Source organism: Coregonus clupeaformis, unplaced genomic scaffold (assembly GCF_020615455.1).
Source record: "Coregonus clupeaformis isolate EN_2021a unplaced genomic scaffold, ASM2061545v1 scaf0429, whole genome shotgun sequence".
Classification (NCBI taxonomy): domain Eukaryota; kingdom Metazoa; phylum Chordata; class Actinopteri; order Salmoniformes; family Salmonidae; genus Coregonus; species Coregonus clupeaformis.
In genome coordinates, this window is record NW_025533884.1 from 267,767 (window position 1) to 372,112 (window position 104,346).

General features: G+C 42.5%; 1 protein-coding gene across 1 annotated transcript; it reads left to right on the plus strand.

Annotated features, from left to right (window-relative positions):
• The first annotated feature begins 257 nt into the window (after window positions 1–257).
• On the plus strand, window positions 258–73,163 carry LOC121585968 (ER membrane protein complex subunit 2). Its single transcript, XM_041902341.2, has 11 exons — window positions 258–362; window positions 9,583–9,696; window positions 23,025–23,089; window positions 35,261–35,346; window positions 42,891–42,948; window positions 51,350–51,435; window positions 51,759–51,818; window positions 55,075–55,156; window positions 55,382–55,492; window positions 60,281–60,385; window positions 72,588–73,163. Exons 1-11 carry the CDS (start codon window positions 323–325, stop codon window positions 72,672–72,674), a joined length of 894 nt encoding a protein of 297 aa, XP_041758275.1. The 5' UTR covers window positions 258–322; the 3' UTR covers window positions 72,675–73,163.
• The last annotated feature ends 31,183 nt before the right edge of the window (window positions 73,164–104,346 follow it).

The following is a 104,346-nucleotide window of genomic DNA, read 5'->3' on the forward strand; positions in this document are numbered from 1 at the left end:
TTCTTTATTGGGGGTGTCTTGCTAATTGCCTATAATTTCCACCTGTTGTCTATTCCGTTTGCACAACAGCATGTGACATGTATTGTCAATCAGTGTTGCTTCCTAAGTGGACAGTTTGATTTCACAGAAGTGTGATTGACGTGGAGTTACATTGTGTTGTTTAAGTGTTCCCTTTATTTTTTTGAGCAGTGTACGTTTGACTATTCTCGAGCTTGTAGACTGACTGGTCACTTGTGGTTACACTATTCAGAGAGCAAAGGCTCAGTAAGCAGAAACAAGCCACACCCAGTTCAATGACGTTGGACCTGTGCTGCCAAGGAAGATGGCGTCGGTATCAGAAATGTACGATGTAACCTGGGAAGGTAAACACAGACGATTAAACGTTTTAATGTACTGTATGACTGAAAGTGTGTTGCTAAATCCTTGTATAATTCGACGTAGGGCATTTTAGCCATCGTTCGGCGAATGTAGCTGCGTATGTCCATCTCATCAAGCCAGCTGCTAACTTGTTAGCTCAGCTTGCTAACACGAGATAGCCACTTAGCTAGCACATTATTTCTGCCTAGCTTTCTTATTTCTACGATTTTAGCAAAGTTAGCTAGCTAACGTTGTATTGATTCATCTGTTAATGTTGTTATTTTGTATCCCATTGTCGTAGCTAACAGTCCACAGCATGTGAGTTTGCAAGGATACACAGCAGGCTAAGCGAGCTAGCCTAGGTACCTAACGCCTGTCAGCTGATTATAACTAACTAAGTTAGCTAGCTAGCTACCTGCTGACATTGTTCTGCCTCATCAGATGGCTTGCTAAAATACACGGTCTTGCAATGGATACTACTAATGGGCAACGGGAAAACCCGTTTTGGTGATTTCTTGTCTATCATCAAAATAAATCACAGCACGTTTTTGGACTCTTTCAAAGGTTACCTGATTAGCTAAGTATAATACCATTAGAAATTAATGTTGTAAATGTAATTTATATTCCTAAAACTGACATTTAAAATTATGCTGTCGCTGCTTCTTGTTGACAAGACATATTGATAAATAGCACAATGCCAAAACACCGTTTTAAAGTGTCAATCAATAACCAATATGCAGAAACAGTTTGTGATAGTGCCTAAGGAAAGTATTCAGACCGCTTGACTTTTTCCACATTTTGTTATGTTAGACTTATTCTAAAATGGATTAAATAAAACAAATTCCTCAGCAATCTACACACTACCCCATAATGACAAAGTGAAAACTGGTTTTTAGAAATGTTAAATTTAATAAAAATAAAACCGATACCTTATTTACATATACCTATGTAAATAAGGTATCGGTTTTATTTTTATTACATGTTTTAACATTTCTAAAAACCTGTTTTGACTGTCATTATGGGGTAGTGTGTAGATTGCTATGAGACTCGAAATTAAGCTCAGGTGCATCCTGTTTCCATTGATCATCCTTGGATGTTTCTACAACTTGATTGGAGTCCACCTGTGGTAAATTCAATTGATTGGACATGATTTGGAAAGGCACACAGCTGTCTATATAAGGTCCCACAGTTGACAGTGCATGTCAGAGCAAAAACCAAGCCATGAGGTAGAAGGAATTGTCCGTAGAGCTCAGAGACAGGATTGTGTCGAGGCACAGATCTGGGGAAGGGTACCAAAAAATGTCTGCAGCATTGAAGGTCCCCAAGAACACAGTGGCCTCCATCATTCTTAAATGGAAGAAGTTTGGAACCACCAAGACTCTTCCTGGAGTGTTGGTAGAGTGACCAGACGGAAGCCATTCCTCAGTAAAAGGCACATGACAGCCTGCATGGAGTTTGCCAAAAGGCACCTAAAGACTCTCAGACCAAGATTGAACTCTTTGGCCTGAATGCCAAGCGTCATGTCTGGAGGAAACCTGGCACCATCCCTACGGTGAAGCATGGTGGTGGCAGCATCATGCTGTGGGGATGTTTTTCAGTGGCAGGGACTGGGAGACTAGCCAGGATCGAGGGAAAGATTAACGGAGCAAAGTACAGAGAGATCCTTGATGAAAACCTGCTCCAGAGCGCTCAGGACCTCAGACTGGGGCAAAGGTTCACCTTCCAACAGGACAACAACCCTAAGCACACAGCCAAGACAATACAGGAGTGGCTTCGGGACAAGTCTCTAAATGTCCTTGAGTGGCCCAGCCAAAGCCCGGACTTGAACCCGATCAAACACATCTGGAGAGACCTGAAAATAGCTGTGCAGCAACGCTCCCTGTCCAACCTGACAGAGCTTGAGAGGATCTGCAGAGAAGAATGGGAGAAACTCTCCAAATACAGGTGTGCCAAGCTTGTAGCGTCATACCCAAGAAGACTCAAGGCTGTAATCGCTGCCAAAGGTGCTTCAACGAAGTACTGAGTAAAGGGTCTGAATACTTATGTAAATGTCATATTTCAGTTCAATGTTTTTGCTTTGTCATTATGGGGTAATGTGTGTAGATGAGGCGAAAAAACAATGTAATCAATTTTAGAATAAGGGTATAACGTAACAATGTGGAAAATGTCAAAGGGTCTGAATACTTTCCAAAGGCACTGTAAACCTAAACATAAAAAAACATAGTACATTTTATGTTTATCTACACATATGTGCAACAATGGTAATCATATTACTTGTATTTTTTAAATGAGCACCTGCCCATGCACCAAAAACCCTGTTGTTTTGCTGTTGAAAAGACCACAACTCAAAAACCACATGGAAACTGGATATATTTATACATCACAGGTCAGAGGACAACCTGCAGAACACAGACAGCGACATTTTGGAATGTTAGATTTTTATACGGTGGTCACTAAAACCGAAAGAGAAACGCAACACTTTTTTTTCAGTCACTCCTGTTGATTATGACATTAACATAAATTGCGCGAGAGGGGGGAGATGAGGTTGCATGTCCTGTTAACTAACACTACTCAAAAACCACACAGAATCTGGGAATAATGTGTTCATCACTGGTTAGAGGACACTTTGTAAAATGCAGCTAGCTACATTTTGATTCAAGTGGGCCAACGAGGTAAGTGTAACGCAACACTTTTTTTGTTAATCACATCCATCGATATCACTCTGAAATCAATAGAACAGGGGCCAAATGTTTGGGCTAACTGCGTTCTAAGTCCTGCGACCCCCAGCGCATATGACAAAATCAATAGTACAAAGCCAAAGATATTGTTCTGTGTTAAGCAATTTCTTGTCATCGTATTGACTATAAACATTCTGAGGTAAAAAGGATGTGTAATCCCCCCAATTCGATGTGGTCAAAACGTCAGCTTGTGTAATGTAGTAAGCAGGGGTTGGAACAAAAATTATTTTCCAATTGTTTCGTTCTAACAGAACCATTCTTTTTTAAATTCCGTTCCTCTGTTCCGACCACCAAAATAAAGTAATGAACCGGTTTGAACCCCCAAAAAGTTTGTTTGTTTCTGTTCCTTTTTAAACCTCTGAAATCATTATTTTATTTTTTATTTTTTTACATTTAGCTCTACATTCAACTACTTCACCAATCAGTGCGGATAGAGCAGCTTGCTGTGAAGCAGGCAAGCTATAGCTAGTTGTTTACATGAATTAGACAGATAAGTGTAGGGCACGAGATGCGACTGAAGAGCGCAAGAGAGGGTGGAGGAGGAGGCTTGGCTTAAAGGGATATTTTGGCAATGAGGCACTATATCTACTTCCCCAGAGTCAGATGAACTTGTGGATCCAATTTGTATGTCTCTGTCCAGTATGAAGGAAGTTAGAGGTAGTTTCGTGAATCCAATGCTAACTAGCGTTAGCGCAATGACTGGAAGTCTATGGTATCAACTAGCATGCTATCCACAAATGGTATCCACGAGTTCATCTGATTCTGGAGAAATTAATAAAGGGCCTCATTGCCAAAATCCCAAAGTATCCCTTTAAGCGCTGGGCATCGTGTTATGACATGCATTATCTGAGTTAGACCCATAGAATTATAAAAAAAAAATATTTGTTATTTTTATACCTACAGAGGAGCAGCTTTTATGAAAGAAATTTGAATGTCTTTGAACTTTCGAAAGTGGGCTTAACATTGGACCAGAGCTAGCTAACAAGCTTGTGTGTGCAGAGCGGCACCAGAGTTAATATAAAAACACGTAAATAAATCCAATGTGAAACATGATAACTATAGTGTTCTTAATTAGCATTGAAAAAGTGAATCCATTCTTCTCTCATTAAAAATCTTTCTCCATAATTTCGGAATCACGCTTGTAACATCAGTAGGGTACAGTAGCCTATGCTTCGGAGGGGGGTTCGGGCAGGCAGCTTACACACACTGGCAAAGATTTTCAGCTGGCAGGCAGACACTGGAATAAGTTTGAGTGACAGTGAGGGCTTTGCATAGGCACTTTGTTGCGTTTTTTGTGGGACTTGACAAAAACGTAAAAGAAAGTTAACCGGTTCCCATTCTTTTAAAATACTGGTTATTTTCCAGAACAGTATAGATCACTTTCGTTCTGATTCTGTTCCTCTAAAAATGTCATTATTTTCCGGTTTTCTGTTCTGTTCGCTGAACCAGTTCCAACCCCTGGTAGTAACACATACTGTCCACATCATGGAAACTCACAGATTTTTTAAATAATCACATCTATTTCTCACTAGTTTAACCATGTAGATGCTCCTAAGCACAATTTAACCAGCTACTCTAGACTAGTGTCCATAGGGTCTGTGCAGCAGGCTGAACGTTTGACGTGCCTACTACTAATGGATAGCTATTACTAGCTAGCTAAAATCAGCAAAAGATAGATCTTCTCAAGCCTGCGTGTTAACACTAAAGGAGAGAGCATTGTTGTGCGAGTTTTCCAGAGTTGACTTTAGCTTACTTGCTAGGTAGATATTTAGATAACTAGCGAATGAGCTTTGTTTTAACCGTATATACAGTGCCTTCAGAAAGTATTTACACCCCTTGACTTTTTCCACATTTTGTTGTTATAGCCTGAATTTAAAATTCACTGGCCTACACCCAATACCCCATAATGTCAAAGTGAAATTGTTTTTTATTTGATTTTTTATTAAAAATGAAAAGCTGAAATGTCTTGAGTCAATAAGTATTCAACCCCTTTGTAATGCCAAGCCTAAATAATTTCAGGAGTAAAAATGTGCTTAACAAGGCTCATAATAAGTTGCATGGACTCACTCTGTGTGCAATAATAGTGTTTAACAATACTTTTTTTATGATTACCTCATCTCTGTACCCCACACATACAATTATCTTACAGATTCAACCACAAAGACCAGGGATGCTTCCCAATGCCTCGGAAAGAAGGGCCCCTATTAGTTGATGGGTATAAAAAAATATTGAATATCCCTTTGAGCATGGTGATGTTATTATTTACACTAGTCTCCCGAGTGGCGCAGTGGTCTAGTAGCTGTGCCACTAGAGATCCTGGTTCGAATCCAGGCTCTGTCGTAGCCGGCCGCGACCGGGAGACCCATGGGGCGGCGCACAATTGGCCCAGCGTCGTCCAGGGTAGGGGAGGGAATGGCCGGCAGGGATGTAGCTCAGTTGGTAGAGCATGGCGTTTGCAACGCCAGGGTTGTGGGTTCGATTCCCACAGGGGGCCAGTATAAACAAATAATGTATGCACTCACTAACTGTAAGTCGCTCTGGATAAGAGCGTCTGCTAAATGACTGAAATGAAATGAAATGAAATGAATGGTGTATCAATACACCCAGTCACTACAAAGACACAGGCATCCTTCCTAACTCAGTTCCTGGTGAGGATGGAAACCGCTCACCATGAGGCCAGTGGTGACTTTAAAACAGAGTTTAATGGCTGTGATAGGAGAAAACTGAGGATGGATCGACAACATTGTAATTACTCCACAATACTTACCTAATTGACAGAGTGAAAAGAAGGAAGCCTGTACAGAATACAAATATTCCAAAACATACATCCTGTTTGTAGTGCTTAACGATTAGTGCTTTTTGAGTTCGATTCGATTATTTAAAAAATAATCACTGGTTTCGTTAATATTTTTAAACATTAAAATCACTATGCATTATGTGGGTTGAATAAAACAATTAATAAAAGTCCCATGATGGTAGTGACTGCCCATTACTGCTTATCACTTATTAACATTACATTACTTAAATATTTCAGTTGTGTATATTACGTTTGTTTAATTTGATGACTATTATTTATTTCCAAGTCATCTCATCTCTATAGAGCTGCTGCCTATGCTGTCTGACAAAATAACCATTTGTGTAGTTCTTCAAAGTAAACAAGGCATACTTTTATTACAGCGGAATACCAACTATCACTCACTTAGATAATATATTTTCAGGTAGAGATAACTCGCGAAGCAGCAACTGCTCTTTATCACATCACGATCGCTCATTGTTCTCTCATCCGAAGCAGGCGTAAAAGAAACACACCGGACAAGTAGATACACAATGGATTATGGTCATTGTAGTTAATTACCACTTTATGTGCTAAACTATGTAGAATATTGGCCTGTTGGAAACTACACCTCCCTACTACATCGAACAGTTCAGGCTGGATCCGATGTATCTCTAGAGAAACTGTGTGATGTGTGCATTGAGCTCACAGGGAAAAAAACTAATGAATGGAATTCAAATAATTTAACCGACATCGGTCAATTAGTTGTTTATAAATGGAAAATAACAGAAATGTAAGTTAATCGCTTAGCACTACCTGTTTGCAACAAGGCAATAAAGTAATACTGCAAAAAATGTGGCAAAGCAATTAACTTCTTGTCCTGAATACAAAATGTTTTGTTTGAGGCAAATCCAATACACCAGATTACTGAGTACCACTCTCTATATTTTCAAACATAGTGGTGGCTGCATCATGTTATGGGTATGTTTGTAATCCTTAAGGACCGCCTCGATTCGGTCTTATGTAGCAACATTTGAAATTGTGTTTTTTACATTAGATAAAAGTAGAGACTCAGAGCTAGAAAAATTGTATATCATATACTGCAGTTGAGGAACAATGGGAAAGTAATGATGCTTTGAAAGTTGATAAACTTCTAACCCCACTTTTGAGAAAATGGTCCTTGAATGTTTTGGTACACCTACTGGAGAGCTCTTTGTCTACACCCATTCAGCATCGTTCACACCCTCTTAAGCCTTAGCCCCACCCATATTTTTAAGGATTCACATGTAATAATAATAATATAATAATAATAATAACATGTGAGGCAATGTGGTAAACACACGCTATATCAAATAAAATCTACGTTTGTCACATGCACAGGATATAGAAGGTGTAAACGGTACAGTGAAGTGGTTACTTGCATAGTAGCAATATCAAAAACAAAGTGTCCAGAAAAAAATACTTTATGAATATGTTATTATTATTATTATTAGATGATGCTTACCCAACATACTAAATTGATGGGTCATGTGAAGGAAATGCTATAACCCAGCCTCATCTAGCTAAGTGGATGGGTCACTATTGTCTAGACATGTTCACATGTTCGTGAAATACAATAGATGGCCGTAATCACCCCCCAGATACACCTGGCTAATTTGATGGGTCATGTAATAATCCGGCCGCGGTGGAGTCTTGTGTTTAGACATGTAGGTAGCTAGCTAGCTAGCTAAACAATGAACCGGCATAATCCCAACTCATACTACTACCATACCAATACAAACATTGGAATAGCTGTAGTATGAATCTGCAGTTAGCTATTGCTAACAAACTAGGTTCAATGTCAGCTAGCTAACATTAGGCTATAACTAGCAATGCAAATGGATTTCTGATTTGAATAATATTACTACACAGATCATAAATGTAACGTTAGCTAGCTACCATAACTAACACGACTTTCTTACAAAATTAGAAACTTATATCTGAAAATGTAGCTAGACTCTTAACCGTATACATGGATGAACGCTTCACGGCAGACTGGAACCATTTAACTCCTTTTTGTTTGTAGCTATATCTTGGGTGTGTTCGTAAATTCAATCTGGAGTGCCAGAGTGCGCTCTGGGCGTTCGTAAATTCACAGCGTTGTCAGATTGTCCGTTCGTAAATTCAGAGCGGTTCGCTCTTGGAACCTCTGGCCTTGGAGTAGGGTTGATCCGAGCGTTCTGACCTCACAACGGCAGTCTAGCACCCACGCTAATGTTGGCTAGCTTGCTAGCTACTTCCAGACACAAATTAGAGAGAATCTCACTCTGACCATTTTACTCGCCCTAGCAGACCTGGTTAGGGTGTTTTCATGTTATCCAGAGCGTTGGTGACTAACTGTGATGCTGGCAACAATTTAATTACGCTTTATTTGCCGACGTTTACTGACACCGGCCATATTCAACGGGTGTAAAGCGTTGGTAAATTCATCAGTTATTCTGTGCTCTGGCACACTCAGACGAGCGGGCTTTGAAATCGGAGTAGATAGCCGAACGCAACCCTTTTTTGGCCAGCATTGTGTCAAGTCACTCCGGTTCACACTGACTGTGGCGTGTGTAGAAAGTAGCCCATCACTTTTTCCAACTGATCTGTCGATGGAGCCTGCTAAATTCAGGTAATCAATTTTGTTGAGGAAAGTAGCAAAACTTTTGTAGTTCTCGATGGCTAAAGTTATATCTTTCAAAAACGGCGTGGTAGAAAGGACTGTCAACACATACTGAACAGCTCACGTTATAGACAGAAGCGTGCTACATGGCAGACCAATCCAAACTCATATCCCGGCATGTCCAGGCCATCCATTATCTCAGCCAATCATGGCTAGCGGGAAGGTTCCTGTCTTTTTCCATGGCTAAACCAACTAGGCTCGTAATTTAACAATTGTATTCATATTTATGGATGGAATACAAGTTTGTTATTAAGACACATGAAAGTTCACATGTTGCAGAAGGAATTTCTGCAAAAAACTTCATTTTGACAAAAAATAAATGTATATGCGACATACGTCTAGTTTCATGAAACGAGTCACTTTTACACTGGAGTTGCATACTAAGACGACATTGAATGTTCCTGAGTGGCCTAGTTACAGTTTTGACTTAAATCGGCTCAAATCTATGGAAAGATGACTAAAATGTAAATGTAAAAAAATGAAAGACAGAGCAAAAAACGAATTGTACATTCCAGGTGTGCAAAGCTCTAGAGACTAACCCAGAAAGACTCACAGCTGTAATTGCTGCCCAATGTGATTCTAACATGTATTGACTCGGGGTTGAATACTTATGTAATCAAGATATATTAGTGTTTTTTTTTATTCATAATTATTTAACAAATGTTAATTTTTATTTTGTGTAAATCGTGGAAAAAGTCAGGGGTGTGAATACTTTCTGAAGGCACTGTATGTCAGGAACCTGTAGGTAGCCCAGATGTTAGAGAGGTGGACCAGTAAGCAGAAAAAGTATGCACTGAACTGCCTGCTAGAGTAGAGGGCTGCTGGTTCAGGATCATTAGTGTCCACTACCGTTGTGCTATTGAGCAAGTTAACCCAATTGCTCCAGGGGCTGATAGTGTGCTGCTCACTCTCGAGTGTGTGTGTGTGTGTGTGTGTGTGTGCGCTCTACCTGATTCAATATGATGTTATATGAAGCATGTAATTTTTTATTGCCTGATTTGTGTTCACAGAAATGAGAGACAAGCTGCGGAAGTGGAGGGAGGATAACCACAGAAACAGTGAGCAAATCGTGGATGTTGGCGAAGAATTGATAAATGAGCATGCGTCCAAACTTGGAGATGACAGTAAGTGCATATGCATTAAGTGAAGATTCACATCAGACCAATTTCGTACTCTTGAGTGGCGCAGTGGTCTAAGGCACTGCATCGCAGTGCTAACTGTGCCACTAGAGATCCTGGTTCGAATCCAGGCTCTGTCGCAGCCGGCCGCGACCGGGAGACTCATGGGCGGCGCACAATTGGCCCAGCGTCGTCCAGGGTAGGGGAGGGAATGGCCGGCAGGGATGTAGCTCAGTTGATAGAGCATGGCGCTTGCAACGCCAGGGTTGTGGGTTCGATTCCCACGGGGGGCCAGTATAAAAAAATATATATGTATTCACTAACTGTAAGTCGCTCTGGATAAGAGCGTCTGCTAAATGACTAAAATGTAAATGTAAATGTAGTGCTGCTGTAGTAGGCCGAATCTGTTTGTACACAATGATCCACAACACTAGCCATCATCCATCACAAGATGTTTGGGAGCCAAGGGCTTGATTTGTCTATTTGTTTCATTCTGTGGTCCTCTGTAGCTCAATTGGTAGAGCATGGCGCTTGTAACGCCAGGGTAGTGGGTTCGATCCCCGGGACCACCTATACGTAAAAATTTATGCACACATGACTGTAAGTCGCTTTGGATAAAAGAGTCTGCTAAATGGCATATTATTGATTGATTTTATTCATCAGACAAAAAGTAGCATTATAATATGAAGGATGTGGACTTTGATGTAGTCTAGACATATAGGTGATGGAGATGTATAGTGTTTTCACGCATCAAAGACATACACATAGCCAACATTTACAGTCTGGCAGCATGTTCAATATAGACAACATTTAGTGGCTGAAGGGGAAATGAATTCATATACTGTATTCTCAGTCTGGCAAAAAGCATGCAAATACTACAATCTAGATTTAATGTGGACTGCTATGGTTTGTGGTTTCACTGCAACATGATTGCTAGAACATGTTGGACAGTAGGCCTATGATTGATTTTGTCACAGTTCGCTGCTCATGAAAGCAAGGAAGGGCATCAATCTCTTAGAAATGACTGGTTCTCCAATGATGAATTAATTCAGTGTGGAATCAAGGAGTACTGACCATATATATATATATATATATATATATATATAAAGTACCAATCAAAAGTTTGGACACCTACTCATTCAAGGGTTTGTCTTTATTTTTTAAAACTATTTTCTACATTGTAGAATAATAGCGAAGACATCAAAACTATGAAAAAACACATATGGAATCATGTAGTAACCAAAAAAGTGTTAAACAAATCAAAATATTTTATATTTGAGATTCTTCAAATAGCCACCCTTTGCCTTGATGACAGCTTTGCACACTCTTGGCATTCTCTCAACCAGCTTCACCTGGAATGCTTTTCCAACAGTCTTGAAGAAGTTCCCACATATGATGAACACTTGTTCGCTGCTTTTCCTTCACACTGCCGTCCATCTCATCCCAAACCATCTCAATTGAGTTGAAGTCGGGGGATTGTGGAGGCCAGGTAATCTGATGCAGCACTCCCTCACTCTCCTTCTTGGTAAAATAGCCCTTACACAGCCTGGAGGTGTGTTGGGTCATTGTCCTGTTGGAAAACAAATGATTGTTCCACTAAACCCAAACCAGATGGGATGGCGTATCGCTGCAGAATGACAGCTTTGCACACACTTGCCACTTCTTAAAAGTTAATTTGTGGAATTTCTTTCCTCCTTAATGCGTTTGAGCCAATCAGTTGTGTTGTGACAAGGGAGGGGGATATACAGAAGATAGCCCTATTTGGTTAAAGACCAAGTCCATATTATGGCAAGAGCAAATAAGCAAAGAGAAACGACAGTCCATCATTACTTTAAGACATGAAGGTCAGTCAATCTGGAAAATGTCAAGACCTTTGAAAGTTTCTTCAAGTGCAGTTTCAAATACCATCAAGCGCTATGATGAAACTGGCTCTGATGAGGACTGCCACAGGAATGGAAGACCCAGAGTTACCTCTGCTGCAGAGGATAAGTTCATTAGAGTTACCAGCCTCAGAAATTGGAGCACAAATAAATGCTTCACAGAGTTCAAGTCACAGACACATCTCAACATCAACTGTTCAGAGGAAACTGTGTGAATCAGGCCTTCATGGTAGAATTGCAGCAAGAAACCACTACTAAAGGACACCAATAAGAAGAGGAGACTTGCTTGGGTCAAGAAACACGAGCAATGGACATTTAGATTTGATGTCTTCACTATTATTCTACAATGTAGAAAATAGTAAAAATAAAGAAAAACCCTTGAATGAGTAGGTGTGTCCAAACTTTTGACTGGTGCTATATATATATATATATATATATACAGCTGCGGAAAAAATTAAGAGACCACTGCAAAATTATCAGTTTCTCTGGTTTTACTATTTAGAGGTACAGTGGGGAGAACAAGTATTTTATTTTTATTTCACCTTTATTTAACCAGGTAAGCCAGTTGAGAACAAGTTCTCATTTACAACTGCGACCTGGCCAAGATAAAGCAAAGCAGTGCGATAAAAACAACACAGAGTTACATATGGGGTAAAAAACATAAAGTCAAAAATACAACAGAAAATATGTATACAGTGTGTGCAAATGTAGCAAGTTATGGAGGTAAGGCAATAAATAGGCTATAGTGCAAAATAATTACAATAGTATTAACTCTGGAATGCTAGATGTGCAAGAGATTATGTGCAAATAGAGATACTGGGGTGCAAAAGAGCAAAATAAATAACAATATAGGGATGAGGTAGTTGGGTGGGCTAATTTCAGATGGGCTGTGTACAGGTGCAGTGATCGGTAAGGTGCTCTGACAACTGATGCTTAAAGTTATTGAGGGAGATAAGAGTCTCCAGCTTCAGAGATTTTTGCAATTCGTTCCAGTCATTGGCAGCAGAGAACTGGAAGGAATGGCGGCCAAAGGAGGTGTTGGCTTTGGGAATGACCAGTGAGATATACCTGCTGGAGCGCAGACTACGGGTGGGTGCTGCTATGGTGACCAATGAGCTAAGATAAGGCGGGGATTTGCCTAGCAGTGATTTATAGATGGCCTGGAGCCAGTGGGTTTGACGACGAACATGTAGTGAGGACCAGCCAACAAGAGCGTACAGGTCACAGTGGTGGGTAGCGTATGGGGCTTTGGAGACAAAACGGATGTGTGATAGACTACATCCAATTTGCTGAGTAGAGTGTTGGAGGCTATTTTGTAAATGACATCGCCGAAGTCAAGGATCGGTAGGATAGTCAGTTTTACGAGGGCATGTTTGGCAGCATGAGTGAAGGAGGCTTTGTTGCGAAATAGGAAGCCGATTCTAGATTTAACTTTGGATTGGAGATTCTTTATGTGAGTCTGGAAGGAGAGTTTACAGTCTAACCAGACACCTAGGTATTTGTAGTTGTCCACATACTCTAGGTCAGACCCGTCAAGACTGGTGATTCTAGTCGGGTGGGCGGGTGCCAGCAGCGTTCGATTGAAAAGCATGCATTTAGTTTTACTAGTGTTTAAGAGCAGTTGGAGGCTACTGAAGGAGTGTTGTATGGCATTGAAGCTCGTTTGGAGGTTTGTTAACACAGTGTCCAATGAAGGGCCAGATGTATACAAAATGGTGTCGTCTGCGTAGAGGTGGATCTGAGAGTCACCAGCAGCAAGAGCGACATCATTGATATACACGGAGAAAAGTGTCGGCCCAAGAATTGAACCCTGTGGCACCCCCATAGAGACTGCCATAGGTCCAGACAACAGGCCCTCCGATTTGACACACTGAACTCTATCTGAGAAGTAGTTGGTGAACCAGGCGAGGCAGTCATTTGAGAAACCAATACTGCCGATTTTGCAGGTTTTCCTACTTACAAAGCATGTAGAGGTCTGTAATTTCTATCATAGGTACACTTCAACTGTGAGAGACGGAATCTAAAACAAAAATCCAGAAAATCACATTGTATGATTTTTAAGTAATTAATTTGCATTTTATTTCATGACATAAGTATTTGATCACCTACCAACCAGTAAGAATTCCGGCTCTTACAGACCTGTTAGTTTATCTTTAAGAATCTCTCCTGTTCTCCACTCATTACCTGTATTAACTGCACCTGTTTGAACTCGTTACCTGTATAAAAGGCACCTGTCCACACACTCAATCAAACAGACTCCAACCTCTCCACAATGGCCAAGACCAGAGAGCTGTGTAAGGACATCAGGGATAAAATTGTAGACCTGCACAAGGCTGGGATGGGCTACAGGACAATAGGCAAGCAGCTTGGTGAGAAGGCAACAACTGTTGGCACAATTATTAGAAAATGGAAGAAGTTCAAGATGACGGTCAATCACCCTCGGTCTGGGGCTCCATGCAAGATCTCACCTCGTGGGGCATCAATGATCATGAGGAAGGTGAGGGATCAGCCCAGAACTACACGGCAGGACCTGGTCAATGACCTGAAGAGAGCTGGGACCACAGTCTCAAAGAAAACCATTAGTAACACACTACGCCGCCATGGATTAAAATCCTGCAGCGCACGCAAGGTCCACCTGCTCAAGCCAGCGCATGTCCAGGCCCTTCTGAAGTTTGCCAATGACCATCTGGATGATCCAGAGGAGGAATGGGAGAAGGTCATGTGGTCTGATGAGACAAAAATAGAGCTTTTTGGTCTAAACTCCACTCGCCGTGTTTGGAGGAAGAAGAAGGATGAGTACAACCCCAAGAACACCATCCCAACCGTGAAGCATGGAGGTGGAAACATCATTCTTTGGGGATGCTTTTCTGCAAAGGGGACAGGACGACTGCACCGTATTGAGGGGAGGATGGATGGGGCCATGTATCGCGAGATCTTGGCCAACAACCTCCTTCCCTCAGTAAGAGCATTGAAGATGGGTCGTGGTTGGGTCTTCAAGCATGACAACGACCCGAAACACACAGCCAGGGCAACTAAGGAGTGGCTCCGTAAGAAGCATCTCAAGGTCCTGGAGTGGCCTAGTCAGTCTCCAGACCTGAACCCAATAGAAAATCTTTGGAGGGAGCTGAAAGTCCGTATTGCCCAGCGACAGCCCCGAAACCTGAAGGATCTGGAGAAGGTCTGTATGGAGGAGTGGGCCAAAATCCCTGCTGCAGTGTGTGCAAACCTGGTCAAGACCTACAGGAAACGTATGATCTCTGTACCAAATATTAAGTTCTGCTTTTCTTATGTATCAAATACTTATGTCATGCAATAAAATGCAAATTAATTACTTAAAAATCATACAATGTGATTTTCTGGATTTTTGTTTAAGATTCCGTCTCTCACAGTTGAAGTGTACCTATGATAAAAATTAGACCTCTACATGCTTTGTAAGTAGGAAAACCTGCAAAATCGGCAGTGTATCAAATACTTGTTCTCTATATATGTATGACGTTTTCCACATTTTGTTACGTTACAGCCTTATTCTAAAATTGATTCAATAGTTTTTTCCCCCTCATGAATATACACACAATATCCCATAAAGACAAAGCAAAAACACGTTTTTAGAATTTGTTTGCAAATTTATAAATAAAACCCGCCCTGAAATATGACATTTACATAGGTATTCAGACCCTTTACTCAGTACTTTCTTGAAGCACCTTTGGCAGCGATTACAGCCTCGAGTCTTCTTGGGTATGACGCTACAAGCTTGGCGCACCTGTATTTGGTGAGTTTCTCCCATTCTTCTCTGGAGATCCTCTCAAGCTCTGCCAGGTTGGATGGGTAGCGTTGCTGCACAGCTCTGGTTGTGCCACTCAAGGACATTCAGAGACTTGTCCCGAAGCCACTCCTGCATTGTCTTGGCTGTGTGCTTAGGGTCGTTGTCCTGTTGGAAGGTGAACTTTCTTCCCAGTCTGAGGTCCTGAGCAGGTTTTCATCAAGGATCTCTCTGTACTTGCTCCGTTAATCTTTGACTCGATCCTGGCCAGGCCCAGCCAATCAGAATGAGTTTTTCCCCACTAACGGGCTTCATTACAGACATAAATACTCCTCAGTAACCCCACCCCCCCCCAGACGATCCCGCAGGTGAAGAAGCCGGATGTGGAGGTCATGGGTGCTGGCATGGTTAAACGTGGTCTGCGGTTGTGAGGCTGGTTGGACAAACTGTCAAATTCTCTTAAACGACGTTGGAGGCAGCTTATGGTAGAGAAATGAACATTCAATTATCTGGCAACAGCTCAGATAGACATTCCTGCAGTCAGCATGCCAATTGCACGCTCCCTCAACTTGAGAAATCTGTGGCATTCTGTTGTGTGACAAAACTGCACATTTTAGAGTGACCTTTTATTGTCCCTGATCATGATGTTTAGTCACCACCTTGCTATGGATAGATTATCTTGGCAAAGGAGAAATGCTCACTAACAGGGATGTTAAACATATTTGTGCAGAAAATGTGAGGGAAATAAGCTTTTTGTGCGAATGGAACATTTCTGGGATCTTTTATTTCAGCTTATGAAAAATGGGACAAATCCTTTACGTGTTGCATTCATATTTTTGTTCAGTATATTTGGCAGTCAAATGGCTTAGGGGTAGAAGCTGTTCAGGGTCCTGTTGGTTCCAGACTTGGTGCATCGGTACTTCTTGCCATGCGTTAACAGACTCTCTGGAATCTTTGAAAATTTTTAGGGTCTTCCTCTAACACTGCCTGGCTACCCTTTGTAGTGCCTTGCGATCGGATGCCAAGCAGTTGCCATACCAAGCAGTGATGCAGCCAGTCAAGATGCTCTCAATGGTGCAGCTGTAGAACTTCATGAAGATCTTTTTAGCCTCCTGAGGGGGAAGAGGTGTTGTCGTGCCCTCTTCACGACTGTGTGTTCACCATGATAGATCCTTAGTGATGTGGACCCGCTCCACTACAGCCCCATCGATGTGAATGGTGGTGTGCTCAGCCCTCCATTTCCTGTAGTCCATGATCAGGTCCTTTGACTTGCGGACGTTAACGGAGAGGTTTTTGTCCTGGCACCACACTGCCAGGTCTCTGACCTCCTCTGAATAGGCTGTCTCATTGACGTCGGTGATCAGGCCTGCAACCGTTGACATCAGCAAACTTAACGACGGTGTTAGTCATGCACTTCTTCTTGTAACTATTTTTGGAGCAGTGATAACGTGTCTGGCTCTGGCACTTTGGATGATTTGTTCTCTCCTCGGAACCTTACACTGCCTACCCAAAACGCCACAATATTGATACATTTCCTATGTAATTTGATTTGTTTGTCAAAATCAATTTGTGTGCCAGAAAAGGGGCAGTTAGGGCCTCAAAATACAGTGCCTTCAGAAAGTATTCACACCCCTTCACCTTTTCCACATTTTGTTGTGTTACAGTTTGAATTTAAAATAGATTAAATTGAGATTTTTGGTCACTGGCCTACACACTTGTTTTTATTCTTTTATTATAAACAAATTGTACAAATGAAAATGTAAATGCTGAAATGTCTTGAGTCAATAAGTATTCAACCCCTTTGTTATGGCAAGCCTAAATAAGTTCAGGAATACAAGTTTGCTTTACAAGTCACATAAGTTGCATGGACTCACTCTGTCCAAAAACAGTGTTTAACATGATATTTTAATGACTACCTCATTTCTGTACCCCACACTAGTGATGCGCGGGTTGACTCATAACCCGCAGTCCCAGCGGTTATATCCGCGGGGCGGACAGGTTTAGGGTCATTAAATATTGTGTGGCTGAAGGGCGGGTGGGTGGCGGGCAGGTTGAACAAAGAGAAACAATACCTTAAAAAAATCCATAAATGTGAATTCTTGTCCATTTTATATAGGCTACATTGAGTTTTTCCCCCATTATTTTAGGCTATCTGGTATTAATGCCTAAGCTTCATGGCTTAACTGTACGTGTGCCAAATAGCCTACACAGCCAATCGCCAAATAATACTTTCGGGAACGGGCAGAAAAAGTGAATGTATATCTACGGAGGCAAAAAGGACATTGTTGAAGTTGAATTCAATAAGACACAAACTGTGAACGAAGAGTTTAAAATAAAGAGAAGGGAGGGCTAGAAAAGTCAAGGGAACTGTAGCCTACTGTTTAGATGAGTTGAATGGAAACTGAAATCTGGACACTGACTGTAGGTCTATAACCTCTCACATAGCCTTAATAATAACTCCTGCAGAATTAAGCATTTCTTGCAGTAAAATGATACACCAAATGTAGGCACAATTTTAACTTGGGAACAGGAGTGAGAAATATGATTTATTTATTTCTACATCTTGAGAGAATGCAATGCTCAGTTAGATACCATCTGTAGAGGTGCTGTCTTTTTGTTGTTGTTGTCATTTTAGTCCTTTTTTAGCAGATGCTCTTATCCAGAGTGACTTAGAGTGCATACATTTCTTTTATTTTTATACTGGCCCCCCGTGGGAATCGAACCCACAACCCTGGCGTTGCAAGCGCCATGCTCTACCAACTGAGCTACACGGGTCTTCTTCATAAAAGCTGATAGTATTTCAACCACATAAAATATGCATCGAAGCCGAACTGAAATCTTATCAGAAACACCTTGGGTCATTTTCACAGCTTTCTTTTTTCTTACAACCGGTCAAACTGATGTCATTTGGAGATTTTGCACAGAAAATCGTTCCCGTTTTTTTTTTTTTTTTTTTTTTTGCGTTATTGTATTTTCACCCCAGTCCCTAAACGTATTTGCGCCGTGAAAGATGACAGAGAGAACTTTACCGATGTCAACTAGATTGAAGCATTCATTCTATTGATCTATTACATTATTATGTTGATCAAGGGTTTATTTGGTATTCTAGGGCAACATATAATGACAAAAGAGAGTCGGGCGGTTGTGGATGGGTTATTAGCAATCGCGGGCACGTGCAGGTGAACAAACAGCTGACCCACGCACCACTACCCCACACACAATTATCTGTAAGGTCCCTCGGTCAAGCAGTGAATTTCAAACACAGATTCAATCACAAAGACCTGGGAGGTTTTCCACTGCCTCGCAAAGAAGGCCACCTATTGATAGAAAAAAAAAGCAGACGTTGAATATCCCTTTTGAGCATGGTGAAGTTATTAATTACACTTTGGATGGTGTATCAATATACCCAGTCACTACAAAAATGCCGGTGAGGAAGGAAACCGCTCTGGGATTTTCACCATGAGGCCAATGGTGACTTTAAAACAGTTAGAGTTTAATGGCTGTGATGGGAGAAAACTGAGGATGGATCAACAACATTGTAGTTACTCCACAGTACTAACGTAATTGACAGAGTGAAAAGAAGGAACTAAAGTAATACTGCAAAACGTGGCAAAGAAATTAACTTTATGTCCTGAATACAAAGTGTTAATAACCTTCTGATAACCAGGTGGCGAATCGCATCTCTGCATGTCTGGCAGACATATCAGTATGGATGACGGATCACCACCTCAAGCTGAACCCTGGCAAGACGGAGCTGCTCTTCCTCCCGGGGAAGGACTGCCCGTTCCATGATCTCGCCATCACGGTTGACAACTCCGCTGTGTCCTCCTCCCAGAGTGCGAAGAGCCTAGGCGTGACCCTGGACAACACCCTGTCGTTCTCCGCCAACATCAAGGCGGTGACCCGCTCCTGCAGGTTCATGCTCTACAACATTCGGAGAGTACGACCCTGCCTTACACAGGAAGCGGCACAGGTCCTAATCCAGGCACTTGTCATCTCCCGTCTGGACTACTGCAACTCGCTGTTGGCTGGCCTCCCTGCCTGTGCCATTAAACCCCTACAACTCATCCAGAATGCCGCAGCCCGTCTGGTGTTCAACCTTCCCAAGTTCTCTCACGTCACCCCCCTCCTCCGCACACTCCACTGGCTTCCAGTTGAAGCTCGCATCCGCTACAAGACCATGGTGCTTGCCTATGGAGCAGTGAGGGGAACGGCACCTCTGTACCTTCAGGCTCTGATCAGTCCCTACACCCAAACGAGGTCATTGCGCTCATCCACCTCTGGCCTGCTGGCTCCCCTTCCTCTGCGGAAGCATAGTTCCCGCTCAGCCCAGTCAAAACTGTTCGCTGCTCTGGCACCCCAATGGTGGAACAAGCTCCCTCACGACGCCAGGACAGCGGAGTCACTCACCACCTTCCGGAGACATTTGAAACCCCACCTCTTTAAGGAATACCTGGGATAGGATAAAGGAATCCTTCTACCCCCCCCAATTGTAAAGTGGTTATCCCACTGGCTATAGGGTGAACGCACCAATTTGTGAGTCGCTCTGGCTAAGAGCGTCTGCTAAATGACGTTAATGTGCCCTTGAGCAAGGCACTTAACCCTAATTGCTCCTGTAAGTCGCTCTGGATAAGAGCGTCTGCTAAATGACTAAAATGTAAAATGTAAATGTAAATGTAATGTTGGGGGCAAATGCAATACAACACATTACTGAGTACCACTCTCCATATTTTCAAGCATAGTGGTGGCTGCAACATGTTATGGGTATGCTTGTAATCATTAAGGCCTGGAGTTTTTCAGAATAAAAAATAAACAGAATGGAGCTAAGCACAGGCAAAACCCAAGATTAAAACCTGGTACAATCCAGGTGTGGAAAGCTCTTAGAGACTTATCTAGACATACTCACAGCTGTAATCACTGCCGAAGGTGCTTCTACAAAGTATTGACTCAGCGGTGTGAATACTGATGTAAATGAGATATTTCTGTATAATTTTTTAAAAATAAATGTGCCAGTATTTCTAAAAGTGTGTTTTCACTTTGTCATTATGGGGTATTGTATGTAGATTGGTGAGGGAAAAAAATCAATTTAATCAATTTTGAATTCAGGCTTTAACACAACAAAATGTGGAATAGTTCAAGGGGTATGATTACTTTGAAGGCACTAGTGTAGCCTGAACTTGTTATTTTTATTCCAAAATAATCAATTCCCACCTCAAAAGGCAAACCGTAAAGGGTAGTATCTTTTTAAAGCTGGGATCTGTTTGGTGAAACTGCCACGTTCGTTTGGGTTATAACAACAAAGTTACTTCAAACACTTTTAGAACAGAGGGGTATACTACAAAGCAGGATCAATAAGTTAGCTATCTTTGATGAGCAACCAGAAATAACTAATTTCTCGTTCATTAAAAAAGCTAAACTTAGATGTGTTTTTGTTCGTTGAATCAATTAGACCATGCCCATTTAAGCTTATTTACATTTTTACATTTTAGTCATTTAGCAGACGCTCTTATCCAGAGCGACTTACAGGAGCAATTAGGGTTAAGTGCCTTGCTCAAGGGCACATCGACAGATTTTTCACCTAGTCGGCTTGGGGATTAGAACCAGTGACCTTTCGGTTACTGGCACAACGCTCTTAACCACTAAGCTACCTGCCGCCTTATCTTTCTAATATTTTACAATATTTCGGCTAGTTAGCTGGCTAAATCCTTGATCCTACTTTGTAGTATACCCCTCAGCAGAATATGTACTGCGATTCTTTTTTACAACGATGCTGAACGTTCCTCTCCTTTGTTTCATCAACAAAACAATAACAAAGACGCTGGGTCCAACAGTGTCGCTGTTTCACCTTATGCAAATTCCAGCTTTAATGTGTCACAAGTTCTCAGAAGCCTAGGCCTATTCAGTATTTTTAGTAGGCTTACCAATGTGACTCAACTTTTGAATTGAATGATGCAGAAACTTGTTAAGCCTTTTCTTGATAGAAAATAACCCATATGTGATGGTTGGTAGCGGTACACTCAGTTTTGCCTGCTAGTATCTCACTATGTAGTCTTGCTGAACGACTCTTTGAAAGTCTCTTTTCCTTGTAATCATTAGGATTCATACAGTCTTTAAAGAGCAGGGTAAACACTTAACACGCCCCGGTTTTATTGAAACCAGTTCTTAAATTGGCTGTGAAACAAGATGGCAATTATCAAAACAAGAGTTGGAATCATAAAAAGGCAAGAAACTCCAGGCGTTTGTTTGTTTTGGCATATCAGTTTTCTTGTTGAGTTGGGTTTTATTATTCTTTCTCAATAAGCAGTTAGACAGCGTTTGGCAGAGGACGTCTGGCGTGCTTGTCAAAACAGACTTGTCTGACATTTAGCATTAATTCCATTAATTGGATCCATTAGCCAAGCCTATTAATAATCACTGTCTTTTACTGTTACAGTTGAATGATTGAATAAACACTTCAATAAACATTTAATCTTTATAGCTAAACCACTGGATGAAATGTATCGTGCTATGTTGATAAACCTTGTGAATAAGGCGTCACACCGTAACTGGTTAGAATATCACAGCAAGATGAGGGGAAATGACAATCTTCTGCTGCCCTAGATAACAGCTGTGTAAGCTTTCTTTCTCTGTGCTTTTGGGAAGGGCTGCATAGCTTTGTCTTTTGTATGGAGTTGTACAATATCTTATGATGTTTAGAACATTTTCTATAAAGAAGGAAATCTTAGAATACCAGCAGAATTTGGTCTACATAGCCTTGACTTGGTCAGTGGTCATTCACCATGATTGATCCTCTAAATGAAGTAGGCCTAATAGAACGTTTTTTTATTTATTTTATTGAACTGCATAAAATTTACAGGGGAGAGATTGACACAAAATGATTATATATATATAATATTTTTTTTTTGTCCCTTGTCCATCCAGTCCTTTAAATACATGGTCTTATTTAAATGGAGCACATATTGATTATTCTTAATAATACAAGTGTGAGGATTGAGGAGAGAAATTATACTTGAAAGCAATTTCCCAGGATTCAAGGGCTTGTTTATGAAAATGTATTCCATTTAAAATGACCAGAGCAAAAGGTTAAGACCACCACACTTTTCCAATATAACATTGGGAATTTAAAACCACAAATATTTCTAATTAGTGTTTAATCCAGTTTATTTTTAAGATCTGATTGATTATTTGCTAATCCAGTATGTGATAGAATGAGGTTATTCTGTTTTACTCATTTTAGGACTGAAAGGTAATTTAGTGAGTTATGGGTTTCTGGGTTGATAAGAAACCATGCCTAGATAGCAAACAGACATGATTTTAGGACTGAATGGTAATTGAGCGGGTTATGAGTTTCTGGGTTGATAAGAAGCCATGCCCAGATAGCAGACAGACTTTATTTTCCCTGTTCAAGATATTCTCCTATGGAAGTGAAAAGTTTGAAGTGAATGCCAACAGTTGAAAATAAACATGCTAGGAGAGCAGATGGGGCCTAATCCCGATTCCTGTTGAGGCATCACTTAGGCCCATCTCCTATTCTTCCTATGATCCAGTAGAAAAACAAGAAACCACCTTATGTTACTGTCAGAACTAATACTGTATTAACAGTCTAAATGTCAATGTATCATGTTTTGATGTTCCACTTGACACTGTACTGGAATATTAAAACAGTGCTTTTTCTCTTTGTCTCCTGTGCCCAGTATGGATAATTTATGAGCAGGTGATGATAGCTGCGCTGGACTGCAGTCGGGATGATTTGGCTTGGGTAAGTGAACTACCGACAGCTGCCACCCACACCCAACGACCTCAAAACCCATCTCTCACAGTCATTGCTACTTTGTCACCCCCGCTGCCAAATGTGAAAATATTTTTCTTTTGCCAAAAATATTACCCCATCTGTCTGTACTTTGGAAATACAATTTGCTGAGCAGTGTTAGTGTTAGCTGTAAACCTTTATGGAGTTTAACTCCCCCTTGTTGATTCATCTACCATCCCAGAGTTAACTAATAGATATGTTACAGATTGTGTTACTTAAAGTGCCTTCAGAAAGTAGTCACACCCCTCGACTTTTTCCACATTTTGTTGTTACAAGGTGGGATTAAAATGTATTTAATTGTCATGTTTTGTCAACAATCTATACAAAGTACTCTGTAATGTCAAAGTGGAAGAAAAATTAAAAAATGTGTAAAGTTATTTATTTATTTATTTATATATATATATATATATGAAAAATAGAACACTAATATATCTTGATTACGTAAGTATCCATCCACCTGAGTCAATACATGTTACAATCACCTTTGGCAGTGATTAAAGCTGTGAGTCTTTCTGGATAAGTCTCTAAGAGCTTTGTACAGCTGGATTGTACAATATTATTATTATTTTTTAAATTCTTCAATCTCTGTCAAGTTGGTTGTTGATCATTGCTAGACTAGGCCACTCAGGAACATTCAGTGTCGTCTTGGTCAGCAACTCCAGTGTAGATTTGGCCTTGTCTTTTAGGTTATTGTCCTGCTGAAAGGTGAATTTATCTCCCAGTGTCTGTAAAGCAGACTGAACCAGAGTTTCCTCTAGGATAAGGGTCTGTAAAGCAGACTGAACCAGAGTTTCCTCTAGGATAAGGGTCTGTAAAGCAGACTGAACCAGGGTTTCCTCTAGGATAAGGGTCTGTAAAGCAGACTGAACCAGAGTTTCCTCTAGGATAAGGGGTCTGTAAAGCAGACTGAACCAGAGTTTCCTCTAGGATAAGGGTCTGTAAAGCAGACTGAACCAGAGTTTCCTCTAGGATAAGGGTCTGTAAAGCAGACTGAACCAGAGTTTCCTCTAGGATAAGGGTCTGTAAAGCAGACTGAACCAGAGTTTCCTCTAGGATAAGGGTCTGTAAAGCAGACTGAACCAGAGTTTCCTCTAGGATAAGGGTCTGTAAAGCAGACTGAACCAGAGTTTCCTCTAGGATAAGGGTCTGTAAAGCAGACTGAACCAGAGTTTCCTCTAGGATAAGGGTCTGTAAAGCAGACTGAACCAGGGTTTCCTCTAGGATAAGGGTCTGTAAAGCAGACTGAACCAGGGTTTCCTCTAGGATAAGGGTCTGTAAAGCAGACTGAACCAGGGTTTCCTCTAGGATAAGGGTCTGTAAAGCAGACTGAACCAGAGTTTCCTCTAGGATAAGGGTCTGTAATTTCCTCTAGGATAAGGGTAAGCAGACTGAACCAGGGTTTCCTCTAGGATAAGGGTCTGTAAAGCAGACTGAACCAGAGTTTCCTCTAGGATAAGGGTCTGTAAAGCAGACTGAACCAGAGTTTCCTCTAGGATAAGGGTCTGTAAAGCAGACTGAACCAGGGTTTCCTCTAGGATAAGGGTCTGTAAAGCAGACTGAACCAGGGTTTCCTCTAGTATAAGGGTCTGTAAAGCAGACTGAACCAGGGTTTCCTCTAGGATAAGGGTCTGTAAAGCAGACTGAACCAGAGTTTCCTCTAGGATAAGGGTCTGTAAAGCAGACTGAACCAGGGTTTCCTCTAGGATAAGGGTCTGTAAAGCAGACTGAACCAGAGTTTCCTCTAGGATAAGGGTCTGTAAAGCAGACTGAATCAGGGTTTCCTCTAGGATAAGGGTCTGTAAAGCAGACTGAACCAGGGTTTCCTCTAGGATAAGGCCTGTGCTTTGCTCTATTCCATTTATTTTTATCCCCCGAAAAAACTCCCTAGTCCTTGCTGATGACAAGTATACCATAACATGACTCCAGAACTTATTTATGCTTGCCATAACAAAGGGGTTGAATACTTATTGACTCAATACATTTTAGCATTTCATTTTTTATTAATTTGTAAAAATGTCCTAAAACTAGGGCTGTCAAAAATAGCGCGTTAACGGCGTTAATTAGTTGTTTGCTGTTAATTACGTCAATTTTTTTAACGCATTTCACGCATGCGCAGTGTGACAAATTATTCAGGTCAGGAAAGTGGTTGGGAGCTAGAGGCGAGATGGAGCAAGGTGAGCAAAGTGGGCCTATTGACGGATTCAAATATAAAAAGAATGATGATGGTACAGTTAACAAGTACAAGGTTATTTGCAAGATTTGTAAGAAGGAGTTGTTCAAGCTTGAAGTACCATGTCAACGCCAAACATGCGTTTGCTGGGCCGTCAGATTCAGCAAGTGGTTTGCGCCAGACCACGCTGAATGTTTGCAGGCAATTAACAAAATCAACCTCAGATAATTTGACCAACACAATAGCAAAATGGATTGCAAAGGATTGTAGACCCATTAGCATTGTAGAAGACACAGGTTTCCTTGATGTTTTGCAAGTGGCGTCTCAAGACTCATTCTATAAGCCACCGTCAAGAGCCACAGCCAAAGACAAATATTATGGTGTGTAGTATGTTTCAGCTTGATTTAAAACACCATTATTTGGCTGTGTTAATAAACAGACATAATATGAAAATTATGTATCTGTGTCCTGTTATTTATCTTTTGGTATGCATTTCAGAAAAAAAATTGTTAGGATTCAGGTGTAATTGCAAATAGTGATTAATCATGATTAATCCACTGAAAATTCTGATTAATTTGATTAAAAATTTTAATCATTTGACAGCCCTACCTAAAACATAATTCCAGTTTAACATTATGGGGTATTGTGTGTAGGCCAGTGACCAAAAATGTAAATGTAATCCATTTTAAATTCAGGCTGTATCACAACAAAATGTGGGGAAAAAAATCAAGGGTTGTGAATACTTTCTGAAGGCACCATGATTTTTCACCCCAAATTTATTTTTGATTGAACAACATAAAACATACAGGAGAGAGATGTATTTAAAAGGATGATCATTATTATATATATTTTTAAGTCCCTTGTCCATCCAGTCCTTTAAATACATTATTTTATTTCTATGCAGCATGTATTCATTATTCTTAATAATACAAGTGTGAGGATTGAGGAGAGAGCTCATACTTGAAAGCAATTTCCCAGGATTCAAGGGCTTGTTTATGAAAATGTATTACATTTAAAATGACGAGAGCAAAAAGTTAAGACCACCACACTTTTACATTTTACATTTTAGTCATTTAGCAGACGCTCTTATCCAGAGCGACTTACATGAGCAATTAGGGTTAAGTGCCTTGCTCAAGGGCACATCGACATATTTTTCACCTAGTCGGCTTGGGGATTAGAACCAGTGACCTTTCGGTTACTGGCACAACGCTCTTAACCACTAAGCTACCTGCCGGCCCATGTTTTCAAATATAACATTGGGAATTTAAAACCACAATTATTTCTAATTAGTGTTTAATCCAGTTTGTTTTAAGATCTGATTGATTATTTGCTAATCCAGTATGTGATAGAATGAGGTTATTCTGTTTTACTCATTTTAGGACTGAAAGGTAATTTAGTGAGTTATGGGTTTCTGGGTTGATGACGAACGATGCCTAGATAGCAAACAGACATGATTTTAGGACTGAATGGTAATTGAGCGGGTTATGAGTGTCTGGGTTGATAAGAAGCCATGCCCAGATAGCAGACAGACTTTATTTTCCCTGTTCAAGATATTCTCCTATGGAAGTGAAAAGTTTGAAGTGAATGCCAACAGTTGAAAATAAACATGCTAGGAGAGCAGATGGGGCCTATTCCTGTTGAGGCATCACTTAGGCCCATCTCCTATTCTTCCTATGATCCAGTAGAAAAACAAGAAAGCACCTTATGTTACTGTCAGAACTAATACTGTATTAACAGTCTATATGTCAATGTATCATGTTTTGATGTTCCTATATGTTTTGGATTGGAATTCAATCAAATTTGCATTTTGGAAAATATAACATTGTTTCTGCTTAGTTTGAGTTAAATCAAAAGATGCACTTAATCTGCAAAGAGCAGGAACCAATGGCATTAGCCTATACGTTTGCATTTAAATTCAATCAAATTCGCATTGTGGTAATATAACACTGTTCCTGCTTAGTTTTTAATTTAAATGAAAATGTGCATTTTCACTGCAAAAAGCAGGAACCAATGGCATTTCTTCCTACTGTTCTGTACTGATTGAATCTGGCTAAATGTACTATTGAAGCCTAGTTAATGTCCTGTCAGTTTTGCTCATACCTGCTTAAAATTGAGTGATTACATAAAAAAAATAATGGGTGATGGGAATAGTATATGAGGATGTTTTGCAAGGTTTCCCTATGCATTGCAAAAAATACTAGATTACGTAAAGTTGTCCTATCACCTGCTGCCTGTGAGAAAGACCATGACTGTAGTTGGATAGGTCAAAAGATCTGGGCTACAGAACAGACTTTCCATCTCATCCAGGATATCACTTCTGTCATGAGTGTGTGAAAAAACAAACTCCAGTTCCCTCGTAGAGAAGGGAGGAAAAAAAACTCACCGTAAAGAGCATCCTGCTTCTCCTTTTTATAGTAGCAAGTGGTGAATTGTGGGTAGCCACAAGGCAACATGGTCTTCAACCACGTCAACTGCCGATTTTCACATCATTTCTTCAGGACTGTGTTGTTGATCTTTTATCATGGATACCATGAATGGAAACCATCAACTATCCCTCCTGCCCTGCTCTGCTCTCAATGGTCTGGGTGGACTGGAATGCGTCATTAAAAAAACACTGCATATATAGGTGCTGTGCTTGACATCTCAAAACCATTAATGTTTTACATGGATACCGTATATTTGTTTGTGTTTAAAGGGGCAGTGCAGTCATAACGTCGATTTTCTTTTTTTGTATGATATTTCCATACTATGAGGTTGAAATAACACTCAAATTGTGAATTTATGATAATGCCCTTTTACTCCTGGAATTTCAGCCTTTTCAGGTAGGATGGAGTTTTTCCCCAAAGAATGACAAAATCAGATCTGATTATTCTGAACAATGACCAGTTGCTGGTGTTGAACTTTTGTGACATTGTTTAAAAAATGTTGCAGTCCACTAAGCCTAGGAAATGAAGTACACCAAAATGGTCAAACCTGGCTCTCATCTAAACATTGATATTGTCCAGTACGTTGTAGTAGATTCGCCCCCTCTCTACTCTGATCAGCTGTTTACTTTGAGTTTCACTTTCTGCCAGGCCCAGTTCATCGCCTTTCTGCTCTAATCGCTCATAGATACTACAAAGTGTTGTCGCTGCCGTTCCAGTGCTTTCATTGTGTCGCTGATACGGGTACTGCAGAAAGTCATATCCATCACTTTTTTCTGCAGAACACGGAAGAGCGAGTCATTTTTATTGAAAATTCCATCATAGGCCATAAGCAAAAACCAAACAAGGTGGCAGTCTCTAAATGGATTGCTAACTGTTCCTTTTTTTCATGGGTTGCTAACTGTTCATTTTTTTCATGGGTTGCTAACTGTTCATTTTTTTCATGGGTTGCTAACTGTTCATTTTTTTCAGCCAAGTCAAGTAGTAGTTCCATATAGTTGCCCCTGGGCCTGTTTGATGAGCTGGCACTCATCGTTGCCTCGAATTGCCAAATCCTGTTTACCTAGGTAGCATGATGTATCATTCATTAGCTAGGTCTTTCAAAATCTTACAGTTCTCTTTTACCTTTGCATTGTGCATGCTGATGTTCAATCTCCGTCGTTCATTCAATGCGTGTTACACGCTGATATCTGGTGGAGTACAGCAGGCAGGGGAAGCTTAGTCGGCTTCTAGCAGCGCAGCCACAGAGCCAGTCTTTCCGTTGATACCACTCAGATTGAAATGATCGTGTTATTTTCTCCCTAGCTTTGATGTAAGTCCCTAAGCTCAGGTGTAGGTCTTCCATCGATTAATAGCCCGTTTTGCTAGAAAGTTCTTCTTTGAAAACTGTTTCAGATGCAGTATGTTAGCCATCCTGATCAGCTTACTTTAGCTAGCAGTAAAAAACGAACGTAACCTCCAAAAGGCGGAAGATAATGTGTGACGTCCACAGGCAGGAGCGAGCTCTGCCTGTCCTCTGCCTATCTCATTACTTATTTCATGCCAGTACACATGCACATTTATTATTTGGGTGCAATGAAAATGAATGGAACATATTGAAACATGAAAGGCAGCGAAGCTCTCTGACTGCCTTTCGACGTCCGTGGTTAAGAGCGTTGTGCCATTAACCGAAAGGTCGCTGGTTCTAATCCCGAGCCGACTAGGTGAAAAATCTGTCGACATGCCCTTGAGCAATGCTCTTAACCCTAATTGCTCCTGTAAGTCGCTCTGGATAAGAGCGTCGGCTAAATGACTAAAATGTAAATGTAATGTCAATGAGTTTGAAGGGTGGGAGAAAGGCACACAGCGAGGCTGCCTTTCCCCTGGTCTCATTGCGCAAATTTGGGAAGTACAAGTTCAGAAATCGATTTTATCATGCAGAAAAAACATTACTTCTATTTTTATTCATTTCACAGAGTAGGCACTGCCTACCCTGACCGCACGTCACTCGGGCTGTGTATGTTGGGCGGCAGGTAGCCTAGCGGTTAAGAGTGTTGGGCCGGTAACCAAAAGGTCTTAACCCTAATGTCTTCTGTAGGGCATATAAAATCAGCGTTGCGGAAAACGCAGACGGAATCACTGAATCCAGATTTTAAAACGGAATTCAGCAATATTCAAAAAATGTATTTAACTTATTAGACAATTAATGAATCATAAGATATGAACATGCATCAGTGATTCTTATTTTCCTGCAACCTCTGAAACGGCACAGGAATGTCTCTGTCTGTGTGTTGTGTGCAGTGCACGTATGTCTAGTCTGCACTTTGTGTAGCCGTTAGCGATAATGCTAATGATAATAATCTGCTGGTAGATGGAAAGGCTTTCCCCAAAACCTTCTAAACTAAATGTTAACTACAATGTAGCCTATGCCTACCTGGCAGAATATCATGATTATTTGCATCAATCCAGTGGCCATTTGTTTTGCAAACTCACATGAGGGCTACAGAAACACAGCTAACCAAACAACGGTCTCTGGCTGGTGCACACTTGCAATAAAGGGTAACTACACCCAAAATGCAACATTTCTTAGATGTTTTCCCAGACCTCAAAAGTGGTCTCCCAATGTTGTTTAAGCATTGTTGTGATTTAATAAAAATATAAAGAATTGAAAAACTGAAACCTGGAAAAACAAAAAGGAGAAAACGGAATTTGGAATAAATAAAAAAATGGAATCAGGCACAATATATAACAGACTTTATAGGGGCCTACTCCTGTAAGTCGCTCTGGATTAGAGCGTCTGCTAAAATACTAAAATGTAAAACATTTCTCACCTAACTATCTTAAAGACATGCTTCGCCACTTTGGCGACTAAGGGCTTGATGTGTCAATGTGTAATTCATACATGCATAATCTATGAGCAGAATTACTGTTTTAATATAATAATATATGCCATTTAGCAGACGCTTTTATCCAAAGTCATGCGTGCATACATTTTACATAGGGGTGGTCATGAAATCCCAAGTTTGAAAGCGACTGTTTTCTTGAAGCTGTGCTGCGCCATTTTCCCTACATTTCCTCCCACGTGGGCCAGCACCCTAGCAATTCGAGTTCTCGCCAATGAGCTTCAGCCTCTCGCATTTGAGTGACAGCTGGCAAGAGGCCTGCCCAGCGTTATCTGCAGGGTGGACCCAACGGCACAGTGGAAACAGCAGAGACCGACCAATAGAGAGACAGCAATGACGTGGTGCACATATCTGCACATATGTGACGTAGTACGCAATTTTCAGGGGACCACTTTTGGCTTGTGAGTGCTACTTTCAGAACTACTGGCAAAAAAAGTATACAAAAGTACCGGAGAATCTCTAAGATGAATGCACTAACTGTAAGTCGCTCTGCATAAGAGCGTCTGCTAAATGACTAGAATGTAAATGTAACATTTTATTTTCATTAAATAAACACAGATTGACGATATACAGTGATTTAAAAATACAATTCCAAAGACCGCATGGGGTACATCCGATCCCCTTATTGTATGGGACACTTTTAAATGTGCCTTTAAAGGCCATGCAATTCAGTTCTTATCTCTAAAACAAAAGCAATTTAGGTCAAAAGAGTCCATATTAACAAAGGAAATGGAAGGACTAACGGTACAGATAGATAGCAATAAAAACTATACCATAGAGGCTCAGAATAAGTTAGAGGAAAAACAAAAATAAATGGAGGAACTTATTCAAAAAAGTGTAATATATTATAAAAATTTAGCGAACTGGATGAAATATGGGGAAAAATGCACCAAATTATTTTTGATATACTCAAGAGGACCGTTATTAGCATGTTTTAACCACTCCTATATAAATGGTAGATTATCAGACGCTCAACAAGGTCTGATTTCATAATTACTGAAACTGGATCTAAGTGGTAAATATAAAGTTGGAGGCCTCTTACACTTCAGTGTTGTGATGCAAAAATTCTAGCAAAATGCTTATCGTGTAGAATTAAAAAGCTATCAATAACATAACAATACTTTTAGCAAACATGTTTATCTTTAAATTAGAAAGGTTCAGAACTTTTGTGATGCATCACAGCACAGTTGAAAAATAATGGCAAATAGAAATCCAATATGGATGATGTTAAGAGATAGATGGGAGGAGCTGAAGGGTGGGACTAATAACAACAAGATAACAAATGTAAAATATACTGTGTGTCAAATGTATATAGGTTCAGAACTTTTGTCAAACAGCACAGTTAAAAATATATGGCAAATAGAAATCAAACTGGATGGACATCAGAAATAGATGGGAGGGGTTGAGGAAGGACAGGACTAAAAATAAACAAAATATAACTATTGTAAAATAGATTGTGTCTGTAAAATGTACAGTGGGGAGAACAAGTATTTGATACACTGCCGATTTTGCAGGTTTTCCTACTTACAAAGCATGTAGAGGTCTGTAATTTTTATCATAGGTTCAACTGTGAGAGATGGAATCTAAAACAAAAATCCAGAAAATCACATTGTATGATTTTTAAGTAATTAATTTGCATTTTATTGCATGACATAAGTATTTGATACATCAGAAAAGCAGAACTTAATATTTGGTACAGAAACCTTTGTTTGCAATTACAGAGATCATACGTTTCCTGTAGGTCTTGACCAGGTTTGCACACACTGCAGCAGGGATTTTGGCCCACTCCTCCATACAGACCTTCGGGGCTGTCGCTGGGCAATACAGACTTTCAGCTCCCTCCAAATATTTTCTATTGGGTTCAGGTCTGGAGACTGACTAGGCCACTCCAGGACCTTGAGATGCTTCTTACGGAGCCACTCCTTAGTTGCCCTGGCTGTGTGTTTCGGGTCGTTGTCATGCTGGAAGACCCAGCCACGACCCAACTTCAATGCTCTTACTGAGGGAAGGAGGTTGTTGGCCAAGATCTCGCGATACATGGCCCCATCCATCCTCCCCTCAATACGGTGCAGTCGTCCTGTCCCCTTTGCAGAAAAGCATCCCCAAAGAATGATGTTTCCACCTCCCATGCTTCACGGTTGGGATGGTGTTCTTGGGGTTGTACTCATCCTTCTTCTTCCTCCAAACACGGCGAGTGGAGTTTAGACCAAAAAGCTCTATTTTTGTCTCATCAGACCACATGACCTTCTCCCATTCCTCCTCTGCATCATCCAGATGGTCATTGGCAAACTTCAGACGGGCCTGGACATGCGCTGGCTTGAGCAGGGGGACCTTGCGTGCGCTGCAGGATTTTAATCCATGACGGCGTAGTGTGTTACTAATGGTTTTCTTTGAGACTGTGGTCCCAGCTCTCTTCAGGTCATTGACCAGGTCCTGCCGTGTAGTTCTGGGCTGATCCCTCACCTTCCGCATGATCATTGATGCCCCACGAGGTGAGATCTTGCATGGAGCCCCAGACCGAGGGTGATTGACCGTCATCTTGAACTTCTTCAATTTTCTAATAATTGCGGCAACTGTTTTTGCCTTCTCATCAAGCTGCTTGCCTATTGTCCTGTAGCCCATCCCAGCCTTGTGCAGGTCTACAATTGTATCCCTGATGTCCTTATACAGCTCTCTGGTCTTGGCCATTGTGGAGAGGTTGGAGTCTGTTTGATTGAGTGTGTGGACAGGTGTCTTTTATACAGGTAACGAGTTCAAACAGGTGCAGTTAATACAGTGGAGAACAGGAGGGCTTCTTAAAGAAAAACTAACAGGTCTGTGAGAGCCGGAATTCTTACTGGTTGGTAGGTGATCAAATACTTATGTCATGCAATGAAATGCAAATTAATTACTTAAAAATCATACAATGTGATTTTCTGGATTTTTTTATAGATTCTGTCTCTCACAGTTGAAGTGTACCTATGATAAAAATTACAGACCTCTACATGCTTCGTTAGTAGGAAAACCTGCAAAATCGGCAGTGTATCAAATACGTGTTCTCCCCACTGTATATAATGTGTATAAACTGGAAGTAGAAGCCTAAGTTGTTGTTGTTCATTAGTTTACTCCAATTAGACAGTACCAGTCAAAAGTTTGGAAACCTACTCATTCAAGGATTTTTCTTTATTTTCACTATTTTCTACATTGTAGAATAATTGTGAAAACATCAAAACTATGAAATAATACACATGGAATCATGTAGTAACCAAAAAAGTGTTAAACAAATCAAAATAGATTTTAAATTCTTCAAAGTAGGCTTGATGACACCTTTGGACACTCAGCCTTCTCTCAACCATCTTCACCTGGAATGCTTTTCCAACAGTCTTGAAGGAGTTCCCACATATGCTGAGCACTTGTTGGCTGCTTTTCCTTCACTCTGCGGTCCAACTCATCCCAAACCATCTCAATTGGGTTGAGGTCGGGTGATTGTGGAGGCCAGGTCATCTGATGCAGCACTCCATCATTCTCCTTCTTGGTAAAATAGCCCTTATGCAGTCTGGAGGTGTTTTGGGTCATTGTGCTGTTGAAAAAACAAATGATAGTCCCACTAAGCGCAAACCAGATGGGATGGCGTATCGCTGCAGAATGCTGTGGTAGCCATGCCTTGAATTCTAAATAGCCTAAATCAGCGACAGTGTCACCAGCAAAGCACCATCACACCTCCTCCTCCATGCTTCACGGTGGGAACCACACATGCGGAAATCATCCGTTCACCTACTCTGCGTCTCACAAAGACATAGCGGTTGGAACCAAAAATCTCAAATTTGGACTCATCGGTCCAAAGGACAGATTTCTGGTTAGAGCCACTTTGCGCTGTTCTGTGAAGGGAGTAGTACACAGCGTTGTACGAGATCTTCAGTTTCTTGGCAATTTCTCGCATGGAATAGCCTTAATTTCTCCGATCAAGAATAGACTGACGAGTTTCAGAAGAAAGTTATTTGTTTCTGGCCATTTTGAGCCTGTAATCGAACCCACAATTGCTGATGCTCCAGATACTCAACTAGTCTCAAGGCCAGTTTTATTGCTTCCTTTAATCAGCACAACAGTTTTCAGCTGCGCTAACATAATTGCAAAAGGGTTTTCTAATGATCAATTAGCCTTTTAAAATAATAAACTTGGATTTGCAAACACAACGTGCCATTTGAACACAGGACTGATGGTTGCTGATAATGGGCCTCTGTACGCCTATGTACATATTCCATTAAAAATCTGCTGTTTCCAGCTACAATAGCCATTTGCAACATTAACAATGTCTACACTGTATTTCTGATCAATTTGATGTTATTTTAATGGACAAAACAATTGCTTTTCTTTCGAAAACAAGGACATTTGTAAGTGACCCCAGACTTTTGAACGGTAGTGTAAATATATAAATATATTTACAAAAAAAGATATTGGAAATTATGCAGACAATTACATTGATGGAAGCTACAATCTATTTGCAATATTAAAACTGATCTACCCCTTAAAAATATAAAAAAATATATATAAAAAAAGACTGCATGGGGGCTTTAAGTAATAGAAAGTGTATGTGTCCTGTATGTTTGTAACATTTTGCAGGCAGCCAACTCTAATTGCACCTCCCCTCTGCCCACTTCCCTTGCAGACTTGTCTACAGGAACTGAAGAGGCAGTTTCCAGGTAGCCAACGAGTGAAGCGATTAGCGGGAATGCGGCTGGAGGCTTTGGAAAAGTAAGCTACATAGTCTCTCACTGTAACATGGCTGAAAGACTATAGTGTAAATCCATTTGAATTCAATCACTTTTTGACAGCACCCCTTTTGTTTAGAAAGAAACCTTCCATACATATTTGCCCATTGCAGAAGTGCTCAGATAGTGACTTTGGACCTGAATGCCAAAACATTCAAGAGATAAAGGTGCTCGGTTGAATGCATTCAGTTGTGCAACTGACTAGGTATCCACTTTCCCTTTAATTTCCCTTTCAAAGTTGACCCATTGAGACATCCGTCTTCATCACTGGAAAAGATAAACAGTTGAGATGTGTATATAATTCTTCTCATTTTGTCTGTCATAGTTGATGTGTACCTATGATGAAAATTACAGGCCTCTCTCATCTTTTTAAGTGGGAGAACTTGCACAATTGGTGGCTGACTAAATACTTTTTTTCCCCACTGTATGTTGTAGTTTAGACCCTATTTTACATAATCTAAGGTTTTTGTGTTGTGCCCGCTATCAGTTGAGACACAACATTCTCTTGAACACAGGGTGGTTGACATGTTTTGGCTGATAAATGTACTAAAATGGTAGTAATTATAAGAAAACATTGCTGTGGTCTGAAGGGATTTGTCCATTATACGAATTCTATTTCTATGATTGAAATAACACTAGGGCTGTCCCCGACAAAAAAACAAACAATCGATTGGTCAACATTTTTAAATGTATATTTTTCCATATAGACATACCTGTGTGTTTTAATCAAATCAACTATATGCACTGAGCTTGTCTGATGCTTTAACCATTTACACTCGTACTCGTATATGGGTTGAAAATGGAAGATTTGGGCACTAATAAGCGCCTAAATTGGAATGTAGTGGCTGTACAGTAACATGCTATACATGACGTCAGACCTCTGACTGACAGCCGTTCTGAATTTGAGCACCGTGCGCGACAAGAAGTTGCCCCTTCTCTCCCAGTAATTGGGCAACTTTTGCAAATGTTTTGTTGTGTGAGTGAGAGAAATGCTGTAAATTTAAGATGACACAATGCATTTTGAAAGATGAGACGTTGAGGAGTATAATAAATACCTCTGATGTCCTACAAGCTAGCCAAACACCGTTCAGTCCAAATGTGCACTTCACATTGTTTGTAATAATATGCAAACCTTAACACAAAATATTGCTGATTTCAAAGATGATTGTCACCAAAAACGTTATTAATTCACATCGTCTCCCCCGTCTCACATCTCTCCCAGTCAAGATAATATTTGCTATATTTGGTATCGAGTATCGTTATACTAAATGTGGTATCGGAGTCAAAATTCTGGTATCATGAAAACACTAGCACACACATCTCAATGCACTCATGACTCCTTTCTATACGCACCAAAATTACAATATTTTTCTCTGAATTGCCTTGTGAAAGCCTAACACTACAATTTTATTTTATAATTTAGCTAATCATGTTGGCAATAGAACAAGCTTTCAAGTCATGCCCACCTGACCCAGATTGCGATTTAAAATGAACCGTTTTTGGATTGCGAAAACAACAACAGTAATTGTGTGATGGCGGGGATGCAGGGTTGTGTTCCAAATGAAACAACTACAAGTGTACTTGCTCTAGTTCCTCAACGGCACAGCTAGGAGAGCTCAAATAAGTACCTTAAAGTTGAACTCTAGAGTCATAAGTGCGTTGTAATTGCATAGGAACTGCACACTTTGGAGAGGTGTGTGGCCATTTGGAGACACCAGTTAGTCCTCTCACTCAAACCCTTGTAATTTTTTGGTCTTATGTTTGCACATACCCCACATTTTCCAGGAATAGTTTTATCATGTTACTGAATGTATCCGGAGTATTTTCAGACTTCGTTGCGGTGAAAAGTACACTAAATGTAAAATACACAAAATCAGCTATGTAATGTTTAGATTGTTTTATCAGGTGAACTGTTGTGTACTCACCTTTGGTCTAACAATTTTCCCATTATCTCCAAACTGTTCCGTTTCAATTGCTACCATGGTTATGCATATGCTTTACATATTTCTTCTGTGAGAAACATTTCAATTTAGCCCTATCCATATAGGCCAATTCCCACGAGTGTAAAGGATTAAGCCTACTGCTTGATAAAATAATTAAGACCCTGGCGTGACGTTTTGATAACCATGTAAATCTCTCTCGAACAAGTTGACTTTTATCAATATATTCGGCTCTATTTATTCTTTCAAAAATGCTAATTAGCATCAAAGTAGACATCATGCAAGACTGCAAATCCTTGCAAGGTCTGCACATCATCTCTAGCTGATACCTTTGCTAATAGGTATTATGTCAATTTAAAACTTGCACAAGACAGTTCACAGAATTGTCAATTTAAAGAAATGTTGCCAATTTATTCAATACTACATTTAGCTAAAATTAGATCGTTAATTCAGAGGTTCCTTACCTTTGCTGTGATTCGGCAGTCTCGTCCAGATCATCATGGCATTTGTAGTTTTTTATGATAGCCACATAAGCAGCTAATTAGCATTTCATTTTTGGGGGGTAAATACAGGCAAATATATTGATAAAAGTCACCTTGTCCTAGAGAGATTTACACGGTTCTCAAAATGTCATGCCAGGTAAAGCCTACACGAAACACAGCCCTTATTTTAAGTGTTTCTAAAATCCCCCATGGGAAAACTAAATGGTGGAAAAACAATTGGAACCATTTCCTTGTTTGACCACTAACTTTTATGGGTATTAAGACTCATACTATGGTACTCTATAAGAGTATCAAGTAGCTACAGTATGTACCGGTAGGTAAGTATTAGGCTACAATTAGGCTCATTTGCATGTGCCGTCTGCAAAAAAAATCTGGTGTAAACCCAGTTCACGCTCATGATTTGTAAAAAAAATATTACTCTGCCATTTTTTAAGTCATGGCCTCCTCCGTCCTTGACTTTTCCTAAATAAGTCTATACAACACACTGTCGTAATTAGAATCTTAATATCACAAACAGAACTGGAGTTATAACCAGTTTTAGGAGGGCATGTCATTGTTTTATGGTTTTCCCCCGTTGCCCCTCCCAACAGTAGGGCCTGCTCTGCTCCTTCTCCCGACAGTTGAAGGTGCTGTGGCCAGTTTATAATCACTCTGATAATTGCCTCAACTGAACTTAAACTATACCGTAACAAATTTCACACACACAAACAGATGAAATAAATGAAGTTAAGTATAATGTGGGAGTTGATGAGCGAGGTGACGCGAAGGATGCATAATTATGTAATCACCAATTGTGAATGAAGAACCTTATTCTAAAGTAGATAAAATTACTTTTTTTCTCATCAATCTACACACAATACCCCATAATGACAAAGTGAAATCAAGTTTTTAGACGTTTGTAAATGTATATAAATTAAAAAAACTGAAATACCTCATTTATATAAGTATTCAGACCAGTAATGATGGACTGTCGTTTCTCTTTGCTTATTTGAGCTGTTCTTGCCATAATATGGACTTGGTCTTTTACCAAATAGGGCTATCTTCTGTATACCACCTTGTCACAACACAACTGATTGGCTCAAACACATTAAGGAAAGAAATTCCACAAATGAACTTTTAACAAAGCACACCTATTAATTGAAATGCATTCAAGGTGACTACCTCATGAAGCTGGTTGAGAGAATGCCAAGAGTGTGCAATGCTGTCATCAAGGCAAAGGGTGGCTACTTTGAAGAATCTCAAATATAAAATATGTTTTGATTTGTTTAACACTTTTTTGGTTACTACATGATTCCATATGTATTATTTCATAGTTTTGATGTCTTCACTATTCTATAATGTATAAAATAATAAAGATAAAGAAAAACCCTTGAATGAGTAGGTGTGTCCAAACTTTTGACTGGAGGTGTGTTTGGTCATTGTCCTGTTGAAAAACAAATGATAGTCCCACTAAGGCCTAACCAGATGGGATTGTGTATCGCTGCAGAATGCTGTGGTAGCCATGCTGGTTAAGTGTGCCTTGAATTCTAAATAAATCACAGACAGTGTCACCAGCATAGAACCATAACACTTCCTCCTCCATGCTTTACGGTGGGAACTACACATGCAGAGATAATCCGTTCACCCACACCGCGTCACACAAAGACACGCCGGTTGGAACCAAAAATCTCTAATTTGGACTCCAGACCAAAGGACACATTTCCACCGGTCTAATGTCCATTGCTCGTGTTTCTTGGCACAAGCAGGTCTCTTCTTCTTATTGGAGTCCTTTAGAAGTGGTTTCTTTGCAGCAATTCGACCATGAAGGGCTGATTCACACAGTCTCCTCTGAACAGTTGATGTTGAGATGTGTCTGTGACTTGAACTCTGTGAAGCATTTATTTGGGCTGCAATTTCTGAGGCTGGTAACGAATGAACTTATCCTCTGCAGCAGAGGTAACTCTGTTCCTGTGGCGGTCCTCATGAGAGCCAGTTTCATCAAAGCGCTTGATGGTTTTTGCAACTGCACTTGAAGAAACTTTCAAAGTTCTTGAAATGTTCCGAATTGACTGACCTTCATGTCTTAAAGTAATGATGGACTGTCGTTTCTCTTTGCTTATTTGAGCTGTTCTTGCCATAATATGGACTTGGTCTTTTATCAAATAGGGCTATCTTCTCTATATCACCCTACCTTGTCACAACACAACTGATTGGCTCAAATGCATTAAGAAGAAAAGGAATTCCACAAATTAAATTTTAAGAAGGCACACCTGTTAATTAAAATGCATTCCAGGTGACTACCTCATGAAGCTGGTTGAGAGAATGCCAAGAGTGTGCAAAACTGTCATCAAGGCAAAGGGTGGATATTTGAAGAATCTCAAGTATAAAATATATTTTGATTCATTTAACACTTTTTTGGTTACTACATGATTCCATATGTGTTATTTCATAGTTTTAATGTCTTCACTATTATTCTACAATGTAAAAAATAGTAAAAAGAAAAACCCTTGAATGAGTAGTAAATGAGATATTTCTGTATTTCATTTTCAATCAATTTGCAAAAATGTCCCAAAACACATTTTCACTTTGTAATTCTGGGTTATGTGTGTAGATGGGTGAGATTTTTTTAAATAGATTTAATCCATTTTGAATTCAGGTATAACACATCAAAATGTGGAATAAGTCATGGGGTATGAATACTTTCTGAAGGCACTGTATGTCTTAGAGCAGTGGTTCCCAACCTGTTTAGGTTACTGTACCAACAATTGCATGTTTCTCTGCCCCTGAAGTACCCCCTCATGTGCATTTTATCAGTAAGCCTATGGTCTCATGGGTCTTCTCAAGTACCCCCTGTGGTTAGGCCAAGTACCCCCAGGGGTCCTAGTGCCCCTGGTTGGGAACCACTGTCTTAGAGGGATGGACTATGCCATCCCTGCGGCCTCCACAATGGATTAGTCCACTGAGACGTGCAGAAATCAGACAGGTGTGCCATGAAAAAATGTAAACATTTTGCGACCGCTCGAATAAAAAAATCTCTGTCGACCAACAGCCTATCGACCAATCAATCAACCTGTCGACTAAATGGGGTCAGCCCTAAATGGCACCCACCCTGTATTCAAGAGCATGTTGTGTCTCAACCGATGGCGGGCACAACACAAAAACCTCAGATGTTGTGAAATAGGGTCTAAGCTACAGCGTATGCGAATATGAAAAAAATCGGGAGTTTGTGTTTTTAGATAGTTGACGTTACATTTTTGTTATTACAAAACCTTTTTTTCAAGAAATAATAAAAATTTGACCACTTTTTGTAAGCTTTTAAATGATCTCAAACTCAACCGTTTATATTTTCCAGTGAAGAAGACATGGATGTCTCATGGTATGGTGGGGTATGCAAAATGGGTAAAATCTGAGCACCTTTATCTCCTGAATGTTTTGGCATTCAGGTCCAAAAAGTCACTTTCCGACCACTTTTTCCATGGGCAAACATGTATGGAAAGTTTTGTTTAAATCAAAAGGGATGCTGTCAAAAATGGATTTAATTAAACTGGATTTACCCTATAGGCCTGTGGTAAAGGGGGTGGGGTGGGGTGGACTGTAGATCCTAAGTGGTATGATGGTCTGGGTGTGTTTGTGGTGGGCTCTCTGTTTGTGTTGGAAACAACCATTCCACTGGCAAAAAGGTGGAGAAAAAATAAGTGAATGGTTCAGTGCTCTGCCCTTTTAGCCTGAGCAAGGGATTCCCCAGGAAGGAAGTGGTTTGCTCCCACTGCTATTCTGGGAGTCCCTCAATCTTCTCTTGTTTTATTTTTTGTATTATCTTGTTGTGCTTTTCGTCTCTGAGCTGAGAGACGAGGTCTTGCCTGCCTGTAAATATTGACATGGCATCTCAGTTTCAGCTTTGCTTCTTCTCAGCACTGTTTATTTTTAAATCTGCAAATGTGATTCATAAAAACAGAAAGGGAGTGAGTGTAAGGGAACAAGATAAACACAGTATTTTTGACTGGAACTGGAGTAAGGGTAATTCAATCTGTTTACCACCCCTGATCACCATGACTCGTTTATCGGTTATGTCAGAGTTGATGTGATAATTGAGAATGATTGCTCCTGCACTGTCAGATTAAATACATGGCACACACTGGCCTCTAATTGGCTTCAGGCGGAGGTACACTGGAATGACACAGCTTCAAATGACTAACTATCCATCACCCCCGACACACACACACACTGTGTCTCGTTGAGCCCCCCCCAGTAAATAAAGCAAATCAAAGTGGCTCATGAGTGGTTGCTTGGTGCCGTCTGAAATCTCCCAGAGTGCAGTTGAGTAATAAAGTGGATGTGAGGGAAGGAGTGGCACTGGAAGTGGGGCTGCTCACTGCTAATTGGAAACAGAGTTGCTTCTGTTGTAGGTTGTGGTGGGCAGAACAGGTTTTGATCATGGAGCCCTGGCTTTTTGGCTGCTAAACCGTTAGCGTTGCAGATTGCCTCTAATAAAAAAAAACAAGTTCAAAATCATCCCTGCGGACCCATGATTTGACATGACAAGTGAAGGGAACACGCCTCCCCACCTCCCTGTTGCCAGGAAATGTCTGCATGGTTTGGTATTTACAGCTCATAACTCACTCATTTTAAACAGAATCGTATGGATTCCCCCTTTGCTCCGTAACTTTAAAACACACATTGTGTTGAATGTAGCTCTGATCAGACTTGTATGTAATGGAAGGTTGCCTATTATTCTACACGGCTCAAAAGAAAGGCCTCTAAAACAAAGCTGAACAGATTAATTTGATTCACCTTTAAACAAATCAAAGGCAATCATTGTGTATACACTCTTCAGATCAGTGTGCTTCCCTACTCTTTGTATTGGTTTCTTGACTCATTGTTAAGTGGTGTAAGCCTCTCACAACGCAGGCTATTTGAGCAGCAACAGTAATGACTGTTTATTTCCTCCTTTAGGTCACTGCTGATTTCTGCAAGGGTTCACAGTGTAACCATAGAGACCGGCCACGTTGTGTACAGAAAGTTGATTGCCTTGAACTCTGTTTGATTTCCCCACCACCTAATTTTTCTTGACTGGTGAGTCTTTTTTTTTTCTTCTGCTTTTGAAGGTACGAGGATGCCAGCAAGCAGTATGATTCAATACTGCAAGACGATCCCACCAATACGGTAAGAGAGGAAAAACACACACTTATTCTTATTTTGTTACAGTTGTGGTCCAAACTTTTTGGACAGCTTTAAATCTGCTGAAAAGCTTTGGTATTCGTGGTGTGAGTTTGCCTAGTTAAACTCTCCTTGGCCTTTTTGACCTCAACCACATTGCTGATCAGGCTCTCACACACACACACACACACATTACAGGAGTTTGAGGGAGCGGGAGATGGGGCAGTGGTTCATGGTCTTAGGCAGTGTTTGACATGTTGGGTGGAACTAGGGCCAAATAAAATTCCTGCTCTTTGAAGACTGTGATATATAGGTAGTTCTTAGACCCCCTCTGGGGTGAGCAGGACTGTGCTCCACTATTACGTCCTCCATTACTGTCAGGCGGCTTCAGGTTAGGGATGTTCATGAAAAAGCATTTTTACTTGGTCATGCTTATCAGTCTATAAGTACATTTTCATAACTTAATGGTATTAAATAGGTGCTTGTGTATTTTCGTTAGTCATGTATATTATTTATCACACACGCACAGCATACATAGCCTTGTTTGAGGAGCGGAATAGCCAATCACCTGTAAAACAGCGCGAGAGTAGCTCAAAAGCTGGTGCCGGAGTGAAACCAGGGAGATCGTTCAAGATTGACTTCGAAATTGGATGTCTATCCATGTCTTGCGGATGTCGGGAAATGCCTTCAAAACGGCCACTAGGGGCAACAGTGAGCGCTATTACCTTGTCGTTTTTGGTTTTGCTAGGGCGTTGTAGACGGGGATGGGCGTAATCCCATGACTCTGGATCAGAAGGTTCTGTGTTGGATCCCAGTGGTGGACACTTTTTTTTTTATTGTTTCGTTTTAACTCAATCCCAAACCTTAACCCTTACCTTAACCATTCGGAATGAGTGCCTAAACTTAATCCTTCTGATTTTGACGTTTGAAGAAATGGAACGATACAGAACAGCAGGAGCAACCCAAGGTGTCAAAAGCACTTAGAAATTTGACGTTGGGAGCAACTTCTAAATTTGATGTTTGGAGAAACGTGGATAAATGTCTAATTCTGCAGTGAGACTGCGAGACCTTGAGTGAAACATGCTTTTGTAAGCCCAGTTTTGATGGCTACGGTTTAAAAAGAGGTAATATTTTTATTTATCTCAATCTCAACTGGTAATTAAAGCGCGCCTCCCTTTCGCCATTTAAGTGCATAGGCTATAGTCAACGGTAGGCAGGCCATCAGCGCGTCACCCACCACTTTGCAATGTTAGCTTGAGGCAGTATGATTGTTTGAAACCTGAACGTTTTACTTTACTTCCTATAATGAGGCATGTCTTACCTTTCTTCAAAATAGCCTAGTAGCCAAAATCCATCCATAGAAACGTGGAGGCAATTATTTTGACTTCCTCATACTGTTAAACAGCATTTCTCTCCTGTTCTATTGGTTTTCATATCAACTTTCTTTCGTTGTCCAGAAGCCAGAGGCCATCCTAGTTGTGGCTATTAGAGTCCCCCTCGTTCTATGTTTCTAACTGAGATTTTCATCTGTCACATATGGAACCACTCGCATTAGGTGCGCTGTTTAGAACAGGGTTTTCCCGCAAATTGCATTTGAAAATTACGTTTTGTTAGCTGCTTCATTACAGGAGTTTCATGTTCAATAATAGGCTATAGCCTTTTGACTGAAAGACGATAGGTTTGCTATTGTTGCATGTTTCTCTTAATTAAAAATGTCAGTTCCTTGTATGCATGCATAGAATTTTCTGTTAGTCACATCATTTTACTGTCTGGATTTTTTTTTACCGGTTAATGAGGGTTGGTTAGTCGGCAGCAAAATTGATCGAAATGTGCATCCCTTCTTCAGGTGTAAAGCCCAGCGTTCACTTCTAAACAGTAGAAACAGATACAAGAAGCCTTTGACTTTTACTCAAGTTCTTGTTACATTAAATCTTAGGCCCATGCATAACGCACTGTGAGATTTGTAGAGCGTCTGGCCTCTGACAAGGCTGCTACTTTACCACTATCTTGATCGCCACTTGCTGTATCAGTTCTATCCACATGTTGTCTTTTGTGTGTCATCTGTATAACTGTATCTGCCAATTAGTCTGCATTATCACAGTGATGTAGCAAAACAGTTTTTCCCACAAAACAATTCCAACAAATGCAACCCTATGGTTTACACAGCAGTTAACCATTTGAGTCCGTCAGATTATAAGTGGGTATAGCCTTTAGATATACACTATTGCTTTAACTTCCATACTTTAAGTTCCATACAATCTTCTCTCAATTTATATTGAATTTCAGCTGAATGACTTGCAAGACCATGTCTATCCAGTGTTCTGCCAATCCCCCACCACCAACCCAAAACGCATTGTACCTGCTGTTAATTGTTTCCATAAGGACATGTGGCCACGCAAGAAAATACATGTTTTAAAGTTTTTCAAAAGAAACCATGACCTTATTTGTTTTGGCAGTCCTCCTGTAGACGTTCAACAAGTTTCTGTGTTGCCCTGACACATGAACTTGCTTAGATATATGAAACATTTTCTCCTGGCTGGCAAAGTGTGAGAGACGAAGCGTAAACATTTGTTCTTTGGACACCATGTGAGGATTCTGCACCTCACCGACTGTCTGTTTCAAACAAACGGACGCCTTGCTGACAAAATCAATAAACTTGGGTATACTCTGATGCAGTCACCTCCCCTTCTTTCTGGTGTGGAAGAATTACCTCCTCATCTCTATGGATTCCCTGTAGTGTAACTGTCTGCTCCCCCTCGTTCAGACCCCTTTTCACCTTCTTCACTTTGTCATTTACCGTCATTTTATTTTTATTTTACTCGCTGTTTCTGTTGGACCAAACCAGTCACTCTATTCGTTCTTCTATTAAAATGAGAGATCTATTTGTTTTACACAGGTTAGATCCACCATGTCCTATTTCAATTATAAGCACATTAAATACTCTGTCATGGAAGACAATACATGTGGTGGGAAGGGAAGAGCAAGTTAGTTTGTATAGGCTGTGATGCCTCCTGAGAAACTGCTTTTGGTCGTCAAGTTGCCAGTGCAGGCACTTCCACAACCTCAGCAATAAATATACTGAACAAAAATATAAACGCAACATGGTTTCATGAGTTGAAATAAAACATCCCAGAAGTTTTCCATATGCACAAAAAGCTTATTTCTCTCCAATTTGTTTACATCCCTGTTAGTGAGCATTTCTCCATTGCCAAGATAATCCATCCACCTGACAGGTGTGGCATATCAAGAAGCTGGTTAAAGAGCATGATCATTACACAGGTGCACCTTGTGCTGGGGACAATAAAAGGCAACTCTACAATGTGCAGTTTTGTCACACAACACAATGCCACAGATGTCTCAAGTTTTGAGGGAGTGTGCAATTGGCATGCTGACTGCAGGAATGTCCACCAAAGCTGTTGCCAGATAATTGAATGTTCATTTCTCTACCATAAGCTGGCAGTTTGTCCAACTAGCCTCACAACCGTAGACCACTTGTAACCACGCCAGCCCAGGACCTCCACATCCGGCTTCTTCACTTGCGGGATCATCTAAGAACAGCCACCCGGACAGCTGATGAAACTGAGGAGTATTTCTGTCTGTAATAAAGCCCTTTTGTGGGGAAAAACCCATTCTGATTGGCTGGGCCTGGCTCTCCAGTGGGTGGGACTGGCTCCCAAGTGGGTGGGCCTATGCCCTCCCAGTTATGTCAAATCCATAGATTAGGGCCTAATTAATTGATTTCAATTGACTGATTTCCTTATATAAACTGTAATTCAGTAACATCTTTGAAATTGTTGCATGTTGCGTTTATATATTTGTTCAGTATAGATAATTAACATGAGTGAATCACCAATAGGGTCTGAAGTCTTGGAAATGGTTTTGTTCACTGGCTTTAAAGAACAAAAAGTCAGGTGTTTGTCCAAGGTGTTCAATCGCGGTGGATTGCCCAGCCTACATTTTTTGCCAAACTCGTCTCTGGCGAACTCCAATCCACCAGTGTCTGTGACAGGTGGAAGAGAGATTTCAGTGTGTTTCCAACATCTGGTTTATATTCACAAAAAGTAGTTTCCATAATGGTAGCTAGATTTAATCTTTCAAGCTGACTTTAGATAGTTGTTTTCCAGTTGGAAAACACTGAACTCTTTTAAAGGGACACTTCAGGATTTTGGCAATGAAGCCCTTTATCTACTTCCCCAGTCAGATTAACTAATGGATACCATTTTTATGTACCTTTAACAGATCTCTCACCCATTAGCTAGCTTGCATTAGCATTGATAGTTCTGTCAATTAGCCTACTTGTGCTTAGTTTTTAGCGCCATTTGCTGTATTTGAGTATTATGGCTGCAAACTGAACTAGGGCTCGGCGGTAAACTGTAAAAGACAGTGCCTTGCAAAAGTATTCATTCCCCTTGGCGTTTTTCCTATTTTGTTGCTTTACAACCTGTAATTTAAATGGATTTTTATTTGGATTCCATGTAATGGACATACACAAAATAGTCCAAATTGGTGAATTGAAATGAAAAAAATAACTTGTTTAAAAAATAAAGAAATAACGAAAAAGTAACTACAAATATTCAAATGTGTAAATAAAAAAAAACTTTAAATAAATAGTCTTGACGGTATTGAAAAACCATCCCGTGGCCATTTCCAAATACCCCGGTATACGGTATATACGCTAAATACCGCCCATGCCTATGCACGACCCATAAAGCATATTTAGAACTTGTATTATTCAGAAACATAAAATACTGGCATACCGTCAAAAATTTGAAAAATATGATATTTTGGCCATATCGCCCAGCCCTAAACTGAACTTGGAAGGGCAGAGAGTAAAATCAGCCTTCGCAAAGGACAATGTTTTAGGCAGACTTCGCTGAAAGTCTACCGGGTTCGGAATTATCAAAGGCTTTCTAGGAGCTCTACCTATGACACGTACTAGTTTACTTTAATGGATAAACTAGTTCAAATATGCATTGCCCTCTTCATTCTTTGGGTAGTGAGATCTTCACCAATGGGAAATGGGAGGTGCCTTGGGAATGGTGGGTACTAGTACTCACCAGACAATCAGAGCAACACCCAGGCGATGTCCTGGGATGGGATCACTCCGTTTCCTGATCTCCAAAAGGCTGGGTGGATGTCTCCCGGAACACCAGCGCCCTCTCGGTTAAACCTGAGGGCGGGAATGGAAACAGGTCCTCACTGTCCCCTGGTGTCCTCCAAACCAGCTTTTTTCCCCGCCAACCCATCCTGGCTGGTGAGGGTGTGGATGGGGGCTGACATCATTTAGGTCACCTGTCTTTACATTTTACATTTTAGTCATTTAGCAGACGCTCTTATCCAGAATGACTTAGTTAGTGAGTGCATACATTTTTCATACTGGCCCCCCATGGGATTGGAACCCACAACCCTGGCGTTGCAAGCGCCATGCTCTACCAACTGAGCTACAGGAGGATCTCCTCTGATCCCAGTCCAGCATGTTCTCTAACATGTTCTGTACAATGAGGGAGGGGATGGAGCTCAAAGAAATGGCGGAAAATTGGCGTTCACAGCAAGGACTTGTGAGGCATCCCAGCATGCCGAGCTGGAGATTGGAAACTGAGCTGTTGTAATTACAGGCTGTGGAATAGATGTGGTACCCATTAACCAAAATTGTTGAATCATCAGAAATTGCTCAAGGTTTCTCTGCCATGGCGGTGTCCAAAGAATGTGTCGAACTCTTAGCCCTTCCAATACCTACAGCAATGATCTGGCGAAATTCTCGTCTGCTTGCGTAAATGCATTTTTGTGCTTTGCTCGTCTTTTTTTCTTTTTCTCTGAGAACTTTGGCTAAAAGGCTATAGCCTAGTGTCTGTCTACCACATTTTCATACAAAAGGTAACTTCATTAATTATTCATTTGGAGTCCAAATGACACTGTGGATGATTCATCTGATATATGGAATTCCGACCCTCATTTCATAATTGGTGTGTAGAAACACTGCTAGTATTTATTGAGAAAGCAATTGAGGTCGCTGAGAATCCCTTACTGAGGTTGGCCTAGAATTGTATGCAATTAGAGTGTAGGACAAGATAGTTTTTACAGAGGTCATGATGCGCTCAGATTTCTACTGAGCTGAAACTAGATCCTGTTGAAATGGAAAATATTGGCTCTTTGCAACCTTTATTTAGGCACTATTTAGACAATGCTTCTGTATTTGATATCTGGATGCCTTCGTAGACTTTGATTCCAAGTAATACATGTAAAACTCCCTCAGCTCTTAGGCATTTGAAACATCTGTAATATTTTTTTATTTTTTTTTACTGTACACCAATGTTTTACTCTGAATGTTTTAGTGTCGTTGTTGCTTTTAATGCAATAATACCTTCATCTACTAGCAATGTGCCGCTGTTGTGAAACAGCATCGTTCATGCCCCCCATTTTTCTCTGTATTCTTCTCTCTCGCCTTCATCTCCTCCCTCCATCCCCTCCATTCTCGACCCCTCCATCTCTCCCTCCATGTATGTTATATAACATTATTATAACATAGGCTATCTAGGTGTCCAGTGTAGTCCTCACAGTCAGAGCCTGTGTTGTGGTGAGTCCTTCTCAGCGAGAGCCAGGGGTGATTCAAACAATCCAGTGCTCCACTCGGAGTGCTCCTCGAGAACCCTAATTAAAAAAGAATCATGACAACGGCGGGATTATCCCTGCTGCCAGGTTCTTCTGGATCATTAGTTTGGAGAGGGGGAGAGAGCAAGAGGAGGAGCGGTTTGGGAGAGCTCCGCATTTAATAAAGTTCCGTGTGACTCCTTCGGGGCTACCAACTTCCATATGTTCTGAGTGAGCCCCAAGTGGTTCTTTATCAGGAAAAAAGGACTGGGAAAGAAAGAGAGGAATGGGGGAAGAGAGGGGTGTGGGGTAGGCCTACAATTGCAAGATCCACACTGAAATTTGGTATTCTGACATATTTTTGGTATCGGACAGGGAAAATCCATATGTTAGCAATTTGGTTAGAAGTGAGTATAAATTCCTTAATCTCACATAGCATCAATCCCCAGTAGAATATCGTCCATGTAGAATAGTGTGATCTTTTGAGGAGATATGTGTTTTATGGGCAGAGGGGGGAGAGAAGAGGAAATATGGTTGGTGTGACCCCCCCCCAATAATACAGGTCAAGAATAATCTAGATATTTATAAAAAATCGCTGACTTTAAGTTAGTGTGTGTCTGTGTGTGTTGTGAGAGTAAGCACCATAGCCAGGCTGTAGTGCAGGTCCCTGTCCCAGGGTGATGGATAAGTGGATTTATTGTGACGGCGGTGTCAGTGGATTCCCAGATTTATGGCCGCTCAGACGTGACTCATGCACAGCCCTCAATGGCTTTGGTTATGAGTGTGGGAGAAAGGAAGCCCCACTCAATCAAATGCCAGTCCATAAATAAAATGGGCCATGGCAGGCAGGGCAGCACAATTCTAATGGCAACAGCAGCCCGTACAGCAGGTACTCACACACACACACACACACACACACACACACACACACACACACACACCAAAACGCCGCCTGGAAAAGTCAGAGGAGCGGGCGTAATACTTTCTGATTCAGATTGATGAGAATCTAATCCACCTTAAGGTCACTTCAACATCAAAAAAAATAAAAAAAATGGCAATTGGAGGCTGATGTAAGTTAGCTAGGTTTCAGAAGCTCATTCTGAATGCGCTGGCCGTTGGGTTTGGGGTAAGGCAATGTTTTTCCCACTTAGATGGGGATGACTCACCACTTTATCTCAGCCTCTAAGCTCACACACGCCGACTCTCAAACGTTGACTCATGATTTGTGTTCTTCCTTCCACAGATATAGCCTAGCTAACCATTACGCGATGCTGGCACATCAATTTAAAGTTGCCCCATAACAATATCAATAATAGTCGCCTTAAAAGGGACATCAGCATTTTAAGTAACGAGGCTTCTCACCGCTGTGGAAGAACTGTAACAGAAAAGTGCTCAGTAAGGCTGGTTCATGCAGTCAATATCTCTCTCCTAAATGAAGATATCACTTAACTGAAATGAAATGATTTGGTACTGAACATCACCACATCACATCAATGCTGTTGGCTGATGATTCCGTAGAGAAAATGTAAAATCCTGATTCCCTCCACTCCCAATAGACTTGGCGTTCTGTGAACTCATGGTCCCTATCCCCAGGGGGATCGGCCAGGAGCAGAGGCGAGTAGCTTTGACCAACATCCCAAACCCCACCACCTCCCCAATTTCCACCTGAGCACAGTTCCCAGACTCATTTAACACATACCCTCCTCCTTTCTTTCCTCTCCCTTTTATTAGTGTGAGCACTGAGGAGAACCCCTCTCCTCGGACAAACACTTGAGGAGCTAAGACCTTACTAATCCTCTGTTGATGCTGATCTCCACAGGCGGCGAGGAAGAGGAAGATCTCCATTCTGAAGGCCCAGGGGAAGAGTGCCGAGGCCATTCGCGAGCTCAACGAGTATCTGGAGCAGTGAGTAGTGTTTTACAAGGGGATTTGGACGACCTCCTCCTCATCCGCACCTCCCCTGGTCTTTTTAATTAAAAGGGGGTTTGCATTCGATTTGAGCCGGGCTGGGCCACAACCTGTCCATGAGACCCCCCCAACCCTGCTCAACCCCCCATCTTGGGAGCTCTGCCTGTCTGCCCTGTCCGTCTATGTTAGCCTAGTTATATAATGCCATGATTTGGATTGATTTGAAACGTTGAGATTTCAGCTGTTGTACTATACATTAGAGAGGTTATTGTTGATGATCCTCAATGGGAGACTCCCTAAATTTCTCACTGTTTTTACAGGTTCGTCGGGGACCAGGAAGCATGGCACGAGCTGTCGGAACTCTACATCAACGAGCACGAGTAATCATCGCATTTCTTTATCACATTAATTTAACTCATTATTACATTTTAGTCATTTAGCAGACTCTCTTATCCAGAGCGACTTACAGTTAGTGAGTGCATACATTATTTTATTTTTTTCATACTGGCCCCCCGTGGGAATCGAACCCACAACCCTAGCGTTGCAAATGCCATGCTCTACCAACTGAGCTACATCCCTGCCGGCCATTCCCTCCCCTACCCTGGACGGCCAATTGTGCGCCGCCCCATGGGTCTCCCGGTCGCGGCCTGCTACGACAGAGCCTGGATTCGAACCAGGATCTCTAGTGCCTTAGACCACTGCGCCATTCGGTGCCCACATTATCCTACGTCACTTGTGATTAATTTACCCACATTGTTTTTACTGACTTATTCCAGTGGTGAGTGCTGTGCCAGCAGTGTGTCAGCACTCCCTGGTGTCAAGACCTGGAGGCGGCATCTTATCATATCTCCCAGGGGCATCTGTCAGCTTCTAACAGACTCAGGGGGGTGAGACAGAGTGGGGAGTGTCTGTAAGCAGTAACTCCTCTCCTCTCCCAGTCTCGGTGGCTGAACTGACGGCTTGATCCCAGAGGGGATGTATTAGGATGGGCACAATGGAGAGGGGCGGTGAAATGCCTAACTCAGCCAGGGGTCTGCTTTGAGCCCCTGTCTTTGTTTGTCACATGGAGAGGAGGGTAATAGGATTTAGTCCCTAAGCCCCCCACTCATACGTATGGGGGGTAAGACAACCTCCTACTGATATCTCTGTTGCCAGGGGTAATTGTCAGTCTCCCAAGACAAGAGCATTGCAAGAAATGTTTTTGTTTTGTTTGTGTCACTTTTTGTCCCTCATTAATTGTCTTGGGGGCTTAGGAGTCAGGGAAGCAGCCGTCTTTCACGGAGGTGTGTGTGTATGTGTGTGGTTGTGTGAGCAGCACACCGGCTCTGCGGTCACCCTGGCAAGAGGGCAGTGTCTGCAGGAATGTTTAGCGTAGTGAGAGGGCTGCTTATTGGATATTTCATGTTTTTGTCCCGAGTGGCTTTATTGCTGTAGTAGCGGGAGGAAATCCAGGGGTGAGCGGATTATCTCCCAGCTTAGCCCAACTTTTCTAATATCACCCTATTCACTCCCCGAGCCCCTTATCTACAGGCGTGTCAATTTCTTTTCTCTTTTCTGTATTTTGGGTTACAAACGCCCTTTTTCCCCCTCCCATCCTCTTCCGGACAGCATGGCATTATCGCCTTTCTTTTCCACAGAGAGAGAGGGAGGGAGAGTGGCTGCAGAGAGATTCCCAGGAGAAGTTGGTGGCACTTTCTTTCCAGAGCCAGAAAAAAACAGAGGCTGATGGAGAAGTGAGGAAGAGAAATAAACGATTCCGCCCTCACTGTGTAGCGCCCCGCAAGCTAAAAATATACAAATCGCTCACGGATTCTCGCCTGCCATTGTTACATGGCTCTACAGGCATCAGTGTTCAAACATTATGACAGTAATTAATAGCCTAACACAGTGGAAACTTTTTTTGAATAATCCTCATACCGCTGAGTGATATTCGGACGTTACTGAGATTGCGCCTTTTTGTTATTGTTGCGTTGAACCGTTGAGATGCTTCGACTCATTGAGAATCATCTGAGCTTTTAGTGCTGTTGAAGTAGTCTTTATTGAACTACTGTCTATCGGTTCAGATTGGCCTGGTCATCCGACAGAGCATGATGACTTTCTGTGGTCAGTTTGCACAGTCTAATGGCGGAATCTTGATCCGTTTGCCCAGTCTAGTTGGGGAAAAACTTTGGGCTGGAATTCAGTCAAAATGTGGTATTACAATTGGTAGCACCAAAAACCAACCGTTGTCTGGTTTGGTGTTCAAAGAAAACAAAGCAATTGTGTGAGTCATCCGAACAGTGCTACCACCCCGAGCTAGCACCGTGGTCTCTGAGCCCAGGCTTAGGGAGTTGGAGCTGAGTGGTGGTATTGATGGTCGGAGGGTGGAGATTGGAGGGTGCGGTACTGCAGTCAGCCAGGCCTCTGCCTGTTAATGGAGGCTGCCTCTCCTCTCTCCTCTCCGCTGCAGGCCGGGGCCACTGCAGGAGCACATCTGAAAGTCTTTATGGGGAGGAAGTGGTAATTGTAAGCGGCCCCCCAACCTTCCAAATACCCTGATCTCTCTCGCTCTTTCTTTCTCTCTCTCTCCCCCCCAGTTTCTCTCCCTCTCATTCCAACTCGCCCCTCGCTCTCCCCCACCACTCTCATGGTGTGGCTCTCTGTCTTTGAAGTCCTTTAAACAGACTCTAAATGGGCCGATAGTCTCTTCATGTCGTGCGAGGCAGCATTTGGGCCTGTGTTCCCGCCAAAACACCCAACTTGCGTCAGCGTTTTGTTTCACTCCTCTCTCCCTCGCTGGCAGTGAAATGGCTACAGATTAGCATCCATATCTTGCGTCATTTAGGATCCCACAAGCACCATTTTGGTTTTTCTGCGCATTTCCAAGCGCTGATACAGCATATGCTGGATCACGTACAGTCTCTCTACACTAGAATTGAATTCAGGTTTTTTTGTGTGTTTTGTCCGATTTTGGTTTAATAGCCCTGTTTTAGTGTTCTGGGGTCATATGGTTTATGTAGTCTGTCAAGGCGTGGGAATTGTGTGTGTGTGGACTTTGTAATTCTGACTGTGTGCGTCTGAGTGATAAACTTGCCTTCCCTTGGACGGGTCCCCTGAAGGGGAAACTGTGTATTAGATGTGGAATGGCTGCAGATTAGCGTGAGGTCAACAGCTCAGCAGTCTGAGAAGTGATCTCATTTGAGTAGGGCACAGTGTGCCAGTTCCTACTGTAGCGCTGACCTCAGGAAGGTATTTAACTACACGTTACCAGAGTGAAAAACACATCCCCAGACAGACAGATTGATCCTGTTTGTCTGGAGACCCCCGCTCTTCTCCTTTTCAATGTTCCACTTTCCAAAACGGAAGAGTTTCGCCAATATAGACATAACCACATAGGCCACCAGATCCCCTTAGTCTGCAAATAAACGTAGTTTGTTGGATGCATCTTCCTAGATCCAAACTTGCCAAAATGGGACAGTAAACCAAGGCAGCAATAGAACTTTCTGCAGAACAAATGTACACTCTCGGATTGGAATGGGTAGACTGCATCACAGATGAAATAGAGCACATTTCCCCCCTTACTATTTTTAAAGCTGAAAGATTAAATGTCCATCGCTAGTAGTCATCAATCTATTCATTGTTCCCTTGTTTCCACAGCTATGGAAAAGCAGCTTTCTGTCTGGAGGAGCTGATGATGACCAACCCTCACAATCACTTGTACTGTGAGCAGTACGCTGAGGTAGGTATGACTCTCTGCATGTCCGTCATCAAGCGGCCTAACTATGGAATAATGTTTCCCCCAGCCCTCTACGTGAATGGAGGAGCCGGCCGCTGCACTTAACGTCAGTGGGAATACACGCTCATGAATGTCGAAATGTTTACATGGCTTGTCATGTCGTGCTTATTCAGATGCCATGTAGGCATTGCGTAAGCCCCCCTCAAATTTTAATGCCTTGTCTCATAGGTGAAGTACACCCAGGGGGGGCTGGAAAACCTGGAGCTGTCCAGAAAATATTTTGCCCAGGCTCTGAAGCTGAACAACAGAAACATGAGGGCCTTGTTCGGTCTGTATATGGTGAGTTCAAACGTCTAACCGTCGCATGAGGAAAGGAGCGAGGGAGGGGGTGAAAGAGCAACAACTCATCCCTTTTCTCCTGTGGTTTGTCAAAATGTGCAGGCCTGCTACTGGCTTTGTGTAGTGACCACAGAGCCCAGCTTTCAGACAGGTCAGGTCAATGCTGACTCAGTGGGTAAACCCCCCGGCTTGGAAAAGTCTGCCCCTTCAAGCTCTCTATTTTGGTGATATTATCCCTCTAGGCTTTTGTACGGGACCTTTTTCATGTTTAGGACCAAAATGACTAAAATAAATAAGAGCAGTGGCAGTACGAAAAGGGGAAAGAGAGGGCCACTGCCTCTCTCTGTCGCAGGCAGCCCCCAGCCCCGGCCCAGGTTAACGTTTTGATTTTGTCTGCGCCAAATGCCCCCCTTTCATCTGCATATTTATTTAAACAGGAAGTTGTCCATTAGCACCAATGCATCATATGTAAGTGAGTCCTGACATAAGAACACAAACGGAGAGTGCAGGAATAAGGGTGGGTGGATGGCCAGAGCAGAGAGAAGCAGCGACACAGGCCTTCCAGTGTTTCCTCTCACAGGGGTTCAGGCAGTCAAAACATCTCATACACGGAAAGGGGCACAACCACTGGATCCGTTCATGGTCTTTGAAGGGATATCTTCACTTTTATAGACTAACCTTTATTTTTCTAAAAGTAGTCTATGGGGTTAAAATTAGCTAACGTTAGCAGTGGCTATTTAAACAAATTCAAACCGTAGGTGACTGTCTCTCCTTGCCCATAGACTACTTTCAGGGTAAATGGAAAAAGGAGTCGGGAGAGGCGAAGGTCGAGGGCCATGCGTCCTCCGAAACACGACCCCGCCAAGCCGCACTGCTTCTTGACACACTGCTCGCTTAACCCGGAACCCAGCCGCACCCATGTGTCGGAGGAAACGCCGTACAGCTGGTGACCGAAGTCAGTATGCATGCGCCCGGCCGCCACAAGGAGTCACTAGAGCACGATGGGACATCCCGGCCGGCCAAACCCTTCCCTAACCTGGACGACGCTGAGCCAATTGTGCGCCGCCTCATGGGTCTCCCGGTCGCGGCCTGCTGCGACACAAACCGGGATCGATCCCAGATCTGTAGTGACGCCTCGCAGTGCCTTAGATCGCTGCGCCACTCGGGAGGCCGTAATTATCTTTTTATGCACTTTTCTCTCTACACATTGAAAAGAGCGATTGATAAGCGCTAGGTAAATGAGTAAGCCGTTTGGATAAGGGGATTGTAAATATACAGTGGGGGAAAAAAAGTATTTAGTCAGCCACCAATTGTGCAAGTTCTCCCACTTAAAAAGATGAGAGAGGCCTGTAATTTTCATCATAGGTACACGTGAACTATGACAGACAAAATGAGAATTTTTTCCAGAAAATCACATTGTAGGATTTTTTATGAATTTATTTGCAAATTATGGTGGAAAATAAGTATTTGGTGAATAACAAAAGTTTCTCAATACTTTGTTATATACCCTTTGTTGGCAATGACACAGGTCAAACGTTTTCTGTAAGTCTTCAAGGTTTTCACACACTGTTGCTGGTATTTTGGCCCATTCCTCCATGCAGATCTCCTCTAGAGCAGTGATGTTTTGGGGCTGTCGCTGGGCAACACAGACTTTCAACTCCCTCCAAAGAATTTCTATGGGGTTGAGATCTGGAGACTGGCTAGGCCACTCCAGGACCTTGAAATGCTTCTTACGAAGCCACTCCTTCGTTGCCCGGGCGGTGTGTTTGGGATCATTGTCATGCTGAAAGACCCAGCCACGTTTCATCTTCAATGCCCTTGCTGATGGAAGGAGGGTTTCACTCAAAATCTCACGATACATGGCCCCATTCATTCTTTCCTTTACACGGATCAGTCGTCCTGGTCCCTTTGCAGAAAAAACAGCCCCAAAGCATGATGTTTCCAACCCCATGCTTCACAGTAGGTATGGTGTTCTTTGGATGCAACTCAGCATTCTTTGTCCTCCAAACATGACGAGTTGAGTTTTTACCAAAAAGTTATATTTTGGTTTCATCTGACCATATGACATTCTCCCCAATCCTCTTCTGGATCATCCAAATGCACTCTAGCAAACTTCAGACGGGCCTGGACATGTACTGGCTTAAGCAGGGGGACACATCTCGCACTGCAGGATTTGAGTCCCTGGCGGCGTAGTGTGTTACTGATGGTAGGCTTTGTTACTTTGGTCCCAGCTCTCTGCAGGTCATTCACTAGGTCCCCCCGTGTGGTTCTGGGATTTTTGCTCACCGTTCTTGTGATCATTTTGACCCCACGGGGTGAGATCTTGCGTGGAACCCCAGATCGAGGGAGATTATCAGTGGTCTTGTATGTCTTCCATTTCCTAATAATTGCTCCCACAGTTGATTTCTTCATACCAAGCTGCTTACCTATTGCAGATTCAGTCTTTCCAGCCTGGTGCAGGTCTACAATTTTGTTTCTGGTGTCCTTTGACAGCTCTTTGGTCTTGGCCATAGTGGAGTTTGGAGTGTGACTGTTTGAGGTTGTGGACAGGTGTCTTTTATACTGATAACAAGTTCAAACAGGTGCCATTAATACAGGTAACAAGTGGAGGACAGAGGAGCCTCTTAAAGAAGAAGTTACAGGTCTGTGAGAGCCAGAAATCTTGCTTGTTTGTAGGTGACCAAATACTTATTTTCCACCATAATTTGCAAATAAATTCATTAAAAATCCTACAATGTGATTTTCTGGATTTTCTTTTCTCAATATCTGTCATAGTTGACGTGTACCTATGATGAATATTACAGGCCTCATCTTTTTAAGTGGGAGAACTTGCACAATTGGTGGCTGACTAAATACTTTTTTCCCCCACTGTAAATGACAATTGAGTTAGATCTATTTCACCATGCCACCGTCAGTTATACCTACATACATTTAGAACTGTCACTTAAGTGTTCCTTTCCTTACATTTTGCATCATTCCATTACATAGTTAGTTTACCTTTCTTTCCTCTTTCAGATTTGTGTGGTTGTTCCTGAGGATCGCTAGCAATGGTGGATCATATTAGGCTAACGTATTACAAGTTGTGCAATCGTTTGCGACATGTAGCCTATTTGAATCATTATGGAACGCAGACCATACATGGCAGTTTAAACCTGGAGCCTGGCGCACGGTTCACAACGACTGGACTGTTCTCATCACAGTTCCAGGATCAGTAGGGTAGACTTATCGACTACTGTTCAACCCCTACTGTACACTTACCTTCCAATACTTCATGGATTGAACAATTTGATTGTCAGCTTTCAGGATGAATCGAAGCACTGTATTTTTGATTCACCAATATATTTTGTGCGTATAGGCTCTCCAAACCTGTTTTTTTTTTATTATTATACATAAATACTTTCCTAAGCGTAGATAATATACAAGATCAGAGGTTTTTTTTTATCTTGCAATTGGTGCTGAAAAGGAGACAAATATGCATGTATTTAGGCCTACAAGGCTTAGTTTCACTGATCCCTATTCTGAACCGTTCTCTCCATATATTTTAGTGAGTCAAATTGAAGGTACACCAAATTAAAAGGGATGGCTTTAGATACATGTACTGAAAACCCTATTGATTGAAAACTCCACGAGAAAATCTGTTGGCCAGCAATTGGGAGGGTTTTCAGTGGTTGAATTAAGTGTATTCAGTGCACGCAAGGGAACCACGCCTGCAAAGCCCGTTACGCACCTGCATAAGGTAAGTCGGAATACCAACTACTGAGAAGTGTGTAGGAAAGGCATACGTAGTTACATAGAGGACTTTATGTTGCTCTGTCAAATCATCCACTGCCACTTGTATTTTGGCCTAACGCTGGTTTCAGGTTTAAATTCATAAAAAGTGTGTCCATGAGTTGAAATCCTTGACAAGTGCAAGTTAGTTCCTGACATGGGATTGTGCCAAGGCAATGACTTTCTGACCATTTCATCTGATTCTGGTTGACAGTGAAGCTTCATGAACACCACCGAAGGGCAGCTCCTCACCGAAGAGCTATTTGATTGGTTCTGTTTAGTCGTTCAGAGCACCTGGTACAGCTTAGTCGTTGGTAGCCGTGACCGCTGTGAGGTTAGTTAGTGTTAGTCAGTGCCGTGTCACCGCACTAGCGGGGATCCTCTCTCACGGAGGACGACGACATTCTGGGGTAGTCTGTCGGAGCTGACGACATAAGCCGGAGGTTATGAAGAAGAAAATGAAAAATGCTTACCGAAATCCAGAAGCAAAAGCGTTTTAAAGAAAATAATAGGGGGGGCAAGGTTGATTGTAGTTAAAGTTTCAGCATGTCGATGGGACACCTTTGAAGTGCTGCCCGTTTAAGCCTAGTGGGGTTTGCACTGCGGAGACGATGGCAGTAGCATGGGAAAGACATGGGTTTTGTGGTTCTGAGGGGAGCTGAGACGAGCGGAGAGCATGAATCACATCGCGCTTTGCTCGCCACCGCACCGCGGGTTCCGAAGACATGCCGAGCCCTGTCATCACCGGCTATCTATGGTGTTAGAGAAATTAGGGCCCATGAAGTGACACTGCACACGGTGGCTGGGACATTAAATAAAACACTAACTTATTCCTCTCCTGTAAACGTTTTCTACAGTTATATTTTTGTCGTCTTGCCCACGGTGGAGTTGGTTGCACATTCATCTCAATTATGCTTTTATTGCAGTTTCGCCATGTGTTTGATATGACGACGCCTTTCTTTCCCTCTCCTCTTTCCTCTCTCCCCTGCTTTCCACTCCCTTCTTCTTCTTCCCGTCTAGTCGGCAAGCCACATTGCTGCCAGCCCCAAAGTGAACGCCACAGTGAAAAAGTCCAATGTGAAGTATGCTGCTTGGGCCACCAATCAAATCAACCGAGCCTATCAGGTGAGTTACACCGAGACAGAGGGCAGGTGTCAACTTTAATTTTGGAAGCTACACCATTTACATTTTAGTCATTTAGCAGACGCTCTTATTCAGAGCGATTTACAGTAGTGCATACATTTTCATACTTTTTTTCGTACTGGTCCCCCGTGGTAATCGAACCCACAACCCTGCTGTTGCAAGCGCCATGCTTTACCGACTGAGCCACATGGGTCCTTTCCCACTTGCCTTTTCCACTTAACTGTTCCTATACAACAAGGGTAGTCAGCACTGGTTCTGTAGTGCCACAGGTACTTTATGTATTTTATTGAACATTTCTGCTTTAGACCAGGTGAGATTAATCTAGCCAATCACTGTTGGTGAGGTTATTGGCAGAATTAGGTGTGGTGCCTAGGGCTGTTGTGGAGACCATATTCATCAAAACAGTATCATGCTTTTAAATCTCGCTGTTAGGCAAAACATTTTGACCTCTCTGTGATGATCAATTTGAAGAAAGAAGTTTAACAACAGGTTGAAACTGAGTGAAAAACATTTTCGTTGTGGATGTTGTTTCAAAGTAGGGCTGTGGCTGTCACGAAATGTCGTCAGCCGGTGATTGTCAAGCAAATAACTGTCGGTCTCACGATAATTGACCGTTAATTAACATAAACACATTTAGCATCTCCTGGCTTCCACACACAGCCTACAACCCACTGATGTAGACCTTTGGAACATCTACATTTTTAAAAAGTCTATATCCTACACCTTCACAATAAATCCATTATTTATTTTAGACAGGTCTAAAGAAACATGATATGAAGAAAATGTAGTCTATTTCAGAAGAACAGAATAGTATTCCGTTTCATTATTTTCTATTATTTTATAGTATGAAGAATACAATTGAATAAAGCTGAATAAAATAGAAAGGATATTTTCTCCAAATGATTTGAGGGAGTGCGCACATATGGCTATTCTGTGTTGAGCAGTTAAAGAAATAGGTCCTCCTATATGCTTAATTTAGAGTTATTAATGTAACTTTAGTTGTTCTACAAACGTTGGGCTATATGTTCTGATTTTTAATACATTTTAAGGCTGCATGATAAGTCACTTGAAAGGCATAAGCTCTGCTTTGTTTTTTGCGCAGGCTGTACACACTTCATCAGTCTCTATTTCACAATTTGAGAAGCATTTGATAATGCCATGAATTTCACAGCGGCATCCCCTTTGTGTGGCCATAATGCACCCTAAAAAAATCCATGCCTTCCCCCTGAGTGCTGCCTGCACCGATGCATTGCTCACTCACACGGCTCTCCATCACGTGATCGGGTCTTTCTCACAGGCTACAAGTGAAGACAGACACATCGGGGACGCACCTGCGTGCGTCCTTATCCAATTCCGAGGTGCATATTGAAGATATTGGAAGAACTGTCCACATTTACTTTTTGTCAGCCAACAAGATAGTAGGCCTAACGAACAGCAAAAGCACTAGCCTATGTCAATCTACTATCCCCCATAGTACAAAAGTTGCCCTATTCTGTGCGAGAAATAAATATTCCAAACATAGTCTGGGACAGTTGTGGGATGCGATAGATCCCAAATGTATACAACCACTAGCATAAAAAAAAAGTGATAGGCTAATATTGTCACCTATCAGACTATTCTTGATTTAATCTTGTCTTTACATACATTTTCTACATTGTAAACTCAGCAAAAAAAGAAATGTCCTCTCACTGTCAACTGCGTTTATTTTCAGCCAACTTAACATGTGTAAATATTTGTATGAGCATAACAAGATTCAACAACTGAGACATAAACTGAACAAGTTCCACAGACATGTGACTAACATAAATTGAATAATGTGTCCCTGAACAAAGGGGGGGTCAAAATCAAAAGTAACAGTCAGTATCTGGTGTGGCCACCAGCTGCATTAAGTATTGCAGTGCAACTCCTCCTCATGGACTGCACCAGATTTGCCAGTTCTTGCTGTGAGATGTTACCCCACTCTTCCACCAAGGCACCTGCAAGTTCCCGGACATTTCTGGGGGGAATGGCCCTAGCCCTCACCCTCCGATCCAACAGGTCCCAGACGTGCTCAATGGGATTGAGATCCGGGCTCTTCGCTGGCCATGGCAGAACACTGACATTCCAGTCTTACAGGAAATCATGCACAGAATGAGCAGTATGGCTTGTGTCATTGTCATGCTGGATGGTCATGTCAGGATGAGCCTGCAGGAAGGGTACCACATGAGGGAGGAGGATGTCTTCCCTGTAACGCACAGCGTTGAGATTGCCTGCAATGACAACAAGCTCAGTCCGATGATGCTGTGACACACCACCCCAGACCATGACGGACCCTCCACCTCCAAATCGATCCCGATCCAGAGTACAGGCCTCGGTGTAACGCTCATTCCTTCGACGATAAACGCGAATCTGACCATCACCCCTGGGTGAGACAAAACCGCGACTCGTCAGTGAAGAGCACTTTTTGCCATTCCTATCTGGTCCAGTGACGGTGGGTTTGTGCCCATAGGCGACGTTGATGCCGGTGATGTCTGGTGAGGACCTGCCTTACATTAGGCCTACAAGCCCTCAGTCCAGCCTGTCTCAGCCTATTGCGGACAGTCTAAGCACTGATGGAGGGATTGTGCGTTCCTGGTGTAACTCGGGCAGTTGTTGTTGCCATCCTGTACCTGTCCCGCAGGTGTGATGTTCAGATGTACCGATCCTGTGCAGGTGTTGTTACACGTGGTCTGCTGCTGCGAGGACGATCAGCTGTCCGTCCTGTCTCCCTGTAGCGCTGTCTTAGGCGTCTCACAGTACGGACATTACAATTTATTGTCCTCATGCCTCCTTGCAGCTTGCCTAAGGCACGTTCACGCAGATGAGCAGGGACCCTGGGCATCTTTCTATGGGTGTTTTTCAGAGTCAGTAGAAAGGCCTCTTTAGTGTCCTAAGTTTTCATAACTGTGACTTTAATTGCCTACCATCTGTATAATATAATATAATATGCCATTTAGCAGACGCTTTTATCCAAAGCGACTTACAGTCATGTGTGCATACATTTTTACATATGGGTGGTCCCGGGGATCGAACCCACTACCCTGGCGTTACAAGCGCCCACTACCCTGGCGTTACAAGCGCCGTGCTCTACCAGCTGTTAGTGTCTTAACGACCGTTCCACAGGTGCATGTTCATTAATTGTTTATGGTTAATTGAACAAGCATGGGAAACAGTGTTTAAACCCTTTACAATGAAGATCTGTGAAGTTATTTAGATTTTTACGAATTATCTTTGAAAGACAGGGTCCTGAAAAAGGGACGTTTCTTTTTTTGCTGAGTTTAGAATAATAGTGAAGACATCAAAACTATGAAATAACACATATGGAATCATGTATTAAACAAATCTAAATATATTTTATATTTGAGATTCTTCAAAGTAGCACCCTTTGCCTTGATGACAGCTTTGCACACTCTTGGCATTCTCTCAACCAGCTTCATGAGGTAGTCACCATGGAATGCATATCAATTAACAAGGTGTGCCTTGTTAAAAGTTAATTTGTGGAATTTCTTTCCTTAATGTGTTTGAGCCAATCAGTTGTTTTGTCACAATGTAGGGGTGGTATACAGAAGATAGCCCTATTTAGTAAAAGACCAAGTCCATATTATGGCAAGAACAGCTCAAATAAGCAAAGAGAAACGACAGTCCATCATTACTTTAAGACATGAAGGTCAGTCAATCTGGAACATTTCATGAACTTTGAACGTTTCTTCAAGTGCAGTCGCAAAAACTATCAAGCGCTATGATGAAACTGGCTCTCATGAGGACCACCACAGGAAAGGAAGACCCAGAGTTACTTCTACCTCTGCTGCAGAGGATAAGTTCATTAGAGTTAACTGCACCTCAGATTGCACTTAGTGGGACTATCATTTGTTTTTCAACAGGACAATGACCCAAAACGCCTCCAGGCTGTGTAAGGGCTATGACCTGGCCTCCACAATCACCCGACCTCAACCCAGTTGAGATGGTTTGGGATTAGTTGGACCGCAGAGTGAAGAAAAAACAGCCATCAAGTGCTCAGCATATGTGGGAACTCTTTCATGACTGTTGGAAAAGCATTCCAGATGACTACCTCATGAAGCTGGTTGAGAGAATGCCAAGAGTGTGCAAAGCTTTCATCAAGGCAAAGCGTGGCTACTTGAAGAATCTGAAATATAAAATGTGTTTAACACTTTTTTGGTTACTACATGATTCCATATGTGTTATTTCATAGTTTTGATGTCTTCACTATTATTCTACAATGTAGAAAATAGTAAAAAATAAAGAAATACTCTTGAATGAGTACAGTGAGGGGAAAAAAGTATTTGATCCCCTGCTGATTTTGTACGTTTGCCCACTGACAAAGACATGATCAGTCTATAATTGTAATGGTAGGTTTATTTGAACAGTGAGAAACAGAATAATTATAAATTGATTTTCATTTTAATGAGGGAAATAAGTATTTGACCCCTCTGCAAAACATTACTTAGTACTTGGTGGCAAAACCCTTGTTGGCAATCACAGAGGTCAGACGTTTCTTGTAGTTGGCCACCAGGTTTGCACACATCTCCGGAGGGATTTTGTTCCACTCCTCTTTGCAGATCTTCTCCAAGTCATTAAGGTTTCGAGGCTGACGTTTGGCAATTCTAACCTTCAGCTCCCTCCACAGATTTTCTATGGGATTAAGGTCTGGAGACTGGCTAGGCCACTCCAGGACCTTAATGTGCTTCTTCTTGAGTCACTCCTTTGTTGCCTTGGCCGTGTGTTTTGGGTCATTGTCATGCTAGAATACCCATCCACGACCCATTTTCAATGCCCTGGCTGAGGGAAGGAGGATCTCACCCAAGATTTGACGGTACATGGCCCCGTCCATCGTCCCTTTGCGGTGAAGTTGTCCTGTCCCCTTAGCAGAAAAACACCCCCAAAGCATAATGTTTCCACCTCCATGTTTGACGGTGGGGATGGTGTTTTTGGGGTCATAGGCAGCATTCCTCCTCCTCCCAACACGGCGAGTTGAGTTTATGCCAAAGAGCTCGATTTTGGTCTCATCTGACCACAACACTTTCACCCAGTTCTCCTCTGAATCATTCAGATGTTCATTGGCAAACTTCAGACAGGCCTGTATTTGTGCTTTCTTGAGCAGGGGGACCTTGCGGGCACTGCAGGATTTCAGTCCTTCACGGCGTAGTGTGTTACCAATTGTTTTGCTTGGTGAGTTGGTCCCAGCTGCCTTGAGATCATTGACAAGATCCTCCTATGTAGTTCTGGGCTGATTCCTCACCGTTCTCATGATCATTGCAACTCCACGAGGTGAGATCTTGTATGGCGCCCCAGGCCGAGGGAGATTGACAGTTCTTTTGTGTTTCTTCCATTTGTGAATAATCGCACCGACTGTTGTCACCTTCTCACCAAGCTGCTTGGCGATGGTCGTGTAGGTCTACAATCTTGTCCCTGACATCCTTGGAGAGCTCTTTGGTCTTGGCCATGGTGGAGAGTTTGGAATCTGATTGATTGATTGCTTCTGTGGACAGGTGTCTTTTATACAGGTAACGAGCTGAGATTAGGAGCACACTCTTAAAGGGAGTGCTCCTAATCTCTGATTGATTGCTTCTGTGGACAGGTGTCTTTTATACAGGTAACAAGCTGAGATTAGGAGCACTCCCTTTAAGAGTGTGCTCCTAATCTCAGCTCGTTACCTGTATAAAAGACACCTGGGAGCCAGAAATCTTTCTGATTGAGAGGGGGTCAAATACTTATTTCCCTCATTAAAATGCAAATCAATTTATTTCATTTTTGACATTAGTTTTTCTGGATTTTGTTGTTGTTATTCTGTCTCTCACTGTTCAAATAAACCTACCATTAAAATTATAGACTGATCATTTCTTTGTCAGTGGGCAAACGTACAAAATCAGCAGGGGATCAAATACTTTTTTTCCCTCACTGTAGGTGTTCTAAAACTTTTGACCGGTAGTGTAAATGCGTATTTAATATAACTATTTTCTGCCATAAGGGGTGATATATGTTGCTTATTTAGGCATTGACAGTTAAACATGTAATAAGCAGTTCCTTGCTCTGCATGTGCGGGCTCTGTCGGGAGAGTGGAACCCCGCTGAGCCACTAAAGCCCACGTCTTGACACACTCAGCACTGTCTTTCCCTCCTGGAGTGCTGGGAGGGTTTCCACCACAGAGGTTAGTAGGAGTATGGGTGTTGGGTCTCTAACACGTTGGGTGTTGATTAATCAAGAACACTTAACTGTGTTAGTTTTCCAACACTGTGGGTGGTGTCAATCAGTCAGTCAGGCACACTTTACAATGTTACACTCAACACTGTGGGTGTGGAATATTTATTCACATTTTAAGTGTTTCTATTTGGTGAGTAAATGCACAAGGGAAAATACCATGTGTGTTTGGTCTCCACTCTCAGACAGAGCCAGAGCCACACCCTTATCAGCCAGGGAACAGGAAGAGGCTACCGGCGGGCCCGGCCAGCAACCTGTTGGGCTGTGTTTGTTTTAAGTTGCCTGGTAATGGCAGGGGCAGCAGAGCAGCGGGACCCCACCCTGCGTGTGAGAGGAAAAATGACAGGGCGCAAGGTTGACTTTTTAAATGGGTCCTGGGCTATTTGAAAGGGAGCCGCTGTGGATCATTGTGGGCCTCCGCAGGGCTGGCCTGGCTGCTGTGTGCTTGTGCTGACTGATTGATGGGGGCATTAAAGGGCTGCTCGTGTCAGCCATCCCGCTTTTATGACCCGCTGTACCTGGTGATTGTCATACCTCAGTACGAGAAAAGGCAGCAGGTGAGTGGTGTTGTGGGAGCAGACGTCACAATGGGGTCAAAGCGACTGGGGCAAGAACGTTAAAAATGTTACTACTGAAAACGGAAAGACAGGGCCCGGCAGGGAAATTAAACAGAGTGACTCCTACATAGTCACAAGCAGGTAAGATCTTTTTATGTCTATATAGTATCAGAAAGAGCAGATTATGCTGTTTCCAAATCACCTATCCTTGCCAAACAACTTAACAATTACCCATTGGGTCGACATGAACTTTGATAAAGGCAGCCCTCTGCACCTCTATGATTCAGAGGGGTTGGGTTAAACGCACAAGACACATTTTGGTTGAATGCATTCAGTTGTGCAACTGACTAGGAAATGTCTTGCGTATTTAACCCTACACTTTCCCTATTTTAGAGTATAACTTTTTGGCAGAATTACCACGATTACATGCGCTCCCCATTTGCACTAGGGATTAATATTTTCCTTGAAAATCTACCGAGTTTCAATACCGGGAATAATTCATAGTTATCAGATTTGGTTGGAGGGAAGGTTGTGCCAAATCCTGTCATTTGTAAGGAACCCAGAGTAGAGGAACCCGATGGGTTATCAGAAAAGTACCCTGGAGAGTTCCCAGTGTGTGCTAGTTTTGAGGAGGATGTCAGCGATCCCACCATGGTCGATCTGTCCGAGACGTTTATGGGTGATCCTGATTTCGGTAAACCTCCTGAGTTGACCTCTCCTTTGAATACTCCAAAGGTGAGAGAGTTTGTAGGACCACTGAAGGAAGAGAAGGTCCCTACAGTTGACACTTTGATGTCTAGGAAGCAGCTGATTTCGGAACAGAGTAAATATGTTTCCCTCTCCCCTCTTTTTGCTGAGATATGTCAAGAGGCGGAGTTTGATGAAGTTAGTGTGCGTTACTTTGACAGAGATGGTATTCTAATGAGGATATGGAGTTCTCGTGCCACTTCTGGGCAAGACGATTGGCCCAGTGTATCTGAAATTGCAGTTTCAGTTACGCTTCAACAAGAGATACTGAGGTTGGCTCACGATGGTAGTATGGCAGGCCATCTTGGGGTCAACAAGACGTATGACTGTATCTTGGATAACTTCTTCTGGCCTGGTCTGAAACAGGATGTTTTGTCTTACTGTAAATCCTGTCGCGTTTGCCAGCGGACGGGTAAACCGTACCAAGCTGTACCGGTTGGACCTTTGCAACCTATTCCTGCTTTTGACAAACCTTTCAGCAGGGTTTTGGTGGATTGTGTTGGTCCTTTGCCCAAAGCAAAGAGTGGTAACCAGTTTCTCTTAACCATCTATTTCTTGAACTGCATTGTTGGTTAAGGGCTTGTAAGTAAGCATTCCACGGTAAGGTACCTGTTGTATTCGGGCATGTGACAAATAAAATGTGATTTGATTTGATCATGTGCGCTGCCACTCCATTCCACTAAGGAAAATCACAAGAGGAAAGTTGGTATGTATATTACAGGAGTTTCCCCTTGAAATCAGACATGTCTGTGGTAAGGACAACTTGGTTGCTGATTGTCTTCCAAGGGTGGGCAGTCGATACGTTTTGTGTTTAGCCAGTGTGTAGCCCTGGCTCACAATTTATTTTCACTGCACATTTTGGAGATGAGTTTTGTTTTGGTTGCGCTCGTTCGAAGGGGACGAGAGTTATAGAAGCGTATGTGAGTTTTACGAAAACGTGCGAGTTTTGGGCAACTATAGAAAGAAAAATAGAGGTGGCTGTTTTGTCTTTAATTGTTGACAGCTAGTAGTGGCAATGTTTATATTGGAGAAGTCGACGCATTTAAGTAGTGATTAATTTAAGTTGGTTATGTTGTGCAATGGAAGTTGTTTTCTGTTGGTGGTGAGAGAACTTGTCCAACAAAAATATAGGATATATTTGTTGTCTTAAGGGGGAAGGTGTTACAGGTTTTGGTTTTTCCATTAATGTTATGAGGTTGGACTTTAGCACGTATAGCTCGTTAGCACGCAGGGCGTATCGATTGATGTCACGTCGTTAGTCAATATGTGTTACACCTGTTTTGGTTTGCTTCCTGTCTAAGTTTGTTGTGGATTTTTCTTTTGTTTGCCTCTTAGTGGGCAAATGTTGTGGGGTGCTCATGGTGGGTGTCTTTTAGGTCCCAGTTGTTGTTGCTATGCAACTTTCAGTGGAGACCCAATGAGTGTCTTTTAGAACCCCTCCTAAAACTCCACCTGTTTTGTTTTAGTTGTTGTCAGTGACTCTTTGGTAGTTCCCCCTTCTGTTTGAGCGACTTTTTTGGTTTTCTTGCTGGGTAACGTAACAAATAGTTCCAGTATATAAATCAAGATATGGTCACTATGCCAGTGACCAAAATTACATTATTGTGAATTGCGAAACAGGCCGTTCATAAATTCCGAGCATTATCATGTTCCTCAATTAATTCAGCACATTTTAGCAGTAGGCTGTCTCGACAGAGGCGCTCAGGACGCACAGAGTGTATCCCGGAAATAGCTTTGTCGAATCATAGCTCTCGTATGGGCAGCAAGTACGAAACAGTGCACAATCTTTTATAGCCTATGGTGTAGGGGTTTCCTGTAGGGTTTATTAACTGCATTCGGGGTGGCACGTGCAGTCAGGCAGTGTCAATTATGCGTGTGCTTTGAATTTATGGCGACTTTGTGTGAAGTTAATATGCTAGGCTAAAGGCTTCCATGCGACAACATGTTTGGATAATGTGCTATTACATTTTTGGTAAACTGCTGCTGTGTATTTTGTAGAATTGCATTAGTGTCAACATTGGGGGGAAATGTTGTAATGTCCCGTGTCTTGTCATTTTAGTTTTTTTCAGGAAATGTGAAGTGTTCCCGGGACGGTCCCTAGCGTGCATTCGCAACAATTAAAGCGCAGTAATATATTTAAACTCAAAATATGCAATTCTGTTCTTTTAAAATGCATTTTCATTCATAATGTTCCTTAAGATCTGTCCTTAACAAATTAATAATGAATGATCTTTGACGGTTTGATAGATTTTAACACTTGAATTGTGGCGTTTTAGTGGTTTTTCGTTTGTACATATACCCTACAGTTACATAAACTAATGAAATATAGACAGTGGAGCCATATTTTTTTCGGTCATTGATTAGTCTTTCTCGAGTTGGATTGTTCGAGTTCAGGGCTGGAGTTAATACAGTCCCCTCACCTTAGGCAAGCGAGATAATTGGCTGCCTGGCTCTGTGGTTGGGGATAATGGGACATTAGGGAAGCACACAGCAAAACGCGCTGACCGTCATCAACTCCCCCTCACCCACACCACACCGCCCCCACACCACCGCTTTAATACATCTGCATGAGTCACACTCGGAAATTACTTCTTTGCCAAAGGTACATTTTCACCAAGTTCCCTCTCTATGACACACTCTGAAAACACAGTTTTACCCCATATGGAAACATCATATTGGATATGCATGTGTGTGCATACAGTATATCAACAGGTTCATAAATGGTTGACAGCAAGCCCCACCTCACTATTCCGATAATAATGGATTGTATTTATATAGCCTAATGCTTTTCCAGGTTCTCCAAGTGGCAGCGCTTTACATTTGTATGGTGGGAAACTCACCTTGTCTAATGTGGATTTGTATTAGAATATACACATTTACTGTAAAGCACTCTGCTATTTAGCAAAACTGGTAGAAGCCAGATAAAGAGGGTTAGGGTTAGCTTGGGATTGAATGTTGGTCTATAATGAGGAGCCAGAGCATCTCCGGAGACCCATCGCTCATTCCTGAGGACAGGCCGAATATGCTCCTCTCTGTGTCCAGCCAGAAATGGCACATCAGCCATGTGGGAGAAAGGAACACAGTCTCTGTTTCAGCACAGGGGGTTAATGTGGTTTTCATAATGCTTTTATTGAGAAAGGGCCAAAGATATCCTCCGCTGCGCTGCTCTGACTTGTCTGTGTGCTCTCCGCCCAGCTGTAGATGTTGCCTTACAAACACACACCAACCCTGCTCTCAAGTCTTAGGACGCTTTCCCCGACGCTGCTGTCCCTGTGCCCAAATAGCAGTTATTGTAATGGGAATGAGGCGTAGTCTACCGCACAACTCACTAATGCCAAGTGCCTGTGGTTGTTGTTGCAGGGGGCACATGTCCTAACTCCTAGCCTAGCGTGGCTAAATTAGGTTCTCTGTTAGTCTCTGTAGTTTGGGGACAGGGCCGAGAGGAGAGTTCCGATAATAGCAGGGCTGATTGTGGTTTAATTGGGAGATGGAGAGGTCTGAGTGGCTGTGTGTGTGAGTCACAGAGGAAGTCCAGTCTGGCCCGTGGACACACATACACAGAGGGAGAGAGAGAGGGGGGCAGAGATTAGGAGCAGTGGTTTATGGGGCTGTTTGGGGCTGTCCAGACGTGCGGCCGTGAGACAATGAGTCATCAGGACATCCTGGCCCTCCCTCTCTCTCCTCTCCCCCTCCTCACACACAGACACACAGCTCTTTTGCAACAGGCCAGGAACATCCCTGACTCCAGGTGGTGCTTCTCTTCTCTTTGCCCCGTTAGTCACTCTGGAATTGCCCATGGCCAGTCTGTCTTCATCATGGTGCTTCATGTGTTTCTGTCAGGTTATCATTCTAGGTTTGTCAGGCTGCTGATGTGACATTCCAACGTTGCCCCATTATGCTGGTTTTGTGGAGTTTATATACACTGAGTATACAATACCTTAAGAACACTTGCTCTTTCCATGACATAGACTGACCAGGTGAATCCAGGTGAAAGCTATGATCCCTTTTTGATGTCACCTGTTAAATCCACTTCAATCAGTGTAGATGAAAGGGAGGAGACAGGTTAAATAAATATTTTTAAGCCTTGAGACAATTGAGACATGGATTGTGTTTGTGTGTCATTGAGGGTGAATGGGCAAGACAAGATTTAAGTGCCTATGAACGGGGTATGGTAGTAGGTGCCAGGCATAACGGTCTGTGTCAAGAACTGCTACGCTGCTGGGGTTTTCACGCTCAACAGTTTCCCGTGTGTATCAAGAATGGTCCACCACCCAAAGGACATCCAGCCAACTTGACACAACTATGGTAAGCACTGGAGTCAACATGGGTCAGCATCCCTGTGGAACGCTTTCGACACCTTGTAGAGTCCATACCCGGACGAATTGAGGCTGTTCTGAGTGCAACTCAATATTAGGAAGGTGTTCCAAATGTTTGGTATACGCAGTGTAATTTAGTCTGTTGTCTGCAGATTGAACTGTTTTGACCTGATGTGGTGAAGCGTGAGATAGGGCTATGAGGTTATCGTGACACTGAGTGTGCGATAGAGTGTGTTGGCTTGGCTGGCTCTCCCTCAGCCAGCCCTGTGCTTTGGCCTCTTTAAAGATGTGATGAGCTGATGTTTTCTCTCTTCTCTCTCTGTCATGCAGCTGGCCGGTCGCGGGACAAAGGAGAACAAATGCTCCGTGAAGGCCGTGGAGGAGATGCTGGAGTCCATGCAGATCACCATGTCCTAAGCCCCACCCCCAACTACATGGCTCAACAAGGCAGCTCTGTTGGCTCAGAGCTGTGCACCCTCCATTCCCCTACCCCCTCCAGGCTCGACCACCACCACCCCTATCCTCCCCCTGATGATTTAGAGCAGGGCTGTGTCTGAAATGACACCCTACGCCCTACATAGTGCCCTTTATAGTGCAGTACTATTAACCCGAGCCCTATCTGAGCAAATATAGTGGACTATATGGGATACATGGGGTGACATTTGAGACATAGGCCAGGTAGAGGATGCTCCCGCATTGAGATCAGGGACTGAGATGTGAGTAGAGAAGAGAGTGGCTGTAATAAATGCTAATATAAAGAGAGGGCTTGGACAGGTCCGTCTGTATGCAGCTAGGCCCTCCGAGATTTCCTTATGTCTGTAAATGAAATGAAACGTTTTTATTTTGTAACTATTGTTTTTTTCTCTGTCAGTCCATCCAGATGTCTTAATAAAGGTTTGAATTGTTCGCAGTCTGGAGCAAATCTTCTCATTTCAGTGGGTTGGTCTTTGGGATTTTCCTGGGGTCTATTTTGTTTTTGTGTATAGGACCAATCTTTCTTATCAGTACATTGGCTCAACTGATAATGTTAACGGCAGATTCATTACTTTTATGATAATGATAATAAAATCCTCTCTCTGTAAGCTTTCTCTGATCTTATGGTGTTCGAGCTCCAGCCACTCTACCCCACCAGTAGCAACAGCAGAGCAATCAGCAACACTAGAGCTGTCTGCTTTAGCCATTATCCAGTGAGCGGGAGAGAAGCGTTCTCATTAAACGAACAGCAGCAAGGCTAAAGGCCTTTGCTTCTCACACTGGATCCAGCTGGGAATCCCGCCCTTCAATTACCCAGACACCATAAGGGCTCTGTAACTGCAACGCGTGGCGGCGCGGCAGAACACCTCTGTCATTTCAGTTTAGGGAGACCCAGAGCACACGGACTGGCTGTCAGTAATTAAAACACAGACACAAATCAAATTCATGAATCTGGGAACATTTATAAATGAGGGGGGAAAAATAGATGTTAATGCAGTGAAAAGGAGGTCTGGTTTCCTTATACCACACTCATTTGTGATTGTCGGATCCGGGCTGGTCCAAATGAATGTCTTGTTTCTCGCTCACCCGTGCAGGGTCAGCTGGTACTTAGATCGCTTTTTGTTTATTAAGTCGCAGCAATTGTCTCATAATTTCACTCGCAGACTGATGGAAAAGTTGAGCGTTGAGTTTATGGCCTTTTTTGGACAGCTTTAGGATTTAAAGAGGTCGCGGAGCTCAAAGCCGAAGTGGAGAAAGCCGTTTTTAATACCATGGTCAGTGTATGATGTGTCTGCATTTGATTTTGCACACCAATCTGGCAGAACCAATGAAAGCCAAGGGACTTTTTCTGAGCATAAACTGATAGTGGTTACTTTTACAGGAATTACTGAATGTAAATTACGCATTTGAAGAGCAATGAAGGATGTTTAATTTGAGAGAGGATGTAATTTACTTGCCAACCCAGGCAATTAGGCCTGTTCTTGTGGAGAAGGTAATTAAATGCCTGTAAATGGTCCATAAAGGCTGATTTGTCAATCATAGTGATGTGTGAATGATCAGTTCAAGGCATTGACATGTAGACACTGTCCAATAGTGTCTGATGCAATAGTGCCATCTGTAGTCTGGAGGTAGAATTGAGATTCTGGGAGTTCAAGGAAGAAGTTGAGAGAATATGGAGTTATGAGCATCTCAGAATGCAAGGTTACATTCTTTCATCAGATGTTCTTTCCTACACATTATCATACGATTGAAGTGATAGCCTATCTTGATAAACATCATGATAAATTACACACCCATGGATATGGAAAGGGTCTAATTAATAATAAGTCTGTCAAAAGACAGAAATAACATCACGCATAAAGGAGGTACCTAATCATGTATAAATGCACTCCCACCAGGTCAGTTGCCGTGTTCACTTGCTAGTCGGAACTAGGAAACTGAAATTTCCGACTTGCTAACTGGTTAAACGTGTATAACTACAACCAGGTAGCAAGTTGGAAATTTACACGTTTCCTAGTTCCTACTAGCACGTGAATGCGGCAGGTCTTTTATATGCAAGTGTCTTAGGCTGCGTTTCCACTGGCAGCCCAATTCAGATTTTTTGCCCAATTCTGGGAAAAATACCAATTAGTGGAAAAAGATCGGAATTGGGCTGCCTGTGTAAACGCAGCCTTATAGTCCTTTTCTGTTTGTTTTTTCAAATACTTTCTTCTCAGTCCAATCATGGTAATGTACATGTAGTCAGCTTCAGTCCACTGCTATGCACCACACACACACACAGCAGTGTGAAGATCCCCAGACAGACCAGCAGCAGGAAGGGAAACCCAGCCTGCCCTAAACTGTTGGCTCTGCTCAGGGGGTTACAAAGTGCAGTGGATTAGCCATTAGTGTTGCCTGTAATCCCTTATTCCCAAAGAGATTAGCCTGAAGAGGGCTTGCTAGTGTCTAGAGGCTCTATTGGATCCAGGCTCCACGGTGGTCAGGTCAGCTGAAGTGGATAAGGCTCTGTGATGAGCTTACACTGTGATTTAGCCGTCCTCGGCCAGAACATCAGTCAAGATCTTGATGATATGTGAACTCCGCTAGCCACAGATTGGACGTCTTGATCGGGAGCGAGAGACACGATTGGAATACCTCCAGAAAATAAATCCTGAACCATGTCAAACATAAAACCTTTTCTTTCATATTTTTTTTTTACCAAAGAAATCCACGCATTAAATCATATTGCTGCCAGGCTTGGAGAGAAGGAAAAAATGTATATGTCATCATTAATGTGAACAATGAGTATGAGTGGATGTTCTCTGTCATGCGACGCCGTAGAAGGTGTTGACTCTGGAACCGGGGCGAAAGCCGGGCCAGGGTGTGGAGGATGAGCAGGGGCCGGCCCCATCCATGGTGCGGACTGGAGAGAAGTTTCCCAAGGTGGTAGTGGAGTGGGTGGACGGGGGAACCCATCCGTCTCTTTCTGTTTTGGGGGGGAATAGAACAGGATGGGAGTGCTAAAGATGGATGAGACATGCGGTGCTAAATCCTGCCTTGTCTAGTCACAGAGCGAGGTGATGAAAGTGTTTGGTTCAGAGCGGAGACCAACAAGTATGGATCGCTCAAACAACACCTGACACAGTGGAGAGATTTTACATTTACGTCATTTAGCTGACGCTCTTATCCAGAGCAACTTACAGTTAGTGCATACATTATTATTTTCACACTGGCCCCCCGTGGGAAACGAACCCACAACCCTGGCGTTGCAAACGCCATGCTCTATCAACTGAGCTACCTCCCTGCCTGCCATTCCCTCCCCTACCCTGGATGACGCTGGGCCAATTGTGCGCCGCCCCATTGGTCTCCCGGTCGCGGCCGGCTACAGCAGAGCCTGGATTCGAACCAGGATCTCTAGTGGCACAGCTAGCACTGCGATGCAGTGCCTTAGACCACTGCGCCACTCGGGAGACACTATGTCAGGGGCTCGTCTGCCAGACACACACATGCCCACAGATGCAGATGGTATCTAAATAAAAGGTGTCATTGTTGTTACTCAATTTAAATGTGAGCAAAATTATATCACTTTAGTAAATTATTTTTAAAGGGTCAATGATCTTAGATTTGAGCATCTGTGGCCTACGAAAATCCTCAATTACCTAAAATGTGTCATTGGTGTTACCGTCCTTAGTGTTACTACGCCTACTGGTGGCACAATGTTATCATGATGGTACATTTTATGTAAAGTCATTAAGCTGCCATATTAGTTTAGAATGAGAAGGAAGATGCACCCAAATACATTTAAATAAATAAAAAACATGCCCAAATGCCATCGCAGTTCAAGAATGACTTTTTCCTATAAAGCTATTCAATGATTTATCAGTACGGACCAAGATTCCACAGGCTAGCGTGTCTAAATCAGGCCTATCATGAAGATCAAAAGCAGTATTTTATCTTGAGGTCCTGGTCTACTGATGTGGTCATATCCCTGTTACCTGCATGAAAGGGCTTCAACCCCCTTTGAAAAGAGCATGTTGCTCCTGAAAACTCAACAAAAAGGACTGCTTTCAATCTATTGCTCTGAGCCATAAATCTATGAATATTAGCTCCACCACAATAAATTCACGCCCATTTATGCACGTGTTTACACACAGATACACTTGAAAAGTAAACTGTAACTTATTGTGATTTCAAGTAACTTTGTTTTTCAGGGTGAAATACATTTGACGGAAAATCTGTTTTGACAACCAGAGACCCTCCAGTTTCATGCCATGAAAACATAGAGTTGGGTTCAGAATTGAGAACATTTCTCATTCAACTAGTTGAGACGGAATCTATGCCACACAGCATTGTTTTGACATTAATAAAGAATATGGTTATTTTCAGTATAAAAGATAGGTATCACATAACTTTCCACATCGGAAAAGAAGAGATTGCTATTGCATAATATGAAACTGTGAGGTCAATTGGCAAATTCCAGAATGCTAACCTTTCTCTTGCTGCACAATGTCTCCTTTCAGAACCCTGCCAGTTCTCAGATTCTGAACAAACTGAGTTTACTCTCAAAGGGCAATGATGCTGGGAAATAGTTTTCTCTCGAGGCAAAAGGACAACTCATAGCCAGTGTGTATGTGTGTGCGTGCACGTGTGTGTCTCTGTGTGCGTGTGTGGTAATTTCTGAGATACTGTGAGCTTTGCATTGGGAAATGAGACATTGCTCTGAACACAGCTCATCTTCCAGGCCACTTGACCATGAGGCTCCAGACTGCTGCCGTCTCCTTCCAGCCAGGGGATCTTCTGTGGCCTCTAGAGGCCTGTCTCTGCTCTGGTCTGGTCAATGGGCCCTGCATCGGGCTCCACATGGCCGTGGTGGTGGGTTGGCCATCCACATGCCGAGCCCGAGCAGCATCCTGTCTGCCCACTCCGTCACAACACATGGCATGTGTCGAATTAGAGAGAGAGCGAGAGAGAGAGAGAGAGGCAGGCTGCTGGCTTCAGTAGACAGTTGTTCTTTCCAGCCCAGGCTTCGCAGACCACAAATCCCCTCTCAGAGCGTCTTCTCAGCCAGAAGGCATGCGGCTTACCCCACAAAAGGCCTAAGACCTAATTACAAAAAAGAAGGAAAAAGCAGGATCGGCTACTGATTGAGCTTCCTGGGTGAACATTGCTGGCAACCACAGGGATATTTTAAAATGGGAAGATGGCGAAGTCAAGAGAGTTGAGGATAGAGAGAGAGGTTTCTGCAACCGACAACACTATGAATAGCGCCCTCAAGCCGTTACATGTTTGCTCGCCAACATGGTGGGTGTTTTGTGTTTCAGACACCTTGCCAGTGTTTAAACTCACAACAGAACACAACACAGCCAGGTAGGTAGGTATGGGTAACATATCTTTAACTGCTTCAACAATGCTTGAGTCAAAGGAGTTCCAGGGCTGTGTGCCAGACCTCATTCCTTATTGCAACAATGGGACAGGAATTGTTCTCCATATTTCCCAAATTTCTCCTTTGATGTGAACACTTCCTCCCCAGGGCTTTGATTTCACTGTGACAGCTGTACTCAGGACCCACACGTCGCAGGCCTCGCCTGCCTGCCTCCATCATGTCTCAGCCTTCTCCTGTTTTTTTTGGTCATCTTTTTAACAATTTTTTTTTGGCCTCAATAGCTCACTGAAGTAACCCCCATCCCTGGAAATGTGAGTATTGTTATTTTCATTACAGTAACATGTTTCTTATTTTTCTAATCTCTAAAACCATCAACACTGTTATTGATGGCGTCCACATGGGCTCGTGAGGATCTGTGTACACGCATGGCTTGACTTATCATTAGTCTGGTTAGACCTCGCCTCATGGAAGAGATCCAAACTCCTCCACAGTCTCTAGGGGTAATTGGGGGCCACTGCTAATTCCCAACAATGATAATTGGGAAACATGGAAGGGTTTAAGACAAACCCCAAAGATCTCGTCTGAGCAGACAGACTCACTCCTCTTTTGTGTGATTTGTGTATCGGTTGAAATTGAAGATCCAGATTGACTGTACATCTGCAGGACAAACTGTGGAGAGCTTAGGCTGACAGAGCGGTTGGTCGCTTCGACTGTGATGAATTCACCCACTCCCCCAGTCGGTGTATGGTGTAAAATTGATTCACTCTGTTACTGTATTTTATGCTAAGGTTGCCAGATATATTCTGTTGGATACATATTTGTCAGGGAATATATATTAAAGTAGCAACTAACATTCCTTTCTCGCTCTCTGCTCTCTCTGATATCTGCTTCTGAGAGAGGATGAGCTACTCTGATTGAGGTGACATACAATCATATTTATTTTTGGGCTGACAAGATGAACAGCTGAGCGGCGAGTGTTGGGAGATGAAGATTATTTTAAAAGTGTTGTTAATGCTGTGTTTGTACGCACATTCACACACACACTCACACACACACACACACACACACATTATCCTCCCAGTAAACTTGGCAGGCGGCAGATGCTACCATCTGTTTGTGGGGTGAGTCAAGGTAATAGTGATGGGTTCCACTCAGTCTCTATCTCCAAGACAGTAGTAGGGACTCTTCTCTTCCTTCCACAGCCTTAACCAGAATTACGCACTGGGGCAGGCTGCCACTGCTATTACTAATGAAAGCAAGGGCTCTTAATTATTTTGCTGCACATGGAAACTTCACAGCTTGTTGTTGTCTAGCGTTTTATGATTGGAGATAAGATTTATTTAGTTTTAAGATGTGCTCTTAACTTAGGACATGTTATATTATTTAAGAAGTTTGTTCTCATCATAAACACTCATACTATATTGCGCACTCACTACTTTGACCAGGGCCCACGGGGCTCTTTTGACCAGGGTCATTTTGGACTAAACCAAGGTCACCATACAGCTAAATGCAGGAACTAATGTCATTGGTATAATTGAACATTTATATCCCACAACATCAAAGCTGTCTTTGTTTTAAGAATTTAAAAACAAAACTTGCTTTTGAAAAGACAATCAAAAGGTGTGTGTGTGTGTGTGTGTGTGTGTGTGTTTGTGTTAGTGCTGAGAAATTAGTGCTTTTTGATGAGGTCTGTTCTGTTTCGGTTCGATTACAAACAAATAACGGTTTTCGAATTCGATAATTTAAAAAAACATTAAATGCATTCTGATTTTTTTTAAATGGAAATCTCAAAGCTAAAAACAGTGAACATTCAATTGCCAAAAAAATATTCCATTGTATCTGTCAGGTCCACACTGGGTAGTGATCAATAGAAAAATAGGACATCACTATGAAATAATCCAATATTTCAGTTGTGTATGTGTTCCCCATACTGTACTGTCTTTAGTCATCCTATTTAGCTAGCCTGTCTAAGTATACTGCAGAACTGTCTGACCAAATCATTTAACTAGTTCTTCAGAGTAGATGAGGTCTACTTTCACCAACTGTCTCTGTCCCTCTCGTAGTTGTGTTGTGTACATTCCTCTGTCATGTGGTCTGTGTGTATCTAACCTAACGTAGCAGGTGTAAAAGTGTATCCACCCGTCCAGAGATCTGTATATAGTGACAAGATGCTCATGTCTATGCCCCTAACAATGGGAGTCGTTGTCCTGTGTGAGCGATATTCAAACCACCTCCAGATACATTAGAAAGCTGTTATTGTGATATGAAGATAAATAATTCTGCCTCTGACATTTAAAAAAATATATATATAAAAAACAAAAACAAAAAACAAAAAAAACACTCATACTACTCTAAAACTTCCATCATACTATTGTTGTCGTGCCGACTGGGTGTGCAAAATCTTTTATGCATATGTTGTCTTCACAAAATCATTTTCATTTTCCCTCCTATTTCCAATTACTTTTTATGAACTGCTGATCGAGAATGTTCTGTCTGGAAATGATATTTTGGTCTTGGGAAATATAAGGGGAGAAAAATAACATATTTATAGAGAGAAAAATAATATAGCAGGTCCAAAGAGAAAGGTTAGCCATATGTGAGCCAGTAATAGAAAGGCATTAGAAAAATGAAATGAAATAACTTATTTTATGAGTTGGGTCCTCAACCAAATGAACGCTTTAAATCATTGGCCAGAAAATGAATATAAAAAGCATTCAAAGTAATTATCAATGGCACCCTTTCATAGACACAATTGTGTTCAACCAGACTCTGTAGACTCACATAACGAATACTAATCATGCACAGACACTACAAAATATCTATCCAGGCATATTCTTAGTGGCACTAATGATACTTGTTAAATGGAGTTGAAATGAACAGAAAAAAAAACAAAACAAGTGGATGCTATGCAAGTATGCAGCTGAGTTATTAGAAAATAATTCAGAGTTGGACTTCAATACTTGTTTGAGATGACCATTTATTTGATCATTTGTTATCGTACTACAGGATTTCTCATTAGTTTGAATGAATGTATGTATTATGTATTATTTTCACAAGGGGTGTCTATTGTGAAACGTGGAACATTGAAATTAGCATTAAAAAAATCTCAGGTAACATTTAACATGGAAGATGGAACATTGGAAAATCACCTAAATCGAAGCATTGATGTATGATGCCTCACATTTACTGTGGTGGCAATTCCATCCCTTTAAGCAATCATTAACTATGATTCAAAACATAAGTGGCAATGAGTCATAAATTCAATGTCATATTTTTAAGCGATATCATCACGTGGCCTTGAGATAACATTACACAACTGAAACCGCTCTGGTTGGGGAAGCTGTGCATTCAGCACATCCAGTGGAGCTTCGATGTCACCACAATGAATCTGAAGAGGAGATTGAGTTCTCCTTAAAATTCTGCATGGTCCAGTAACTTTCCCTCTCACCCCAGGCAATTGAGCTCAACTCGGTCCAGCTCAATCCAGCTCGATACTCAGCATGCTGAGGAATGTTCAGCATAAAGTTAACTTCTAAACCCAACACGTGAGCAGGGGCGTAGGAACGACTCTGACCTGGGGTCCGGGGGTCACACATTTTGCTAAAGGTTTTATATGCTAATTTCTCTTGACTTCTGATAAAAGGATACAGACAAAAATCTGCAAATGTACAAGGTTAAGAGGGGGCTTGCAGAGGGGCACTTACTCTGGTACAGTCCAATCAGTCTTATGACCATTCATTTACATTTATGTAATTTAGCAGACGCTCTTATCCAGAGCGACTTACAAATTGGTACATTCACCTTATAGCCAGTGGGATAACCACTTTACAAAGTTTTTTTTGGGGGGGGGGGGATGAACGCAATGCCCTCGTTTGGGTGTAGGGACTGATCAGAGCCTGAAGGTACGGAGGTGTCGTTCCCCTCACAGCTCCGTAGGCAAGCACCATGGTCTTGTAGCAGATGCGAGCTTCAACTGGAAGCCAGTGGAGTGTGCGGAGGAGCGGGGTGACGTGAGAGAACTTGGGAAGGTTGAACACCAGACGGGCTGCGGCATTCTGGATGAGTTGTAGGGGTTTAATGGCACAGGCAGGGAGCCCAGCCAACAGCGAGTTGCAGTAATCCAGACGGGAGATGACAAGTGCCTGGATTAGGACCTGTGCCGCTTCCTGTGTAAGGCAGGGTCGTACTCTCCGAATGTTGTAGAGCATGAACCTACAGGATCGGGTCACCGCCTTGATGTTAGCGGAGAACGACAGGGTGTTGTCCAGGGTCACGCCAAGGCTCTTCGCACTCTGGGAGGAGGACACAACGGAGTTGTCAACCGTGATGGCGAGATCATGGAACGGGCAGTCCTTCCCCGTCTTGCCAAGGTTCAGCTTGAGGTGGTGATCCGTCATCCATACTGATATGTCTGCCAGACATGCAGAGATGCGATTCGCCACCCGGTTATCAGAAGGGGGAAAGGAGAAGATTAGTTGTGTGTCGTCTGCGTAGCAATGATAGGAGAGGCCATGTGAGGAAATGACAGAGCCAAGTGACTTGGTGTATAGAGAGAATAGGAGAGGGCCTAGAATTGAGCCCTGGGGGACACCAGTCGTGAGAGCACGTGGTGCGGAGACAGCTTCTCGTCACGCCACTTGGTAGGAGCGACCGGTCAGGTAGGACGCAATCCAAGAGTGAGCCGCGCCGGAGATGCCCAGCTCGGAGAGGGTGGAGAGGAGGATCTGATGGTTCACAGTATCAAAGGCAGCAGACAGGTCTAGAAGGACAAGAGCAGAGGAGAGAGAGTTAGCTTTAGCAGTGCAGAGAGCCTCCATGACACAGAGAAGAGCAGTCTCAGTTGAATGACCAGTCTTGAAACCTGACTGGTTTGAATCAAGAAGGTCATTCTGAGAGAGATAGCAAGAGAGTTGGCTAAAGACGGCACGTTCAATAGTTTTGGAGAGAAAATAAAAAAGGGATACTGGTCTGTAGTTGTTGACATCAGAGGGATCGAGTGTTGGTTTTTTGAGAAGGGGTGCAACTCTCGCTCTCTTGAAGACGGAAGGGACATAGCCAGCGGTCAAGGATGAGTTGATCAGCGAGGTGAGGTAAGGGAGAAGGTCACCGGAGATGGTCTGGAGAAGAGAGGAGGGGATAGGGTCAAGCGGGCAGGTTGTTGGGTGGCCGGCCGTCACAAGTCGCAAGATTTTATCTGGAGAGAGAGGGGAGAAAGAAGTCAAAGCATAGGGTAGGGCAGTGTGAGCAGGACCAGCAGTGTCATTTGACTTAACAAACGAGGATCGAATGTCGTCAACCTTCTTTTCAAAATAGTTGACAAAGTAATCCACAGAGAGGGAGGAGGGGGGGGAAGGGGGGAGGAGGATTCAGCAGGGAGGAGAAGGTGGCAAAGAGCTTCCTAGGGTTAGAGGCAGATGCTTGGAATTTAGAGTGGTAGAAAGTGGCCTTAACAGCAGAAACAGATGAAGAAAATGTAGAGAGGAGGGAGTGAAAAGATGCCAGGTCCGCAGGGAGTCTAGTTTTCCTCCATTTCCGGAGGAGCTCGCAATGAGTCATCAAGCCACGGAGCTGGAGGGGAGGACCGAGCCGGCCGGGAGGATAGGGGACATAGAGAGTCAAAGGATGCAGAAAGGGAGGAGAGGAGGTTTGAGGAGGCAGAATCAGGAGATTGGAGGGAGAAGACTTGAGCAGAGGGAAGAGATGATAGGATGGAAGAGGAGAGAGTAGCGGGAGAGAGAGAGCGAAGGTTGCGACGGCGCGTTACCATCTGAGTAGGGGCAGAGTGAGTAGTGTTGGAGGAGAGCGAGAGAGAAAAGGATACAAAGTAGTGGTCGGAGACATGGAGGGGAGTTGCAGTGAGATTAGTAGAAGAACAGCATCTAGTAAAGATGAGGTCAAGCGTATTGCCTGCCTTGTGAGTAGGGGGGGACGGTGAGAGGGTGATGTCAAAAGAGGAGAGGAGTGGAAAGAAGGAGGCGTAGGGAGGTTGAAGTCCCCCAGAACTGTGAGGGGTGAGCCATCCTCAGGAAAGGAACTTATCAAGGCGTCAAGCTCATTGATGAACTCTCCAATGGAACCTGGAGGGCGATAAATGACAAGGATGTTAAGCTTAAATGGGCTAGTGACTGTGACAGCATGGAATTCAAATGAGGAGATAGACAGATGGGTCAGGGGAAAACTAGAGAATGTCCACTTGGGAGAGATGAGGATTCCTGTGCCACCACCCTGCTGACCAAATGCTCTCGGGGTATGCGAGAACACATGGTCATACGAGGAGAAAGCAGTAGGAGTAGCAGTGTTTTCAGTGGTAATCCATGTTTCCGTCAGCGCCAAGAAGTCGATGGACTGGAGGGTAGCATAGGCTGAGATGAACTCTGCCTTGTTGGAAGCAGAACGACAGTTCCAGAGGCTGCCTGAGACCTGGAACTCCACGTGGGTGGTGCGTGCAGGGACCACCAGGTTAGAGAGGCAGCAGCCACGCGGTGTGAGGCGTTTGTATAGCCTGTGCGGAGAGGAGAGAACAGGGATAGACAGAGGCATAGTTGACAGGCTACAGAAAATGGCTACAATAATGCAAAGGAGTTCGGAATGAAATGAACTAAACATCTGGGAAAGGAGAGAGCGGGGCCTCCCTCACCACAACACCCAAATATAACTCTCCCAACTTCCACCTCAGAAACTATAATTGTTGTAAACTACAGCAGTTCAATGTTTTCTAGGAATAGACTAACTTAGTTTATTCAGCTAGCTAACTTGGTACAGTATTCTTCCGTGAAAATCGTCCAGGGCACCTAGTCATAAGACGCCACAGCCAGCTAGCATGCCGGACTCCAACAACACGGTTTAGCACCAGTACTCGGCCACAACAAGCCACCAGTGTGTCAACACGCCAAGCAGATCGTTCGTGTCCATGTCTAACGTTGTGGGTTAGTCCCGACAGCTTGAGCGAGTCTGTCGTCACCTTATTCAGCCAGTTAGTTAGCTAGAATAGTTAGCATACTAGCTAGCCATTGCTTTCAGACAAAGAAGAAACCCCTCATTTCACGGCACGAACACACAGAGAGAGCCAAGCTAACGTTAACTAGTCACCCATGTCCCGAATTCCTTGAACGACTCTGGCTACCAATATGTAAAAACAAAACACAAATGTAGGTTATGACTTACCCCTAGCAGCTACTGTTAGCTAGCCAAGTGCAAAGCTAGCCACTGAATTGACTCAGCCAGTTCGCGTCTGTTCGCTAGGTCGTTCCAGCTATTGTTTACTAGTAGCTATCCAGGTAGCAACAAGCTAGCTAAATTTCAAGCACAGTAGCCACTTACTACCTAACGTTAACGGTTCAGACAATGAGGTTAGAAAACAGCTGAATGGTAGGCATTATTGTATGTAATTGTTGTAGGCAGCTAGCTGGCGTAATTACAGGCACTCTCAGGCGTGAAACAACTATACCGTTGCTAATAGTTGCCAGTAGCTACCCGCCAGCTGGTCCAGGTAGTGGGTTAGCTAGCTAGCTTCGTGCTTCACCGGGCTCAGCCGAATACAATACTAACCTACAATAATTACATACAACAACCCACGATAACTACCTACAATACCTAACTACAATCTAAATACATAGTTTAAGCTTTACTCGACAAAGCCCAAACTATGTATAAAGCCAAGCTTACCCGACGACCTCACCCGACAACCTCCTCCTCAACCAATTAATCACAACAATTAATTTTTTATGCCAGAATCTCGCAGTATCCCTTTAACTGTTAAAGTCGAATGTGGCCGACTTTTCTCACACAAGAGTTTGGTACTTTATTGGAGCTTTATTTATTTGTCAACTTGGTGTGTACATTTTGGAGCTTTTTCCTTTGACCAGTGATCCTGAATGCTAATAAAAAATGTTGTAGAGGAGTCTGAGACCCAGGCCAAAAAGCAGGAGGGACCCAGTTTCCTCAAACCCCAATTTTGAGCTATTTTGCTGGGGGTGGATGGGAGGCAGAGTATTCTGAGACCATTACTGCTTGCCCAACTGTGCGTCAACACAGTTGAGGTTCTTTGTGTTTAGTTTTGCTTCTCTCATGGAGTATTATCAAGGACTTATCATGTTTAGCCCAGGAGTGTATATGTTACCTTTACATATAGTGCACATAGTTTTGACCCAGAGAAGTCAAAATGCTTTGACCTCTCACATTCGAATCACAGTTCAAACTCGAGGGAACAGAAAGTTGGAGAACTAGTGTGTTCAAATCTGCATCTCAAGTCAGCTCCATATGGGCCCTTCTTTTTTTATTTCAAGGGAATATGTGGATGCCAAACTATTTTTGGTGGGGGTTTACTGTGGGAGCACAGTAAAGGCAACTTCCCCTTCTCCCCTATCCCTTCTCTCCTTTCCCTTCTCCCCTATCCATTCTCTCCTTCCCCTTCTCCCCTTTCCTCTTCTCCCTTCTCATTTCTCCCCTATCCCCTGGAAGAGCCCAGCCCTGGTACATGTGTGTTGGGTTTGGGTATAAGAGCGGTGCACAGCCTGATCTCTGACGGCTGACTGCCTGGGAATCAGTCACAGGAGATTAATGAGGCGGCCTCCATAAACCACACCGTCCCGCAGACAGGTCGGCCATTTTTCACACTGACACATCAAGGCTTGGCATTTTTGGCATATTTTATGTTAACACTTAATTCTCCCCGGTGACGCATCCCGCCCCAGCGTCTAAGAGACCAAGGCTACTCGGTGCAGTCCAGAACAGACATTAACGGCATAGCCACCGCCAACTCCCCTGTCCATGACCCTGTGACCTGATCTTAGCATCACAATGGCAGCCCTGCAGTGGGACACTACAGGGTTAGAATTACTGGGCCTCTTGAAGGTTCTCTCTGTTTTCCCTCTCTCTCTCTCTCTCTCTCTCTCTCTCTCTCTCTCTCCCTCTACCGTGTGAACAACAGAACAAGGTGAGGATGAGGAGAGATAGTGTACTCGATAAGCGGTGGAGGAGAGGAGATGGTGTGATATGTCCCTGCCAGTTTCCAACCTGCATCTTATCATTCATGGCACGCTCCCTACAGCTCTTCCTGACATCTTGGCCCGCTCTCTCTGCATCCTAGCCTGCTTTGAAGTCCTGGGGGCGGGGGGGCGCTGTCACTCACATGTCAGCCGGTGAAGTGGCGAGACAAGGCTTTCTGATGGAAGAATGCTTGGTGGGGATATATTTCTATATCTATATCCGTGGACCGGGGCCCAGTGGACCTACTAGAGGAGGTCGTCTATGGAGCCCAGTCAGGTCGGAAACGTGCTAGAGTCACGTCCTGAACCACATCGTGAAATCGTGATTAACGCGAGTCCTCTGTCTCCAAATAAGCCCCTCTCATCGTTTTCCAATAAATGTGATGGCTCAATAACGGGAGAGCAGAGGTTCTGGGTTGAGAACGTCCAAAACAGAGCATGATTGACAGGATTTCATTTTTGGGTTGAGTTGTTCACACATTTCGATAAACATGGCAAAGGCTGTTCATGAGAACATTAAACACATGCTCTTGGAACCATATACTTTTCAAACATTATTATGTTTTTTGGTATGTTCTATCTGGCCTTTAGATTTTATGGGGTTTTATTTTTGCGTTGCTGCATCCTTGCTTATGGAAAAATGTTGTGACTGTTCCCGTGCAGTGGTCAGTTCCCATACTGATCCCAGCAGGTCATAGAGTCCACTCTATATCCATCTCAAAATCAGCACATTTCTGAAATCTCCTTATGACTGTTGATTTTTTTGGGCATGGGGAAAGGGTGTTTTGAGCAATGGGGGTGGCGCCTATTGACCGTCCTCTGGTTGAGGAATCTGTGGGAATGTGTTTATGGTTTCTGTGTCCGATTTGTCTCCTGGAGAGCGCTTGGCTTGACGTGAAAGGTGCTGGGTTACTAAAGAGGCTCATTAGGGCCGGGAGGACCAGCGGACAGGTCTCAGGACAGCAGTGAGCAATGGGGGTCCAGAGGGGGTTTAGTAGGGGTTGGCGGGAGTCTGGGAGAGCGTGAAGCTCAGGACACATGGCCATCCGCACTCCACACGATAACATGCAGGAGAAAGAAAGTTAAGGCTGGGAAAACGTGCATGTTCTAGATACATCACATACCTGTGTTTCTGTCTCTGGCTTGAATATCTCTGACCTTTTCAACTGAATTTGTCTAGGCTGACTCTTTCTCTCTTTCTCTATCCCCTCTCTCATTCTCTCTCTTTAGGCCACTCTTTCTATCTCTCTCATTCTCTCTTTTGTTTCTCACAGTCTCTCTCCCCTGGACTGTAACAGCTATACAACTCAGACAATGTCTTGTGAGAGCAATAAATATATATGTGTGTTTCCAGATGTATAGGAGAGAAATGGAGGAAGAGAATGTAGGTTTGCATTGTACGGTTTTGTCTTTCAACAGGAAATTAGCAAAGCAAATCGTCCCATCAGTCCTGAGGAGCGGGTGAATTGCATGTGTTTGATCCAGACACTGGGTCTAATCATTACAGTGGAGGAAACACATGGGACAACATACATCTTCAGTCTACCGCACATGGCATTGTTATTACATGCACTTGAACTGTGGACTTGATTGGATTTCATTGGAAAAACAACACATACATCGAAAACTTAGTAGTGCTACTGTGGTTGATGTTTGAGTAGTTTGAGACTACCTCAGATAATTACAGTATAAATAAGTATTGCGGGCAGCACTTCATTTTACAGACTACCTTGAAATTATTTATCCTGTGAATTCCTGGACTAACAGATTCCAGCCACTCTGGAAGGGCTTTTTTTCTAACCCAGCGCCGTAGTGGTCTAATGGATATCACTTCAAACACATACCACATGCTCTTTGTATCCAAGAGGGTTATGCCCGCGGGTGCTTTCGCTTCCCAAAAACCTGAAATGCATGCAAACCTGCGTGTAAAAAAGCCAATTGTTAATTTGTTTACTTTCAACAGCTCGCTTCTCTTTCATGTGATCTCTGTTTGGGGAGCTACTGGTACCTGCCAGGGACATTTGGGAGGCACGGGGTCAGCACCACTCACAGGGGTCTGGAATTGAACAGAGCTTCAGATCCAGCAATCACTCCCATGTGGGCGAGCCGAGCCCATGAAGGGTTGGACTGCTATGAAATAACACAGTCAGTCTGGTATTGGGATTCTGAAACCCATTCTATTGGGGGCAGTGACTTGTCCACTTCACATATAGATGAATCAACAACATATACGACCTCTGTTAGCATCAATCCCTGCACGTCAACAGACATGAATCCTCAAGTAATACAGGACATACTTTGTATATGATACATCTGCGTGTATCTGACTCATGACACACCCAACCATGTACATGAAAAACACACTCACATGGATGCATTCCTTTGGCTCCACTTGGCTCTGCAGTCAACACAGTGCATTTTGGGTATGCTGTCTCCTTAGTCGTTACCTTGAGTGTATTTGACTCACGACACCCCCAACCATATATACTGAACAAAAATATAAACACAACATGTAAAGTGTTGGTCCCATTTTTCATGAGCTGAAATAAAAGATCCCAGAAATGTTCCAGACGCACAAAAAACGTATTTGTGCACAAATTTGTTTACATGTCACGCCCTGACTCTAGGACTCGTATTTGTTGAGTCAGGGTGTGTATTTTCTGGGTCGTGTTGTGCTATGTTTATTGTCTATGGTTAGATCTAGTATGTATAGATCTATGTTGGCCTGAGTGGTTCCCAATCAGAGGCAGCTGTTGCTCGTTGTCTCTGATTGGGGACCATACTTAGGCAGCCTTTTGGCACCTGTTAGTTGTGGGATCTTGTTCCAGTTATGGTATGTTTGTGTGTTACCTTGGACTTCACGTTTCGTTTGTTGTTTTGTCGTGTGTTCAGTACGTAAATAAATATGAATGCATATCACGCTGCGCCTTGGTCCGTCTCGTTCGTAAACGATCGTGACATTACATCCCTGTTAGTGAACATTTCTCATTTGCCAAGATAATCCATCCATCTGACAGGTGTGACATACCAAGAAACTGATTAAACAGCATGATCTTTACACAGGTGCACAGTGTGTTGGGGATAATAAAAGGCCACTCTAAAATGTGCAGTTTTGTCACACAACACAATGCCACAGATGTCTCAAGTTCTGAGGGAACGTGCAATTGGCATGCTGACTGCAGGAATGTCCACCAGAGCTGTTGCTAACGAATTGAATGTTAATTTCTCTACCATAATCCGCCTCCAACGTCGTTTTAGAGAATTTGGCCTCACAACCACAGACCACATCACCCACGCCAGCCCAGGACCTCCACATCTGGCATCTTTACCTGCGGGATCATCTGAGACCAGCCACCCGGACAGCTGATGAAACTGTGGGTTTGCACAACCGAAGAATTTCTGCACAAACTGTCAGAAACCATCTGAGGGAAGCTCATCTGCGTGCTCGTCGTCCTCACCAGAGTCTTAACCTGACTGCAGTTCGGCATCGTAACTGACGTCAGTAGGCAAATGCTCACCTTCGATGGCCACTGGCACGCTGGAGAAGTATGCTCTTCACGGATGAATCCCGGTTTCAACAGTACCGGGCAGATGGCAGACATCGTGTATGGCGTTGTGTGGGTATGCGGTTTGCTGATGTCAATGTTGTAAACAGAGTGCCCCATGGTGGCGGTGGGGTTATGGTATGGGCAGTCATAAGCTACGGACAATGAACACAATTGCATTTTATCAATGGCAACTTGAATGCACAGAGATACCGGGACGAGATCCTGAGGCCCATTGTCATGCCATTCATCCGCCACCATCACCTCATGTCACAAGGATCTGTACACAATTACTGGAATTACTGGAAGCTGGAAATGTCCAAATTCTTTCATGGCCTGCATACTCACCAGACATGTCACCCGTTGAGCATGTTTGGGATGCTCTAGATAGACGTGTACGACAGCATGTTCCAGTTCCTGCCAATATCCAGCAACTTCGTACAGTCATTGAAGAGGAGTGGTACAACATTCCACAGGCCACAATCAACAGCCTGATCAACTCTATGCGAAGGAGATGTGTCGCGCTGCATGAGGCCAGTTGCGTGTATTCATGGACACCAAGGAAAAATGTACCAATAAAAAAAGACAAAATAATGTCTCTTTCGTCTCTCTGTGTTTCATAAATGTCCTTCAATTCTCAAGAGGCTGAATGTATCTCAACGGAGAAAGCATCCTAGCTAACGAAAAAGAGCCTGTCTGTATGTGTAGCGTATCTATCTGATGCTGTCTGGTCAGAAAGAGTATGATATTGTTGCCTCCCGTAGCATTGAATGCAAGGGAAGCCAGTGAGCATTAGGCCTCCCTTGATAAAAAATAAATAAAATAATAGCCAATCAGCATTTAGCTAAATTGAGTGAGCTCATCTGTGAATGGTCCTGGCGCTCCAAAAAAAAGTGTCAAGGGAAGCCAGTTTGGATTTGGCTTCAGACCAATCACATCACAAGCCAAATGTCATTATTGACAGAAAATACTAGATTTTTTGCATCTCGTTGTGTTGTTGACCTCCGGTGGCTAGCTAGCTAGCTAAAATTGTCCCTTTCCTAAATTAGCAATAGATGGAGGTAAGGATTTGGACTAGTGGTTTTACTTAATTCTCCGTACTGGCCAATGATTATAACGGCGATTCTGATCCAACCATACATTTATACATTGTGTCCCTGGCTTGGGAGGATGGACATTCAACATGTAGCTAGATGTAGTATGATAATGTTAACTAGCTGGCCTGGCGCATCATTGCCCATGAAAGGAAGTTAGGCTAGCGAGCAAGTATTTTAGCCAGGTAGCCTAGGACAACAAAAACTAAAAGCGTGTACTGTATGACAGTCATAGACCGTTTCGTCAACATGAACGAGAGGAGGATGGCATTGCCGTTTCTCTACAAGTCAACATGTTTTTTCTACTTGCACGAACGCACGTGTGTGCAAGTAGTCACTGTATTAGACTAAGCATAGGTGATTAGATGACTTTGAAATGTTGAAGTTGAAATGGTGCTGGAATAGTGTAGTCAGCTCATGTTTTCTTTGCGACTTGCGGTAACTCTCTGTGGTTCTAAATCGATAGTTGTTTAGTAGTCTGAAAATATTGGAAACATTACCTTGCTTGACCATGCTGTAGGTCATGTAACTGTTAGGTACATGCAATATGTTTTGTGGACTTGCGGACAGATGTTGCTCTCCGGTTTTGTGATGAAACAAATGTGTGGTTGAATTTATTCTGCCACTGTGTCTCCTTATTGTCTCGGCCTTTAGGCCTATATATCACAGTGTCAAGGCATATGAACTAGCAGGTTATAGAGCAAACAACGCAATTATCACAACACATAGGTAATATGGAATTTTTTTCTGGATTGGCTTCACCTGTGGTTTTTATCCAAGCACCACTACTGCATGAGGCAAATTGTGGTCACACCAGGTACTGACTGGTTTTCTGATCCACACCCCTACCTTTTTTCTAAGGTATCTGTAACCAACAGATGTATATCTGTATTCCCAGTCGTGAAATCCATAAGGGTCTAATGACTGATTTCCTTAAATGCACTGTAAATTGTTGCATGTTGCGTTTATATTTTTGTTCAGTGTTCATAAAAACACACTCACAAACAGATATGGATGCATGCACACATACATTAACCATTTATACAAGATGATTAATTGTGGTATTGTATTCATTATTGTTTTGACAGTGTCTTCCAGCAAACCCAAACAGATCAGAGAGGGACAGTTATTCAGAAGAACGTGAAACTGGGACATCCAGGACATCCGGGTTGGTGATTGATGCTCCTCGTCTCCCCTTCCCTGGCCAGTGGAACATCTGAACTCGATCAGAGAGGGTGTATGCTTGCACCTCGCACGGAGGCCCGTCTAAACCAGCCGCACAGAGGGGACACCAGATCCTCCGGGTCCAGAGCAGGATGACTCAAGCTGGGTTATATATTGGTCCCAGCGGGGCCTCCCATTTTGGGCCGCAACTCCTGAGAGGATGGCCCTCAACAACCACTATGGGGCTAGATTCCACATGTGCGTGATAACTTCTGTTACTTCTACCTAGAGGGAAGGAGGGAGGAAGAGAGATTAGCAGGTGTTATGTGTTACATTAAAAAGAGGATGGGGAGCCCCCTCACAACATGAGACAGTGACAATGAACTAGGTCAAACTGAATGACCTGTTTTCTTTAAAGGGAATCAAATGAAAACGAGTGGAAATGGCTGTGTGTTCATCCAGAATACTGCATTGAGTCATATTTCAGAAATATTACCAAAACGATCTCTGAACATCTACTTTGAACTGTGACTTAGACGGTTCATTGAGAGTGTATTGGGTTTTCCATAATATTGTCCTTCAGGGGAGACCACTGGTCCAAATCAAATCAAGTGATGCATGGAACGGTGGATCCATTCCAACAGCCAGTATAACGATACTGTGATACTTTATCCATCCTAATACTGCCAGTGGCCTGTTAGCCTGGTTAACATTGTTGATGTAACATCAAATCAGTCATTACCCTGCAATGCAACACCAATCAAACAATCATATTCACACCGGCCCGGGCATACTTGTAAATTGACACTGGCTATCTCCATAGACACATTTGTTCTAAGTGATGATCGCCTAGCACTCATGGTTCCACCATCATCTTAAGATCACATAACAAATTGTGAACTATTCTGGCTGATAGTGGAGAGTGGAGATCTGCTTCTCTATACATTCTCCTTTCTCCTTTAGCTTCGGCTTTACTGCCTCGCCTTTAACACCTTAGGATTTATGGAGGGGCAATTCTTACATCCACCAGAGGTTTATGAACACAGTAAAATGTTATTGTATGCAGTCTTCCAAACGGCCAGACCACAAAACATCCAATCATGGGTTTTTAACAGTTGGTATTGACCTGTTTTTCTGCCTAGGCCTTCTCTTGTGGCCTCCAGTCAAAAAACTGAAGAGAGAGTGAAAGAGGGGCCTTATTCGGCCCAAACCTTTGACTTAGACACACCGAGCAGAGCAAGCAGAAACAATTCTATTCAGTGCTTCTCCAGAAATCTTGGATGTCTACCGTGGTTCTTTTATTGATTCGGGCCCGCTTGGACCGGTGCTGTGATCACAGCATCAAATCCTCAGTTGCTGGGATGTTTTCACATATCCCGACATGAACCGAAGAACACACAAGGTCAAATAGTTTATATATTTTCATGTGGTTTCCACCATGTTTATTCAGCGAGAAATATAATAATTTTAGATTTTACAGTGTATGATGGAAATGTATTATGAAGGCAGCATAAATATTGATATACTGTATAGCTAGCAATATAATATTGATAAACAGGCTTGAGTTCTGTCGCCACTGAGCTTAATGACTTTGCCATAAATAAAATAATCTGCCTGTTTTCTGTCTGTCTACTGTCTACAGAATAATAGCAGTGTAATAACAATGTAATAATAATAACCATTTAGGTATTATCTCAATTATGTTGCTAAGTCAGGATGTCAATATTAAAACTCAGGTTACATAAGTGTAAGAGGAGATGCAAAAAGAGATGGAGAGTAAAAATGCATATTTATTAGGGTAAAATTATAACTTTAGAAAGGAACTTGTATTTTAGTGTGCAAATCTCCCATTGATATAAATGCATGATTTATGCTACAGTGCGAGTTAACGTGCATGTCTCTGTACTTGCTTTAACTCATCTGGCCTGTTTCCTTTGTTTATGTTCATTGTTGTCAAATAGAATTGTCGACAAATCGACTTTGAGTGATGATTCAGACCAATGACTCTAACTTTGAGGCTATTCCTCATAAATGACGTAGAACTGTTGTGAGAAGAGACACAATATTGGTAGGTTACTTGGTTTGATGACATAGAACCATTTAGCCTCTGAACATTGACACATCTATGCGTCTGTTCACCATAATCCATCTGTGAAAATCCATCCCTTTCAGTGAAAACAAATGACAACATGAAGACAACCTTGAATATTGTCTTCTTTGGGGAAATCTCTGGGTTATTTCCATCACTTGGAATGGCATCTTGTGCGTCATCGATACTGGGTGCCCTTCCCAATTTAGCAGTGGATCCTGTCGGCCATCTATGTTGGTCATCAGGCTGACGTTCATCCTTCCGCCCGTTAAACAATCCCGCTCTGAGGCTTCAATGTCCGCTACACACCACTCCACGCCATCTCCACTGCAGCAGAGCCTCTCTCTCTCTTTCGCTCCCATGGAGGTCTGAATGAACTGAGCGCACAGAGACTCCATGCTTACTCGAGGGGCCATCTGAGTTTTCATCTAATCAGAGGGATGTTGACCAAGTCACTCATCAGATAAGGCTCTCCAGGCCCAGGATTGAAAATAGAAAAAGTCTGTCTGACTGGGGTGGTTAAGAATAGATTAATAGATTTTGTGAGGGTTTCTACGTCATATTGGATGTTATTAGCGGTGAGGATCTATTATGTGTTGGCTCCGTGTTTAAGTCCAAACACTTGGCCTTTTCATTGAGCCATGCCCCCATATCCATAAAGTCCCGTTGAAGTTGCCAAAGACATGTTGGGGATGATCCCTGAGTGATTATTTTGAGTCCCTCTCTGATCCTGGGCTTTGTCCATATTTAGCCTTGTTTAACAGGATCAATATTATTTTGGCAGCTAGTCATGGAAATGGTCATGTGGGCCTAATTTGGTTCTTATATAATGGGTTTAATATACATTAAAGATAGAGAAAGACTACTGGTCAAAATAATGTAAAAAGCTCTAATTGACTAATATAAGAGAGACAGGATCCTTACATTTTAGATAAAGTCAAATGTATTGTGAAAAGGAAATAATCTCCCAAATATCACTATTTCTAAAACAAGCCATAGAAAGTTGGTTGCAATTTCAATTTAATCCTCCAGAAACGACAGAACAAATAATGCAACAAATATTGTGGTTAAATTCAAATATACTAATTGACACATGCAGCTAACAAAAACATATGGAAATGTCTGCTCTACCCAAAATTACAACCAAATAATTGCAGCCTTACCGCAAAAGTGGAAGACGAAAGTGGAAGGGGGAGAAAGTAAGGAACTTGTCTGTCGGCCTTGCATTAAAGAACATAATTGGTTAAGGAAAACTGTGATAAATAAAAAAATATATCAGTTTCACTTAAGGACCAAAGGATTGACAGCCGTCCCATATAGATTGCAAAATAGTTGGGAAGAGATTTTTGACGTACCGATCCCATGGCATAGTGTTTATGAACTGACACGCAAAGCGACACCGGATTCAAAAATTAGAATCTTTCAATTTAAATTATTATATAAAATTCTTGCTACCAATAGAATGTTATTTATATGGGGGGATACAATCTTCCCAGCTCTGCAGATTTTGCTGTGAAGAGACAGAATCATTAGATCATTTGTTTTGGTTCTGTCCATTTGTAGCTTGTTTTTGGACACAGGTCCAGGAATGGCTAAAGGATTGCAATATTTACCTGGAGCTAACCTTGCAGATAGCATTACTGGGTGATCTGAAAAGTCATAGTCAATCGATCAATAATATAATAATACTTTTAGCAAAAATGTTTATTTTTAATTCACAATCTGTAGAAGCAATGAGAATAGAAAGGTTCAGAACTTTTGTAAAACATCACAGTACGGTTGAAATATATATGGCAAATAGAAATCCTATATGGATGGTGTTAAGAGATAGATGGGAGGTATTGAATAGAGTTGAAGGATTGGACTAATAACAAATAACAACAAATAATAACAAAGATAGCTAATAATGTAAACATACTGTGTCCATAATAAGTATATAGGTTGTATGTTGGGAGCTTTTGGAAAAGAGCACAGTTAGAAAGATATGGCACATAGAAGCAAACCGGATGGACATCATGAAAATGATCGGAGAGGTTGAGAGTAGAAGAAGTTCAGGAGCAAAAAAAAAAATATATATATATAATATAATTATTGTAAAATTAACTGTGTCCATAAGATGTAGATAGTAAGTATAGGCCGGAAGTAGAGGCCTGGGCATTGTTGTTCACTAATTTACTCCAAGTAGGGAAAGGATGGCGGGGTTGAAAAGTAATAAAGGGGAGTATATATATAACAAACATGGGGGATTGGAAGTGATGCAGACAATTACATTGATAGAAGATACAATCTATCTGCAATATTAAGCTGATCCATCCCCCAGAAAAAAAAAGATTTAAAAAAAAAGAAAAAAAAATGTCTTGTGAAAAAGGGGAGAAAAGTTGACACTTAAAACCAATCAAATATTTTGTATAGGCGGAGCTCCAAAGAAGAGGTGGAATTTTGAAACTACTCCAATATACTGAGTGTACAAAACACTAGGAACACCTGCTCTTTCCATGACATAGACTGACCAGGTGAATCCAGGTGAAAGAGATGATCCCTTATTGATGTCACTTGTTAAATCCACTTCAATCAGTGTAGATGAAGGGGAGGAGACATGTTAAATGAGGATTTTTAAGGTTTGATACAATTGAGACATGGATTGTGCATGTGTGCCATTCAGAGAGTGAATGGGCAAGACAAAATATTTAAGTGCATTTGAAAGGGGTATGGTAGTAGGTGCCAGATGCACTGGTTTGAAAGTGTCAAGAACTGCAACGCTGCTAGATTTTTCATGCTCAACAGTTTCCCGTGTGTATCAAGAAATGTTCACCACCCAAAGGGCATCCAGCCAACTTGACACAACTGTGGGGAGCATTGGAGTCAACATTGGCCAGCATCCCTGTGGAAGGCTTTCGACACCTTGTAGAGTCCATGCCCCCACGAATTGAGGCTGTTCTGAGGGCAAAAGGGGTGCAGCTCAATATTAGGAAGGTGTTCCTAATGTTTTGTACACTCAGTGTATATCAGTTGGTGACAATAAAGTTACAATAAAGTATTTATAAAACCTTTCTAACAATCCTGTTAAATTGCTAGCTAGCTATAGCTACCGTATGGTTGGACCTAGTTTCAGTGCTTTCAGAAAGTATTCAAACCCCTTGACTTATTCCACATTTTGTTGTGTTACAGGCTGAATTTAAGAGATTTTGTCACTGGCCTACACAATACCCCATAATGTCAAAGTGAAATTATGTTTCTTGAAATTTGTACAAATTAATTAGAAATGAAAGGCTGAAATGTCTTGAGTCAATAAATATTCAACCCCTTTGTTATGGCAAGCCTAAATAAGTTAAGAAGTAAACATTTGCATAACAACTCACATAATAAGTTGCATGGGCTCACTTTGTGTTAAATAATAGTTTTTAACATGATTTTATTATAACTACCTCATCTCTCTATCTCACACATACAATTTTCTGTAAGGCCCCTGTCGAGCTGTGAATTTCAAACACAGATTCTCACAGAAGGGCACCTATTGCTAGAAAAAAGCAGACATTGAATATCCCTTTGAGCATGGTGAAGTTATAAATTACACTTCGGATGGTGTATCAATACACCCAGCACTACAAAGATACAGGTGTCCTTCCTAACTCAGTTGCTGGAAAGGAAGGAAATCGCTCAGGTATTTCACCATGAGGCCAATGGTGACTTTAAAAATAAATACTAAATTCTATAGGACTGCTTGGTGTTCTGTAGAGTAGACCCCTTCATCGGTAATATGGCTAACTGTCTCACCTCCTATGGTTCTCATCCCAGATGCATGGACACAGACAGACATAGCATGGCTGTTCGTGGTCCATGGAAACAGTGCTGCCAGAGTCACGGAACACTCTGACAAATATATTCCCATGTGCTCCTTCCAAGGCAATGAATCAATCAAGCTTACATGCAATAAAAGCAAAAAGGGGGTGTGATTATTATTGCAATAAATACCATGTTGTAACGGAGCCAAGTTTTCTGTTGTTTTTTTCTCTGCTGCTGCTTTTATTGCTGGTTACAGATGAGCGTTTTATGGTCCCACGGGCCCCTAGCGCACGGGACGGAGCAGTAATGGGGCCCCAGCATTCCCGTAAGGCTGCGTTTTGAAACAGGCGGACATTGTAATTACGCCTGTCAGAAGGCGATGACGCATCGTTGGCGACGGGTATATCTTCGTGTGGCCTGAGAGTTAGAGCCTCTCCAGGAAGCCGGAGGCCAGACCAGACAGATGACCGTAAGAGGGGTGGCGTGGTGTGGGTGCCTCTGGAGACGAGCTCACACGACCCTCGCCCAGTGGCCAGAGAAAACCATCCTTCATGGGTTTTTAAATTCTAAAATAACAAAAAGGGAACAATGCAGGCGCCGGCGGCCGCGGCATACACTAATCTGGACACACCTAGAACAGTATTATCGTACAACTGAGCACCCTGTACTGAAAATGTTGCAACTGTGTGCTGTTTGTATTGTAAAAGAGTGGGGGAGACAAATGAACAGAACATTGTTTGGGAATTATGGGGTGAATTTCTGGGCCCCGACCGAGAAGGACCCTTGTGTACCCTGTAAGGTGTGAGGTCATTCAGTCAGTCAGTCAGAGGCTGGGAGCTGTAAGGCTGCTCACGGCCGTCTCTCTGTGGGTGGTGCAGGCAAAGTGAAGGGGAGGGCGGGGGCCAAGTTATTAACTGTCATAGTCGTGCCCACATATTGGATTTCGCTGCAATAATATTTTACTTTCCTGGTGACTCCTCCTGCCCGACCCAAGATTCTGTACAGACGGTTCATTGGACCCAGAAGCCCAGAGCAGCAGCGTGTGAAAATGGAGAATAGGATGCAACCTTCTTAACAGTGTTTAAGAAAGTATGACAATCCCCCTGGGCATTACTCCTGCTTCCCCTCCACGTCCACCATCTCTCATTAGACTAAGAGGTCTGACGTACAGCACAGCTGACATAGTGTGCCAGTTGTAATATATCCTCGTACTGTGAGTTCACAAAGACTCGTATTTGGATACAGCCTAGGAAACCTACTTTAGTTGATGTTGAGGGAAGTTATTGAAGAATAATCTAAATAATGTGTCTTCATAATGTCTCATTTATTCAATTGAATATGGTTTCAAAGAAATAGGGATATGTAGGCCAACTCCTGGGTACAGTCTCTCAAGTAAACTTTGGTGAAGTGAATGTCCTCCTTTTCTGCTTGTCTAAAAGACGTTGATGAGGAGAATCCAGGGGAGATAAGGAGGATGACACCAAAAGGTTATCGATGGAACCACTTATACAGTAGCAAAGTCGGGAACATAGCGGAAGGGGGGTTTACCATAAGCCTCTTATACAGTAGATGTGATCAGCCAGTCTTGGCATTCACGTCTCGTCCTACAGCTTTTTAACACTGATTGAATTGGACAAGGACGTGGGACGTGGCGTCTAGGGCGAGCGTGCTCCACCGCCTGTCCATCAGACTCATACAGGAAACTGTACAGCCGATCCCAGATTCACCCTTCCCATGTCATTTCTCAACAGGTCAGTGCTTAGGGCTTTTCACAATACTGAGCCAGAACCAAGTCAAGCCAAACCAAGCTGTACTGAGCAGGTCTGGTTATTCATCCACCATATTTGTTGTAACTGTGCTTTTAACGAAAATGTCAAAATAAATTATCCAATACCAATTGGCATGGTATGGTGTGAAAACGATATTGTACACTAGCTAAAGGCCTAAATGCTCTGCTGCGGAAAGGAGTGCTTTTCGCACAGATTTATAATTTATACTGTACTCCAGTCTGGTGTCTGACACAGTGCCAGAGTACAGGAAAAAGAACACAGCAAGCCCCCACCCAGAAATAATAGAATGGGAATAACCACGACTGACCATGACTACAACCATAGTTAGCAGTCATAGCATAGTGTTAGCGAGACCCCACAGTCATATTTCTGCAGAGGAGCTGTCCATTTAAACTGAGCCCAGAAGCCAAATAAAAACAAAACGCCATCAAGGTCAGAGTGCCACAATCCACTCAAGCACATTGCTGTTGGGAAGTGGGAGATGTTGAAACAGATGTTTTTCATATTGCCGTTTGCGGCCGTCGAACTGATGAGTGTTCTGTTATGTTAGCACAGCGAGCTCTGCTGCTGAAAGTATCGTCGCATTCAATTTCATTTCTCCCTAATTACACACAACCTCTCTTCCAGCATCCTTTTACACGGATGTCTCAAAGGATCCACTCCAGAGCGATCAACTCGTCTCCAACCTTTTCAAAGGTAAAATTAGTATGTTTCAATGCCCTCGAAAGGTCCATAAAAAAATGGCATAACATCATTCAGACAATTTGCATTCAAGCGTTAAGTCGAAAGCAGTTTGTGTTTTTCGAGAGTAAACCTTTCCCACGAGAAACAGAAACGTAATCCAAACACAGGAACCCAAAAATAAATAGCCTTTTATGATTAACTTTATTGACCTGAATGAGGTGGGAATATTTTGGAGTTTCCAACCTGCACATCATCAAAACCCTTATTACCAGGATATTTAGTATTATTTTACTGGTATGCCATACACCTGGCTCTATAAATAATAACACATCATTTTGGAATTGTTTATGAAGTTATAAGACAGGATATTGTAAAGAAAACATAATAGTTAAGTACCCAACGTTGATTTGTGCCCATACTGTATATGCAGTCTAGCAGGAGACATGAATCTGACGTTGTCCTGCTTTACTCTGAGAAATCGCAGCCATATTTGTCTTCTCCTGTCCTCTCCTCTGTCACTCTCCCCCTCTCTCCTCCCTGCCCTCCTCCCTGCCTGGGATGGAAATGGACAAGCAGTTAACGATATTAAAGATAGTCCGACATTGACCGTTTGCATTAGCCCTGGCTGCCTCCATCTCTCTCCGTCAAATCCTTCTCGTCAGGGAAAGAGGTATGGTATATGGTTGATAAAGTGTGTCATTACTGTCTCACCAGATGGGCCAGAGGGCAACATGGAGCAGTCTTCTTCCGAAACACAGGCTAAAATATTATTGTCACTCGCCTCAATCAACTTTGAAGGGCAGAGGGTCACAGTGAAAACACACATACACAGATACGCATGCACGTGTTCACTGTGGTCCTCTGTAGCTCAATTGGTAGAGCATGGCGCTTGTAATGCCAGGGTAGTGGGTTCGAACCCTGGGATCACCGATACGTAAAAATGTATGCGCACGTGACTGTAAGTTGCTTTGGATAAAAGCGTCTGCTAAATGGCATATTATTATTATTCACACACACGCACAATTGTAGAAAGAGTGCCGTTATATCATTCTCAATATTCTGTCTTGCCAATTTAATTACTGATGAACATGAAACCAATAGAGAAAAAAACAGACTAGACCAAGGCTCCCAAATATTACACTACTGTTAAAATAAACCAGACTATTGCTGCAACCAATCAATCACCCTATCAGCAATCTGGTATTTGATGTTGTTAGACATTGTTTTTTGTCATGTACATTCAAGTCTAAGTGACTCATAATTTTTGTGGAGAGCATCCTTAGCACACGTCAGAACTCCTCACCCTTTCACCTCCAGAAGAGGTTTTTTATTTCTTCTGCTTCTCATTTTCACTGCAACCTCTGTCTCTTTTATGAGGCTTTTGCCAGAGCAGGCCGACTCCTCGGGTTTAGGAATAGAAAATGGCTGGTGGCTGCCAAAAACTATCTGTGGTTGGGAAACAATGGCACGGCCTGTGAGATTCTCACTGCTCCTCAAACCTCAGACGTCCTCCGAGCAGTAATCCTCTGTTCCTTTTGTTTGTCAAATCACAGTTGCCTCCGCAAATTGGTTGTGTCAGCTTTGGCCCAGGAACATTGAGACGACTTGACCAACATGGTTGCCTCTGCTGCCAAAGGGACAGAGAAGAAAGGAGCGGGGAATGGGAGAAATGCTTTAATTGCTGTAGGAATCTAGACAATCTAGTTTGGGAAAATTTGTTTGAGAAATGTGCGGGTAATAAGACAGAGACGAGCGGTGTGATCCAGCGGGCTCGGTCCTTGCTGCACTTCCAATGGCAACTTGTGTGGCAGTCCCGACTGAGCCCTGGCCATGTTGAGACAGCACTGGAGAAATATGACCAATTATATAAGCGTGTGTGTATGTGTTTGTGTGTATCGGGAGTGGAGGAAGTCGTTGTGTAGAGGCAGGGTTAATCCAGGGGTAATTGATGTTGACAGATGTGGAATGGGTCCAAGATTCTAAGAAAAACAATTAAAGAGTGGAGCAAGCAGAGTTCCCATAGACATGAACCCAGCGCACTTTTCCTTAATCAAAATGAGAAGCGTTTTTTGTTCTATACATATAAAGGAATGAGTGAGATCACGCTCTGAGATGACGTAGTCTGCAAGGAGTGGAGTATTGGGTCAATCTTGAAATATCATTTTACAGAATATCAAGGATTCACTTTTTCAATCTCACCGATCCTGGATGAATTATGTATAAGGTAGAGCTAGAGCACTCCGTGTTGAATCTAGCCTAGGTTGAGTAGGTCTGTGTTATATAGCCCGAGGCGTTGGGGTTACATTGCAAACTGTGAAAGTGATTACTGTCATGGTTTTGTCCATGTTTCAAATGTCTACTGCAGTTTTATTCACTGCTCAATATTGGCAGTATACATTTGAATAAAACACAAACTTCTGTCATAAAAAAATAACTTCTCATTCCCTCCTCAGAAATACATAGCACAGAGACATGTATGCCCATTTCAATGAGTTTATTGGAAGGGACGAGTGAGGAGTGGAAAAAAAGATTAACAGCTAAAGCTTTATCTTGGCAAATCAAATTCCAATAAAGCTTAGAGAGAAATTAAAATCTGGCCGGTGTGAGCACTAAACTGTGGCACTTGATTGATATAAGGAGGGAGAGGAGTTCCAAAAGGCTGCAGGTGATTCTTTTACAGCCTGATATCTAATACGAGCTGGAGTTTTTATGAACATTAGACTGTTGACACAGGACGGCTCATTTCCTAAACGAGAGACTGGCTTACCTGGAGACATCTGACAGAGAGTATGATTTATAATGCTCTGTTCATATAAGGTTTCAGTGTATAAACTACAGGACATTTAACTTAAACACTTCATCCACCTGTAAAATAGTTGAATATATTTGAAAAATAGTTCCAACAAACATTAGGGAAGCTAGTTGGTCGGTTGCAATCCGCTGCCACGTTGTGTCATTATTAGCAATTTGGTGTCAGACTTGACAATTTGTAAAAGACATACATGTGGGCGCTCCAGCCGGTGACGCATCCACACACAATTTATGAAAATCATCAAGGATAACACAATAAAGCTTAACAGCTTATTTCCATTGTGGTCCTTTTGAAGAGGGAAGGGG

Bases quoted from the DNA above. Each gene is read 5' to 3' on its own strand.
- LOC121585968 (XM_041902341.2), top strand. From the start codon at position 323: ATGGCGTCGGTATCAGAAATGTACGATGTAACCTGGGAAG. The intron at 363-9,582 runs GTAAACACAGAC...TTGTGTTCACAG, and splicing joins GTACGATGTAACCTGGGAAG to AAATGAGAGACAAGCTGCGG. The intron at 9,697-23,024 runs GTAAGTGCATAT...TCCTGTGCCCAG, and splicing joins GTCCAAACTTGGAGATGACA to TATGGATAATTTATGAGCAG.